General features: G+C 51.5%; 3 protein-coding genes and 1 long non-coding RNA gene across 9 annotated transcripts; 1 reads left to right on the forward strand and 3 right to left on the reverse strand.

Moving 5' to 3' along the window:
• Positions 1 to 8145: 8145 nt before the first annotated feature.
• Dop1b (DOP1 leucine zipper like protein B) lies at positions 8146 to 95792 on the reverse strand. Of its 6 annotated transcripts, none has more exons than XM_013116210.3 (39): positions 95652 to 95792; positions 95120 to 95213; positions 92118 to 92282; positions 72065 to 72246; positions 71391 to 71561; positions 64456 to 64645; positions 63573 to 63671; positions 62798 to 62921; positions 60424 to 60533; positions 59795 to 59909; positions 56816 to 56936; positions 54948 to 55067; positions 53373 to 53475; positions 52520 to 52711; positions 50525 to 51182; positions 48316 to 48587; positions 47723 to 47875; positions 46404 to 46504; positions 45612 to 45802; positions 40579 to 42196; positions 39372 to 39483; positions 37892 to 38080; positions 35334 to 35456; positions 34560 to 34694; positions 33035 to 33090; positions 31691 to 31726; positions 31120 to 31224; positions 30950 to 31016; positions 28205 to 28349; positions 18635 to 18717; positions 18009 to 18118; positions 17749 to 17895; positions 17065 to 17126; positions 16236 to 16364; positions 12485 to 12621; positions 11789 to 11844; positions 11053 to 11214; positions 9415 to 9544; positions 8146 to 8636 (listed from the first exon to the last, which is right to left on the reverse strand). In XM_013116210.3, the coding sequence occupies exons 3-39, from the start codon at positions 92253 to 92255 to the stop codon at positions 8385 to 8387; spliced, it is 6894 nt and encodes a 2297-aa protein (XP_012971664.1). In that variant the 5' UTR covers positions 92256 to 92282; positions 95120 to 95213; positions 95652 to 95792; the 3' UTR covers positions 8146 to 8384. The 6 variants fall into 6 exon arrangements, 5 of the variants coding, with proteins under 5 accessions (XP_012971664.1, XP_012971663.1, XP_040606372.1 ...); XM_013116209.3 differs by having other exon boundaries at positions 18635 to 18720; XM_040750438.1 differs by lacking the exon at positions 95120 to 95213 and having other exon boundaries at positions 18635 to 18720.
• Positions 95793 to 103234: 7442 nt separating this feature from the next.
• Positions 103235 to 110722, reverse strand: Cbr3 (carbonyl reductase 3). Its single transcript, XM_040750440.1, has 3 exons — positions 110307 to 110722; positions 108667 to 108774; positions 103235 to 103907 (listed from the first exon to the last, which is right to left on the reverse strand). The coding sequence occupies exons 1-3, from the start codon at positions 110593 to 110595 to the stop codon at positions 103471 to 103473; spliced, it is 834 nt and encodes a 277-aa protein (XP_040606374.1). The 5' UTR covers positions 110596 to 110722; the 3' UTR covers positions 103235 to 103470.
• A 194-nt stretch (positions 110723 to 110916) lies between these two features.
• LOC121141871 lies at positions 110917 to 113011 on the forward strand. The gene is made up of 2 exons (XR_005878799.1): positions 110917 to 111074; positions 112362 to 113011. It is a non-coding gene; the product is annotated as an uncharacterized LOC121141871 (long non-coding RNA).
• An 18432-nt stretch (positions 113012 to 131443) lies between these two features.
• On the reverse strand, positions 131444 to 136523 carry LOC121141874 (carbonyl reductase [NADPH] 1-like). The gene is made up of 4 exons (XM_040750447.1): positions 136187 to 136523; positions 135995 to 136003; positions 134219 to 134326; positions 131444 to 132017 (listed from the first exon to the last, which is right to left on the reverse strand). The coding sequence occupies exons 1-4, from the start codon at positions 136464 to 136466 to the stop codon at positions 131581 to 131583; spliced, it is 834 nt and encodes a 277-aa protein (XP_040606381.1). The 5' UTR covers positions 136467 to 136523; the 3' UTR covers positions 131444 to 131580.
• Between the last annotated feature and the right edge of the window lie 6270 nt (positions 136524 to 142793).

Below are 142793 nucleotides of genomic sequence, written 5' to 3' on the forward strand. Positions count from 1 at the left end.
GGATGCAGAGACAGGCGGATCCCTGTGAGTTCAAGGCTAGCCTGTACAATGCCAGTTCCTGGAAAGTTAGGACTGTAACAGAGAAAAACCTGTCTTGAAAAACAAAACAAAAGTCCCTGTTATCACAGACCACTCTCTTGCTCTGTCTGTCTGTCTGTCTGTCTGTCTGTCTGTATCTCTCTCTGACCTCCACTCTGAGATGGCCTCCTGCCCCCTGGCTCACTTGCTCCCAATAAATCCCCTGTTTGAGACCTCCTAGATCCTGGAACTGTGAAGCAGGTCTTTGTTCCCGTTTTTTGGCAGGCGTCAGGACCTATGTGTTGGGTCTTACGGTGCCCTCAATGTGCCATCAGTTGTGCTAAGTGTAAGTTTTGCAGCTCTGAAGGAAAAGGCTTCCCCAACAGATGTGTTACAGCTCTGCTTCAGGGGACAGTTTCCCCAGTGCAAGTGTTAGACTCTGAAGGTGTGTGAACAACAGACCTTGGCCAGAGACCCACTTCCCCGTCAGCCTGGGACCAGGCAGCTGTAAGACAATGTTTACTAAAAACATGTTTACTAAAAACAATACAATGCCCGGGGCAATAAGTTCCTGAAAAGGGCTTGCCCACAGGAATGCCCTGACCTCCACCTTTTCCAAAGACTAACTGCCTCTTCTGACACACCTAACACAGTCTCTGGTGTTAGGGCAGAACCAGCCATGTTAGGTAAGATAGGGAGCAGAAGCTTTTCTGGAGGGAAGCCTTTCTTGGGAAGTCTTCTTGAGCCCTTTTGGGGCCTGCTTAAAGTTTTCTTTACATCGTTGACTGGTCTCTGTGTCATCAATCCCGACGCCCTCCACACATTCTCAGATACAGGCTGCACAGCGGGCAGGGCATGAAGGGAAAGGTATCCTGGCAATCGGGAGTCAAGAAATACCACAAAATCACACCGCACAAGGAACCTCACCAAAGAGATTTATTGGGGGGCAGGGGAGATAGGAGGGTGTCTGCCTCTGCTCAGGCAAGAAGCAGCAGGGAACTGAGCACAAGGCAGGGTTTATATAGGATTTTGGCGGGGGGCATGCTTTCCTGGGTGACCTGGGGTTGGTGGGATTTTTGTGGTCTAATCTTAGGTCTGAGAGGCCACAACTGCTGTTGCCTGCTTAGTAAAAAGGATGGTTAGAGCTGGGCATTGGTGGCGCATGCCTTTAACCCCAGCACTCAGGAGGCAGAGGCAGGAGGATCTCTGTAAGTTCAAGGCCAGCCTGGTCTACAAGAGCTAGAGCGCTAGTTCCAGGACAGCCTCCAAAACGACACAGAGAAACCCTGCCTCGAAAAACAAAACAACAACAACAAAAAGAGGATGGTTAGAGGGACCTGACCAATTGACCTGTGTATGTCTAAACCCTGAAAAAGGACTTTGCCCCCCCCCAGGCTATGTCAACATCCAAAAGCCTACTCTGTGTTCTTGGAAAAGCAGATAGCCTGTCCCGGGAGATGGTGCGATAGAAATTCCCCAATCCCCTCCCAAGATAAGTGACTTACCAACCTGCGACCCTGTGTCCCTTGCTCAGACTTTGCTCAACTCTATGGTTACTGAGTAACTCTGTGTAACTCTGTAGCCCCTGCCTTTATAAACCCCTACAATTGCGGCGCAGGGCCTTCCCCCACAGCTGTTACACCAGCTTGCTGAACGAGGTGCCTGCCGAGGCTTGTATTCAATTAAAAAAAAACTTGGCATGGTTTGCATCGGTGAGTTTGCTTCTTGGTGTGAAGGGAGCAGACCCTCACCCAGCCCCCTGCTTTGGCAGCCATGACAAGCTGCAGAAAAGACCCAGCACGATGTAGGCCTCTGACTCAGCAACCCTCCAACCTTTCAGTCACTAGGAAGCCAGATACCCTGCATGTATGGAGGAACCAATCAGAAGTTAGCCCTGGAATGCAGATTGTAGCAACTGCCCTGGGAGGGCCTCTGGGCATAGCAATCATTCCTGCAGCTGCAGCTGGCCAATCAACACAGGACAGGTTGCCCAAACTCGGAGGTGTACCAATCCTGAGACTGTTGCTATGTAACCAGCAGACCTCCAGACACTCCTCCCTGCCCTATCCCATAAATCCCTGCCCCTCTGCTGCTCAAGGTCCTTCTTTCTCCACCCACCGTGTTGGACGGACAGAGGACCCGAGTTAATACAGTTAACTCGTTAATTAATTAAAGACTCTGCTTTTGCATCGGATGGGGTCTCTTGGTGATTTTGGGGTTCGGAGTTTGGGCACAACAGGTGGTCTTTTGGGGGGGTCTTGTGGATTTGGCATAACAAGAGCAGGCTCAGGGATTCGTGGGATTCTGTGGTCAGACCCTGGGGAGCTCAGGGATGGGATTGGTGGGATTTCATGCTCAGGGATGGGTGGGATTCTGTTTCTTGGCCCTGGTCTTGGCATTAGGAATTTGGAAGGGTAGGAATATGGCACGTGGGAACCTTGGCAGGTCCCGAGGCAGGTGAGAGATGGGGGTGGGTGATGGAGGGGCAGATGGGAAACAGGGACCCGCAGAAGTGACTCATAGTGAAAGTTTTATTGAGGGCGAGGTAAGAATCATAAGGGAAGAAAAGAGAGAAGAGGTAAAGAGACACAGTGACAGACAGAGGGGGACAGACAGAGCTGCCTCCTCTGAGAGAGGACAGAAGAAGGGGGGTGGAGTTTTCCTCTTAAAGGGCCAGGGTAGCCTGCTATGCCCAGAGGGTGGTAAGGTCCCAAGGGGCGGCCAGATCTGTCTGGATTACAGCCTTCCTACTTCTTTTGTATTAAGGTGAAAGGTATGAGGCGGTGGGAGTTTATGACACAGAGTAAGCACAGGTGTTATATACGAAGAGAGGCACAATAGAGAAGATACATACTAAGTGTGGATACGGGCTTTTCAAACTGAGTCACATTTTATAAACGGGTCCTGTTCCCCACCCCCCACCCCCCGCCCCCAGACAGGGCTTCTCCGTGTAGTTCTGGCTGTTGCCCTTTACACAGCTCTGCTTCTGGCTCACTCTGTAGACCAGGCTCACGGAGACGTGCCTGCCTCTGCCTCCCAAGCGTTGGGATTAAAGGCGGACTGATCCTGTAGCTTGCTTAGCTATATTGTGTAAAGAGCATAACTCACAACAAGTTTGAAAAGATTAAGCAAAGCCAAAGTTTGAGAAAAAGCATCTGTCCTCTTGTTTTCTTCTTTTCCTCACTGAGGAAAACACTTTGTAATGAAATTGTGCCCGTGGTTCCCTGTAGTGTGTAGCCTTAGCTGAGAGCTACACAGGCTGAAACTCGCTATTATGTGTCGACAGGCTGAAACTCAAGGTTGCAAACATCCGGACCCCAAAGCAAGCACACGCTAAATGAGAAAAAGAAAAAAAAGTGAAAAAGGAAGGGACATAACGGCTCCCTGGTGTGGTGTACGGCGGAAGAGAAGGTTTCCTGTGGATGAAAGGGAGGGCACAGTCAGAGGCAGGGACATCTGAGAGAGTCCAGAGCGAGGATGGGGGGAGCCAGGGGACCCCAAAAAAGACAGCAGGGTAACCCAAATGGTTGGATTATACGGGGAAGGGCAGCTCAACCCTCTGGGCTGGAGAAGCTTGGGGACGGGGAGCACACTAGCCAGCAGGACCCTGCAGGGCCCAAGGGGGGCTGGGAGAACCTGGAACCAGGTTCGCTTTGATCTATTAAGTCTCATCTCAGCCATTTGTCCTCGGGTCTGTGACTTAAACGTCTTCCTTTGCTGTTTGAGTTGTCTTTAGGGAAACACACGTCATCTCCACTACTGGCTTTACCAGTAGTGTTGAAATTTCTTGACACTCAGCAGGGAAGGCAACAGAGTCCCAGGTATAAAGGTTTCTTCCTGTTCCCTTTCATTTCCTTCCTGGCTTTGGGAAGTCCTCCTCCGTGTGGTGGCCGAAGGACAGGCTGTTCCAGGAAGTCGAGGCTGGCAGGGGTAGCTCAAGAAACCATTAGCAACAGTCTTTCCCTGCAGCTGCTGCCTGTTTCCTGTTCTGCTTTCATAAAAGCAGGGCTGACAGTTTCCTGTTCCGCTTTCCTAAAAGCAGGGCTGACAGTGCAGAGCTCAAGCAGAGTCTGCGGGATTTCGGTTTCGATTTCTGGCCCTGCCTGGAAGAAACGAAACTGTGAGGGTGAGGTGCTGGGCGCCCTGCCTGGTCCCTGTAGGAGGGATCATCTCATGTCTGTACACATGGCCCTCACTCAAGCGACACCCCTGAAGTTGCCTTCTGAACTCTGTGCTGTTAGAACACCAGGAGTGTGTTGTTAGTGGCTTGCTACCGTTGGCAGGCACCGCCTCTCCTGAGGCCCTCAGTGTAGACTCTGGGTCATTTTCACTCTTTCTGGGAGGGATGGAGCCAGAGCAGTTGGGTGCAGAAACTCATTCACTGAGTCGGTGTGTCTTTCCTGCATCCTCTCACACACTTCCACAACACTGCTCATCACTGAGGGAAGTCAGGCAGGAACTCAGGCAGGCAGGATCCTGGAGGCAGGAGCTGATGCGGAGGCCACGGAGAGGAGCTGCTCACTGGCTTGCTCCTCATGGTTTGCTCAGCCTGCTTCCTTTATTTTTAGAATTTCTTTTTTTTTAATTTATTCTTTGTGTCTTTCACATCATGCATTCCAATCTCCTGTCCCTTCCCATCCACTCTCTGTCCCTGCAACCTCCCCCCCCCAATAAAATAAAATGTAAGATAAAAAGGGAGAGGGAGGAAATAAATCTCTTCATGGGTGCTGCAGTGTAACAGTGAGTCACACAGCAAACCCCTTCACCCATACGTCTTTACAGGCAGGCGCTCATGGCAAGAACTCACGGGGCTGGTTCAAAGCCCCTGGTGTCTGCTGCACCATCCACACTGGGCCCTCGCTGGGACTTCTGGATGTCCCTTTGCTGCCCTGCGTCATGGAGATCCTGTAGCCCTGGGTCTGCAGGATCACGGCCCCCACCCCCTCTCCAGCAGATGGGGTGGATGTTAGCTGGGCCAACACTTCCCTGGTTCTTGGCCTGGGCAGTTACAGAGCAGGTCAACCCGCCAGCTCTCTCTCCGGTATTCACCACCAGGGGGCGCCCTCCAGCATTGCCCTGGCTAGTTCGCCCCTTGCAGTGATGAGCAGCGGGCAGGGACAGTTCTCCTGCTTTCTACCCTCAGGATTGGTTCTCCTGCGTTGTCCAGTTGAGGTGTAGGGGCGCTCTCCCGAGGGCTACAGCTGATGAGGGGGTAGGGACAGCTCTCCTGTTCCTATGGCCTCAGGGCCAGCTCTCCCACCTGAGGGTTCCTAGGCAACTCTTTGACTTATTTTAATTGGGTCGGCACGATAACATTTTCAGAGGTTTAGTCCATTCTCAGCATGGCCTCCCGGGAGCATTCGGCACGCAGGCAGACACGGTGCTGGAGGAGCGGAGAGTCCTGCATCTTTCAGGCAGCAGGAAGTCAACTGACTGTCACATTGAGTTTAGCTTGAGAAAAGGACCTCAAAGCCCGCCCCCACAGTGATACACTTCCTCCAACAAGGCCACACCTCCTAACAATGCCACTCCTTTGGGGGCCATTTTCTTTCAAACCGTCACAGGCAGCCAGTGCTCCTGACTGCTGAGCTCTCTCTCAGTTTTCCCTTAGAACAGGATTTCACACTGCCTGAGCCTCACAGGGGGTACAAGGGTGAGCCACCAGGTTTGTCTGTATCCCCATTTCCCTTTGAGTCTGAGACTCCTGACACGGCTCAGACCGGCAATGATACTCCTGCTGTAGACTCTCGTGTGCTGGGATTACCAGCACGAGCCACCACGCCCATTTTTGTTGTATGTTTTGACTGTGGTACGGCACTGTTTATTAGGCGAGGTGGGGCTATTTCCTCATACTGCGAATGGCTTGCACCTCCCAGTGTGAGCAAGTGTGAGTCACAAAACTTACAGGTTTACACTGATATTCTTTAGACCTAAATCTGCAAACGCTTTGCCCTTGACCACAATTCCCATACAGATAATTGTTTTAAAATATAATTTTAAGTACTTATTTGAGCAGACCAGGTCCTGTGAGCCCCCAGGGTATGTTGAGACCAAGGATATAAATTGCTTTTCTACTGTGCAAGGAGTAAAATGCTGAGAGGCTTAAGATGACTCAGTGGGTGAAAGTGCTTGCTGCCACACCTGACGTACAGAGTTCAATCCCAAGAACCTACATGATAAAGGGGACTTCCACAGGTGACCTCTAACCTACGCACACACACACACACACAACTTAATTAAATAATAAAAAAACCCCTCACTTCAAAAGCAGGACGCACACCGAGAAGAGCAGTAGCTATCAATTTCAGAATTCCCAGTGTACAGTGGGCACAGGCTCCAAGTTGTCTAGGAGGACTGCGTGCCTCAGGAGGCCTGGAGAGTAGAACACACAGTGCTCTTGCCTAAAAAGTGTCACCAGGCAGGAAGGACAAGGAGCACGGCACGCACTGGCAGTCAGACATGGCTCCCAGCCAGGTCGTAAGCAGGGTAGCTGGCAGAAGACAACCAGGCTCGGGAGGGTAAGATCCAACGCCGCCAGCCAAAGGGGTTATTTTAATACACGGCCGTGTCAGTGGAACCGTGAGGAGACCTGAGGGAGGAGAAAGCAAAGGGAAGAGGCCAGGGAGTCAGCAGTCCTGACACTCCAGGACGCCAGTGCCCGCAGCTGCGAGACTTGGAGAGTACCAGCACCAGCGGTGGCACTAACCAGGGTCACAAGCGTTGGAGTTGGAAGACCACACACTTCTTACGCAGTTGGACGGTGCAAGTGTGGTTTTAGCGGGCAAGGCGTCAACACTCCCAGAGATCTGCTTAAGCGCTCCAACTGGCTAGTTGAGAGCGGGTCTCAGGATGCAAGCTGGCCTTGAATTTGCTGTGTAACCGAGGATGAAGACCCCCTCTCGGGTCCCTACTCCGAGTGCTGCAACTACATAGTTTGTGGATGCCAGGCAGACAGTTCACCAACACTGACAGCTGCATCCCCAACCCTGAGCTATTATTGTTTTCATCTTTTTGTTTTTATATCCCAACCAAAGCCCTGCCCGCTCCCTCGATCCACTTTTCTTTCTGTTTCCCTGCAGATACATGTGGGCCTCCCCTGGGGACCAGCCAGTCATGGGCTGGTGAGACCAGGCTCCTCCTCTTCTGTTAAGGCTGGGTGAGGCAATCCAGGAGGAGGAATGGGTTCCAAAAGCAGGCAAGAGTCAGAGACAGCACCTGCTCCCACAAGAGGACCAAGTTACACAGCTGTCACACACATGAGGAAGCCCCAGGTCTTTTTTTTTAAGTTTCAAATTGCAGTACCAAAGTAAGTGCTTTAACCACCACGTGTGACATGTTAAAAGTATACTTTTGATCACCATTGAGAAAACATTTAAACGGTGAAATGTGTGTGTGTGTGTGTGTAAGAGAATGTATGTGTACTGTGTGTGTGAATGTATGTGTGGTGTGGGTATGTGTGTGTAAGTGAATGTATGTGTGTATTGTGTGAGTATTGTGTGTGTTTTGTGTGTGTGTGTATGTTGTGTGTGGTGTGTGTGTGAGTGCATGTGTATTGTGTGTGTTAGTGAGTGTATGTGTATGAGTGTATGTGTGGTATGTGTATGTGGTGTGTATGTTAGTGAGTGTATATGTGTGTGTGTGTGTGTGTGTGCCCCATGTATGGAGGTCAGAGGACTTTGCAGGAACTGGATTCTTCCTTTTTTTTTTTTTTTTTTTTTTTTTTGGTTTTTCGAGACAGGGTTTCTCTGTGGCTTTGGAGGCTGTCCTGGAACTAGCTCTGTAGACCAGGCTGGCCTCAAACTCTGGATTCTTCCTTTTACAGTGTGAGTTCTGGAACTGAACCTGGGTCCTCAGGATCCTATACCTACAAAACTATACTGTCAACCCCCCCACTTCTATTAATTTTTTTTACTACACTTTATCTTGTGTGTACATGTATGGAGGTCAGAGGACAGTTTCGGGGGTGGGGGTCCATTCTGTTGGCTGCTCTGTGGTTCAAGCCTTTTTCCTGCTGAGCACCCGGCCAGTCAAACAACTTGCTAAAAGTTTTACATACACAGAGGAGAACAGACCTATGTGTTTGCTTCAATAAAGAAAAGGACTTACTTTTCTCATATGACACTCATGTGTGCTCAGATGATATATTAATTTTATCTCCATTACATACATTGAGGAAGAAACACAAACCGAGATTGAAGTATATTACAAGGCAATTAAGGGAGGCCTGTTTGGCTGCTGAACAGAAACTACCTGAATGACATTCAGGGCTGTGGTAGAGTTGGTTCAAATTGCCCAGGTCCCTTCTCCACAGGATACCCGTCCTCCTCGTTGTGGAGGGAGAAGGACAAGGAAGCCCTCCTAGGGCGTTAACACTCTGGATACTCCAGGAAGTCATGCTCCACACACTCCTCGAGCTGCAGCAGGACCCTTGGGCTCTCTGTGACAGGGAACTCGGGCCCTGAGGTTCCCGGAGCATCGGGGGGCAGGTGGCTTTGGGTCTTGAAAGCACAGTTTAACGTCTTGAAGAACGGTATCAACTGCCTGATGCTAGTAACGGAATGTTGGCGCAGAAGAGGAAACTCGCTCTCCCTGGCCATCTCATCCGAGCTGCCGGCTTCCTGCAGAGAGACCCAAAGCCAGGGAAGTGACCGTGGCTGGCGCTGAGATGCCGTCCCGTGCACGCCTGCAGCGGGACTGGCAGCTCATGGCCAGCACTAAGGAATGGAGGCTGAGCCGGGCGTTGGTGGCGCACGCCTTTAATCCCAGCACTCGGGAGGCAGAGGCAGGCGGATCTCTGTGAGTTCGAGGCCAGGCTGGACCGACAGCCTCCAAAACAGAGAAACCCTGTCTCGTAAAACCAAAAAAAAAAAAAAAAAAAAAAAAAAAAAAGAATGGAGGCTGAGCCTCACATGCTAGGTCTCGCTCCATCGTAAGCCAGGCCAGCTCCAGTCTCCTCCTCTTCTCAGACTCAAAACCACAGGGCAGCTTGGGAAGAAAACCAGCTTCTCCATCACCATTACCCAGGGAACAAGGGATGGAGCCCATAACCACCCCACGCTTTAAACTAAGAGAGGCTTTAAGTCCTTAGAAACCAGGGGACATTAAGGACTTTGTCCCTTAGTCTAGACACCTTTGCCTCCTGTATTTTTTTTTTTGAGACAGGGTCTTATCTAGCCCAGGCTGGCCTTGAACTCACTATGTGCCAAGAATGACTCTCCTCCTGGTCCTTCTACCTCTACTTCCCAAGCGCTAGGATTACTGGTGCGAACCACTCATTCTGTTTACACAGTGCCGAGGATCCAATGCGGGCACTCGCTGTGTGTGCCAGGCGAGCGCTCCCCAGCCGAGCGGCGCTGCTGGCCCTACGAATACCGCTTTCGAAAAGGCGACACTTACCCCGAATCTTGATCTTAGAAGTTCCAGGATCCTGACAGTGTGGGGTCTGCACTCCTGGTGGTTCTCTTCTAGCTCTGACAGGAAGGCGGGGTGCTCAGTGTCTACTTCCGGAACAAACGCCCATCTATAACTGCAGGGGACAACCAACGCCAGGCGTGCTGAAGCCAAGCTCGTGTAAACTGATAGTTCACATCCCACAACTCAGTGACTTAATATTCCACAGGCTGCATTGTATACCGGTTAACACAATCAATTTCAGTGCTGTTAACTCTAGAAGAAAACCTGCTTCCCTCGGGCATTATCGCTCAGTCTCCAGGACGAAGACCTAGGCACCACCCTAACCTACTTCCTATCTGTAGATTTCTCATTCTGGACCTACAGGGGTGGAATCAGACATGCTCCTCAGAGGACAGCCTTTGCCACCCCGCGTACTCTCCAGCGTCAGCCAGGGACAGACAGGCTGCCCCCAGACTTTGGAGACCACGCACGATGCCGTTGTTCAGAGTGACGCCCTTCTTCCCATGGCCTCTTGTTTCGGGGTGCGGCTAAGCTGAACAGAAGTGAGGTTTCCTGAGATCCCAGTGGTCATGCACAGCCCCTCTACAGACATCGCACACGCAGCAGAGTTGTGGCAACTGCTTGGCCTGTGCTGACGGGCATCTGCCACTCAAGCCTATGGTTGTGAGGAGTCCCCATCTGTCCACCGGCAGAGACCCCCTGTGCCCACAACCCCACGTGTGTCCCCTGCAGCCAGTGCCCTCTGCTTCTGTTCCTATGGTATTTTCTAGAAAGTCATACAAATGGAGTGGTAACAGTGTGTGGCCTTTTCAGTTTGGCTTCTTTTACTTGATAACAGCTGTTTAAGAGATTGCACAGGTATGTTTACCCATGAGTCCTCTCTTCCTGGCGACAAGCTAGAGAGCAGCAGCCTTTGGGGCCAGGCATGACACTCAAAGCAGGGACAGCTGTGCCAAGCCTGTGGGAAACGCGTGCTGGGGAGATGAGTGACCCAGAGAGGCCAAACTCCACAGAAAGCCTCACATCCAACCGCAAGAGACACTCGAGTTCTACAAATGCAGCATGGATCAACACCGGTGACCCGTTTCACAGGCATTCAGTAGCAAAAGCCACCGCAGCAGACACAAAAAATTACTCATCTGTCACAGAGCCACATTTGCAAACAGGAGCCTGAGCCAAGCCCTGAAAACACAGCTGTCTGGGAGAAATCTGAAACCTGGGCTGCAGTCGCCAAACACGCTGCTTGGGGTGTGGTGTGTGTGTGTGTGCGTGTGTGACTATGTGCATGCGTGTGTGACTGTGCATGTGACTGTGTGTATGACTGTGTGTGCATGTGACAGCTTGTGCATGTTCATGTGTGTGCATGACTGTGTGTGTGCGCATGAGTGTGTGCACATGTGACTGCATGTGCGTGCGTGTGACTGTTTGTGCATGTGCGTGTGTGTGCATGACTGTGTGTGTGCGCATGAGTGTGTGTGCATATGTGACTGTGTGTGTGCATGCGTGTGACTGTGTGTGCATACACACACACTGTGGTTTCTCTGCACATGAAAGCAGAGTGAAGTGCTTGGCAGCAGGGACAACCACTGACTTCGGAGGGTGTGGTCTCATCCAACTTACATCTGAAACAATGGCATCCTGTCAGGTGGGAAAGAGAGTGCGGTGTCCAGGAATTTGCAAGCAGAGAGGTACATGGCGAGGTCACCTGGGGACACAGCCCCACCCGAAGGCCCGTTCCCATCAGCAACTGGGACTTTTATTCGGTTTATTTTGTTGCTGTTTCTATAAATTCAGAAAGAAATGTTCGTTATACATTCATCCACATCTCCTGCACTTCATTTGCTTAGGAAAGGCCCACAGACACATTTCCCTGGAAACAAATCTTCCGAATATGGGCTCAGCGATGCTCGCTTGTGGGGGCTGTGCAGGAGTGTGCACTCATTCAAGATCATCTTCAGTTACAGAGCCAGCTTCAAGACAACTGACCATATGCGAGACCCTGTCTGAAAAACAGGAGGGGGCTACAGAGTTGGCTCGGCAATTAAGAGCTGATTCTCCAGAAGACCCGGTTTCAATTCCCAGCACCCATACCGTGGAGCCCACAGCTGCCTGTAACCCCAGTTCCAGGGGATCTGACACCCTCTAGTGGCTTCCTCAAACACTGCATGGACATAGTGCATATACATGCATACAGGCACATATGTGCACATGCAAAACAGATAACTGCACCTTGAAAAGAGACAGGGGGAGATGTCTTCACATCACAAGACAGTAGGTGGTGTGACAGACTACACCCTACAGCTGTTATCTAAACTGCCCCCTCCCAACATGCAGGGCAAAGCTTACATGGCTTTACCTCAGAGACTCATCTTCCTCCTTCAGATCCTCTTCAAGCTGCATGAACGCCTGAATCTTAGAAAGAGAACGCATATTCCAGTCACTGTGTGAGAGAGATCACGTTTACCTAAGTGTGTGTAGCCATACAAAGACAGCGGGTGGGCATGGGACCCACGCCTTTCACGCCGGCACTCGGGGAGGCAGAGGCAGGCCGACCTCTAAGTTTGCAGCCAGCCTAGTCTTACAGAGCGAGTTCCCGGATGGCCAGGGCTACACAGAGAAACCCTGTCTTCAAAAACTAAACCATTCCCCGACAGCCTCTAAAGCTACAGAGAAACTCTGTCTCTAAAAACAAAACAAAACAAACAAAAAACTACACCAAATCAAAGCAAACTGAAACAAAACCCTGGCAGACGGAGCCCAGGTAAGGCCTAGCAAGCAGGGGGGCCCTGGGTCACCCCAAACCAACAAGAGGAAAACCAGCAGGTAATGCTAGACTGTGCTGAGGAACAGCAGGGTCACAGAGGGGACAGTCTCTGTTTAGCTGAAGCTAACCACATGCTATCAACACGATCACAAGTAATCTTCAGATAAACTTAAACGTCCACGGAACAGCATATTGTATGACAACGGCAGCATTTTAGATAAACTTAGATGTCCACGGAGCGGCATATTGTATGACAGCGCTTGCCTAAGACTAATAAGGTCTACTCACCAGTTCGGAGACCATGATTGGCCACAGTGAGGTCAGATGCTGGGGAGATATTCTTAGCAGCAGAACTCTGAAAAAAAGAAACATCTGAGCAGCGACTGTGGATGTCTGTCCGACTCTGAGGTTGTCTGTCAGGCGCTCTGAGGAAAGAGATTTTAGAGAAGTCACACAAATATGCAGGTTGGAGTTTCTTGTTAGCTTAAAAAAATGAAAGCAGAAGGGCGTTGGTGGCGCATGCCTTTAATCCCAGCACTTGGGAGGCAGAGGCAGGAGGATCTCTGTGAGTTTGAGGTCTACAAAGGGAGTTCCAGGACAGCCAGAGATGCACAGAGAAACCCTGTCACAAAAAAACAAATTAAAAAAGAAAAGAAAAAGAAAACTGTAACCACTTTGACATTTTGATGACAACCCAATATGAGAGACGAGTCCTATGTGGACATGCACACCTGCAAAGGCAAAGGCAGGATTGCCACAACGCGAGCTCAGCCTGCTCTACGTAACGAGTTCTATGCTAGCCAGGGCTATAGTGACTTCCACTCCCTGTCTGTAAGATAAAAATTAAGGGCAGGTAGTGGATGTAACTTCATCCATACAGGGTTGGCCAAGAATGCACGGAGCCCTTGGCTTTTTTCCTTAGCGCCACACACTGGGCGTGGCAGCACACACCCGTCATCCTTGGAGTTTGAAGCCAGCCTAGATGACACAAGATGACTGAGATAGAGGGGAGGTGCCACAAATACCAACAGGGTCCTGCTGTGTAGCCCAGGTTAGCCTCAGACACAATGAGCCTGCCTTGTCCTTCCAAGTGCAGATGTGTCACCATGTCTGACTCTTCCGTCTGCCCTCTTGACAGTCACCACGTGACCAGTTACCTAGCTGGAGTCCTCACGCCCTGACCCTCACCTCACTCTCCTGCAGCCTGTACGGTGGCAACGCTGGAGCCTTTCCCGCACCTTCCCGTGTCCCCATCACTACAGCAGCCCAGTCACGCAGGGCCAGGTGTGTGCTTAGCTCTGTCCTCTGTGCACAGTGACGTACGTCCTTCAGCGTCAGCCAGGCCTGCCCCACAGGACAAGGGCCATTCGTGAAGAGGCTGAATTCCTTGGCCAGGAGCAGCTGGGTGATTCCCGAAGCTCTCCCTCAGACGGAGTTAAGGAGCTGCTTGTGTGTCGCCTCACAGCGACCTCTGACTGGAAGCTCTGACTAGAACATGTCACGGTCCCTCCACACTCCCTGTCACACATACTATGTTAAATCGTATGACACGAAACTTCCTATCAGCCCTCACAAAAAAATCTTTTTTGGTTTTTTTGAGACAGGGTTTCTCTGTGGTTTTGGAGGCTGTCCTGGAACTTGCTCTGTAGACCAGAGCTGGTCTCGAACTCACAGAGATCCGCCTGCCTCTGCCTCCCGAGTGCTGGGATTAAAGGCGTACGCCACCAACACCCAGCCCTCACAAAAATTTATAAAAGTCTGACTTTTCCTTTGTTTTGGGGATTGGATATCACGTGGTGACAGAAGTTCTGTCCCGCCTGGCCCCACAGCTGTTTAGTCCCAAATAAACACACAGAGGCTTATGTTAATTATAGACTGTTTGGCTCAGGCTTCTTATTGGCTAGGTCTCTCTTAATTATTAACCCATTTCTATTAATCTGCGCATCTCCATGTGGTCTTGGCTTGCTGGAGAATGCCTGGGCGTCCTATCTTCCATGGTGTCTCCTTGGCTCCGCCTACTACCTTTCTCTATCCCCGTTTGGATTCCCCACCCGGCTAAATCTTGCCTCTTCATTGGCCAAAACAGCTTTATTCATCAACCGATAAGAGAAACATATATTCACAGCAGACAGAGGGATGTCCCCCATCAGATTTCCTCTGGAGATTTATTCCGAGGTGGCCCCTCCCTCTTCCTAGCCCTCAACGCCCCTCTCACAGCATGCCCCCCTCATTTCTCACTCCTTTTGTTTTTATTAATTTTAACTCTGTGTATGTGTGTATATGATTGTGAGTGTAGGTGCCCAAAGAGGCCAGAAGAGGGTGCTGATACAGCCTGGAGCTGGAGTTACAGGCAGGTGTCTGCTGCCTGACGTCCTAGGTGCTGGGAGCTGAGCTCCAGTCTGTAGAGGAGGAGACTCCTCTCTCAGGAGCCAAGCCCTCTCTGTAGCCACCACATTGTAACTGTTAACTTCACACAGACGGTGCACATGTGGACACGTGTGTGATGCATATGTAAGGGTCATGTTATCACACTGCCCGGCTCTCATCCCTGAGGGGTTAGACTCTCCCACTTCTGTTTTTTTGTTTTTGTTTTTTTCGAGACAGGGTTTCTCTGTAGCTTTGGAGGCTGTCCTGGAACTCACTTTGTAGACCAGGCTGGCCTCGAACTCACAGAGATCCGCCTGCCTCTGCCTCCCGAGTGCTGGGATTAAAGGCGTGCGCCACCAACGCCCGGCCGACTCTCCCACTTCTACAAGTGACTTCAGGTCATAGTTCTCTGAGGACACATAGGTGTCTTCCCGATAAGGGGCCCGTTATCCACTGTCCCCCTGCATTCGGTGTCAAGGGAGGAAACACACAGGGGCCTAAGTCAGCTTCACAATGTCTCAAGGGCAAACCCAGCAGCCTCTTCAAAGTCACAACCAAGCTTGTACAGATGTGTCCAAAAAACGGTAAGACTAAACCTCAGCCAATTAGGAACTACTGACGTAACTGCTGCTTGCTTGACCAATCATGGCTGAGATGACATAATGGCTCTGAAACTCCTCTTAGGGATGCTTAGGGGAGGCTATGGGTCGTCGCCATTCTGTACAGGGAAGAATTGTCACCATTCTGTACAGGGAAGAATTGTCACCATTCTGTACAGGGAAGAATTGTCACCATTCTGTACAGGGAAGAATTGTCACCATTCTGTACAGGGAAGAATTGTCACCATTCTGTACAGGGAAGAATTGTCACCATTCTGTACAGGGAAGAATTGTTACCATTCTGTACAGGGAAGAATTGTCACCATTCTGTACAGGGAAGAATTGTCACCATTCTGTACAGGGAAGAATTGTCACCATTCTGTACAGGTGAGCAGCCCCGCATGCACGTGCTGTGATGAACGCTCTTGCTAACTGCATATGTGGATGTGGTCTTTTGTGGGACTTCTCTGGGACCCTAACAACCCCCCTCAGTGGGATGACTTCTCAGAGCTGTTTTCCAGAACTGTGCTCACCCCTGCTTGAGAAAGGCTGCTGTGTGCTTTTACTCACTTTTTTGGGGGACAGATACAATGAAGTTATTGCTTACCATATAATGCAGGCATATACATACTCATGATATATAAACCCACCACCATGACACAATACAGGAGCTATTCTGTTTCATAAACAGGAACCTGCAGTTAGAAGGTTACTGACTGCCTAGGCAAAGCGTCTACACGCCCCTTGCAACTCTGTAGCCCTCTGGGCCTCACCTACACGTCACAGGAGACAGGGAAGAGCAGTCCTCAGGCTAAAAGGACTGAGGTGCACCACACACATTAGGCCCATGTGAGTGAGTTTAGTACCAGTGCGAAGGGACAAGTTTGGTCCCTTTTGTGTTCGGCCTCAGGACAGGTGTGGCAAGAAGCCCAGCATCACACACAAGCCTGTCAGCCCTGGACTTTCCAGCTCCAGGACGGCAAGCAAAGGCATTTCCGTTCAGCACGAAACACCCAGCATTGGATCTTCTGCAGCCGCTGGACAGAGCAGCCCAGGACGGGCGGGCGTCTTACCTTGTATCAGCGGAAGGTAGAGGTGGTACTGGTCAAGCTCGCCACTGAAGACAGCAAAAGCCTGGCGCTTCAGCAGCATGGCCTTCTGGTCAAAACTGGAGAACAGCTTCAGGGAGCTGCTCTGCATGTCTGCAACAAAGCATCGCAGGCGCGTGTGTGAGAGAACCCTTCTACCTGTGACGCTCCCCTCCCCCTCCACAAGGTCGGTCGCCTTTGACAACACGTAAACCACTCCTGCACACTTTTAAGAAAACAAAACAAAACACCTATCTCAGGCAGGAACCGAGGTTCACGTCTATAACAAAACACCTATCTCAGGTGGGAATGGTGGTTCACGTCTATACTCTTATCACCCGAGAGGCTGACACAGGAGGATCGCCATAAGTTTGAGGCTAGAGCCCAGGTGGCCGTAGGGGTGGTGGGATGATGAACACCTTTAATCCCAACATTTCAGAGGCAGCAGGATCTCTGTGAGTTCAAGGCCAGTCTGGTTTCCAGGACAGCCAGAGCTACACAGAAAAGCCCTCCTATCTCGAAAAACCAAAAAAAAAAAAAAAAAAAAAAAAAAGTTTGAGGCCACCCCGCACCCTGGCCCCGCATCCCACACACGTTGCAGTAAAGAAACCAAAATAAGCCGGGTGTTGGTGGCGCACACCTTTCATCCCAGCACTTGGGAGGCAGAGCCATACAGATCTTTTTGAGTTAAGCAACAAGTTCCAGAACAGTCAGGGTTATGCAGAGAGACCACCGTCTCAAAAAGAGTTTGACATTGTAAGAGCTGATTGTGAGGGTACCAGTCCTGAAGTGTGCCAACTAATTTGAAACTTACTCATTAAATCCTTAAACATTGTCTTCTCATGAGTCAGGAGATGGTCGATAATGGATTTCCAGCTGGACAGGAAAAAAGCAGACCTGGTTAAGTACGCAGTTAATGAGGATTTCATTAAACGCGTCAAGAAAACAGCCCGCCCTTCTAAGAGCTGCTGAGACCGCTCTGCGGGGCCGCACAGAGGGCTCAGCCCACAACGCCCGTGTGCCGAAAGCACAGGGACCCGGGCTCAAACCCCAGCACCTGTGGGGAAGCCACACCTTAGCACTGTGGGGAAGGGGACGGGACCACTGGGGCTTATCAGCCTTGTCCTGAACCCCTGCCAGGGTTCAGTGAGAGACCCTGTCTGAGAACAAGGTGGAGAGTGACTGAAATGAACCTCTAGCCTCCACCTGTGTGTGTGTGTGTGTGTGTGTGCGCGCGCGCGCGCACACACACACACATGCATGTATACACACACACACACACATGTACACAACACTCTCGTAACCACACTGACTCAGAAGTGCAGATGGATTTTTCTTTGGGTCACCAGCTCACAAAAAACAACCTGGAGACTTATTAATTATAAAAGCTCAGCCCTTAGCTTGGGCTTGTTTCTAACTAGCTCTTATAACTTACATCAACCCGAGTGCTGGGATTAGAGGCCTGCGCCTCCACCTGGTGGGGAAGGACCCTCCTTACTGAACACAGGAAGCGTCCATCTGGAAGAAAGCGGGGTCCAGAAAGAGCTCCAGCACCTCCTTCCTCCAGGCTCGTTTGGTGTAGGCGTAGCCACTCAGGGCGCTCAGCAGCTGGGCCCCGGCTCGGAAGCTGGGAGTGTTGTAGGCACTAAGGGGAGAGGGGGAAGCTGGGAGTGTTGTAGGCACTAAGGGGAGAGGGGAGACCACTCCATCTGTGTCTCAAAGGACACGTTTCTGTATGGGGGGGGACGATGCTGTCACCTGTGATTGCGCAGGTAAGGAAACACGTAGTACAGCAAACGGGAGATCAATGGCACGGCCTTCTCCTTCTCGTCACTTCGATAAACCATGTCCAGGAGAGAAGCCAGGACCTAAAAGAATGAGGCTGTTAGGAGAACAGACTTCTGAGGTGGCAATCAAAAGCGCCATGCTACAACCTGACAGCTATTCTACTTTGATTTAGAATGTCCTCCAAAGATCTACGGGTCGGGGACTTGGCTGTCTGCTTACGGCACCACTGAGAGAGGCTGAGACTTCAGGAGGTGGGGGCTGGCTGGAGGGGAGAGGTCGCTGGCAGCATGCCCACGCCTCCTGGACATCAGGGGGGACAAACCGGGGCCTCCACGTGCTCCCCCATGAGCCTGTGCCTCATCACAGCCCGAGCAACTCAGCCAACCAACTGGACTGAAGCCTCTAACACCTTGAGCCAAACAAACTTTTCCTTCCTTTAAGATGAGTTCCTTCGGTATTTTCTGCTGCAGGAACAGAAAGCTGGCTGACACAGGTCTGGACTCCAGAATTCATGCTGAGTGCAGCGCATCTGGCGTCCAGAATGAATACATGCCTTCCAAGTGACTCAAGAGGCCGCAAGTCAGAGACACACTTACCTCTGCCAAGAGAGAGAGCGCTTGCACGCTGTAGACGGAGGGGGCAGACGCTGACACCATTGCCGAAGAAGCCGCAGCTGCGTCTGCTGGCAGAAAGAGGCCTTTGTTTAGAGGGCTGAGGTACCGCTTCCTTCCCCAAAGCACTTTCACTCTGGCAGCAGATGTCAACTCCAGCATTCGCTGATAATGTTCAATTTCTCCAGAAATGTCTCTGTTAGGCTCCCATTTATTGCTGGGATAAAGATCATGACCGAAAGCAAACTGAGGAGGACGGTTCATTTCAGCTAACAGGTGTGTGCCGTCCTCCATGGAGGGAAGTCAGGGAAGGAGCTAGGCAGAGGCTGAGGAGGAGTGCTGCTGACTGGCTTGCTCCCTGGGGCCTCCTCAGCCTGCTTCCCTATGCAGTTTAAGACCACGGGCCAAGGATGGCAGGGGCCCAGCATTCTGGGCCCTCCTACGCCAATCACTAATCAAGATTATGTCCCACAGACTTGCCCACAGGCATCTGATGGAGACGTTCCTCAACTGAGGGTCCTCTGCCCAGATGACTCTAGCTCGTGTCAAATCATAACCCTAACCAGGACAAAGAATGTAGTATTTGGATCAAACACATCAGCACCAGTCACTGACTTTGAGTCCTTTCGGGTGACCAGTTAGCGTTCTGGTCCCGATGCCCAGGGTCCATCTTCCAACACCGTTTGGCTTTGACCCTGGTCTACCTATGTCCTTGTCACACACTGACAAGCCTTGGTTCCCAGCTCTGAGCACACTCTACCTCCTCCTGAGCTCCCACACAGCCTGTGCCCCATGGGGTCAGTGTCTTGGCTGTTTAGGAGCCCTTGTGGGATGCACCTCTCCATCTCCACACAGCACCCTGCCTCTCCTTCATCTGGCAAATGTCCTCCTCTCTCCTGCCTCTCTCTCCCTTAGAAGAGCCTGTCTAGGAGGGGGAAATGCTGGCTGAGCCCATTGAACTTAGGTGTGATTACCGTTTGTCCCCTCTAGAATTACCATATGGCCTGTGAAATTCCAACCTGAATTTGCTGAAGGCAGCAACTACAGATGTTATAGGCAACCTTTTACTATCCGTAAATATCCATGTACGGATTTTGGTTGATAAACGATGATGTTGGTTATCTGGGTCAGCTGGGACTGGGTGGAACCAGTGTCTCAATCCCTCGGAAGATATCAGCTAAAGATCCCTCCGACACATCCCATTCCGTCCCCATGTGGTACTTTCTGTGTTCAATAAATAGAGCTCTCCTCTGTTACTCAGACACAGGGACGGCGTCACAGGACAGCATTCAGGCAGGCAACAGAGGACGGACAGACACACAGTCACACTCAGACACAGGGACGGCGTCACAGGACAGCATTCAGGCAGGCAACAGAGGACGGACAGACACACAGTCACACTCAGACACAGGGACGGCGTCACAGGACAGCATTCAGGCAGGCAACAGAGGACGGACAGACACACAGTCACACTCAGACACAGGGACGGCGTCACAGGACAGCATTCAGGCAGGCACACACTCAGACACAGGGACGGAGTCACAGGACAGCATTCAGGCAGGCACACACTCAGACACAGGGACGGCGTCACAGGACATCATTCAGGCAGGCACACACTCAGACACAGGGACGGAGTCACAGGACATCATTCAGGCAGACACACACTCAGACACGACAGACAGAGGATGGAAGACACAGGGAGCCGGAAGCAGAATTCAAAGTTGAATTCACTCTTGCTTAAATGGCTTCTAGTGGAAGTGGTGTCATTTCTCTCTGTAATGCGTTACTGGTGACTCAGAGTTAATCACTAATGTGTCTGATCCACACAGGACACCTTCCCGCCCACTTTATACGCTGTTCTTGAGCAATCACCTTGCTGTACAACAGCTCTTTTGAATGCATCCTTCTCCCTATCCTTCTCCCAAACCCTGTCCTTTGACTAGCATCCCTGCCTCCCTTATGCCGTCTCCTTGCCAACCCTTAACGGTGGGCCTGAGTCTGAGTTCACGCCATTTCCACCGCCCTCTGTGACATCTCCTGGATGGAGGCTGGCAGACAAGGTCAAAGCTGGTGACAAACAGGGAACCCATGTCCATGGGGTGCACAGTCCAAACTGCCACATCTACAACCAAACGGCCACACCTACCGCTCACTGAACAAGGCGGGAAGAGGAGGCGGAAAGAGGACAAGAACACCTCTTCTAGGGGCGTCTAAGAGGCATGACAGGGAAGGTACACCCACAAAACCTCCACAATATGGCTGCCTGAACAAAACCTGCAGTTACACCATGGTCGTGATAATTGGCGGGTTGGGGCCCATAAAGAGGGCTCCACTTAATCTTGGCTCAAGGACAGAGAGTTTGAAACTGTCCTTAGTAAGTCACAAGACCTAAAGGTCTAAGGCTTGGCTACTGCAGGATGTCTTACCTAAATAACAACAGACTTGGGCTGAGGTGTGGTTACTCTTGACCCTCAAGACCAGATAACAAGAAATTGAGTCTACAGTGTGGTTATCAAATGCTTGGAGGGTTAAGGAAGAAAGTCTGTTTGCTCCTTATACATGATAATAGAAGTCCCCCCCTTTTTGGCTGGAGTATTTAAGAATGTTGAAGAATAAACTTGGGGTGCTCAGTATTCACTGGGTTGCCCTCCCGACTCTATCCTGCGTCTCTGTCTTTTTCCTTAGCATCCTGCCCTTTCTCAATCCACACTCCCCTCTCAGGTACGAACCGGGCAAGCAGGCTGGATCCGATGGAAGGCCCACAAAGCCGGGTTCCCACAACAGAGGAGATTTCTCACAGCCCTGTCCCTAGATGAATTGCTGTAGGCTGCCAAGGATGGGGGGATCCAGGGAGAAGCCACCCGCTAAGTTATCTGATCCCAAGGGCTCAGCCCTAAACAAATACACATAGGAGCAACAACCAAGTAGGGTGTATATAAAACAGCAATTATAGAGAGGGTCACCAGGCGGTGGTAGCGCACGCCTTTAATTCCAGCACTCGGGAGGCAGAGGCAGGCAGATCTCTGAGTCTGAGGCCAGTGTGGTCTACAGAGCGAGTTCCAGGACTGCCAGGACTATTTCACAGAGAGACCCTGTCTCAAAAAACAAACAAAAAGAAGAAGAGGAGGAGGAGGAAGAAGAGGAGGAGATCATGAGCTTGAGAGGGAGTAAGGGGAACATGGTGGTCGGGGAGGGGAGGAAACGATGTACATGCAGTATTTACATACGAAGTTTTCAAAAAATGCAAACAATTAAATTTTATAAAGATGGATGAATGCCTTTTATGAGGGCCTAAGTCAGCTCCCATGGGAGCAGCAGGTTGTTCAGCAGCAAGGCTAAACTGGGTTGGGCAGCTGCTCCTGGGTAGATGCTTACCCGGCACAAGTGAGGGCTGGGGCTCAACCAGAACTGTCGAAAGAGAAAAGAAAAGGAAAGAGACCAAGGATGGTGATAACTGAGGCATCCCAACACTAAGGAGGCAGAGACAGAGAGACTGGGAATGCAAAGCCACGCTCAGCTACAAAGTAAGTGTGAGGCTAGGTTAGATTATGTCAGACTGCCTCAAGCAACAAAGTCTCCAAAAGCCAAAACAAAACACTGAAGCAAGCAGGGAGCAAGCCAGAAGCCAGCAACAAGCCTGTGCGTGGCATTCTAGGGTCCTTTCTGCTAACTGGTCACCATGCTGAGACCAGAACTTGGAGGTGTTTTGAGCATCTGTCTCCTACCTCTCCCCTGCTTCTTCTCTGCTGACCCCACCCAAAGTCTCCTCTCACCATCTGGACCCTGGCCAGACAGGCTTCAGACTGTCACTGGCCAGATCCCTGCCCTAACTAACCACCTGGTGGCCGCCACTCGTCCCCTTTGGGCTCTGTCACTGTACTGTCATGGTGTTCTCTCAGCTGGTGACTTCTTCCTCATGCTTCAGGGTCATTTCTCTTCTCCTGACATCTCATACGCAACAGCAGCTCAGCCCCCTCTCCCCACCCCGCCCTCCCGATTCTTCTCCAAGCCCAAAATCTCAACCCTCCTTGGCTGCGTTTTCAGACCCCTGCGTCTGACCCCGGGTCAATGGCTGGTCCTGAGCTCAGATCACTCGTCTCAACTAGCTTTGCTGCCAAGACAGTACTGTTCCTTGCGCAAACCACTCTGCGGTCCTTTCGACAGGACTTCTAGCTTCTGTCTTGCACAATGTAGCCGGCCTGACAACGGTCAAGGGTGACGTTTTCTGGAAGATGGAGTATGGTCACATGACGTCTCTGACTAATGGGGCAGCACGAGATCGTAGACAGCCAGGGCCCTGTGCTGTGCCCCACAGCCTTCCGTCTCCACCCTCCACCTCATTTCTGGACAATTTCATCAAGACACCGCTCTTCACGTTGAGAGCTGAGGACAGACCCCCTCACAGGCAGACCGACAGGGAGAGGGGCCACAGCTGGGAATAAAGGTGGCAAATTTCCAAGACGGCTTCTTCCTCACCCTCCGGATTTAAACAAAAGCCTGGCAGCTTTGTCTGCCACCAGCACGTGCCTGCTGATGGACTGACCAGGCCACGCGACAGCTGGGGACCAATCAACCATCCTGTCTGTCTTCAGACTGACTAAGCCCAGTGCCGGGGAGGGAGACTCTTCAGAGGCTTTTAAACCGCAGATGGGACTGGACCTGTGGCTGTCCGCGCCCCTCTACTGTGCCGGGGTCTTTTTCTGTGTGTGTCCCCTCAACCCAGTCGCTGCCTTCCTTCAACTGCCGATTCTGCCCGCTGTGCTGCCGGGCTCTCTGCTGCCCCTGTTGTGTCTCAGATTTTTACGTCCTTAACTGGCAAAGAAACAAACCTATCAAGACCCCCAAGCTGGGGCTGGAGAGACGGCTCAGCCGCTGAAGCACCGGCTGCTCTAGCAGAGGACCCGCCAATCCCTAGAGCCCACATGGAAGCTCGCCACCATCTGTAACCACAGTTCTAGGACACCAACGTGCTCTCTTGCTTCTGTGGGCACTTGGCATCCATGTGTGCACTGACACACATGCAGACAAGACACCCATAACACATAACAAACAAACAAACAAATGCTGGTCTTTCATCCAGGACAGGCGTCTCAGCCTAATTCAAATGTGCCCTTGAGAATCTACACATCTGCAGCACACACACACACACACACACACACACACACACACACACACACACACACAGTCTCACTGCAGCACACACACACACAGTCTCACTGCAGCACACACACACAGTCTCACTGCAGCACACACACACAGTCTCACTGCAGCACACACACACAGTCTCACTGCAGCACACACACACACAGTCTCACTGCAGCACACACACACACAGTCTCACTGCAGCACACACACACACAGTCTCACTGCAGCACGCACACACAGTCTCACTGCAGCACACACACACACAGTCTCACTGCAGCACACACACACACAGTCTCACTGCAGCACACACAAACACAGTCTCACTGCAGCACACACATACACACACACAGTCTCACTGCAGCACACACACACACAGTCTCACTGCAGCACACACACACAGTCTCACTGCAGCACACACACACAGTCTCACTGCAGCACACACACACACACAGTCTCACTGCAGCACACACATACACACACACAGTCTCACTGCAGCACACACATACACACACACAGTCTCACTGCAGCACACACACAGAGTCTCACTGCAGCACACACACAGTCTCACTGCAGCACACACACACACACACACACACACACACACACACAGTCTCACTGCAGAGTGCTTTCTGTGGCCAGCATGGACACTATGGAAACAAATGCAGTCCGAAGCCCGAGTGTTGAGTGCTGCTGTGACTTTTGCTAAGTGAGGCTATGGAGAAGCCGGAAGTGGCCCCTGACATCGGGTGGGGTTAGTTACTGACCGGCAGACAGGAGACGGCGGTGCCACAGAACGGACACGGCTGCAGTGGGTGTGCAGCACCCAAAGAAAGAGCCGGGGAAAGCGGGGAGTCACGGTGGGGAGGGGTGCGGTGGAGTGGGGAGGGGTGCGGTGGAGTGGGGCTCTCCCTACAACACAGTCCTTACCACAGCACAGTCACTAAAGTACCAGTGAAGGGCTGGGAGAGAGCTCAGCCAGCACGTGCTTGTTGTGCAATCATGAGGCCTGAGTTTGACCTCCATAAAGAAAGCTGGGTGTGGTGGCTGGCTCACGCCACCCCAGGGCTAGGGAGGCAGAGACAGGTGGGTCTCAGATGCTCGGTGGCCGGCCAACCAGCCCGACGCAAGCTCAGGCTCCAGGGACAATACCTGTCTCGAAAACAAGGAGGGGCCACTCTGAAGAACAGCAACAGGACAACCTCCCGCCGCCAGACCACACCACACGACCACAACAATCATCACAACAACAACCATCACCACCACCCCCAGACCACACCACATGACCACCAGCCACCACCGCCAACAAAACAACAACAACCATCACAACAACCATCACCAGGCCATCACCATCACCACAACCCCCACCTCCCTGCCACCACACACTAGCACAGTCACCCCAGGTACACTATCACTACGGGACAAAGCATTACTGTTTCTCAGCTATCCAGCAGCTGTGCTAGGACTAACGGGCTCAGTTACCACGTCTGTCCGTCCTTGTTCTGGGATAGAACTCCTGTTTGGGCAGCAGGGCATACCAGGTAGCTGTGCTCCTTTCAAACAAGACTGCTTGTGTTTGGGATCACATGTGAATGTGTGCTTGTGAGTGCAGTGCCAGAGTCGGTCACAAGAGGGCATCAGATCCCCTGGAGCCAGCCCCAGGCGGTTGTGAGCAGCCAGGTGGGTGCCGGGAACAAATGCAGGCCCTCTGCAAGAGCAGGAAGAACTCCTAGCTTCGGGCACCCTCTCTCCACACAGGCTCCAGCCCTTTGACCCCTCCAGACCGTGTGACCCACAAAGAGCCGCCCAGAGTCCGCAGAGAACCTGGCTCCACTTAAGCACTGGGCCTGGACGTGCCCGGAGCCAGAACTCAAGACTTCTCACTTGTGAGATTCTCACTTGTGTTTTGGTTTCTGATACACCAAGATTCACCTCTGTGTCCTGGGCTCTCCGTGCCCAGCTCTGCAGACTGCCAACCTGCACATCCCAGGCCGTCTCTCAGTGCTGAGGTTCAAGGGTGATTTGAGTGTCCCTCGGGGCTTTACGTGTTGACCTGAATCCCCCTGTAAGGACTTCAGAGGATGAAGAAGTCATCCAACTATGCTATCCTGAGGTGAGGACGTCTGGTGTGACAAGGGTTACACCGTCTTACTTCAGATCTGTGCCAGCAGGAGGATGCCACCAAATGTGACCCCTATAGGCTATGCTCCCAGAACAATAAGCCCATATCAAACTCCCTTGTAATGGCTATTAGCAACAGAAAATGAGCCAGCACATTTGCCTGGAAAGGCCAGCCACACAATACAACTCGGGGACAGACATCCCCCTGCCCCTCAGCTGCAGTGGACAGTGCCCTAAGATCTGCAAGGGGCTCTTGACCTCCGCCCTAGCGAGCTCTGGGTAAAGGCAGCATCACCGACACTTCTCAACCTTGGCCGACGTCAAGTGGACACACGGCCATGGATCTCCACAGCCTAGGAACGAGCTGAGACGACACTGGGAGATACACATGCCTGGCTGACTGCTGGGGGCTCTCTCCACACCCCCGTTCCTCACGAAGGAAAACCACACGTGCTCTGTCTCTACCGCCAGGGCCTTTATAGTTGGCTTGGATGCTACTCTGGGGGCTCCCATCTAGGTTCAGAAGACGCTGACTATGGCAGCCCATGTCCCTGGCATCCCGAGATTGTCAGAAGTGAACCAGACTCAGATAAGGGCCCTGCTCAGCCATCACCAGGGAAGCTGCCTCTTGCAGCAGAAGGGAACTAAGGAGGAGACCCTCAACTGGGCCATGTGACCGTGGAGTACGCGGTCCTGAAGGGTGATGCCTTCAGCAGACCCCTCCATGCAGGGCTCGGGGCTGAACGTGGAGGAGGAGGAGGAGGAGGAGGAGGAGGAGGAGGAGGAGGAGGAGGAGGAAGAGGAGGAGGAGGAGGAAGAAGAGGAGGAGGAGGAAGAGGAGGAGGAGGAGGAGGGAGATGTGGAAAGACTGGGAGAGTCAAAGGGCGTGGGTGACTCCAGGAAACAGCGTCTTCCAGACGCAACAGGGCCGACACACGCATGACCCCACACAGACCGTGGCAGCACAGGGCCTGCATGGGTCCAAGTCAGGGGGACCTCAGTGCCAGTGGACACAGTCAGGGGACCTCAGTGCCAGTGGACACAGCTTCCCACCCCTAACCAAGAGGCTTCTCCAGTTGGCATCAGCTCACAAGACAAAACTGGTTTTCCCCAGGGCAGTCTCCCTGGGCGTGCTAACCACACTTAAGGGAGGCCCCCCACGCACACACTAGCAGGTGGGTTTCACAAAGTGAACACAACATGATTTCTGTCTCATGCGGCTTTGTTTGACACCCCCCCCAACCTGGCCTTTTGCTTGTATATTACTGTTTTCTGACAATTTTGTGTTTTTATGGATTTTGGTTTTGTGTATCTGTATATGCTTGTGTTCATTTCTTGTGCCTTTTCTTTTTATCCTGTTTTCTTGTTTGTTTCCCTGTTTGCTTTCTAAAGAGAGAGCGAAAGAGAGTGAGATCATGAAGTTGGTTGGGGTGGGGGACGATCTGGGAGGAGTTGAGGGACGGGAAACCATGATCAGAATGTATTATCTGAAAAAATTGTTTTCAATTATATATATGTCTATATGCATAAATAGATATGCATACACACACACACACACACACACACACACACACCAGGCATGGACAGGTGCAGTCACTTAGCCCCCAAGCACATGGGTGCGGGGGATGGGAGGGGGAGGTGCCTGGGCCTACCCACAGGCAGGCTAAGGAGGCAGTGCGCTCCCTTATGGGTTTTCACTTTCCAACGCCTCCTGAGCTCGACCAAGGACAGCTGATGGGTAAGCATGGCACACCCTGATGTCTGATGATGTCAAAACTGTGGGGTAATCATAATCAGGCTAAGTGATGTCCTCCCATCCCACACGGATCCTGTGCTCTTCCCTTTGGAACTAGGAAAGCAACTGAACCCCATCAGAACACGGTCCAAAGAGTGACGCTCCCCCTGATCTAATCGCCAGCACATGCCGGGCAACTGTGTTTAAACTCCTCTGTCCTGAGACAGTCATGGGAAAGGGCTGCTCCGTCAGTATTTAGTGTGTGCTTACTGGCGTTTATGTTTATTTACAAGTTCTCCTGTACTCAAGCGACCTTCCTTGGATCGTTGCTTTTATGGGTACGTCCATGTATAAAAAAGCACACTAAAACCGAAGTAAGGTTGTCTACAGCATCAGACTGTAGTCCGCCCCAATCTTTCAGGACCTCAGATCCTAGGTCTCTCTGACCCAGAACTGCACAGGTCAGTGAAAGTCAGAAGAACACCTTTCCTTAAAAGCAAAAACTCAGATCCCTGACTGAGGCAAGCATTCTCCCCCTCTCCACCCCCTTCACGTACCGGGCACGTCGTCTTCAGCGTCAGACTCTTCCAGAGAGACCTGAGGCTGGGCTCTCACCTCCAGGTTTCTGCTGAGCCAGCTGGTTTGTTCCAAGGAGGAGCCAGCAATGGTCCCTACGGCTTCCAGGATTTTCTGAGTGATTTCCTGGAGAGGCAGCAGGAGCAAAATGGGACACGGTTAGGGGGAGGGAGGTTCAGGCCGACAGAACCAGGGCACAGGCTACCATCGTGAGCCCCTGCGGACACCATTAGGCTTCCAGGAGGCCACGCTGAAAGGTGAGAAGCAACTGCAATGACAGATTTTAATGAAAGGCTCTCGACCTAAGAGATGTCAAACGCAAATGACACGGACATTATTGAGACTTGGCAGCTCTTTTCTACCCAGGCTCTGGGCTCCCGGGCATAGCAAGCACTCACGTTACGTACGCCTCTGACTGGCCACGCTTCCCGTCTTCGCTCCGCACACAGGGCTAAAGGCTGCTGTTCGCTACCAGCAGGAGACGGAAGATACGGAGCTCAGAAGTCAGAGGGCTGGCGGGAAGGCTGTACATGCACCGTTTACTAAGCTGCTGCAGCAGCCCTACCACGCCAGGCCAAAAGGGGACTTGCTGAAGCCCTCCTCACCGGCATGGCGGGGATGCTCTCTCTGCCTTAACCTGGACCGACTGCCTTCTGCTACTGCCCTGCCTCCCTTCTCCTCCTTGGGTTTTGTTTTCTGTCTCTGACTGTCTGCAGAAACAGTGTCCCCTGCTCAGCAAGCTAGAACACTCACTCTCGTTTATGGGATGATGTACTGCCTTGTTCTAGAGCCACAATGAATCCAGCCACGGTCCTTAGAAACCACGCCGTGTGCAGCAGCGCACGCTGGGCATCCCAACACTTGGCAGGCAGGGGGAGGAGCACTGAGCTGGGGCTACACAGTGAGACTCTATCTCAAACAAAGATGTCTTTAAGACAAGCAGCTTACGTGTCGTTATTTGCATGAGAAATACATCTTTCAGTAATATGAGAAGAAACAAAAGTAAGTAAATAAAGTGAGCCAGGCTGGGCGGGAGTGACCAGCTGTTTCAGTTATCAGATGAGAGTCTGGCCACGTTCTGGCCAAGAGCACTGTGCAAACACAAGGACCCGAGTTTGAATCTCTGGTACCCGCATACAGGATTGAAAGCAGTGCCTGTGACCCCAGTGCTGTGGGAGACGGGGACAGGATTGCTGGCTCTGTTGGAGGCCAGTCTAGCTGCAGGCACAGTGAGAAGCCCTGTCTCAAGGGAGTAGGGCAGGGAGCAGCAGAGGAAGGTAGCCAGTGTCGTCCTCGGCCTCAGCATGCATGCACATGGTGGAACACACATGTGCACACACACACACACACACACACGTCTGCTCAAGGACTGGGGGTATAACTCAGTCATGAAGCCTCCTGGGCTTGATCCCCAGTGCTGAGTGAAGCCAGATGTGGTGGCGCACACCTGCACTCCTAACACCAGAGGGACGGAGGCAGGAGGATCACAGGTTGAAGGCCAGGCTGGGATCTGTGAGACCTTGTCTCAAAAAGGAAGAAAGATTCTGCTCAGTAGCTGGATTCACAGGGAGCCTGAGCAGGTTCCGACCACTATCACCACGTGCCACCAACCAGGAGTGGATGTGCTCTCGGACATCTGAGAACGCGATAGCTCTAGCGTGACATGAAGATCCAGGCCGTGCTCTCAGACATCTGAGAACGTGGCAGCCCTAGCGTGACATGAAGATCCAGGCCGTGCTCTCGGACATCTGAGAACGTGACAGCCCTATGTGACATGAAGATCCAGGCCGTGCTCTCGGACATCTGAGAACGTGACAGCCCTATGTGACATGAAGATCCAGGCCGTGCTCTCGGACATCTGAGAACGTGGCAGCCCTATGTGACATGAAGATCCAGGCCGTGCTCTCGGACATCTGAGAACGTGGCAGCCCTAGCGTGACATGAAGTTCCAGATTCCACAGGACTGACGAAACCCTGACTAGGACAGCTGGGATGCTGCAAATCCATGGCCAATGGCTGTTGGGCTGTTTCACTTCCCTCAGCAGCCACTTCGCCACCCTGTCTGAGCCAGCGTCTTCATGGCGTCAGGGAATGTGACCTTAGCAGAACACTAGCTTCTACTTGTCCAAAAGCTCAGACATCATCAATGCTTCACAGACATCAGTGTACAGCAGGCAGGAGGGTGCCTCACATATGTCCAGCAGGCGGCTCTAACACGACACAGCTTTCAGAGAAGAGCCCCACCCAAGCCTGCTTGAACTCAGGATACCTGCAAAGCTAAGACGTGATTCTTTCTGCTGGAGGTTTGCAGCAGTGGCATTCCTAAGGACCAATGGACGGTGAAAGGTTCAGGCATCACGCTGGCCTGCCCTGTTACCTGACAGGATTCACTGAGGCAGTTCTCTGGCCAGCCCAGGGTTCCATGAGAACCAGTCTGCACGCAGGTGCAAAGGACCCCTTTAAAGGACTGACCCCTGCCCGCTTACGCTCTCTCTCATCTTCTCTCTCTCTCATCTTCTCTTCCCTTCCCTTACTCTCTCTCAGGTCTGTCTCCCCCTTTCGGTCTCGCTATAATAAACTATGATTAACGTGCTCTCCATGGCTCATGCTGTTCCTGTCTCCTGCAACACTTTCTTTTCCCTTTTTTCTAATTTCTAATCTTAAGCAAATAACAACAGATGGCACTTCAGGACTGCTGACCTTTTCAGACGTTCTCACATACAGACCTGAAGGTCTTTTTGGTCCTTCTTGCTTTCCGGGTTGGGTGTTCTTGTCACAAAGTCATTAAGTATGCTGTTGGGAGACAACGAGCTTTTCGGTCAGACTGTTAGACAAAATAAAATAAATGTGTTTCTATAGAAAACCCCGTGTCCCTGTGCCTGTGCAGACATTATACCTGAGAAGCAGAAAATACCCAGGGGGAGCCAGGTTCAGCTGCACAGACTCCTTCAGGACGCCCAGGAGCGAAGGGAAGTTCTCCTGCAAGTCTGGTATTGAGAGCCTATGTGGGAAGCAGAAACAGGGCACGTTAGTCTCAGTGCAGCAGAGAGACGCATGTTCACTCAGAAGCACGTTTTACATGAGGGAAAGCAGACGGGCGAGCAGCGCATCTGACTGGCCTGAGCCTTGCCCACTTCAGTGTTTTACAGTCTGTGCAAGCTTGGTTTTAGAATTGGGGCAAGCATCCGCAGCTGGGGCACCTGGGGTTTGGCTTCTGGCATGTGGGGCACTCTGGGTTTCATTGTCCCTGAAATAAAAGCCCCAAGCAGCCGACCGGCTTTCATTTCTGGCCAAGCTTGCCCAGCACCGAGGACAGCATGCATTGTGGTGGTCGGCTCAGGGCAGCTCTCAGGTCAGGCTCTGCAGCAGCGCCTGTGGAGGGTGTGGCTGTCACCACTGCACACACAGCCAGGCACCACAGCACAGGTGGCCAAAGCTCAGAGACAGCCGGGGCCGCAGGTACCTACCTCCCTACCTCCCAGTCCGTCCTGGCGGATCCTCCTCTGCAGCAGAAGGGTAAGAACCGACCCTGAATCTGCCGGGCAGCTCATAGGCCACTGGGGTCATCAGGTGTCACAACAGCACCGGCTATGTAGGGCCCAGGCGGCTTGGTACACACCTGCCACTTGGCTACGCTGCTGCCAACACCTGACTCCAGGAGAAGGCCACAGACTGAAACCACCCAGGCGCCACCCAGGAATGGACCGCCCAAGGAGAGAACACCATTGTAGACAGGATCACCAGATGCCCCTTAGCCCGGGACACACCCATCCTCTTTCACAAAGACACCCCTAGACCAATGTCAGCCAATCAGGGGTTCTGAACCTTAGAAATCCCTCACCCCAACCTCTGCTATGATTAAAAAAACCCACCCCAGCCGAGCTCGCGGCTCTGATTGTGGCTTATGCATTGAACACACGGAGGATCCAAGTTCAAACCTGAATCAAGGCTCTTTGCTTTCAGTCAGGATTCGGTCTCCTTGTTGGATTTTGGGGGACTCCAGATCTGGATATAACAGCTATCCCTAGGAGTTGCATGACTAGCCAGGATTTAATTTAATCATCAACCCAGTGACTGCCGGGACTCCAGGCCTCAGTTTATCGTTTGCAGATTTAGATGGCGAGGAGTGGGCCTGGCTGAGGTATTAACTGTGTGAACCACGGAGACTGCACTGGGCTATCAGGGTTATTCACTGTGAACCCCGCCCCCGATAACCCCATGGCTCATGTGTTTCAAACACGTGGTTTCCAGACGGTGGCACTGCTTTGGGAGGCTGTGGAATCTGGGGGTTAGGAGGCATGGCTGGCTGTGCCCCTTCCATCCCTCACTTAACCCAGCAGAGGGCCCTATGCGAGCTGCACCAGGGATGCAGCTACAGAGCCCGGCTCAGTGCTCTTTGCATGCTGGGGAATCCCCTGCACACCAGCCTCAGTCGAGGCTGAGACTCAGCTGGGCAAACCAGAGCAGAGGTCACCCGGCAGGCATACACCACAGAGGCCCGGAGCACAGGGCCCAGAGCCACGTCTCCTTTTCCTGAAAGGGCTTCCACTTGCCCAGCTGTGGGTTTTACAGTCAATGTCATAAATCTGAGCCTCTACAGCCTGAAAGCCCTCAGGTAAGCTTCGCTGACACCCACTAGTCCTTCACCGTGCGGCACATGGATTTTAACAACGTCAGCGCCGCTCTCCAGAGAAAGAAAAGTGCAGACACTAAGGCCACGCCCCTGCACGGAGCAGTGACCATGAAGGCACAGGGCTCCCCACGGTGGGTGGCACCTTCAGCAGGCATGCCCGAGGAAATAAATGCCTTACCTTTGAATGAAGGCGTAGCAGAACTGCAACACAGGGATGTCCACCAAGGGTGACTTCTGAAAAGGAAGGCAACACCAGTCACCCAGGCTGGTGGGAAGGGAGACAGTCGGAGAACTCAACAGAAAATTGGGCTGCTGTGGCCTGAATCTGGACTGTCTCCCACGAGCTCGAATTACAGGCTGGTTCTGCGAACGAAAGCTCTATTCGGGACTCTGTGGGGACTCCGTGAGAGGGCAACGACAAACGTTTGAAGGCCACGCCCTGGCCCCTGGATGGGCCTCCCTCGTCTCTTTTCCTGACTGCCATGGCATGAATAGTCTCCACACACATTCCTGCCGCTACCATGAGCTGAGCATCTCTGCCGTGCCTACCCTGCCATAGCTACAGATATGTATGTCTCTCCTTCCTCAAGTCATCTTGTGGTCAAGTGATATGAAACCAACAATAAAATGGAGATCTGAGCCGAAGAATCGCCCATGTAAAACACCAGCCGCACCCAGACAACCGTGCCTGTGCGGCCCCTGCTTCCCTGCACAGGGGGAGCTGCCCTGCCTAGCTCAGACTTCCTTGTGTCCCAAGTAGCGGGAATTAGAAAAAATGGTCCCTGAACACTTTTTCTTCTCTCAGAAAGCTACTTGTAGATGCTCAACTAAAATAACCAGAGAAACACCAAATTTCCTTTAGACAAATAAAATCTAGTTCCTTCTTATACCTTCCAAACAAGAAATCACAGTTTCCTATAGGTTTTCAAGTAACCTGAAGAAATGCTACACAGACAGCTGATTCCAATCGTTTTCAACTTGCCCTGGACAGACTTTGTAGGCCAGGTGTTGACTCTGTACTGTAAGAGCCACGGCCATCAACACCAATGGCGTCCTCTAATGGCCTCACCCACACGAGACACATGCGCATCACTCAAGTGTCTGAAGGGAAAGCTCAGGGCGGCCGCAAGAACCCTCTGTTTACCCTGACGGTCTCCGCACAGCTCCTCACAGGGCTTTCCTGGATCTCTTCCTCCTAAGAGAGGAGGACTTTCAATGCACCCGCTGTCACTGAGTGTGTGCCTTCTGCAGCTAGGAAATGTCCTTCTCGGGGACATGTGGGCCTTCCCAAGCAGGAGCACGGGAGAGCCTGACCTATGTTTCTCGGGCTCTGTGGGAGGGTCAGGTCCAAGCTCCATGAGCACAGGAGAGCAAGTCCAGATGGCCTGGCCCCACACATGGACCCCGCCTGCCTGTTCCACGGTGACCTCCCGCCTTCCCTGACTCATCTGAGCGCATTCCTCTCTGAAAACTGTTCCATAGTGCGCAGAAGGCGCTAAGAACTGAGCACCAGGCGGTGTGTGTGGCGGGAGAGGACAAGCGAGCTTACCTCGGCTAGCTCCCATCTCTAACAACACCACCCCGCAGGCCACCGCCACAGCGCAGTGGCAGTCACAGCCCAAGAACCCCGCACTTGCCTCTGGGTCACAGGTTCTAGCCTCAGGAAGGGCGCCCTGCCCGGAGGTGCCCCAGGATGAGCTCACCTCGTCCCCTTTGATCTGTAGTGGCCTCTTCACCACCTCCTTGACCAGCTGCAGCACCGAGTCTGTCTGCAGGGTGCTGAGGGCACAAACCAGGTCGACAAGGGTGTGCTGGGATGCGCTTGCCACGGGGACTATCTGTCCAGACGACAAGAGTCCCTTGAAGGCTCGTAGGAGAAAAATAAAGATAAAACGGCACACACAGCCTCCCACCGTGGCTATCGCTGGAGAAAGCAGCTTTCACCATAGAGTGTATGGAGGTATGTGCACGTGTGAATCCACGTGTGAGTATGCACGTGTGTATGTGTGTCTGCATGTGAATATTCACGTGTGCGTGAATATGTGCCGGTGTGCATGTGTGTGCGTGTGTGAGAGAATATGTGCCTGTGCGTGTATATGTGTGAATATGTGTGTGTGTGGGTGTGTGTGCATGTGTGTGCGCGCGTGTGTGCGTGTGTGAATATGTGCTTGTGTGTATGTGTGAACATGTGTGTGTGCTTGTATGTGTGAATGTGTGTGCGTGTATGTGTGAATGTGTGTGCGTGTGTGAATATGTGCATGTGCGTGTGCGTGTGGAGGCCCGAGGTTGAGGCTGGCTGCCTGTTTCATTTTCGTTTCATCTATCACGTGAGAGCACGTGTGTAGGAACTCAGAGAACATGACGAGGCTAGAGGGCAGTCTGTAGAAATCCATTCCCTGCTACCGCATGGTCACAGGCCGTCAAACACGGCAGCAGCAGGCACGCGCTCTTGCCCACCCCGCCCGTTTTCTTCTTACCTTTGTCTTGCTGTGGCGCCGAGCTTGCTTCCTGCTCCACACTGTAGCAACTGCAGCCATCAGCTGAACCCCGAGATGGGCTGTCAGGGGGTTCAGCAAGTCTAAAATCTTTTGTCTTATGGTCTGTGAACAGAAAAAGCATGGAGTTAATTGCAGATAAAAAGGTCTGACGGGGCGGCGTCAGGCCCTCACCTGGTGCAGGCCTGGCTGCCATCTGCAGTGAGGAATGACTTAGGGTCCCAGGGGTGTTTCTCAGCTGAGGGGCTGGGACGGAGGAGAGGCAGAGACCCCTGCAAGGGTTATATTTGAGATGGGACATGCCACCCCTGCCAGAGGGAAGGCACAGTGAGTGACCAGGAGGGAGGGACACAGTTAGGTGAGGTGCTTGACAGGTCTTGTGATGGTAAACCTTCCAGAAGGACAGCTAGCCCTGGTCACGGGTGTCTGTGTGTGCCTACGGGTGTGCCCGTTGGTGTGTGCACCCCCCTCAGCACTAGACGCCCAGTCCGGAGCAAGCATGGCATACGCTCTCCCACTGAGCTGCGCCCCTTCCACGTGGAAACCCTGCGTTTTTCTCCAGCAGCTGGGACAGAGCTTAGACTCACCCCAAAAGTGAATTTTCAGATTCTGAAAGTCTACAGCATTCACCAAATGGCACCCATTCAGCCACTCAGGAGAACGCGGGACCCTGGCCCCAGCCTCTCTGTACTCTTCTGCCTCCGGCTTCTCCAGTTCCTGAGAGCAGCCTTCTCCCTGCGGCCCTCCCTGCCCCAAGCGCTGCCCTGGCTCCGCCTGCCCAGGACATCACACAGCTTCATGCCATGCAAATCAGAGCATGCCGCCTTCCTGTTCTCATCGCTGGCCTCTGCCAGGAGGGCAGGGCAGAGAAATCATCTTCCTTGATGGCAATTAGTCCATCTGCCCGTGAGGCAGGAGAGCCCAGGAACAGCCTCATCTTCCAGACGAGGAGCCCGAGGCTCACACACGGTGAGCCGCACAAGGGTTTTCTGGACCTGCATAAAGCAGCTTCCTGCAAACAATGTGAGCTAGCACAGACTTCCTTTTAAGCATACCCACCGGGTTCAATTGTCTTGCAGAGATGTGAAGATCTGTTCACCATGAAAGGCCCCAATACAGACCAGAGAAATGTTTCACCCAAGTCCAGCTTGGGAGACCCATGAGTTTGCTTACGATAGAGTCTCACTTTAGCCTGGAATTTACTATGGAGACCACACTATGCGTGAACTCACAGATATCCCTCTGCCTGCACCTCCTGAGAGCTGGGGTTAATGGTGTGTGCTACCATGCCCAGCTTATTTATTTTTCAAAAATCCACTGATTCTGAATCTTATTTACAATTGGTGTGTGCGATGTGAGTGTGTGATGTGTGAGTGAGAGTACACGTGTGTGTCACGGCACGCGTGTGGACATCAGAGGACAAGCCCCAGGCCTCAGGCCATGGTGTGAGTTTGGAGGCTCAGACTCAGGTCACCAGGTCTGAAAGGCAGGCGCTTCTACCCACTGAGCCGTCCCACCAACCCCCGGTGAGCCTGACTGGGTTACTTAGAGGAGCACGTGTGAGAGGGAGGGGTGGGGTGCCACCGGTCTCCCATGCACCCCCCACCCCCACCACACACACAATGGAGCCTTAGTGGACCCCATCCTGGCACAGTCTTATGGGTCCAATCACGCTGCTCTGATTTCAACACCGCAGTGGCCATGCCGTGCCCAGAGGACAGCACCCCTGGAGCCGATGGAACGTTCTGCTTGTACCTGTCATCAGAGCGTCTGAGACGCCAGTGCTGCCAAGCGCTGGGTGAGTGTGAGCCTGAGAGCTGTGCCTGGGGTACCCCCTCCTGTGCTAGACAATTCTGAGCTACCGTAAACAGTAACAGATAATCACAGACCAGCTGGTGTATCCCGGGCCTTCTGAGGTGTGAAAACCAACAGTCAGTGTTTTGGGGGTGGCACGTTTAACAAGATAAATTCTGGAAAGCACATTGATGCCCACACCAGAATGCCCAGACCTCAGACGCACATCTAAGAGACAGGCCATGTTTAAGTGGGACTCCTCAGACACTCAAGTGAGGACCGAGCCTAACCATCAGACTTTGGTTTTGTCGAAAATGAGTTTTAAACAAAGACGGAAACCGCTCACTCCTCTCTTCTGTATGAAAACAAAATGTTAGTTTTTGTGTACCCCTCCTGTGCTGAAAATTACAGGCATGCGCCACAGTATGTACCCCCATCTCACTGGGACTGTGGGTCACACTGGGCATTTTTATGATTTGTGTGTATGTTTTCACACGTACACATTTTTTTCGTTGACTATTGAGACAAGGTCTGGCTACGTAGCCCTGACTGGACTCACTGTGCAGACCTCAGGCCTGCAGCAAAGCTATTCCTCTGAGTGATGGGAACACAGGCACGTGCTGCCCTGCCTGCTTACAGAGGGACAGAAGGGAACAAGCCAGAGAAGGAATCTGCACCAGATGAAGTTCCGGCACTCAGGAGCCCCAGGCACGTGCAGGCCAACAAACTCAAGGGAGGCCTCTCACCTTGGTGGTTTTGAAGTAGACGGAGGAGGATCCTTTTGTGGCTCCCAGGAGATCCACGGGTCTCTTCTGAGTGTCCTCCTTTTTGAGGACATTCCAGATAAGGGCCATGGTGTTCACAATTCGAGGCAGCTCTTCCAAGATGGCGTTCTTGGCATTCCTCAAGTTGATTGGATCACCGATGGCGGCAGTCTGAAAGGTCAAATGGGGGCACGAGGCTCACTGCGCCAGTCAAGTCCCTTTACCCGCCGGGATTTAGGGCCACCATGCGGCAGTCTGCAAGTGTCATTTGTCCTTGTATGTATCAAGTCATTACTTGTTTTCAGAGAGAGAGAGAGAGAGACAGAGAGAGAAAGAGCTGACATGCAACACTTCAAATTATAAACTTTTTTTTTTGGACAGGGTCTCTGGCCTTGAACTCAGAGCTCCACCTGCCTCTGCCTCTGGAGTGCTGGGATCAAAGATGTGGCCACTATGCCTCAATCAAACAGTGGGTGTACTTTAAGACTGTGTTTTGCTTTGTTTTTTAAGAGAGGGAGGGTCTCATTCTGTCCAGACTGGTCTCCAACTTGCCTCCACCCGACAGTGCCACCAGGCCCAGCTTTTGCCCTAAGACTTAGACAGGGTAGGGCAGCCTCCTCAGATTTCCCATCAGGAAGTTAAAAGAAAACCGCAGACTAAGGTGAGTGCGGGGCAAAGGAGATGGTCCAGTGAGTAAGAAGGGAATTCGTTTTGTAAGCATGTGGACCTGAGTTCAAATCCCCAGAATCCACATAAAACATTGGACATAGCTGTGTATGCCTGTGACGTCAGTACTGGGGAGGGAAAACAGGCAGATCCTGGGGCCCAGCAGCCAGCCAAAGTGGATAGCTTCCGGTTCAGTGAGAGGCCATGTCTTACGGCAAAAGGCAGAGGGCAGCAGAGGAAGACACCCAAGTCTTCCTCAGGCCTTCATCTGCACATACACAGGCTCATGAATCTGCCCATGCATGCAACACACATACACACACACACACACACACAGACACACAAACAGACACACACACACACTCACACACATACACACACACAGACACAAACACTCACACTCAGACACATACACAGATACACAGACACATACACATAGACACACACACAGACACACACACACACATCCATATAAGTATAAAATCAACAATCTGCTTTACATTTTGCCCCCATTCCGTGCTGATGGAACAATGGGTAACAGCTGAAGGAACTCACCCACATCTGTTTCCTGTGTATATTTACCTATGTGCATGCATATTTGCATACCGCGCATATATTTGCATAATACACACAGAGTAGAACTCACTTATATATTTATCTCATTAGCATCTCTTACATACATTTACATGACATTTGTTTGCATCATGTATTACTATTGTATACTTGACACAGTCACAACCCAGTAAAGACAAACAATACAAGCAATTTGCTCCAAACCCAGGGGAAAGAAATGTACCTTTTTGTGTTGGGTGGGCTGTTCCAAAACACAGAAATGGCTAATGGTTGTTAGACCTTCCAGGAGAGTGAGTGGGTAATCCGGAGAGATGTTTTCCTTTTTTGAGGTTGCACTGTGGCGAACACATGAGAAACTTTTAATAAAACAACTGGGAGGAGACAGCAAGATTGCTCGGTGGTGATGACCTGAGTTTGATTCCTAGAGCCCACTTACAAGGCAAGAATTAGACTCCTAAGTTGTCCTTTAAAGCGCATACACACACACACACACACACACACAGGCACGCACGCACGCACACACACACACACACACACTTAACTGGTCAATAACTATTAGAAAAATATTTAAAAACAAGGCACTGGATTGTGACAGGGACCCCGGAGTATGGCTCTTCACGGCTGGTGGCTTCTGGCGGGGTGGGGAAGGACTGGGTTTTAAGGACTGGCCACTGGAGTTTGACAGGCTCCCGTGAGTATATGGGCAACACAAATTGGACTAGGTGTTCCTTTTTCTTCTTTCCTTTGGGGGTTCATAATGCGGGGTCAGGGACAACTGGGATGTGTGAGTGATTGGGGTGTAATATGTGAAACTCCCAAGGAATCCATAAAAATATTATGTTGGGGAAAAAATGAGACACTGTTTTTGAGAATTTAAAAGCTCATGGAGCCACGAAGGCTTTCAGTCTGACACTTAAACACGGGGAGTAGAGAGAGGCCAGTGTGTTTGTTTGATGACCTGGGGCTCCCAAAACTAAATGCACAGACGTCTTTGTGTTGTTTTACGTTCATGAAATCACTATGGAAGAATGGTTTAAGGGGTTTTAGAGTTACTCTGAAGTTGGTTTTGGTTTTGTTTATTTCCATTTGGTAAAACTAACAGACTCCATGACTGACGACTCTCAGATGGCCTGGGTAGCTGGGTGGGGTCTACTTAATTTCCCTTTGAGGCGGGACATCATGTGGCCAAGGATGGCCTTGAGTGCTGGTCGAAAGCGGTGCCGGGGACTGAACCCACGGGTCTGCAGGTGCTGCCAGGCAAGCACACCATCAGACCACATGGGTCAAAGCCAAAGGATCCAAACGCACCCCCTCCTGTTGACAATGCTCACCACCTCTCGCGGCTGGATTATCTTCCAGTTGGTAACCGTGACAAAACAGGCGTCCCTCACAAACCCCGCCAGGGAGCGCATGCATCAACTTCAGCCTACCTGACGGGCAGCTTCACAGATTCACTCTCATACTGCTTGACCAGCTCATCCAAATTTTTGCAGATCTGGATGATGAAGGGTGTCACTGTCCAGCCCAGAGACTTTCCGAAGTATGGCAAGGAGTGTGTGACCAGGCTCACCCAGGCGGGGTGCATGCCATAGCCATAGGCGGGCTGCAGACCCCTCACCACGGCTGAGACCAGCAGGCCCTGCGAGGTGAGGGGGTGCGGCTGCACATACTGCATGGCGCCGATGGCCTGCTGGAAGTTGAGGGCCCTCTGCCACTCTCGGGACAGGGCCGGCTGGCTCTGGGCGTCCTCCTGACCCTGGCCCAGGTGGTGCTCCAGGACGATGAGTGCTTGCAGGAGCTTGAGTAGCTCGATCTGCAGCGGGTGCTCGCTCCAAATCTGGTCCTGGCCCAGGTTGATGAGGCTCTCCTCAAAGAGGCCGTCCTCCGCCGGGAGCCCGCCTCGGTCAGCGGTGGCCAGGCCGTAGCGCTTCTGGCTGGTGTACATGGAAGCCGACAGCGAGAGCAGGACAAACTCCTGGACCTTGCACTTCTGCAGCAGGCTGCGGATGAACTCCACATTCTTCCCTTCCGAGGACTTGGCCACCGAGACCAGCTGCGTGGTTATCCTGATCAGAACCTCCACGCCCTTGACCTGCACGTCTCGGTTGCCGAGGACGTCCCTGTGGCAGACCTTCAGGTGGCAGGGGTAGTAGGACCGCAGGAAGCTCAGGCAGAGGTAGGTGAGGAGCTCGATCAGCAGGGAGTGCGGGCACACATTGGGGGCCTGGGTCTGCAGCTTGCCATAAAAACTCTGCCCAATGAGCGCCTCCTGGTGGCGAGCCAGGAGATTGGAGATGAGGTTGAGGTGCGCGGTGGAACTGGTGTCTATACCGGTCCTGGACACGGCCTCGATGAACTCCTTGGGGTTGGTCTTGAGCACAGCCTCCAGCACGGACAAGGCGTAGAGGACCCTCTGAGAGTCGTAGGGCTGCAAGTACAGCAGGATGTGTTTGAACAAGGCCTCCAGGGACTCCTGCTTCTCCTTCTGCTGCCTCAGCAGCCTGGATGTGGTGATGGCTTGGAGCTCTACATCAGCCTCCTCGTCGCTGGAGAGCGACTCAGAAGCCTGCGTCTTGTCCGAGTCCGCTCGCACCAGGCTTAACTTGGCACTGGACTTGAGGCTTTCTGGCTGGAAGGCTGCCAGCAAGGCCGCTCGCTTCGCGTACGCCCTGCCCCCGATGGGTATGGGTGCACAGCAGTTCTCCTGGCGGCTCAGGTCCTGCAGGTCATGGGAGGGAGATGAGAAAGAGGACGTGTTTTCGCTGTCGGTGTGGCCAGAGCTGGTGTCCGCAGACTCGGTGTGCTCGCTGCTGTCGGGGCCACCAGAGGCCATCCTGTCTGGAAGGTCCACGTAGTAGGGACTGTCTTCCTCGCTCACATCACTTCCTGGGGGGCATTTCTCGGGTTCCTTCTCCACTTCAGCCCAGATGGCTTCCCGATCCACTGTGGTGAACCGGTGCTCCTCGGAGGCGCCCTCTGGCGGCTCAGATGCCCCACAGGCTTCTTTGAATGTGTGCCTCTTCCTGGTAAACCAACGCTGGAAGTCCTCTGGAAATCACAAAATGACAACGGACTTCAGAATGGCGAGGGATGGCAAGTTAGCTCTGGGGTGATCCTAAGGCAGATAATGCACATGGGAACGGCACCAAGTCTGCATTACATCAGGGCAAAACAGACACGGCAGCATAAATACATTCAGCTGGGAGGGGTGGCCCAGCCTTAAGGGTGCAGAAGGCCCTGGGTTCAATCCCCAGCCCGGCATAAGGCTGGGCGCTGGCACACACAGACACATGGGCTCTTTAGAGAATCTTCAGGAGACTGTGAAATTTAGTTCCACCGACATGGGATTGTTATAACAGCTTTGGTTTTGTGTTTATTTTCTGACAAAGCCTTGTAATGCAGCTCAGCTCTCCTCATTAACAGTGCCCAAGGGCCGGGAACTGTGTTGTGGGCCCTGTTACCTATTGCACACATCATTTCTGTTTTTACCATAAATTTCTGGGAGAAGACACTTTGAAAAACACAGAAACGCGCTCCACAAAAATGTCGGCATATTTCAAAGCTGTGAGGACAGGGCGTGCACTGAGAGCTGTGGAGAAAACAGGAAAGTGAGCCTTATGCCCACAGCGAGGGTGCGGGAGCTGGTCAGGTGCGTGCCTGTGACAGACCACTGCTGACTGCTGGGCGTGTCTCTGCACGCATGCGTGTGAGGCACCCGCGGGACAGGAAGGGAAGACCCAGATGCAGGACAGCTCTACAGCAGGAGCCCGCTAGGGAGCCTGTCCACACCCCACGGCTAGGAAAAAGAGCAGGGGCAACCGGCCCGCCAACGGCACCCAGCTCATCAACTGGCATTGTCGGTAATGCCTGTACTTCCGAATTTTTGTAGGGTGTTTTGATTTTATTTTTGTGTACAAGCGTGCGTATGTGGGTGTGTGCATGCGCGTGTGTGTGTGTTGTGTGTGTGTGGTGTGTCTTTGTGTGTATATGAATGCTCAGATGCGTGTGGGCACATACATGTGGGTGTAAAGGGAAGCTTTTTCCTTGTGTGAGAAGCCTTCCCTCCAACCTGGTTCTAGAGCTGCATCAGTCCCAAATAAACACACAGGAAGCTATATTAATTATGAAGCTGTTGGCCTTGCTTATTTCTTACTGGATAGCTCTGACTTAAGTAATTACCCCATAATTGTTAATCTAAGTATTTCTCTTACCGGAGAATAGTTCCGGGCTTCCTACCCCATGACGTTACATCTTGACTCTCCGTGTTTCTCCTTCCCAGAGTCCTCCTGGACTCCTAGTCCCTCCTATCTAGATTCCTATTGGCCAGACAGTGCTTTATTGACAAATGCACAGGACTTCCCCAACATGTGGGCATTTGTGGAGGCCTGAGGCTCGAGTCTAGAGCTTCCTCTATTGATCTCCATCTTATGTACGGAGGCAGGGTCTCTGAGGTGAAGTCAGAGCTCCCACACACAGCTACTAGCCAGCCTGCTCGGGGGTGCTTGCCTCTGCTTTCTGAGTGCTGGGGTTGCAGGACGACTGTGTCCATCCAGCATTTATGCGGGTGCTGAGGATCCAGACTCAGGTCCTCACCTTATCCACTAAGCCACGCCCAGCTCCACGCCAAGCTCTTTTGTTTTCGTTATTCTTTTAAATGGGAATTTGCTTTAAGTGGCCCAGCCAACCAAGTGCTGGAATTATAGGTGTGAGCCACTCTGTCTGGTCACCATCTAATCTTTAAAACAAGCACAGTAACACTCTTGTGATGAGGAAACATATAGCACTTTTAAATATCAATCCTCTTTTTAAAAGGGGCAAAAATCAAAAGTCTTCGATACTGAAAGCTCTTGGCTAAGCAGCTTTGAGCAGGTCTCTGTGGGGAGCGGAAGGAAAGGCAGAGCTCGGAGGCTGCTGCACGGTCAGGCAGGGCCACGGCGGCACAGGTCAGCTGGGGCACACGCTGGACTCTTGGTCATTCTCTTGCGTTAGCAGGAAACAGGCTGCATCAGCGCCAGGCAGTGCAGGGACAAAATGCAAAGAGGAGGAGGAGGCTGGGTGACAAGAGAGCTCTCTTGCCGGGGGACCTGAGTTTGACCCTGGGGACTGGCCTGGTGAAAGGAAAGAACCGATTCCTGCAAACTGACCTCCGCACACACGCCATGGCATGCTTGTGGGAACACACACATGTACATCCACACACACATAATACATGTAAAACAAGAGAAAAGAAATACTAAAGCACGGAGCTGGTGTGCCAGCGTCACCAAGGAGCTTGGTTGATATTTCTCTAAGTGCCCCTAGGATGTGGAGTAACGCAGTCCCCTCTCCCCCACTAAGGACCATCAGCAGCTACAGGTTCCCAGGAGAACCTGGCACAAGGGAGGCCGTTTCCTTTTCCTCCACATACCTCAGGGTGGCACTGTTTCTCTCTGTGAGATTAGCACAGACATACAGGACAACTGGCCAGATTCCACACAAATTGACATTCTTAGTCATCAACGCTATCCCAGATTTGGGGTGCAGATCTAAACAGAGTGCCACCCAGCAACCTTTAACAATGGTGCTCACACACAGGCCCCACGCCTCTGGTAAGCAAAGGAGGGGTTAGCTTTTTGGATGCTGACAAGGATGTTGTTCTGTTTGTCTGTCTGTCTGTCTGTACTAGAGACACATGTGGATTGTTTTCCCTGATGGAATAATGAAGAATCCCTGTGCTTTTTTTTTTTTTCAAGACAAGGTTTCTCTACAGGTTTGGAGACTGTCCTGGAACTCTCTTTGAGGACCAGGCTGGCCTTGAACTCACAGAGATCCGCCTGCCTCTGCCTCCCAAGTGCTGGGATTAAAGGTGTGCGCCACTACTGCCCGGCTCCCTGTACTTATTTAAATAAGGGCTACTAACTTGAAACATATTTCATTGAAAAATAACAAGTACATACTGTGACAGGATGGAATGTGGCTTTTAAAACGTGTGTGCATACGATGAAACAGCTAAATAAGACATTGACGTATCTGGCCTCGCAGGTTCTTTTATAGAGAGGACATTTAGAATCTCCTCCCACAGTTACAGTCTCCTCCCACAGTTAGAATCTCCTCCCACAGTTAGAGTCTCCTCCCACAGTTAGAGTCTCCTCCCCCAGAGGCGGAGTGAGAGCAAAGGCGGCCAGAGGCCGGGGTGGGAAGCAAGGGGCGTGCTGGCCAGAGGGCATGAACGCTGTTACCCAAGAAGGGTGAGTTCTTAGTGTCCCGCTGCATAGCGAGGTGACCACAGCTGATAACAATATATTGCACATTTCAAATGTTTCCTTTCAATAACAAAAATACCAGCTTTTCAGTGGAACAGCAACCCACACCTAGTTCACAGTGCTAGGCCCTGCGGCTCTTAGGCTTTCAAAGTCTCAGACTGACAAGGGACGGTCGCGCTGCAGGCAGGGTGGGCCTCCCCCGCCCCTCGGGCTCTGCTCACCGGCTGAGCTCTCCTGCTTGAGGCAGTGGATGGAGGTCCTCTGGGTTTTGGGCTGGAGCAGCAGCAGCAGAATGGGTTCCAGGATGCGGGCCACGTCCCCGAGGGAGAGCGCCCGCACCAGCCAGCCCTGGGCTGCAGCACTGATGGCACCGTCTGTGCAAGCCAGGCTATCCAGGACGACAAACAAGGACCTACGGACGACAGACAGACAGACAGACAGCCCCTGAGGCCCCGCTCTGCCGCCCCGTGTGCCAGGCATCATGTCCTACACTGAGCTCCTGTTGTTGAACACAGACACCCCAGGGAGCCCAGGGAGCATCGTCACGCTGGCCCTACAGATCAAGTGAGGACTGGCTGTGTGTGGGATGCATGCTGTGCTTTGAGAGACACAGAGGGCAGCGGTGAGGACAGAGCCGAGTAGGACACACCAGGGAACACGACACCCTAAGCATGTAGCTGATGCTGCACCAAGTGAAGCTGGCAGTCAGGCCTGGACCATCTGCGTCCCCAGGGTGTCTTCTCACCGGGCAAGCTGCAAAGCTTCCGAGTGCCCCTGAGGCAGGGTGAGCTCCTCACCCCACCACAGAAAAAACCCTGCGGAGTCCTCACACTTGTGGGCTAAATGAGGTTACAGGACTGTGGACACCATGCCCCGTGCACCGTGGGCTGAGGTCAAGCACGGGGTCATAGCAGTCCGTCTCACCGGGCTCTCCCTCCCGAGCCCAACACAGGACTGGGGGCGGGGCCTCCCCTTGGCTGGGAGCGGTGGCTCACAAGGGAGAGCGGCCTCACCTGTCGAAGGAGCGGCTGTGAGACGTCACGCGGCTGCCCTGGATCTCTCGTGTCAGGTGCCAGATCACGGAGAACCTGAACAGAGCTTCCAGTCTTGTCCCCTTAAACAAATGGGAGGAGCTTGGTGTCACCCTAACTCTGTATCAGTCATTTGTGTATTTAATTGTAGCACCGGGGTTGAGCCCTGCACTACTCCATGCAAAACCCAATACTCTCCACTCCGTTTTAATCTGGCACAGGGTCTCACTAAGTTGTGCAGGCTGGCCATGAACCCAGAATCCTCCTGCCCCAGCCTCGCCTGATGGGGTCATAGCCCTGTCACATCACAGCTCCAAGCTCCACTTCAACAACGAACACGGGGCCAGAGAGATGATGGTCCACAGGGTAAGCCCTGCTGACTTGAGTTCCATATCGGGGACCCACCGGGGTAGGAGAAAACTGACTCCACCAAGGTGTCCTTTGACCTCTGCACAGGGGCCGTGACATACACAGAAGTGAATGTAAAAATATTTACATAGCAAGTGAAGTTGCCACAGCAGAAAACAATTACAGCCGAGACGGCAGGCTTTCACGCGAGTCTTGACAGAAAGGAAAAGCCTGTGTCCGCTCTTGCTCTCTCTGCACAGCCCCTGCTGTCCTGGAACTCACAGGCATGCTCCTGCCTCTGCTCTCAGGTGCACCGGGGGCTGGAGAGATGGCTCAGCAGTTAAGAGCACTTGTGGAGGACCCTGGCTCGTTTCCTCGGACCTGTGTGGTACTCAAGACCACCCCCAGCTCCAGTTCAAGGGGATCCAGTGCCCTGTTCTGGCCTCCAGGGGCACACGGAGTGTGCATATACACACATGCAAGCAAAACATACACATACAATAAAGTGAATCTTTTAAAAAAGGATTTGGCATCACAGTGTCCAGAATCACACCCAAGTTCTAGGGTCCAAGGAAAATACAGAACACGGTTTGTGTACCCTGGGCATGTCAGGTGCACGGGCCTTAAAGAGCAAGGACAATCCATTGGCGGGATGTTCTCAGAAGGTCAATAACAACAAAGCCTTATAAAGAGCCCCAAAGGCTGGCAAGCCCGGCTTTCAAGGAATCAGGGCAAGTTCCCAGGGAGAGCCTCAGTATGGACACAACTGCATTTTTCAGGCCCTTAAAAGGAAGGGCTTGAGCTCCCCAGAGTCTCCCAGCCCTGGGCTTCCCTCTCTGCTGAGCCTGGAAGAGACTTGGCCTGGGTGGGTCCAGTCTGGCGCGGACATGCAGAGTAGGGCGGACTGAGCAGCCTGTCGGCCGCGGCAGAGGGCGCACAGACGAGGTTCTCACCTTGTCAGGGTCCAGCAGGGCGTGGCAGATGATGTCCTCGCAGACGCTGGCCGTCGGGGCCAGGCAGTGCAGGCGGTAGAACAGCTCCACGCAGGTGATGTGATGCTCACGCGTCTCCTTGTTCAGCTGGTTCCAGAGCACACGAGCCACCCTCTGTGGGAGAAAAGGAGTGCGGACGGACAACTCAACACAGTAAGTCCTGTGCCGGTCCTCAGGTCAGCCCGGCCCCGGGGTGCGGCTAAACGAGACTCTTTAGTGCCCATCGTCATGTCACCAAGGCACAGGACCAGGGAAAAAACCTCCCCCCGGGACCTGCCCAGCCAAGAGCCCCAACTGTCCCATCAATCAGAGCTTGCCTGTGGGGTTAAAGCTACATGCCGAGAGAGGCTTCCTCCCTGCCTGCCGAGGGGTGCACACCGCCAGGAGCTGGGATCCAGGGATAGACCGAGCAGTCCCAGGTCCGTCCGTCCCCAACCCTCTGGGTGTCACTGGACCTTCACAACCCTTGGTCCAGTGCCCAGGGCAACTGTCAACAGACAGGTGTGAGGAAAGGGTCCACTGACCCATACGCTCGCGTTTCCGGTGAGAGATACCTGATAGAAGTCCGTCTTCTCGGCAATGACCTTCAGGGTCCCGGGGGCAATGGGAGGGACCGTCACCATCTGTAACTTGCCAAAAAAGGGGTTGTTCCCAGAGGTTTTGTAGCGCTTCATCTTATCTTCCATGACGAGAGCCAGGGACTGGGAGTGGTTTATCACTTCCAGCAGGGTGGCGATGGCTACGTTCTGCAGAGAGCAGTCGTTCACGCAGCAGCAAATGGTCATAAGGGACTTCAGCCAGGACGGAAAACTGCAGTCGCTGGCTCCTGGAAGGACAGAGAGCGGCTGAGAGCGGCTCCCCGTTCAGATGGCCCGCAGCCACTCTGGACGGGGACGCTGGTCACCTGGACCCGCACACTCATCTGTGGATGGCCTGTGGAGTGGGGATCGCCTGAAAAGCATGCCCTCCTAGATATACTCAGGGTCTGGAAACCACACTGGCCCAGGAGGCTCCTGTTGGGACTCCTGATGCCCAGCTTGGGGCGCTGATCTGGAAAGACTTGAAGCCTGGGTGTTGGAGACGGGTCAGTAGGCTGTGGACCTGCTAAGGCCCGCCGCTGTTGTCCCTATGGTCTTTCTCCCTGCTTCCTGCTCTGCCCGGATGGAAGGGGTGGCCACCTCAGGAGTCCATTGGTGTAGGTCCAGCTGTCCCAGCTGTGTCCCTTCCCTGTTACCAGAGACACTCTCCTGAAACCCTCAGCTAAAACAAACCTCTGCCAGATGACTGGTCACAGCAGCAACAACAACAAAATTAACGAATGCATCCCTAAGCGTGCCTGGTACTCTCACTAAAGGAGTAGTCCGTGTGGAGACAGTCTGGGGTGATGTAGCTGTGATCCAAAGAGTCTGCTGGCCACCTGGGAGTCACGGAGGGTCGTACCTACTGGCATACGGACAGTGTGGGTCTGCTCACCTTGCTCTGGGACTTCTGGTCTCTAGAACCTGGTTCTGTGATGGCAGCCGTGGCAGATGGACAGCTGCTGGGCACCTTACATGAGTCAGACCCCCAGGTGGGCCAGACAGGTCTACAGACACAGACCCCGAGAGCCTGCTTGCCAAGGGAAGCCAAGGAGTCAGCCGCACACAGTCAGGGAGCTAACCCTGATGCAGCTTGTTAGGAACAAGGAAGGGGAAATTGTGGGGAAAAGGGGCCAGCCAAAGAAGCACACCCTGAGCAGAGCCAAGGAAACACACTTTGGCCCTGCAACCAGAACCAAAGAAATGCACCCTGACCATGAAACCAGTGCCAAAGGAACACACTTTGTCCCTGGAATCAGAGTCAGTGAAAGAAATGCACCATGGTCCTAAAATTGGAGCCAAAAGGCTAAAAAAGACCAGAGAAAGAAACACACTTTGGCTCTGAAACCAGAGCCAAATCTGACCCTAACCCTGTGCGGAAAACTAACCAATCCTTGAGCAGGAGTTCTAGCCAATCTGAGCTCAGCACTAAAATCTGACCAATCCCCACCCTGGAAGCCCTAAATAAACCCTGTGTCCAGCTTGTGGCTGTTTGGGCTACCCGGCTGTCCTGGATTCTTCTCTCCCAATAAAAACCTTGGATGAGCGTTGGGTGAAGACCTTCTTTTGCCGAGGAACAGAGACAACCCTGGGCAGAGCAGAGCAGAGCGAGCAGGACTGTAACACTTTGGGGGGGGGGGCGCAGAGCGGAGTTGTTACACTCTGTTCTCCACTCCGGGAGCAGAGCTGAACTGTAGCAACTTTGCCCTAGAAACCTCCTGCCTGAGCAAAACTGTTACACTGGGGAAACATCCCCAGCTGAAAGACTCTCCTGCTGGAGGAGAGCCCATACACTGTTGCCTTTCCCTGAGACAGAGCTGTAAGCTGCTGTGGCTTGAGGTAGTCCTTGGCACCCAAGCTCCAAGATACCTTTCCATCTGAGCTGTGTTAACACTCAGTATTCTGTGGCGCCCAACCAGAATACCTGTTCCATCCCAATCTGCCCGAAATGCCTACAGAAATGAGCGTGGAGCCTTCGGTGTCTGGTGTGCTTCTAACCCAGGAGTTTTCATATTTGGGGATGTCTGCCATTAACTGAGTGATCGTCCCTAATCTAAAATGGCCCCAAATCACATGCTTCCCCTGTCCCCCTTCTTGGTGGACACAACTGTAGGTAGTTAGACATCAAGCCTCTGTCGCAGCGTTCCCAACCGCAGACCCTGCCCTGGGAGGGCCACACTCTCACCTGGTGTCTGGAAGAGCGTTTCACACAGCTGCTCGGTTTCCTCTGCAGACAGGTAGACAGGGAAGGTGGCGCAGTCCAGCAGCAGGTGACAGGCGGCGGCGAAGGCCTCCCTGCAGTCCTCCTTGGAGCCCACCAACTCAACGACCACCTGGTCAATGTCCCATTCCGTTTCTGCTTTTCTGTGGGGGCTGCTGGGAGCAGACGACAGTGACTCTGAACTCTTTGTCCTAAAGGGAGACCCCCGCGCTGTGAACAAGTCTGAAAGCATCTGCTTAAACTGAGGCACCGTGATAGGTTTGGGGTCCCACGAGCTCTTCCTGCCAGAGTGGCTGGCGCCCTTGCTGCCCTTCCCTGGGGGCTCCTCAGGCTTGCTTTCCTCCCCGGACACTGTCAGTGACACTGCAAAAATGTTCTTGCTGGCAAAGTTGGCAATGAGCTCCTGGATGCAGAGAAATGTCCTCTGCATGGTCCCGTCTTTCTTCCAAATGTCGTCTCTTTCTGCAGACACCCGAGGCACCCTTAGGCGCTCAGAGAGCTCTGGTGAAGACGCGCTGAGCCCGATCCCACTGTCTTCAGATTTCAGAGGGGGGAAGGGAGTCTCCTCGTCACTTGCCTTTGTTTCCACAATGACGTCACTGTTTTCTCCTTTTACTGGACTCTGAGAAGCACAAAAAACAGTCATATCCCATCCCTTACGGCTTTTCCCCGTGATTAAACCGTGGTGATGGCGCTAACCACAGCAATTTGGTTTCCAGATGTGAAGTTGTTTCTCTAGATTCTTGCCTTCCCTATCCCCCCCCCCCACCCAGCATGGCCAACATGGAAGGACATGTATGCATCATCTGACATCCTTTAACTGACAACTTACTGGTCACCTCTAGCGACGATGAGCTGTGGGATAAAATCAGGAGCTATCGAATCTACCCACCTACGGAAAAACTAGGAAGGGATGGCCACTCTGCCATGTAGGCCTGAGCTCTCCTTGGAGGCCCAGCATGCTGTCTGTCTGTCTCCAGCATTACCAACTCATCTAAGAGCTCTCTCCCCTAAAAAGCCACCTGCCTCAGTATCCCCTTGAGGCCTCTCACAGTTTCAAAGGAGCAATCCTGCCTTCCAGGAGCAGTCCACTGAAAAAACTGCATCCCCCAGGAACACAGGCACCTGCCTACGTGTCATATGAGGATGCTGACTGCAAACCTTCTCAGTCGTGAAAACCAAGGGGAATATAGACATTTGGTCATGGGAACAGTCACAGGGCAAGTCCACACCACGGGGAGGCACGCAGAGGCTACAGAGGAAAATGCTGCTGTACCAAGCACACCAGGATGCTCCCATGGTACAGTCCGAGAGAAAACACAGTGACCACACAGTGGGTTCTGAGGGGCCCCAGAGAGGTGCTTGAGCCCTAACTTCCACAGCCTGGACTTGAAGAAAACGATTAAGCAGCTGATAAAGTGGGGGGGGGATCTATCTGGGTAGCCTAAATCCAAGCAGACTGCTGTCTTCATAAAAAGGGGGATCCAGGCACAGATTGCCAACACGGAACACCACGTGCATATAAACACAGAGACGGAGTGATGTGGAGGTGGTAAAATTCTGAGAAGCCTGAAGTAACCACAGACGGCCAACAAGCCCAGCAGAAGCCTGCAAATGGGGTCTGGGGCAGACTTTTTATTTACGTTAGGAGAAAACAACCCGGAGCTCCAAACTGAGAAAACCGATGTCCATGATTTAAGCCACCCTGCCAATCCTGGGCATACTCTGTTTGCATCTAAGTGAGTCAAGTCACATACAAACTCAAAATGGAAGGACTGCCTGCGGCTCTTAGCGCTGTCCAGCCGCTTGTGGAGTGGGCGAAAAGGAGGAAATAAGATCAGGACAAGTATCCTGAACACTGTGGCTACACATCTTCTTGTCCGTGCTGCTATCCAAACCAAGCCAATTACCTCCCACCCCTCAGGGGCACCAATAGTGCCTTGGTCCTGGGGCACATACCGAGTTCCCACTGCTGGCCTCCATGTCCAGGTAGGAGGGAGGCATCTGGACTTTGCTCAGCACCTTGAAACATGTCTTCAGGGCGTGTGTAAGCTCAGCTAAGCTCAGGGCTTCCACCTCCTCAGCAAGAGGCTGCAGCAGGCAGCCAAGCACCTGCGGAAGGAACTGAGTCTGCACCTCAGAGTAGAGCTCCTGCAACACAGAGGGACCGACCACAGAGGGTCACTCACCATCGCTGGCCACAGTGGGAAAGCCTCAGAACAGCACCTTAGACCATTTGGACCTTGGAGTCTGAGTTCTCATCAACCCCAAACCAAGAATGCTGTCCTCGGCTTTCAACTGGCATTATCTTCTCTTGGATAAAGAACGCAAACTATCACATGCAACGCACATTAACTAGCAAATGTGTTGTTCACTGTCACCTCTAAATCAGCCCATGATCTTGTCTCCCATACTTTGGCTCAGCTTACTACCAGGCCCAGAATTTACAATCCTTTTAATTAAAACAGCACAAAAGAGCTGGGTGGTGGTGGCGCTCACCTTTAGTCCCAGCACTCGGGAGGCAGAGGCAAGTAGATCTCTGTGAGTTCGAGGACAGCCTGGTCTACAGAGTGACTTCCAAAACAGTCAGGGCAGTTACATAGGTAAACCCTATCTTGAAAAACAAAAGCAAACAAAAAATGCAGCAAAAACATAAGAAGCCTCAGAGGACAGTGGCAAGGGAGTCCTTGGGAGGCAGGAGGCCCTGGGATTGGTCCCATCATGAGAAAGAAAGGTGAGGTTACCCCGGGTACCCTATGACAGGACAGAAGAAACAGCATTGCGTACGCAGGAGAGCATGGAGTGCACCTACCAAGGGAATTACATCCAGCAGGAACACGAGGAGGGTGCAGAGCTCAGAGACGGTGGGGGGAGGGCCGATGGCTTCTCCGGTAGTCGCTGTCTGCTTCGCTGGTCTAGGCCAATCACAGGGGAGGAGGTTAATTCTCTCTCCACAATCTCTGCAGACACCTTTTCTTTCTGACTTGTTATTCGTTTGTCTGTCTGTCTATAGAGACAGGGTCTCTCTGTGCAGCCCTGCCTGTCCTGTAATAGACCCGGCTTGACTTGAACTCAGGAGAGCTGTCGGCCTCTGCTTCTCAGTGGCTGGGATTGAAGGCTGTTTTCATCTTTGAGACAAGACCTCACTAGAGTAGCCCTGACTAGCTTAAAGGCATTAGAATTACAGGTATGTGCCAGCGTGACCAGCTCAATTTCAAACACCTTATGGTTTCCAGCAATTATTCTGTTTCAAACACAGTGGGAGACAGTTTTTGTGGCTCTCCTCAGTTTTGCTGACAGACTGCCTAACGTGGAGAGGTGTGCGTGAGTGCCCTGCTTGAATGTCTGGGAAACAAATTGCTCTGACTTAACCTGTGTCTGTTCATGTGTGCACTCATCATCCAGCAGACACACAGTGACATCACCATGTATGGCTGCAAGTCTCCATGACCAAACCAAAGACTCATTTCCAGGGGATCAGGGACTGGCCTATGTCACACAACATGAGCCAGAGACTGTATTTTACTGTTTGTTTGTTTGTTGTTGAAACAAGGTCTTACTATATAACCCTGCTGACATGGAACTTGGTGTGTAGACCAGGCTGGCCTTGAACTCACAGAGATCCTCCTGCTTCTATCACTTGAGTGCTGGGGTCAAGGGTGTACACCATCACACCCAGCTTATGTTTTACTTTTGGGGGTCTCTGGAGAGACACCTACGAGACATCTTCTGGAGAAGCACAGGCTAAGCCATTTGGGCGTGGCTTCAGGGAGGCAGAGGAGTCAGCGCCCCTGGGTTCTGGTTCTGGCATCTACTGATCTGCTGGGCTAGGCCAGACGATGTCGCTGGACTCAAGGTATCTCACACATCCACATCATGAAAGCAAAAACGCTTGCTTCTCACGAGGCTGCCCAAAGAATGCACGCATGGACAAAGTTTCCCCAGGCCCCTGAAGAATGGCATGGGAGTTGTAAGCCCACTCAATATTCACCGCTGGATTAATGGGGACACGAAGCTCATCACGATCACTTAAACACAAACACTTTGAACCATGTCACACTAACTTCAGTGCCAGAGACATGCGCCTATGCCCAGGGAAGCAGATGGGGCTTGCAGGAAAAGCTGCATTGGTGAATGCAAGAGAACACGGGCAGAGGGCTTTCTAGAGTTAGGACTTAATGAACAATGAGGTGGCCCAGCGCCCTGCAACCCAGACGCCATCTCCGTCCTATTGAGTCCTACCTGACTCCCAGCCCTGTGTCACTGGGCTCTGAGGCTCAGGAGAGACCACTGAGACTCTCACTGGAGAGACCCCGCCCTCCATGCAGCCCCCCACCCCCCATCGCATGCTCCCGCTCACACATTGTCCTCAGAGGCACAGACACACCTGAAGCATTCCTCGAAACGCCGTGCCATGTAATCCCACAGGAAGTCCGTGCTGAGCGACGAGACCAGCAGATTGACCGTCTTCACAATCTCAGAGGCGTGTCTGTTTTCTTTGATTGCGCTGTAGGGGAGGGAAAGCAGCTAAGCACACACGGACGCCCTCCGTCCGAATTACAGAGTGTGGTGAGGAAGAGACCGGGCCACCAGCTCTGCTCTCGGCCTCTGACAAATGCTGATCAGACACAGGAGCTGCTGTTGCGATCGTAGGAAAGCATTTCCACAATGCCTCCCTGAATAACAGCTGTTAGAACATGTTTCACCTCTCCTTTGACAGTTTAACCTATATACTACGCACCATGGTCACGCCAGCCCCAACCCATGCTGCCCCTAACATGTCCCCTCCCACCTTCTTTTCCTAAACAACCCACTGAGGCAGTTATTGCTGCCTGCTTGAGCGTGGGCAACGTGCCAAGAGCCACATCCCTGAAGAAAGTGACTCCCTGGCTAAAGAGTGTCCTTACGGATGGATCTCTTAGAAACAGACGTAGGAGTTATTGTGGAAAGAATATGACATTCGGCATTGGTGCCCGCCCCGCCCCACTTCACCCCACCCCCGCCCCAACTGGAGTTTCAGCAGGGAGATTTGGCCACAATTTTATGTACCGACTTACTATGAGGATGGATGTCAAACCCCGGGCCTTGGACACACTAGACAGGTGTTCTACAACGAGCTACACGCCCAGCCCATCACTAACGGTTTCAAATGTGTATCTGGCTCAGTAAAGCCCTCTAGGGAACGCACAGAAACCCTTATATGGGTACGCAAAGGTACACGACCACTTGAAAGCACGGACAGAGTGGAAACTGTCTGAAAGGTGCTGTCAGTCAGTAAGGGCCTGGTCATTTCGTCAGGGCTTACTTAATGACGAGTCCCTGATGAGGAAGCCAGTGCCAGAGTACAACAGCGCCGATACCCCAGCTGTACCAATGACACCATGCAGCTCCATCCTCCTCTCTCCTGAGTTCGAGGACAAACAGGCTTCTGCCTCCATGCCCAGCTCCATGAGTTAAGTGTGTAGGAGGGTTAGGAAAGAAGTGGACACCTTTCCCTCGGAGGGCGGTGGGATGACAGGAGACAGTATTTTTGTTGTTTATTGATAGGTATTCTACAATAAACATCTATTGCTTTCATATTTTAAAAAATAATTTTTGAAAGAGGAAAAAAAATAACAGACTCCTCATCATACTTATAACAAATAAACCACAAAAATAGGAGAATTAAATTTAGCATCCACAATGCCGATCCAGGCAGAAAGCAAGTGTTTACTGGTAAAGTATAAAGAGGAGGCTTTATCTATTTACTTATTTGTGTACGGACAGAGTCTCGAATGGCCCAGGCTGGCCTCAAACGCACTACGTAGCCATGACCTTGAACTGACCTTCAATACCATCTTGCCCCTGCCCTCAGGGTCATGCCTCGGGTTCTCCTCCGCATCCAAGAACCGTCCCGCCCCGTTTCTGAGCTTCTCCGCCTTCAGCTCCCTCTCCCTGGGCCTCACCACTCATGCACTCCAGATCAAGCTGCCTTTGCTGAATGACTCTCATGCTTGACCAGTAACCCCCCACTGCAGGCTAGGAGGGGCCGGGTCAGGGTCTCCCACATTCCTAAGGAGGGGTCGCCCATGGTGCTCTGACACGCGGCCTGCCCACCCTTTCTAACACTTGATGATTCATACTGAAGAAAAGAGGGCCACGGAAGAGGACCACGGAGGAGGATCATGGAAGGGGATCACAGAGGAAGACCAAGGAGGACCACAGAGGGGGACCACGGAGGAGGGGGATGTGTGAATGTGCAGGCTGTGCTCATACCTTGTTAACAGATTCCCACTCTGAGTGTAGCTAAGTTTAAGGTCGGAGCCAAGGACGTCATGACAGTAAGAATAAAAGGCTCTGATGACTTCCAGAAATAAACTCTCAACCACTTGAGGTCCTGAAACCAATAGAAAACAGTTAGAAAAGAGCTAATGATAATGTTAAGTGTTTGCTTGTGTTAAGGCCTGGCCTCTAGCCCAGGCTAGCCTCGAACTCTCTACATAGCCGAAGATTGCTGTGGACTTCTGATCCTCCTCTCTCTCCCGAGTGCCAGGACAAACAGGCTTCTGCCTCCAGGCCCAGTTTGTGCAGTAAGAGGGTGGATACTGTTTCCTGAGGCTGGGCAGACACTCCACCAACTGAGCTACACCCCAACCCTTAACCACCAGATTTGAACCAATAGTGCTAAGACACACATAAGACACCCAGAGTAACTCCATACATATAGGCTTTTAGGGTGGATAGGTATAAGCCAGGCTGATGGCCACAGCACCAGCAGCAGGAACAAGTTGGAGGAAAACAGCAAGACTACTGCTTAGACCTCTGGGTGTCCCACATTGCTGCTTCTGGGCACAGACTGAGTCCTTCCCACAGGCACACAAGCAGGGACTGTGCTGCTGTCCCTGACTACACAAGGTGACAGGTCACAGCAGGCTTGAGTAGGCTGTCCAAGCCAGCTTCCACTGGGTGAATGCAGTTGAGCACTACATGTTCCAAACCCGTGGACTGCTTGGTCACATATCACTTGGTGGAAATATCTACAGAGAAGAGCAACTTCCCTGCCCTCAGCTCTTGCAATCACGAGTAAGAACACAGCAGACGTCTATCCTGAAAAGCTGGAGAAGAGCCGTGGAACAGCCATGTGTCAGAGCCGCCTCCTGGCCACTGGGTCGTGTGAAGGGAGGGTTCCCAAAAATGACTTCTCCTGAGATTGCACAGACACCCTCAGCCCAGGAAAACTTCGCCTTTTTCTGTGCAGATGGCAAGGGCACATTCGTCTCTTGTGCATATGTTTTTCGCTGTTATGACTAAACTTGTGACCTCACCAAGCAAATGCTCTTAGCTGAGCCCCGGATTAACTTAATCTTTGATGCTTTTCACAGAATCACATTGTGCCTCTGAGAGAACAATTTTTTTATAATTTATTTTTATTTTATGTGCACTGGTGCTTTTGCCTGTGTGAGGGTGTTGAATCCCCTGGATCTGGAGTTACAGACAGTTGTGAGCTTCCAGGTGGGTGCTGGAAATTGAACCTGGGTCCTCTGGGAGAGCAGGCAGTGCTCCCAACTGCTGAGTCATCTCCCCAGTCTGTGACGGAACTATTTGTATAAGCTTTGCGTGTGTTCTGTCTGCTGGAAGAGTGCCAGATGCTTCCTACCACAGGGAGTTCTGCGGCCTCTTTCATGGAGGAGACAAGAAGACACAGCTAAAGCCGGCCTTCCAAAAGAAGGGACAGGAACGGTGACTGCTCTGTGCTCCTGTTTCTGTATAATAGACTCCTGTCTACTGATACATACACCCCTCAGACAACTAAGGCAGCAGAAGAGCAAATTTAACAACTGCTCAGCATGAAGGTGAACACTCACCCTCTTCTGAGAGTCCAGTCTGAACCTGGCTAAATGGTGCGGTTTCGTGGCGTACGACAGGACAGCTTTGAAACAAAGCACACATCTCCCAGTGCCAAGTCCTACTTCTTCTCTGAGTATCACCCCCCCCCCCCAGTCACACGGCAAGCGCCCAACTCCATTCATTCTTACGCTAAAACTCGACTTTTCTAGGATGGAGTTCACTTCCAAGTACAGAGAAATCTTAGGAGCCCCTATTGGTGGACGGAGGTGGAGGGGGAGGGGGAGTCTGAAGGCTCAGGTACTTTTAGGAAGGAAGGTGCACACTGTGGGCTGGTTGAGGCCAACAGGGGTCGTGAGGCTCAGCAGAGCCCTGGGGCAGCTGGGCTTAGCACGACCAGGAAAGGACGAGAGCTGACTCCTCAAACTTGTCCTCTGACCTCAACATGTAACCTCGGCACGCACGAGAACACAGGACGCACAGTGAAAAACGCATGTAACCATTTTTAGAAAACTGCAGTGCCTATAGCCCCAGGACCTTGGAGGCAGAGGCAGGAGACGGTGGGTTCAAGGCCAGCCTGAAGGGTAGAGACAGACTCTCAAAAACCCAAAGCACAAACGAGACCAGCATCGCAGTGGCCGGGGTGTCCCTTCCGTCCTGCTGCCTAGAGCTCGGCACTCCTGCCTCACAACAGATGCTCATTACTGAACTCTGAACCAACGACCGGACAGCTTCAAGACTCTTTGTTCTGGCCTGAAGGTGCACATTCCCTGGCCTCTTAGACAAAACCCTTGAGCTCGCAATGCAGCAGAGGGACGGGGAGGGGAGGGGAATCCCTGTCCTGTTCCGGGGCTTGGTGACAAGACATCAGATCTGATAGTGATGGGGTAATGGGGGGGGTAACTCTCCTCAGCAGATTCTCAGGGTCATTGTGTGTAAGAGGGGCCAGGGGTCACAGTGTGTGTAAGAGGGGCCAGGGGTCACAGTGTGTGTAAGAGGGGCCAGGGGTCACAGTGTGTGTAGTGGGGTCACAGTGTGTGTAAGAGGGGTCAGGGGTCACAGTGTGTGTGTAGTGGGGTCACAGTGTGTGTGTAAGAGGCCCTCTAAGAAGCAGAGTGTAACCCAGTCATCTGGTTTAATATGAAATGCTCTTCTCTGCACACACTCTTGCTAGTGGTCGCAAGAGTGTGTGGGGTCCCTTACCAGTCATAGAGCAAGGCTCGTGAGCGACTATGACGCTGGAACGGACAGTCACAGAAAACTACGCTCTGTGGGCACACGCACCCACAGCAGGAGCCTGAACTCCTACATGCTCTCAAGACTCTAATCTGCTGGCCACATCTGCGCTTAAACTCCCCAAACACGTGACCCACATCTGTCCCCGTGTCAGCAGGGCTTCTCCCACGGTACCTATTTCTGGCTTGTCCAGTAAGCTGACAAGGATACGGAAAGGCTTCAGGTAGGCGTGGTGGCGCTCCTCCACGTCAGCATCTGAGAACTTCTGATGTAGTATCTCGGACAGAGCCTGTGTGTTCACAGAGCCACGCGTTAGAATACAGGGTGTGGGGGGGGGGTTCGGCGTTGCGGGATGTTTATTGTTAAACACGGGAGAGACCAAGGACCAGCCCCAGCCCACGACACATGCACGTCAGTCCTTCAGGGCCAGACTCAGCGTCTGCTTTGAGGTCTCACAGAGAAATGCCCTGAGGACTGTGATACGGAGCTGGGCAGGGGTCCCAGGGTAGGGAGCCTGCCTGGCATGCACGACATCCTAGGTTCAGTCCCCAGCACCGCACGGACCAGATACAATGGCGCATGTCTGCAATCTCAGCATGTAGGAGGCAGAGGCAGGAGGATTGGAGGCTCACAGTCAGACTATGCTACGTGGTGGGTTCGAGCCCAATCTGGGAAACATGAGACTTTGGCTTAAAACAAACACTGAAAACAAAACAATACAGAAAAACAGAAAGGAAGAAAAAAGACGGTAAGGGGAAATGTCCCGATTGTGGTCAAATTTCCATCTTCAGAAATGTCCTTACCTCAACTAAAAGATTCTTGGAGTATTTATCAAAAAAATATGAGGACTGGTCTTCATAAGAAGTAGAAATGACAGATTCTGGCACAATGGTGTTTCCTTTAATGTCTGAACCTATAAAAGAATAAACAGCACAGGCTGTAAAAAGACCTCATATTTTACAGGGGTACCGCATTGTGCAAAACCCTCATGCTGCACTATTTAATAATACAACTCCTTCAACAGAAAAGCAAAGTCAGATGTAGTCACCTCTCCCTGTTCCAGGGAGGTACATGCACAAGGCGATTGTCCACAACTGAGCCCCGAATCTTCTGACAGTGATGTCCTGGCTAAGGACCGAGCAGGGAGAATTCATCCCAGCGGGCATCAGTCTGGTTTGCACCAGACATTGACTAGCCCTCTTCTGCAGGTGCTTATGAGAATTGGAACAAAGATCATTTCCACATCACAATTGGCTTGTTCAGCACTACCTGACATTGAGGCAGACTCCCTGACTGTCTGCATGCCCGCAAAAACCTGAGGTCCCAGGTCCCAGCTAAGCAAGGCCTAGAGCTTTCTCTATACACAGAATGACATCTTCTCTCTTTTATTGACTTTTTGAGACAGTGTTTCAATATGTAGCCCTGGCTGTCCTGGATTCATTCTGTAGACAAGGCTGACCTCAAATTCGGAGATCCACCTGCCTCTGCCTACTGAGTGCTGGTATTAAAGGCATGCACCACCCCGGCCAGCCAGAAATCATCCTTTTCTTTAAAAATCTTTAAAGGGGGATGGAGCCCTGCCTCAATGGTTATGAGCACACCCTGATCTTGCAGAGACCTGAGTTCAGCTCCCTGCGCCCAGGTTAGGAGACTCATGACAGCCTGACAGATTTCCAGCTCCAGGTGATCTGGCAGCTTCTTCTGGTTCTTGTAGATACTGCACTAACACACACAAATTCCCTCAACACACACACACACAGTCATAGACACAGTCAGACACACATAGACACACACACACAGTCAGACACACAGACACACAGACACAGACATACACACACAGTCACAGACACATAGACACAGTTACACACACAGTCACACACACACAGTCACAGACACACACATAGTCACAGACACATAGACATACACAGTCACACACACAGTCACAGACACACACACAGTCACAGACACACACACAGACACATACAGTCAGACACACAGTCACAGACACACAGTCACAGACACATAGACATACACAGTCACACACACAGTCACAGACACACACACAGTCACAGACACATAGACATACACAGTTACACACACAGTCACAAACACACACACAGTCACAGACACACACATAGTCACAGACACATAGACATACACAGTTACACACACAGTCACAGTCACACACAGTCACAGACACACACACAGACACATACAGTCAGACACACAGTCACAGACACACACACAGACACATACAGTCAGACACACAGTCACAGACACACACACAGTCACAGACACACACACAGTCACAGACACACACACAGTCACACATACAGTCACAGACACAGACACACAGACACATACACAGAGACACACACAGTCTCTCTCTCTCAGTCTCTCTCTCTCTCTCTCTCTCTCTCTCTCTCACACACACACACACACACACACTTTTTAAAATCTAAAATTTCCAAAGTGAGCTGGAGGTGTATATGGGGCCCTGGATTTTTATTCCCAGAACAGTATGCACTGGGCTTGGAGGTGGACGCCTGTCATCCCGGCACTTGGGAAGAGAAGGCAGGAGGGTCAGACAGGGTCGCCTCAGGCTCTACTGTGAATTCAAGGCTGGCCTAGGAAACATGCAATCCTGATTCCAAAAAAAAGGGGTTGGGGAATCCATCAGGAGTCTGTCGTTGCTCATCTTAAAATCCATAGGAAGCTTCCTTGCAATGACATTTGCACATTTTACAACTAGAGAGAAGGCCCCTCCTGTTAAGCTACACCCCTGTCCTAGCTTAATTTGATTTTGAGACGGTCTTGCTATGTCTCCGTCCAGCCGTAAACCCTTACTGCCATGCCTCAGCCCCCTTGCCCTGTGGTTAATGCCAATGTCCCATCACACCCGACTTTATAACAGGCTGCTCATTAAACATCACTTAGCTACAGATTCTCGGTATTTCCTGCTCTTAAATGGAACTCATCTGGAACTTTAAAAACCCACTTATTCTCTTTTATTAAAGGCAAAAAAGAAGAAGCTGCAGATCATCACAGCTCCTGTAGGAAGCCGACCTCAGCTGACCAGGGCTGCTTTAGTCATTGCTGTCTTTCCACAGTTCTGATCATCACTCGGGACCTCACTTATCCCACAAACCAGCACTGACGCTCACACTCGCTCAGTACCTAGTAGCCAGGCATAGAGCCTCCTATTGAGAGACATGTCCCTTCTCAGGAGGGTCTGGGTGGCAGCAGAGAGAATGTGTACGACGTCACGTCTGAGCAGGGGGATGGCCCTCTCATCAGGGTCCTACGGGAAGGATGGAGAAGGCATTACCTTAAGGGAATGTTGAGCAGGCTCTGACTTCTGACACAGGGCTCTGCTTAGCAACCCATGCCCAGAAGGCAGCTGTCAAGAGGCTGGCTGTCCCCAGGCAGCCCACCAAAGAAGAACTGATGCACTCTATTCTGGAGAGACATACTAAGATGCAGGGGGGTAAGGAGCAGTCACCAGATTCGCAGGGTCCTCCCCAGTGTCGTAAGAGTGTCACTGCTGGGGGGAGGAGGCTCTCTTCCATGAAAGCTGTGCCTCACAGGGGGCTCAGGGGGCTTTCTGACAGTCTCAGCGATGCCCTTCCATGATGATAACGCAGCTGCCTCTGCGTCACCAACATTCCTGTGAGTGACCCTAACAAGGCCACCGCTTCACCGAGCCACGTCTAGGCAGCCTCAGTCTCTCTCTCTGCCCTGTCTCTGGGGCCCTATCTGCAATAAGCAGACATTTGTCCACCTTTCCCGGGAAGAGTCGCATGAGGCCCACGGAATGAACGAGAGCCATCAAAGGTGAGTGGACACTGCCAAGTGGGTGAGCTCTCTCCGTGACTGAACTGCTGTCCACACAGGCACCTGCCCTTTGCCTTCGAAGTGACAGGAAGTGCCCAGCAGGGCAAGCATGACTCACCAGACAGGTATAAAATGGGAAGAAAAACAGGATGATTTCCAAATTATTTCTTTGCACAAGGACATTGGCATCTAGCAGTGATGCACACAGCGATTTCACCTGAAACAACAAATCACAGAGCTTGTTCCCAGGACCCTCTTGCCGGCTGCTCTTGTGCTGGGAGTCTTGATGCGACATTACACCACACAGGAGGTGGGATGGGGGGCAGGGTTCAAACTCTATGGACTGCGAGGTTACAGTGAGTGAGGAAGACGCACAGCTGTCGACCTCATCCGAGGGCTGGCGGGGGAACCGACTACAGTTCGCGGGTGGGGAGCGACGAAGGTCTGGGGCCCTCCCACTACCCAATTCATGAGCAAGGTTGTAGCTGCCGGGGTGGGAGGATTCCCTTGAGGGGCCCGGAGAAGGAAGCTGGGGAGCCCTGACGCGGAGGGGTGAGGGCAGAGAGAACAGGGCCAGCCAGGAGCCATGGGGACGCCAGAGCAGGAGAGGGGGACACTTCCAGCATGGACAGTGAGGGAGGAGACAAGACTGGAGGCCCAGCAGAGACGCCTGAGCTCCTGGAGGCACAGCCAGGGTCATCGAGAAGCCATGCTGCCGGGGCAGCAGAGTTGGCTCAGCAGCCTTGGGTGCTCGCTGCTCCACGGGGCGGGGCGTGCGTTCAGAGCCTGCTACCCATGAGCTCCCGGGGCTCTGACATCCGCTTCTGGCCTCTGTAGGTGCCGCTCATTCTAACACTGACTGACTGTCTGTCTGTCTGTCTGTCTGTCTGTCTGTCTGTCTGTCTGTCTGTCTGTCTGTCTCCAACACACACCACTCACAAGTAAGAACTCTCCCTGACGGAGCAGCCATGCCCACGTCCCTGGGGGAGCAAGGCGCCTACCGCGAGCTGGTGATCGGTGCCCAGCATGTACTTCTGCTCCTTGCCTGGTGCATCCCTGCTGATGTGGCTCACCACGAACAAGGAGGCGGGGAGGCGGATGGAGGGGCTGGTCAGGACACTCCCCCACAGGGCGGCATAGAACACCTCCCGGCCCACGACCAGAGACAGCCTCAGGAGCAGCGCATCTGTTCTGTTGGGGAAAGACGGCACGGTTTCAGGGCTCCCCTGCCTTCTGCACTGTGGAAGAGCAGGACGTTCACGGGTTCACAACCCGCCCCCGTCAGGAACCCCCAACTTCCTCTGCTGCACCTCCCACCTGCCCCCTGTCAGGTGTCATCCCCGACGTGGCACACAGTCAGTCTCTCGGGGTCTGAGGATGGAATTTGGGTTGTTGGGCTTGGTGGCAAGCGCCTTAACCCACTGGGCCATTGTCCCCTTTATTGCATTTCAAGTAGATTTGTTTTTATTTATGTCTGCATGTCCACACGCGTGTATGTGCATGTGCTTGCAGGTGCCTGTGGAGGCCAGAAGAGGGTACTAGATGCCAGGAGATGAAGGGGGCTGTGAGCCACCTAACACAGACAGTGGGAACCAAACTCTGGGCCTGTTAAGGCAGCAAGCACTCTGGTGAACCATCTCTCCAGCCCCACACATTTCATTAATGCATGCGTGCGTGTGGTATATATGTTGCATGTACTCATGTGCTTACTTGCATGCAGATGTGGGCAGGTCAGAGGACAGCGTGGGAAAAGTGACCGTGTGAGGCCTGGGTGTCAGACTCTGGACACCAGGCTTGGTGGCAGCCCCCCTAACCGCTGGGTCATTTGCCAGCCCCTTTATTTTTAGACAGGTTGTCTCTGGTTTCCCAGCTGGCTTCCTGCCTCAGTCTCCTGAGTGTGGGAATCACAGGTGTCAGTCATCAGTCAGGCCACTCATGGCAAGCGTCACCATCGGTGGATCAGGGCCCATTTTTCCATGGGTGCCAGAGCAAGGCTCTGCTCTGCTCTGCAGTGCTGGCACGGAAAAGCCCATGTGGGCTGGGGACAGGCCTGCCAGTGACCCAGCAGAGAGCCATGACGGAGCTGACTCGCTGCCTGCAAGGGCTCCATTTCTCGTGTTTCCTGCGGGCAGAGAATTGGGAGGGAAAGAGGCTACCAGGAGGGGCCCCGTGTAAAGAGCAGCTCACTGGATTTCTCAGCTCAACCCTTCTGTGTCCAGATCCCGGCTACGGGACCCAGGACAGGACTGACCTCACCAGGGACCCATACTCTGCCCTGGGAAGATGGTGTAAAAGGGGAATGGGAGCATCTACATAAAAACATCACAGGGCAACAGAGCAGGCACGCAGGCTACACCGGTGTATATTATCGCCGGTGTATATTATCACCGGTGCCCAGGTCCTTCGTGGTCCCCAACGCTGGGCGAGTGGGACACAACTGTGAAGACCACTCCACACCAATCACCTTCAGCTTGCTTTTTTTTTTAAAGACAAAGAGACAAAAGGAAAGGAAAAATGCTTACTGCAAATATATGCTACATTTATATATTAAACGGAGCTTGCTCTCCTTAAAAAGGACTCTGGGTAATTAACAAAGGGACCCACAATTGGCCAAGTGCCAAAGGGCTTTAGAGTGCTCTGGGCGCCTCATCATCCTCCTCCCCGAGGATCAGGGGGTGGAGGACTGTAGGAGCCAGAGGCCGGGCGGGGTGCTGGGACAGTGTCTTCTGGACAGGGCGTGGCCTGTGAACCACAAGCTCACTGCACCTGTGGCTACCTGCACAAGGCAGGCAGAGACTGGGGCTCTCAAGGGTTCATAGAGGGAAGGAGGGGCTCACGAGGCCCAGCCACTCCTTCCCTAAGGGACCACTGGCAGTTAAGGTAGCTGGGGTCACTTTCTGAGTGGGGTAGCAATTCCTAAGCTACCCGTTCTCTTCAGGAAGCCCTGTTCAAAATCAGGCATGAGAGTTCAGTGGGAGAGGGAGGGGCCTGAGAGGGTCAGAGGGCACGAGAAGGACAAAACTCATTGCACAAGTTTATGAAGCTGCCAAAGAGTAAAAACCTGATGAACGGTTTACATGAGCCTAACCTCACTGCCTCATAAAACATTCACAGGAGGTGACGCACCGGATCCAGGAAAACCAGGATGAGGAGGCAGAAGTCAAGCCAAGGGCTCAGGCCAAGTCCACAGGAGGGTTCTGCGCCCGGAGGTATTGATTGGTCCAGATTAAAAGTTGAGTAAACACACAGAGCTTGGCTTCACTCAGCTCTGAGCCATTGCACGGGGCGGAAGCACCTCTCGGCAGCTGCACTATGTGGTAAACTGGCCAGAAGAGTCAGTGTGTGCCAGGACACAGCCCTGCTGGGCAGGCTCTGCTGGGCAGGCTCTGTGCTGGGCAGGCTCTGCTGGGCAGGCTCTGTGCTGGGCAGGCTCTGCTGGGCAGGCTCTGTGGGGCAGGCTCTATGCTGGGCAGGCTCTGCTAGGCAGCCTCTGCGCTGGGCAGGCTCTGTACTGGGCAGGCTCTGCTGGGCAGGCTCTGTACTGGGCAGGCTCTGCTGGGCAGGCTCTGCTGGGCAGGCTCTGTACTGGGCAGGCTCTGTACTGGGCAGGCTCTGTACTGGGCAGGCTCTGCGCTGGGCAGGCTCTATGCTGGGCAGGCTCTGCTGGGCAGCCTCTGCTGGGCAGCCTCTGCTGGGCAGGCTCTGCTGGGCAGGCTCTGCGCTGGGCAGGCTCTGCTGGGCAGGCTCTGCTGGGCAGGCTCTGCTGGGCAGGCTCTGCTGGGCAGGCTCTGTACTGGGCAGGCTCTGTACTGGGCAGGCTCTATGCTGGGCAGGCTCTGCTGGGCAGCCTCTGCTGGGCAGGCTCTGCTGGGCAGGCTCTGTACTGGGCAGATTGGATGCTGCTAAGTGAGAGAGAAACTCCTCACCCAGGGATTGCTTCAGGAACACTCTGCCGGTGACACTGATAAAACCCACTGTGAGTGCTAGAATACACATGCACATACTCTCATTCAGAACAGACCATCCCAAGTACAAGTCACCGGGAGGCAGCTGCTGCCTCCACCCAAGAAAGGTTCCACCATCAAAAACGCAGGAACTCTCCCACTGTCCCCTTTCCAATACTCAGGGAACACTGGCTACCTTTCTGTATTGAAGAAACACACTGCATATCTGTCTTGTTGTACTCATTACCAAAGAAAGGCCAGGTCTGGTTGGCAGCTTTGGCTGGCAGAGGCAGGTGAATTTCTGTTGAGTTTGAGGCAACTTTGGTCTACTTAGTGAATTTCTGGACATCCAGGGCTACATAACAGAGAAACCCTGTCTCAAAAACCAGAAACAAAATAACACCCTCCACACACCCAGAAACAGAGCTAGAGAGATAGCTCAGCAGTTAAGATCACTGACTCCTCTTCCAGAGGACCTAGGTTCAATTCCAAGCATTCATATGGTGGCTCACAACTGTCTGTAACTCCAGTCCTAAGGGACCCAACATCCTCACACAGACATCCATGCAGACAAAACACCAATGCACTTGAAAAACAGGACCCAAATAAAAAGGTTCAAAGAGTAATTCTGATACAACTTCACCCTGGAAAAACAAAACAACTAGCGTGAAAAAACTCAGGACTTTCCATCTGTCAGAGTGACTCAGATTACCACCATGGACGGACCCTAAAAATCAGTGTGCAGTTCAGAATACAGAACCCCAAACCTTTCATTCAAAGCCAACTGACAGCAACCGTCACCACCATCACCCTCCAAGCCCATGTCATCTCCCCCCTCCCTCATTCTCCCTGGCTGCTGCTCCCCTGTCCCTCCTGCAGACACAAATCCATCAGGTGATGACAGAAAGTAAAGCCAGTGGGTGGGCTGCCCAGGGTGGGGTCACAGCCCCAAGCGTCTCACACCCATTGTTCCGCCACTATTTGCCCAGTGCACAGACAGGAGGCTGGGCGTCTCCAGGCCACGTGGTACAGTGTTACTGTTTGAAACCGAACAAGCACCATAGACGAATGTGCAGGAGTAGCAACAGGTATTCAAGTCAGCATTTCTCACAACCTGCAACCCCAGCTCCTGGGACATGCAGGCCAGCGAGAGAATCCCAGGAGCCTGGGGATTTAAGACCGGTGGGGACAGCCGGGCGGTGGTGGCTCACGCCTTTAATCCCAGCACTCGGGAGGCAGAGGCAGGCGGATCTCTGTGAGTTCGAGGCCAGCCTGGTCTACAAGATCGAGTTCCAGGACAGCCTCCAAAACAATACAGAGAAACCCTGTCTCGAAAAACCAAAAACCAAAAACAAACAAACAAAAAAACCTATGGGGACACACAGACACACAGAGCAAAGCCCAGTCTCAAAAGCCAAAACAGATACACCAGTACCTAACGCTACTGACTTGGGGCTGGAGCTTTGGCCCAGGAGAGCTTACAAACCTGGATGTCTGCAGCCCTGGAGGCCTCTGCCAGCTACACACAGCAGCCAACTGGCTCCAAACCTCCCACAGAAAGTTCCAGAGCAAGATCACCCTGACTGCAGTTGTTGAGACAGGGTCTCACTGTGTAATTGAGCCTATTTTCAAACTCGGGGTAATCCTCCTGCCTCTGCCTCCTGAATAAGAGGGTTGTGTGTGTACCCAAGGGCCTCTGATTTAAACGGTCATTTATAGTTAAGTCGTGTCTCCTTTTCTTTTCTTTTTTTTTTCCCTTCTTGTGGATTTCTGAGGCCTGGATGTTGCTATGCATCCTGGCTGGTCCTGCCTCAGCCCCTCTGGGGCTAGGGTCACAGGTGTGTGTCTCTACACCTGGCCTCTTACAGCGGCCGAGGCACTCCCCTCCCTCCTCTCCTAGGAAGGAGGCTGGTGAGTATTCACCCTTCTAGTCTTGCCTCTTGGAGCAGCAAAGCACAGGCGTGAGGCTTTGGGGCCTCCGAAGGGCTCTGAAGCAGGGACAGGTGACACACCAGCCTCCAAGGGTCAGAGAGCAAGGAAGGTGACACTGCTGTCACATACGGGCCAAGAGTCTCTTCGTTTGCGTTCACAGAGAAGTGCAAACAGGGAAACGTTTCCATCCCCGTCAAAGCAGTGGGTTACCTCGTCCTCGCAGCTGGGTCCAGGCTAGCCCTTCGCGATGTCTCCCAACACAGATGCTGTGACCCTGGTGCCACCGCTTCCTGTCTGCGCTGGGAATTAATGTGCTGGAGTATTTTGCTTTATACCTAAAGGCTTGGGGTCCAGATCTTTCTCGGATTGAAAGAGAAGCAGCAGAAAACCATCTTACACTGCCAGCTCACTGTGCCTGTCATGCACACTCGGGGACTACGTAAGGCAGCATCTCCCTTGGGAAACCGGGCACTACCTCTATGCGTGGCAGATAACCGGCTTCGCTCCCACTGACAGCTAAATCGACTCAGTGATTCATGCAGCTACCCAGCTCTTGGTTCAATGTCAAGAAATCACAATGTTGAGGAAAAGTACCAATATTAAACAACACCATCAGCTGTTCAAACAAACTTTCATTAATCAGCCAAAAGAGCAAACAAGACTCCAACTTTTAACATATTTCCAGTGTGAGTGACACAGATTTGGACCTTTGGGGAACTAAGTAATGTGTTAACCTGTTAGAGGATGTACAAATTAGCACACACAGACACTCGGGGGTACACACACGCACACGCGCACACACACACGCACACACACACTCTGTTGTCAGAACATGAATGCACCAGAACTTGCAGGAAGTCTGGCAATGGCCTCCCTGCTACCTCCTGTGTCACCGTGACTATTGAGTCCACATACTCCCAAGCCTCACCACGTGTGCTAGCCACCATGCGTGGCAACGAGACAGACTCTTCCTCTGAGGCTGTGACTATGACGGTGACTCCGTGGGGAAACCGGGGCTGAGCTAAGTGAAAGCCCAATCCAAGTATAGATGCAAATGAAATGAAGCATGGTCACTGTCACTGGCTGTCACACACTCTGTTCCCTGGAGTTTTGGAGCTTAGGGGGACACTCCAAGCACGGCTGGGACTGACTCCTTAATTCCACAGGGGGCCCCAGGCACCGCCAAAACACCTGCCAGGGTGATGTGGCTGAGGCATGGGAACAGCAGAGGCGACAGGCACCAGCATACGGTGGGCGGTGTGCACGGACGCAGTCAGCCGCCCCCACGGACGGCCAGGACATGGGCCTATGACCATGGCTAATGACTGCAGCCTCTCTCAGAACAGTCAACGTTCCTTGTGGTGACAGCAATTCCTTATAATGCTTAAGGAAGAAAAGAATTCAGAAAGCGCTTTGTGCGGGTGCAATGGTTTATGTGGTCACAGGCTTTCTCCAGCCTCTGGGGCCCTGTGAGAAACTCGAGAGCTTTAAGCGTTTCTTTGGGCCCTGCTGAGAGCTGTGAAGAGATCCTGCTCCTGCTATGACAGCACATCCATCCCTGTGATCCTAGCACCTGGGAGGCTGAGATTGAAGCAGGAGGATTGAAGTTAGATACCAGTTGGGGCTCCATCATGTGGCAAGACCTCCTTGTCGGAAAACTAAGATGATGAGAAAGGGGGAGGGAAGACACACACAGACACGCGCGCGCACACACACGCATGCATGCACACACGCACACGTGCGCACACCCACACACGCATGCATGCACACACACATGCATGCATGCATACACGCACACACACTCACAACACACACACACAACACACACACACACAACACACACAAACATACACGCATGCATGCACACACGCACACACAGACGCACACACACACTCACACTACACACACACCACACACATGCACACACTATATACCCACACACACACCACACACACACACTCACACCTCACATGTGTGTGCATCTGTGCGTGAGTGTGTTGTGTGTTGACGCTTCTTTGGTGAGTGGAAGATCCCAGACCCCGGACATGATGTCCACCTACCTGTCATAGATCTCGGAGCCCTCTTCCAGGCCCGGCAGCAGGCCCACCAGGAAGGCCTGGAGACTGGGCAGGAGCAGCTTCTGCAGCGGGAGGAAGTACCTCTCGTACAGGCCAAGCAGCACGGGCCGCACCGACATGGCAGCATAGGCCAGCAGGGGAAACAGGCCGCAGCTTTGAGAAAGACAAGAAGGGCAGGTGAGCGCGGTCAGACACCTCGGCACACATCCCCGGGCCAGCTGCACGGAGGCCACAGGTGAGGATGGTGGTTTGGGTTTCTTTACTTTCAGCTAAATGCACATTCGGGGCTCCTCACACATAACACGTGAGGCTGGATGCAGGACTTCCGGGTGGAGACCCATCTCCTGGTCACGGCTAGATGACTAATTGCTTTGTGCTTTTCTCTCCCATGCATATTTTGCTTGCCATTTTCCTTTAAAAAAAATTTCCTTTTGAGGTAGAGCTGCTAAGGGTGACCCTGAACTTTTGCTCTTCCTGCCCTCACCCCCGCAAGTGCTGGAGTTACAAGCACGGGTCACTACACCTGGCTTCTCAGCGCTGCGATGAAGCCTGTGCCAGCTAGGCAAGCACTCCACCAGCTGAGGGCAACCCTGCCCCTTGCTTGTCGTTTTCCAGCTGTGAGGTGAAACACAGACTAGAGCGAGAAGCTGCCGCACCTGTACAGGAACAGGTCCTTGGCCAGCCATTTGGTCCCCACAATCTTAAAGATGATCTCGTAGGTCTCTAGGGCCTTCAGGTGCACACCACTGGGCAGGGCGGGGTGCAAACACTGAGCCAGCCTCTTGCTGATCAGGAGCCTTCGTGGTAGCAGGGAATACTTCAGGTTGCTCTGCAGAGCCTGTGAGAGACGAGAAACGGCACGTGAGAGGGCAGCTGCGCTGCCTACGGAGGAGAGCAAGTCTGTGGAGGCCCGGCCAGGACGTGGGGCTGTGAGACAGACACACAGAGAGGACTCGCAGGGCTGTGTGTGGGCTCCATGCAGACTCGTCACCAGCCAGGCTCTCTGGGGCCTTGAGGGGCTGGGTAGACCCTGCCAAGGCTGGAAGGGAGGCAGACAGCTTCGGGGTGTCACTGTGGCACTCACAGACAGACAAGGGCTACGTGCGCCTCCATCCCAGGAGGCCAGCAGTCCCACAGAATTGAAGGACACTGGGCTGTAACCCGCGCAGACAGCTTCGTCTCCCTCCTGTGCACAGAAGCCCAGGCCGTCATCGGCTCAGGGAGAAGGGGTCTCGTTCCTCCCATCCTTCTTCAGCTACCTAGACAAGCAGCTTTGGGAGGAGCTCACACATGGGAGAAGGGCAACTTCCGGCATGTCTAGCAGTGAGGGGTTGTGCTGAGACACTGGAATTCCGGAAATGGTAACCCTGAGACGTCGAGCAACAATATGCCCGGGCCGGCCGACACACAACTCAGGACACGGGCTCTCCACACCTCAGCTTCTGGAGCTGGGAATTACAGCTCAGAGCTAGAGTGTTTGCTTGGTGTGTGCAAAGCCCCGGGTCCTGAAAACAAACAAGAAAACCTACTCTTCTTGGCGCCGAGGAGCAGAGGCAGAGCACCGTGGCTGGGATAGCTCCAGAGGCTGTCTTCTGACACCCGGCGACTCCGAGGTCTATCTGCCCGCACCCCTGGGTTATCTGCACACACATATCTGTACGGGGAGCTCACAGGGTAGACTCCAGGCTTCCTGAGAACCACTCAAGGCCTCCTAATCGTGGCTGTAGTCTGCCTAACCCAACCATTACCACTTTCTTTTCCTTTGGGGAGTGTGCACTTGCCCATGTGTGTGGAGGCCAACATTGGTTGTTTTCCTCAACCATTTTCTATCTGTAAAAAAATTATTTATTTAGTGTGTAGGACTGCACACACTACAGTGAGTGTGTGGAGGTCACAAGCCAACTTGTCGGGCACCAGACGACTCTGCGGTCTGGTTAACTCTCTTCTCCCACCACGTGAGTTCCAGGGGTCACACTTGGGCTGTCAGGCTTTCTTAGCACACGCCTTTATCCTCTGAGCCCTCTCCGCAGACTCCACCTGGTTTCCTGAGGCAGGGTCTCTCTCACTGAACCTGGAGCTTGCTAGTTCCCTCTGCTGAGCTGGCCAGCAAGCCCGGGATTGCCCACGTCCACCTTCCCAGCAGAAGGATTACACGTGTGCTCTGCACTGCACACCGTTTCCTTATGGAGCGGGCTCTGGGAGAACCCAGGCCTCCTGCAAGCATTGCAGGCCCTTTACCAACAGAGTCACCTCCCGGCCTGCGACCTCATTTCCTAACAGCAGCTCACGTGTTGTCACACAGAGAACTCATTGTTTAATGCCTACTCCTGGCAGCTCCTCACCCCAATGCTCCTCCCCGCCCAGATCACTCCTCCCTGCCCAGCTCACTCCTCCCCACCCGAACGCTCCTCCATCCACCCAGATCACTCCTCCATCCACCCAGATCACTCCTCCATCCACCCAGATCACTCCTCCATCCACCCAAATCACTCCTCCATCCACCCAGATCACTCCTCCATCCACCCAGATCACTCCTCCATCCACCCAGATCACTCCTCCATCCACCCAGATCACTCCTCCATCCACCTAGCTCATGCCCCTTCCAGGGAGGCAGCAGAGTCCCCGGAGAGGGCACATCCTGGGCAGGGACCATCTTGTCCACCCTGCAATCCCCAGCTTCCCTGAGGGGCTGCAGTCCCAGGTGAGGACACTGGCCCTGAGCCATGTGCCCTAGGGGCCATGACAGCTCTCTGCTTATAAAAAAGACACTGCTTCTACCTCTAAAACAGCCTGGGTTAAGAGGGAGGTAAAGGCAAGAGAAGGAGAATACTTTTTTAAAATTAGGTCTGTGGTCTACATGAATTCCCAAATTTCATACAGCTGCGTCTTTAAGGAAAATTAGATAAAGTAGAGATGATCAGAAGTGTCATTTTTTATTTGTTTGTTTTGTTTTTTTGAGATGGGGTTTCGCCTGCTTACCCTGGCTATCCTGGAACTCACTCTGTAGAGTATGGAGAAGTATCTTGAAGGGCTGAGGCTCAGTTGGTTTGCCTAGCATTCAGAAAACCCTGGGCTCAATCCCCAGCGATGTGTAAAGCAGGCATGGTAACACACCTGTGTCAGGAGGTGGGGCGGGGGATCAGAAGGTCAGGACAATCCTACACCCCAGAGTGCAGGGCCAGCCCAAGGCCCGCCCAGGATGTGCCAGATGCTATCTCAAGGGATGGGGAAGCATCTCAATGCATTACTTAGCAAGGGTCTAATAGTCTAAAACCAAGAGAAGTCCAGCGAAACAAACTGTGTTTACGTAAAGACAAAAAAGACCGTAGGTGGCCACTCAGATCACACTCTGGGACAGAGCATGGGGACCTCAGGCAAACGAAGCAGACAGGAAACCATCGGGCAGGAAGTAGGGCATTTTATGTGGGACATTTTCAAACACACAGAAGAACAGGCAGAAAAGCCAGGTGGCTGTCACCCCGCTTAGCTGACTAACTGATAGCCGGTCCTAAAGACACGGCACTGAGACTGTCTGGGACTGGGGGCTGACTGAGGACGCCAGAGACTCCTCCGAGCAGGAGCTGTCTTCACTGTCTCGGCTGATTCTCTGTTCAAGCCACACCCACTCACGTGTGTCAGTGTGTGCCCAGGACGGCCGCTGTCTGAGGTTCACTGAGGTGGTCTGCACCAATGCAGGCAACTGGGACTCCTGGGCTTGTGCACAGAACAACATGGCCATGTGAGACACACAAGCCAATTCGGGTAATGGAACTGTTTGAGTCCCTTCTGGTGTAGGCTTCAAAAGTCACTTTGAAGGTCTTCAGGCACTCACTCCTGCCTGTAGGGCCATGACCCATGGCTCTAGGAAACCATTCCCAGCCTAGGCCCTTGCGCACTCCCAGCTGATGGAGGAACAAACCACTCGGAGGAGCCGCTAGGACTTGAGGGCCTGTCTGTTGCCCCCTTCCCTGTCTTGACTGAAGGGCCTCTTCTCATAGGTCCCCCTTATCCAGAAGGATCTAAGACCCCTGTGGATGCCTGAGGCCATACAACAGTACCAAGCTCCTGAGTGCCATGTTTGCCTACACACAAACCATCAGGTAGCAGTCACCTTACAGATTAGGCTCTGTAGAAAGATGACAACGGAGCCAGTCGGATCTCAGAGAAGAAGCCTGAGAAGTCGTGAGACTGCACTAAAGCAGAGAGACTTTATAGGCTGTAGGCAAGCGGTGATGATGTGCCCACCACAAGTTGAGTCTGTGCCCGAGTATGGTCACAAGCTGAGCAAATTAGGACGTGGGCTGCTGGTGTCATCGGGGGAGGAGGTTGCAACAGTCGTCAAGAATATGGAGCTGGGCTTTTGGGGCACCTTTCCTTTGTTCAGAGACTCTCTGAGCGGGCAGGGTTTGGAGGGAGGGAGGGAGGGAGGGGGAGGGAGGAGAAATGGGGCTTTCTGGTCCGTGCAGGGGAGAATCAGAGGCTCCAAGCAAACAGTAGCAGAGGCCTGTGTGTGTGGTGAGTGAAGTAAAGACACGCCACAAGCATAGAGGCGGTGTGAGGGTCACCCCAACACAGCACGTGACACCCCACAGCCAACAAGCAGGACAGAGGACAGTCCACATCACGAATATACTTAACATCATCCAACTATAAACCCGAAAGTGAGGGTGGGTTCAGGCTGTGCACGCCGCTGGTATCAGCTACTCTGTGGGCCTGGAAGTCCAGGGCTTTGAAGACTGCCTGGACGACACTGTCTCAGAAGGACTAAGTGTTAACTTTTACATTATGGCACAACTTTACAACGGAAAGACCCCACGCTTCAGCGTCTTGCCAGCTGGCGTTTTTCAGAAATAGGGTCTTGTTATGGAGTTCAGAGCTGGTCTCAGACACAAGGCAGTTCTCCAGCCCCAATTTCTCACAAACACCCCCAAGAAAAGAAAGGTCCCGTGAGTGACTTCTGTACTGTGCATGTGTTACTACACTTTAAAGAGAAGGAGGCCCTGTGTCTCGAGGCACCGGAGGAGTTGGGGCTGAGGGCCAGGTTTACATGTCTAACATGAACCACTATGCCGGCCATGGCCACTCTGCCGATTACACGCCTCAACTCCCACCCACGTGAGTGTCTGACAAGAAACATGAGGACATGAAGCATTTGGGTCCTGAAAAGGCTGCCCCAGCCCCAGAGGTAGCACTCAGGCTGTCTTCCTTCGTCCTGTGCAGCAGGATGAGGCGCTGTCCTGACTGCGCAGCTAGTCTTAAGAGACTTGTCCCCCACTAACTTGGGGTCACATGTGAAGAGCCAGCCTCTTTTCCTTGTCCTTACCCCCCACCCTCATCCCTCACACACGCTGGTACCCTGGCTCAGGTGGCGAGGGCCCTCCCCTCTGCCGCTCTTTCCCGCCCATGCGAGAATGCCGCTGTGGTCCAGGCCTCTTCTCAGGGAGGAAGGCTCACCAAATACTCCCAGAGCAGCTCACGGTGGGGGCTGTTTTTAGGAAACCGGTACCTAGATTGGTTGAGCAGTAAGCCTAGCATACACAGCTCATGAGGAACAGTCTACAAACACTGGATAATCTCCGAGAAGCTGGGCGAGCTGGGAAGGGAAAACTCATGTTTTCAAAACCGTTTCAGTCAGCTCCAAGGAAAGGAAAAACTATGATCGGACAGGAAATTAAGCTTCCGTGTTCATTTCACTCAGGAGATACATAATCCTAAAAGAATTCCCAAAACCACACCTAGGATATAATTACAATGTTCTTGACCTCATTGCACCTGCAGATGTAGCAGCCTGACCTCAGCTCCAGTTCGGTTAGACCCTGACTCAACATCCCTCTCTGATCTCTGTGTGGATGCACGTCCACACACGTTCATACTACAAACATAACACTCACACTGTGTACACACACACACACACACATACATACAGCACATTCCAAGCTGCTCTTGCAGAAGACAATGCTTAGTGCAGAGGGTCACGTGCCATCGATATGAAATGCAAGCTAACATGTGTCTCCCAACAAGCCAACGAGACACAACAGCCATCACAGTAAAATACTACTCGCCTTCCTCGGGAAGTCTGTCATCTTTAGAGGATGCCCTTGCTACAAAGCAACAAGAAAGCCATGGGATGTCACAGTGAGTCAGGCTGGCCAGGTGGCAAGGTAGCGCTCAGTGACATTTGCCATTGGCCGAAGGACACCAACAGTGCCCTTTACACCAAGTGGGAATGGGAACAGATATTGAGTAATAACGAATTGGCCAGGACTTCCTTCATTAGGCAAGCCAGCATAAAGTGTCACGCCTCACTTGAGATGGCAGTGACATGGGCGTGGCCGCAAGGGACAAACAGGAGAAGTGGGTCCAATGGCCTCCCCTGAGAGCCTGCTGCTGGGAGCTGGGACCCCACAGCAAGGCTGGGCAGTGTTTAACTGGGGCGGTGTGTGTGTGTGTGTGTGTGTGTGTGTGTGTGTGTGTGCGCACGCGCACGCACGCACGTGCATGTGCATGAGAGACAGAGAGACTGCTTCAACTTGTGTGTCAACACAAAGCTTCCCAAAATGCTGCAGCCTGAGTAACAGCAAGCTGCATTCAGTCGGCAAACTCTGACCCAGCGAGGCCAGGATGAGCCAACTCTCCACCCCCCACCCCCCCACCCCCGCACATCACTCAGTAAAGCTGCTGAAGAGGAACCTGTGTAGGCTAATTCAACTTTTTATCTCACGTAGAGACATACATTAGAAAGCTAAGGTTTTTCTTTTTACAAATTCTTAACACAGGTATGGCCGATATGCCATTAGTCGCAGTACTTAGGAGGCAAAGGAAGGCAGGCAGATCCCTGAGTTCGAGGCCAGCCTGGTCTACAGTGCAAGTTCAGGACAGCCAGGGTCACACAGAGAAACCCTGTCTCAAAAAAAACACAAAAACAAGCAAAAAACAATAAATAAGTAAATAAGCAAATAAAAATCCTTATTAAGTCAACAGCAGGGGCTCAGGACTATAACCCTAGCACTTTCAAGGCAGAGACAGGAAGATTGCCGTGAGTTCAGGCCCATCTGCTCCTGCTGGTATCAGCCAGTGCTTTCTGAGCTGCTGCTGGGGTAGTGAGTGACCGCAGGCTGATGATCTGGACTAGGAGAGTCCCAGGTGCAGGCAGGAAGGTCAAGGGGCCTGGCTACTGCAGGGCAGGACCAGAGGCCACGTGCAGCCGGTGCACGGTGGTGGTGGAGGTGATGGTGGTGGTGATGATGGTGGTGATGATGATGATGGTGATGGTGGTGATGATGGTGGTGATGATGATGGTGATGATGGTGATGATGATGATGATGGTGATGGTGGTGATGATGATGATGATGGTGATGATGATGGTGGTGATGATGATGATGGTGATGATGATGATGGTGATGATGGTGGTGGTGGTGATGATGATGGTGATGATGGTGATGATGGTGGTGATGGTGGTGATGGTGGTGATGGTGGTGATGGTGGTGATGGTGGTGATGGTGGTGATGGTGATGATGATGGTGATGATGGTGATGATGGTGATGGTGGTGATGGTGATGATGGTGATGATGATGGTGATGGTGATGATGGTGGTGATGGTGGTGATGGTGGTGATGGTGATGATGGTGGTGATGGTGGTGATGGTGGTGATGGTGATGGTGGTGATGGTGGTGATGGTGGTGATGGTGATGATGGTGGTGATGGTGGTGATGGTGGTGATGGTGATGGTGGTGATGGTGGTGATGGTGGTGATGGTGATGATGGTGATGATGATGGTGATGGTGATGATGGTGATGATGGTGGTGATGGTGGTGATGGTGGTGATGGTGATGATGATGGTGATGGTGATGATGGTGATGATGATGATGGTGGTGATGGTGGTGATGATGGTGATGGTGGTGATGGTGGTGATGGTGGTGATGGTGATGATGGTGGTGATGGTGGTGATGGTGATGATGGTGGTGATGGTGGTGATGGTGGTGATGATGGTGATGGTGATGATGGTGATGATGATGGTGATGGTGATGATGGTGGTGATGGTGGTGATGGTGATGATGGTGGTGATGGTGGTGATGGTGATGATGGTGATGATGATGGTGATGGTGATGATGGTGATGATGGTGGTGATGGTGGTGATGGTGATGATGGTGGTGATGGTGGTGATGGTGGTGATGGTGATGATGATGATGGTGGTGATGGTGGTGATGGTGGTGATGGTGGTGATGGTGATGATGGTGGTGATGGTGGTGATGGTGATGATGGTGGTGATGGTGGTGATGGTGGTGATGGTGATGATGGTGGTGATGGTGGTGATGGTGGTGATGGTGATGATGGTGGTGATGGTGGTGATGGTGATGATGGTGGTGATGGTGGTGATGGTGGTGATGGTGGTGATGGTGATGATGGTGGTGATGGTGGTGATGGTGGTGATGGTGGTGATGGTGGTGATGGTGGTGATGGTGGTGATGGTGGACCACGGTGGCTGTGGTGGTGGTGGTGGTGGACGGTGGGTGGGTGCAGAGGCAACAGTTGTCATTCACCCAGAGTGGGCTCTCTCAAGAAGAAATGCTTGGGAAAGGGCTTGGGGAAGCCACATAAGGTCAAGGACGGTACCTAACCTACAGGGCTGGTCTGAGTCAGGACTGCTCCCTCATTGACTACCAGGCTGTCATAGGCTACCTGAGAGCCACAAGGCTGTTTTCTCATACAGAAAATGGGCTCCACCTACACAGTGGCTGGGCTCTCCTCAGCCAGAGCTGACTGACTTCAGAAAGGCTGTTGAGAACTTGGGTCAAGCCGCACAAGTGCTCTGTTCCCTACAGGCACACCAGACTCTGGCATGGGGCCTGGAGGTGGCTCAGCAGTTCTGACAACAAGCTAGAGAGCCCAAGTTCATCCCGGGACCTCTCTCCACACACACCCTCCTCCTTCCACAAACATAAACAAACTTAGTAAGACCCTGGAAAGAATCCAGCCCCGACGGGCAAGTTCTCGCAGTCAGTGACAGGCAGGGGCAAGAACACCTGCCATGTGATTCGGAGTTCCCGAGGGCGGTAAAGGCCACAGCTCTCCGTGACACATGGCTGTCCAGCTCTCTCATCGGCTGTGGTCTGGTTTGGGTCTATCTGGTCTCCCTTCTCTGTGCTGTTTGCGTTCCTGGTTGGGAAACAAGCCATCCGTACAATAGTCTGTCAGACAGGAACTCCGGGTGGCTGTGTGGGAAGGGGCTGTTGCCAGTACGCAGGAGTGTGACACCAGGCGAGCCCTGCTTGCTCTGTTCTCTCTGAAGCTTGTCCTGGAACACTCAGGGCAAAGAGCAGGGCACCGCGGTTGGTTGGCACACGGGGCACCGGAAGGGCGTGACTCCTCAGAAACACGATGTGTTTTCCTTTTGGCAACACTGGGGCTGAGGGTAGAGTTCGGTCTTCCTGGTGTCCACCAGGACAGCTTCATTCCCATTCTGTATCTTTATTTTATTTATTTATTTATTTTTATTTAGGTTAGAAACAATCTTGTTTCACATGTTAATCCCAGCTCCCCTCCCTCCTCTCCCCCATTCTGTATCTTTTAAGGACACAAAAACACTTTTTGTCATCAACTGTCTTTGTGACCCACAGAGGATCCAGGCTCCAGTTCGGATGAGGTTAAAAGATGGGCTTGGTTGGGACACTTTTTGCTGTATGGACACAGACTGTCCAACTAGGCTATGCAATTTTAAATAAAGAAAACATAATGTAACTTATAAAACCAAAAGTCCAGAGCAGTGTTGCCCCTGGGGGGGGCAGCATTCAGAAAGACCTGGAGACATTTACCACGTTTTCTATTTGGGGATGGGGTGGGGGAGGGGCATGCAGTGGACAAGAGGCCAGGATACTGACAAACACCTCAGAGTGCACAGAACAGCACCCCCCTCCACCCCAGACGCGCCCCCCACCCAGCACCAAGACTGAGACACTCCCATGCAGAGGAGCAGGGTTCCATCTCTGCTTACAAATATAAAGAGAAGCACAACAAAATAGCCCACTCTCAATGGAACAAAAAAAAAAAACCAAACAGTGTTTGTCCCTTTACATCTCTGCAGCAGAGGAAATCCCTTTCAGACGCTGGCCTGCGGCGGCCTTCCTGCCATGTCTCAGGGGTCCCAGAAGTCACAAGGCCACATCTGAAGCAAACTGCACCATGGGAAATGGAATCAGCAGGAATAAATCTGAGAACCAAAGTATTACACCTCTGGCTACCTCAGAACTCACTCCCACGCCATCTCTACATGTAACAGGGGGCTTTTTAAGATAGGGGACTGGCTGTCGGGGTGGCCACACGCTTGCCCCACACTCAGAAGTGAGGAGCCTGAATTGAACCCAGCTGCTCCCACACTGAGCATGCTCGGTGTCCCTCCCTTCCTTGGCAACCCGATTAGACTATCTGCCAGCATACCAAGGCACTGAGACGGCTAGCTGGGGAGTCACCAGAAACACTAGGAAGAGAGGACCTGTCACTTGCATAGAAAGCAACACTCTGAGTATCATTCATATACATAACTTTAAGGGCATATTTTATTTTAAAGATAACACGTGCATGTCCATGTGTGGGTATGTGCATGTGAGCACAGGTGATCTAGAAGCCCAGAGACACTGGGTCCTCTGGAACTGGAGTCACAGGCGGTTGTGAGCGGCCTGGTGTCAGCGCTGGGACCCGAACTTCAGCAAGAACAGTTTGCAATCTCTTCAGACCAACAGTGTGCAATCTCTCCAAACCAACACTTCACACACTGATTAGCTAGTGAAATGGCACCCACAGCAACTACGACTGTCAATGAGACCCACAGTAACTACGACTGTCCCACAGTGACTATGATTGTCAATGAGAACCACAGTAACTACGATTGTCAATGAGACCCACAGCAACTACGACTGTCCCACAGTGACTATGATTGTCAATGAGACCCACAGTAACTACGATTGTCAATGAGACCCACAGTAACTATGATTGTCAATGAGACCCACAGTAACTACGATTGATTGTCAATGAGACCCACAGTAACTATGATTGTCAATGAGACCCACAGTGACTATGATTGATTGTCAATGAGACCCACAGTAACTACGATTGATTGTCAATGAGACCCACAGCAACTATGACTGTCAATGAGACCCACAGTAACTATGATTGTCAATGAGACCCACAGTAACTATGATTGACTGTCAATGAGACCCACAGTAACTACGATTGATTGTCAATGAGACCCACAGCAACTATGACTGTCAATGAGACCCACAGTAACTATGACTGTCAATGAGACCCACAGTGACTATGATTGTCAATGAGACCCACAGTAACTATGATTGTCAATGAGACCCACAGTAACTACGATTGTCAATGAGACCCACAGTAACTACGATTGTCAATGAGACCCACAGTGACTATGATTGTCAATGAGAACCACAGTAACTATGATTGTCAATGAGACCCACAGTAACTATGATTAATTGTCAATGAGACCCACAGTGACTATGATTGATTGTCAATGAGACCCACAGTAACTATGATTGTCAATGAGACCCACAGTAACTACGATTGATTGTCAATGAGACCCACAGTAACTACGATTGATTGTCAATGAGACCCACAGTAACTACGATTGATTGTCAATGAGACCCACAGTAACTATGATTGATTGTCAATGAGACCCACAGTAACTATGATTGATTGTCAATGAGACCCACAGTGACTACGATTGTCAATGAGACCCACAGTAACTACGATTGTCAATGAGACCCACAGTAACTACGATTGTCAATGAGACCCACAGTAACTATGATTGATTGTCAATGAGACCCACAGTGACTATGATTGTCAATGAGACCCACAGTGACTACGATTGTCAATGAGACCCACAGTAACTACGATTGTCAATGAGACCCACAGTAACTATGATTGTCAATGAGACCCACAGTAACTACGATTGTCAATGAGACCCACAGTAACTATGATTGTCAATGAGACCCACAGTAACTACGATTGTCAATGAGACCCACAGTAACTATGATTGTCAATGAGACCCACAGTAACTACGATTGTCAATGAGACCCACAGTAACTACGATTGTCAATGAGACCCACAGTAACTACGATTGTCAATGAGACCCACAGTAACTATGATTGTCAATGAGACCCACAGTAACTATGACTGTCAATGAGACCCACAGTAACTACGATTGATTGTCAATGAGACCCACAGTAACTATGATTGACTGTCAATGAGACCCACAGTAACTATGATTGTCAATGAGACCCACAGTGACTATGACTGTCAATGAGACCCACAGTAACTACGATTGATTGTCAATGAGACCCACAGTAACTATGATTGACTGTCAATGAGACCCACAGTAACTATGATTGTCAATGAGACCCACAGTGACTATGACTGTCAATGAGACCCACAGTAACTATGATTGTCAATGAGACCCACAGTGACTATGATTGTCAATGAGACCCACAGTAACTACGATTGTCAATGAGACCCACAGTAACTATGATTGTCAATGAGACCCACAGTAACTACGATTGTCAATGAGACCCACAGTAACTATGATTGACTGTCAATGAGACCCACAGTAACTATGATTGTCAATGAGACCCACAGTAACTATGATTGATTGTCAATGAGACCCACAGTGACTACGATTGATTGTCAATGAGACCCACAGTAACTATGACTGTCAATGAGACCCACAGTAACTATGATTGACTGTCAATGAGACCCACAGTAACTATGATTGATTGTCAATGAGACCCACAGTAACTACGATTGATTGTCAATGAGACCCACAGTGACTATGATTGTCAATGAGACCCACAGTGACTATGATTGTCAATGAGACCCACAGTAACTATGATTGATTGTCAATGAGACCCACAGTAACTACGATTGATTGTCAATGAGACCCACAGTAACTACGATTGATTGTCAATGAGACCCACAGTAACTATGATTGTCAATGAGACCCACAGCAACTATGATTGATTGTCAATGAGACCCACAGTGACTACGATTGATTGTCAATGAGACCCACAGTAACTATGACTGTCAATGAGACCCACAGTAACTACGATTGATTGTCAATGAGACCCACAGTGACTATGACTGTCAATGAGACCCACAGTAACTATGATTGATTGTCAATGAGACCCACAGTAACTACGATTGATTGTCAATGAGACCCACAGTAACTATGATTGTCAATGAGACCCACAGTGACTACGATTGTCAATGAGACCCACAGTGACTATGATTGTCAATGAGACCCACAGTGACTATGATTGTCAATGAGACCCACAGTAACTATGATTGTCAATGAGACCCACAGTAACTACGATTGTCAATGAGACCCACAGTGACTATGATTGTCAATGAGACCCACAGTGACTATGATTGTCAATGAGACCCACAGTAACTATGATTGTCAATGAGACCCACAGTGACTATGATTGTCAATGAGACCCACAGTAACTATGATTGTCAATGAGACCCACAGTAACTACGATTGTCAATGAGACCCACAGTGACTATGATTGTCAATGAGACCCACAGTGACTATGATTGTCAATGAGACCCACAGTAACTATGATTAATTGTCAATGAGACCCACAGTAACTACGATTGTCAATGAGACCCACAGTGACTACGATTGTCAATGAGACCCACAGTGACTACGACTGTCAATGCGACCCACAGTAACTATGATTGTCAATGAGACCCACAGTAACTATGATTAATTGTCAATGAGACCCACAGTAACTACGATTGATTGTCAATGAGACCCACAGCAACTATGACTGTCAATGAGACCCACAGTAACTATGATTGTCAATGAGACCCACAGTAACTACGATTGATTGTCAATGAGACCCACAGCAACTATGACTGTCAATGAGACCCACAGTAACTATGATTGACTGTCAATGAGACCCACAGCAACTATGATTGATTGTCAATGAGACCCACAGCAACTATGACTGTCAATGAGACCCACAGTAACTATGATTGTCAATGAGACCCACAGTAACTACGATTGATTGTCAATGAGACCCACAGTAACTACGATTGATTGTCAATGAGACCCACAGCAACTATGACTGTCAATGAGACCCACAGTAACTATGATTGTCAATGAGACCCACAGTAACTACGATTGATTGTCAATGAGACCCACAGCAACTATGATTGTCAATGAGACCCACAGTAACTACGATTGATTGTCAATGAGACCCACAGTAACTATGATTGTCAATGAGACCCACAGTAACTACGATTGTCAATGAGACCCACAGTAACTACGATTGATTGTCAATGAGACCCACAGTAACTATGATTGTCAATGAGACCCACAGTAACTATGATTGTCAATGAGACCCACAGTAACTACGATTGATTGTCAATGAGACCCACAGCAACTATGATTGTCAATGAGACCCACAGTAACTATGACTGTCAATGAGACCCACAGTAACTATGATTGATTGTCAATGAGACCCACAGTAACTATGATTGATTGTCAATGAGACCCACAGTAACTATGACTGTCAATGAGACCCACAGTGACTACGATTGTCAATGAGACCCACAGTGACTACGATTGTCAATGAGACCCACAGTAACTATGATTGTCAATGAGACCCACAGTAACTATGATTGATTGTCAATGAGACCCACAGTGACTACAACTGTCAATGAGACCCACAGTAACTACGATTGTCAATGAGACCCACAGTAACTACGACTGTCAATGAGACCCACAGTAACTACGACTGTCAATGAGACCCACAGTAACTACGATTGATTGTCAATGAGACCCACAGTAACTACGATTGTCAATGAGACCCACAGTAACTATGACTGTCAATGAGACCCACAGTAACTATGACTGTCAATGAGACCCACAGTGACTATGATTGTCAATGAGACCCACAGTAACTACGATTGTCAATGAGACAAGCAGCAGAGGGCGCGGGGGTGGGGCACTGAGAAACACTGGAGGCTCTTCCGTTAGAACCCCTGCCTCATGAGATCACCTACCCATTCTCCCTCAGCAAACACCTGTGGGCCATCTGCTCAGCCAGGGGAACATTTTTCAATATGGCTGAAGATGTGAGTGGAAGGAACATGATGGGCGATGTCCTTCTGTATGTGTGTTTCTCTCATTGGTTGACGAATAAACACTGTTTAGCCAATAGAGGCAGGAAGATCGGCGGGGTTAGGTGAATTCTGGGAAAGGTAGGCAGAGAGAGACTGTGAAGAGACGCCATGTGGAGACCAGGAGGAAAGGGCGCGCCAGGTGTTCTCTGCTAAGATAATGACATGTAGAAACGCATAGAGTAGTAGATGTAAGTTAGTAATTAAGACAGAGCTAGCCAGTAAGAAGCCCTAGATATCGGTGAACAGTTTTATAATTAATATAGCGTCTCTGTGTGCTCATTTGGGGCTGAAGCAGAGGGACCTGGTGGTTCAAGAAACTCCAGCAACAGGAAGGTGTGCATTAAAACTTACCAAACGTTATTGTGGCTGGAGAGATGCCCAGTGGCTAAAGCTTGTTCTTTATGAAAGAGGCCAGAGCAGGAGAAACAGAGGATGTGCTCATTTAGGGCAATCTTAAGTAGCCCAGGCTAGACTTAAACTCACTATGTAGCTGGAGTCTGTCCTTGAACTCTCTAGTCTCTGGCATCAAGCACCCAGCTGCTGTTATTACAAGCCTTTACAACTACACCTGGCTCTGTTTACATGAGCCTTTAAAATACAAACTCATCTACAGTGACAGGGAGGAAGGAGACAGCTGTCTGGTGATGTGAATATGAGATACTGACAAGGAACTTCTGGAGGTGACAGGCGCATGCTGTTGATGGTGACGATGGTCTCACAGGGTTGCACGCATGTCAAAACCCATCAAGTCACGCTGACTATGCGCAGGGCTGGCGTTTGACTCAGTGGTAGAGCTTTTGTGAGGGCTTAGGCTTGTAGAACCATGTTTAGGCTCCTGGGTCAACCAGCTTGTCTGGAGGTGTAGGCCCCAGAACGGCTATACCTGACTCAAATACCAGCTTCATGGTTGGTGTCCACGTCCAAACGGCGTCTGGACTGAAAGGCAGCCAGGGTTAACTTTGCTGTTCTGTCTTAGTCTGATGACTCTGCTTTACAAAGCACTATACACGGGGTCTTTTAAACAATACGAATTCACTGCTCACAGCACCAGAGGCTGTGAGTAAGGGGCAGCTGACTGGGGTCTCTTCTGGCTTGCAGATGCTGCCTTCTGGCTGTGTCTTTGTATGGGGTGTTTGCAGAGAGCAGGCAAGCAGGGAGGTGCCATTTCCCCTCTTTCAAGGCCAGAGTCCTATCAGATCAGGGTCCAGCCTATGACTTCAGCTAACTTAAACTGCCGACGGATGGCACTTTCTCCAGAGTCAGAACAGTACTGTCCACGTGGGAAGAGCTCAGGCTTCACTTTCCAGGCCGAGCAATGAACTACATTCTGCTGGACGACACACAGCTGTCGTCTGGTCACTGGTCACTGGAGGACTACTTGCCTGTGAGAACCTGGCTGACCTCCATCCCTCCAGCAGACTGTAAAGGATGAAGTGCAAGCAAACTCTCTCACTCAAACACAAAATAAATGGGCTACCCTGGTCACAAATATTGGAAAGTGTAACCGACTCTTCTGGCAGACAGAAAACTCTTCTCAAAAAAAAACCCCTCAACCTTGTTGTGTTTGAGAAGCTCACACTGGGCAGCTGGGTCACCAATGCCCTCAGATTCTCAGCAAAGCCCCAGTAATCTTGGATCAGGGCCATGATGTCATCTGAACCGCTGAACTGAACACAGCACACGGGAATTCAGCAGCTGCCGCCACACACCGGAACCAGGGGTTTGAGCTGTTCACTACTGGCGGAGAACATTAGGCACGAGTTCCCACTCAGAGCTGTACCTTAAACCATCTTTTTACTTTTTATTTTGAGACAGGGTCTTGCAAACTTGCGCAGACTGACCTTGAACTCACTCTGCAGCCCAGACAGGCCTTGCTTTTGCCACGCTCCTTTCTTAGCCTCCCAGTAGCTAGAAGGGCATCCGGCACCCCCAGGCCTGGGGCGAGTTGCGGATACCACGCATTGTGGCACAGTGAGTCTTAACACACAGTAAGTTCTCAGAGACCGGCAGTCACCAAAGGCAGAGGTCAGGGTGGAGTCTGACCCGGTACCCTTGTCCCACTGAAGTCTTGCAAATCCCTCAGGCTGGATGCTCTGACCCACTGCCTAGTCAGAGCAGCAGGGAAGAAAAGGCTGGGGCTGCAGCTTAGCCGTGTCACAGGCATAAAGCCCTGGGTTCAACCCTATCAGCACATACACGGATGCACCATCACATCACGGGGGCGGCAGAGAGGGATGCACCATCACATCACGGGGGGAGCGGCAGAGAGGGATGCACCATCACATCACGGGGCGGGGGGGCGGCAGAGAGGGATGCACCATCACATCACGGGGGGGGGGCGGCAGAGAGGGATGCACCATCACATCACGGGGCGGGGCGGGGGGTCGGCAAGGGGCAGGTTCCCCACCAAGCATGAAACATAAATGGGAAGAGTAGGTGGTGGTGGCGTCGGCATCAGTCAATACTGCCCAATTGCCAGGGCAGGATTTCTTGGGTAAAATCTGTAGCAAGAAGTGACCTTTTAAATAAAACCTTCATCCGATGCAATACCACAAATGTGGGTCATATCAGGGAAAGACCCCTAGGAAAAAGAGGTGTTAGGAGCTCCCCAGAAGGGAAGAATGGCTCAGTTCGTACAAGTCCAGTAGGGCGGTGGAACCTGCCAGCGGCACCCAGGGTGCAAACCTGGGCCACGTGCGTTCACAGGGGAGCCCTCCCACCTGCGCGGCCTCTGCTCAGAACTTGCTCACTCTTACTGGAGTCCTTCTCACTGTTTCCCACAACACCAGGACAAGCAACACCAGTAATGTTAGCTACAGGTTGTGCTCAGGAATCAAGTCCTTCAAAGCATCCGAGACTGTCCCCCCAGCGTCCAGGACGAGACTGTCCCCCAGTGTCCATGACGAGACTGTCCCTCCAGCGTCCAGGAAGAGACTGTCCCCCCAGCGTCCAGGACGAGACTGTCCCCCAGTGTCCATGACGAGACTGTCCCCCCAGCGCCCAGGACAGCCCTGGATACCAGGAATACGCAGGAAGACAGAGCCGCAGGGTGCCTTAGCTGTACCCACAGTAGTAGATTATATATTATATTAGCTCTCCGGGCTTCGGTTCTCTCACTTGAAATGCATCCGAGTGTCACCGTGGCTCTCTTGCGATAGAGTCAGTTAATAAAACACATTCCTGAGCCGGGCAGTGTTGGCATGCGCCTTTAATCCAGCACTCAGGAGGCAGAGGCAGGCGGAACTCTGTGAGTTCAAGGCCAACCTGGTCTACAAAGCTACACAAGAGAAGCCTTGTCTCAAAAACCAAAATAAACAAATAAGTAAATGAAAGAAACACATTTCTTTTGGGCTGTCACGCAAGCGTCGGCTCTACTATACTTGATGGCTAACATTGTCAACTGACAGGCAGACCCCTGGTCATATCTGTGTGCGTGTCTACACTAAGGTAACTGAGGGAAGAGTCATCCTAACGTAGGCGGTTCCATTCCCTATGCTGAGCTCCTGGACTGAACAAGGAGAAAGTGAACTCAACACCAGCGTTCGGCAATCTCTGCTTCTAAAATGCAGATGCAATGTGACCAGCCACTCAAGCTCCTGCTGCCATCATGTTTGCGAGTGCATGGCATCCACATGTTTATGCCAGCGAAACACTCACACACACTTAAACACACGGAGACACTGAGACCACTCGGGAGATGACTCAATAAAGGTGCTTGGCTCCAAGTCCTGACCTGAATTCAGGTCATCCTCAGGACTCACGTGGTGAAAGGAAAAAACTGACCCCTTCAATTTGTTCTCCGATCTCTCTGTATAAACTGCGGCAAATACATGGACCCATGCATGTATATGTACACACGCATGCATGCGTGCACACTCGTACACTTACATATGTACACACACACACACACACACACACACACACACACGCAATGTTCTTTCTGTCTGTCCTTTTGCTTGTTTTTAAGACAGCCACATTAGCCCAGGCTGGCTCTGAACTCATCCTGCACTTGAGGCTGCCCTCAGCCCCTGGTCTTCTCTGTCCCGGTGGGTGCTGGGAGCCGGGTGCTTAGACACCAGGTGAGTCAGGGGCTGAGCTGCAGAGCACCTTCATCTCCTGCTGGGCCTCTTCCCTTCCCCTGGTTAACAGGCCTCTGAGAGTCCCCTAAGTGCTACCTTCCTTCTTCCCCGTGATCCTTGGCTGGGGCTGTCCCACTAAGGAAGCTGAGGCTCTAGTACCGTCTACAGACCTCAGGAGTGTCTGTCCTACTGAGCACCTGCCTACCTGATGGTGACATTTCCAGGTGAATGTGCTTTGCAGGAATCCAGGCATTTCCTGGCCAATAAACTGCAACCTCCTATCTCACCAAGCCTGGCAGCCATCTGCCAGGCTGAGCTGCTCGCCCCACCCCCATCCTATGCTGGGAATTGAGCCCAGGGCCTTGGGCAAGCCAGACCAGCCAGCACTGTGTGGCCTCAGAGTGAGGGTGTTGAGGTGGGGAGGGAGACACAGCGGTTGCCTATGCAGAGTTCCAGGCTGGGTCTTACCACACCCCTACCCCGTTCCTGGGAAAGACACAGGGAGGCGCTGTCTCCTCAGAGGGGTTTTCTGGGGTTCCTTGTCCTGTAGAATTGAGGTCCTCCCATTTCCCACCTGGCACTCATGCTACAAACCCAAGTGCTGCCCAGACTGCGCGAGAGGGTTCTCTACTGTGACCACAGTGGCCACTGCGTGCCTAAGAACCCCTGCGGTGTCTTCCCTTTGGACAGGACAGGAGGGTCATACACAGACAGCTGGGGTTCCATTTGATCTGAGCTTGCATCTTCTCAGACCACAGTCTTTTCTCCACACCCAAACACACACACACATACTCATACACTCACACACACACTCATACACTCACACACACTCACACACATACTCATACACTCACACACACACACACTCATACACTCACACACAATTAGTTTGCTTGCTATTCTAGAAGTTACCAATCAGGGCCCAAACATTAGAGCACAAAAGAAACAGCAAAATGCTCAGCAGGGCATGGAGCAGCCTTTGAATACCTGGGTTGACAATTTTAAATTATCAGTACACAGACTCATCAAGAAAAGGCCACTCACGGGTGGGAGGCACACCTGTGATCCCAGCACTTGGAGGGGCAGGTGGCTCTCTGAGTTCGAGGCCAGCTTGTTCTACAGAGTGAACTTCCTGGACAGCCAGGGCTACACAGAGAAATCCTGTGTCAAAAAAATCGAAGAAAAGAAAAAAAGAAGAGGCCACTCTACCGTATCAACTCTATATAAAAAAAAAAAAAAAACCAACACAAGAGATGCTGTCCTGGGCAGACGCTGGAAGGATTGTATGCGGTGACATGTTCTAAGCGTGGTGACCGGCTGTTCTTTCTTTTCTGTTTTTCTAGTTGTGCTAGCCTTCACAAATTCCTTACGACAATAAAAACACGACTCCGCCCCCACTGCCACGCCTCCCAAACAGGAAGTGCCCCGGTACCTTGTTGAGCTTGCCAAGTGAAGATATAAGATCTGCCCATTCGCTGGAGGACTCGAAGTTCCTTAGAGCCTTTTCGATGACCGAGGCGTAGCTTCTGTATCTGTAGTCATTCAGCAGCTCCTGCTCCTCTGGGTCCATCTTACATTCTCACACCGAAGGAGGGATCTAAACGCCAAGTCGGAAATTACATGAGGGAGCCGCTCCCAGGCAGAGATCTCGCCCAACCCAGCTGAGAGACCGGTGTCCACAAACTCACTAGGCAATCCAATTCAAATATTTACCAAGGCTCCCAGGCCAGGCACCGAGTAAGTCAAGATAAAGAGTTCCCGCCCTCGCGGATCCTGGGGGACACAAGGGCACTGGGCAGAAATAAGGAAGGATGCTAGGACCTGCCTAATGGACAAAAAAATCAATTCTAGGAGAGACACTAGCAAAATCACATCCTGCCGCTGGCTGGCAATTCTGAATGCAGACGGTGCCTCTCATCACAAACTTAAGGGCATGCGCGCTTTCAACCTGAAAGGTCCACTTAGCAATCCAACCCCCTACAACTAGACGAGGAGACTAGAAATCTTCACCCACAAAAACCAAGTTAAGAGGGCCAGCGCCAGATGGCTCAGGAGGGGAAGGTACTATGAGCCTAGCAACCTGACTCTGGGCTGATAATCACAGCACCTGGCAGCCAGGCGGGAGAATTAGGGGTTCAAGGTTGTCCCCGGAAGATGCTGTGAGCTAAAGGCCAGCCTAAGATGCATGAGATCCTGGGGCTCACGGCTGTCAGACAGAGACAGACGGACACAGGTAGGCTGGGGGGGGGGGCATGAGACGCTGCAGGGTGCAGGGGAGACGAAGAAAACAGGAGCCCAGTGGAAACGACCAGCCAAGCAAGATCACAGACTGTGTGACTTCATTTGCACGAAACACCTGAGGTGTGCGAGTCTCTCGTGATGGCTAAGCAGGCCAGTGGTAGACCAGAAACAGACTGGGGTCACTTGAGGTCACCAGGATGCGGTTATGGCAATCACTGCTCAACTCTGTGAATCTACTGAAACTCCCTGAATTATACGCCTGGTGAATTCTGCAGTCTGCAAATTATACAACAAATTGACACTTAAAAAAAAAAACAACAAAATAACCTGAACTCTGAATTCCGCCCACTCAGCAGTCTTCCCTCCCCCACTTTCCCATCGCAGAAAGTGGCCCCTCTGTGGGCCAGACACATTGTTGCTCTAGACTGTTCTTTCCCCTGCCTGCCACACTCAACCCAAGTCCTGCTGGTTCTGCTTTGTCCTGAGGTGCAAGCCCCCCCCCCAGCCCCCTGCCCCCTGCAGGTGCCCAGAGTCTCTACTTTCATTCTTCTCCCCCCCCCCGCGTTCTCACAGAGCACCCCCAGAACCCTCCCCAGATGCAAGCGAACTCTCCCTACACTAATGCCAGTCTGAATGGCTCCGCCCCCGGCTGCCTTCACTGTAAGGGGCGTGTTCCAAGGCAGGCTACCACACAGCCTCAGAGCTGCGCTATGCATATGCACCTACACAATTCATTCTCAGGAGGACCCGCAGGCTTCCTCTGAAATAACCGGCTTCGTGCTCTCTGAAAACAGAAGGAAAGGGTGCCGATCTGGGGCACTGGTTTTGTTTTGCCAAGTCAGGTCTATGAAGTTCCTATAGCCTCGAAGCCTAAGAGTATGTCTTTTTGTTTTTGTTTTTGTTTTTTTCACTAAGGAATCTCCAGTCTGAACCCCAACGTAAGTGCAGCGCTGAAACACCCTACGTACAGTTTGTTTGTCCCAGAACCAGGGACACTTGAGCAGGACTAACAGAGGCACTGCTCAAATCGCTGCAGCAGAACTTGGCAGGCAGTAACTGAGGGAGCACTGCAGTGCGCAGGACAGTCTGAGGAGACGGCTCGGCCAGGAGAATGAGTTCCAGCCCCAGAACCCACACACAAAGGTCGGACATGGCGGGGCACACACTTGTAATCCTAGCACCCGGGCTGTCTGTCCACGAGCCTAGCCTACCTAACCTGAGCTGCAGGCTCAAGGAGAGACGTGGCCTCCAAATCAGACGGATGGCCTTCCTGAGGAATGAAACTCGGAGCTTGTCCACACACACATGCACACACACACACACACACACACACAGAGAGACAGAGACAGAGACAGAGACAGAGACAGAGACTGATATTTGGGCCAGAAGAAAGGGAAGAGGGAGCCCAGCCGTCAGCGGAAATGCCCTCAAAGTCCGCAGGTGTGGACTCTTGCGTTACCAGGAAGAGAAACACCAGTGATAAGATCAGTGTTCAGGACACGAGTGCCTGGCTGGTCCTGGAGGAGGTGTCAGCCAGCCAGGGGTGGAGGCAGCAGGTACAGTTCTCTGCCATGGCCTGATGCTGGGAGAACATGCTAGTTGGTATACTAACTGCACAGCTAAGACGCTTAGAAACCACTCCTTCAGGCCGTTCAACCAACTTCAAGCCAAGGGGGCGCGGGGAATTACATGGTTACACTCCGTGCCAGTCCAACACATCTTTCACTGAAGAAGCTCACTCTGCGGTCCCAAGAGGGACGCTCCTGACAGAAGATGAGACTATTAGGAACTAGTTGGGCGGGATCTCTGTGCAAGGGTGACCAGTGTATTGGCAGGATCTCTGTCACTCGAGTGCAAGGGTGACCAGTGTCCTGCTCTTCCTGCAGGCCGGTGCTGGCCACCTTCGTGAGATGCTGCATTTCAGTAACCGAGGATGCCATGCAGGCTGGAAGCGATTGCACACAAAGGAACAGGGGTGTGCCCACGCGCCCCTGACTTAACTAACCCTACATCAGAAAGCAGAAAGCGCCAGCAGGAGCTCCCTCACCTTACCCACTCCTAAGTCCTTAGCTCGAGTGGAAAACCCCAAACGTCTGCTAGATCGGAAGTCGGTTGTAAATATGCTTACAAGGAAGGACTCAGACGAACACAGGAAAAAAAAAAAAACCGACCACCAGCGGCCTTCCCATTTACCTGTAGCTAATGTCCCAGCGTTTACAGCACATTAACCCTCTTCACCAGCTGGCCCAGTTTTGAATTCTCTCTTTCACAGTGACATCAAATGGCACTAGGGGGGGAAAAAAGACACCTGACGCCTCACAGGAATAGCTTTGAAATGTGGGGTGTCCTCAACAAACGACCCCAGACAGGTTTCCCCCGAGAGGGAGACTGCTGTCACCGGGTGGGAGCCTCCTCGGCGGCTAACCCGCAGGCGCAGGGCCAGACCGGCTGGAGCACCCAGCGGGGGAACCGGGAAGCCCTGCCCGACCAAGGCTGAGCGTCTGGAACCGCCCTGGGCCGGCTAGGCGGAGAGAGGTGGCCACCCGACCTCCACCTGCGGCCCGAGGCCCGCCCGCCCGCCCGCTCGCAGGGACCCCCGGCCGGGCGCAGAAGGCCGGGGCTGAAGCCCACACCCACGCGCGGCCGTGCCCGCAGTGCAGCAGACGCGCCGCCGCCCGAGCCCCGCGCACCCGCCGCCCCCGGGGCCCGCGGGGACGAGGCTTACCGGCGCCCGTGGGACTCGGCGGCGGGCGAGAGGCGAGCCTGCCGGCTGCGGGAAGACAGCGGCTCAGCGCTACCGCAGCGGGCGGAGGAAGCGCAGCAACCCCAGCCCGGGCCGCCGCCTCTCCCGGGCACCAGGCGGCTGGGGGCGGGGCCTCGGGAGGGGCGGGACCTGGAGGCAGGCCCTCGGCGAGGGGCGGAGCCCTCGGGGTGGCTGGGCGGGGACCGTGGTGGGCGGGGCCGCGACCTGGGCGCGCGAGCCGGGGCGGGGCTTTGACGGTATGATTGTGCCTCTGCCCTCGTGGGCGGGAATCGAGCCCCGTGGGCGGGGCCTGGGTGGCGGGATGGGTGTGGCCTATGCGGGATGGGGCCGGGCGGAAGGAGGAGACTTGGCTCTGCGTGGGGTTGTGGGGGAAGGTTGCCTGGAGACCCAGCTTGACGGAGGGTGGGTGGGGCCTTGGGGGCGGGGCCTTGGGGGGGGTCAGAGGCCTGTGTGGGCGAGGTCTAGACTTAGCGACGGGGCTGCCCTGGGCCGCCCGTGGTGGGCGTAGCCTCGCGCTGCAGTCGGGGAAAGCCTCGCAAGGATGGGCAGGTAACCCTGGGCTTTGGTGACACCACCAGAGGATGGAGGACGTCAGTCAGGGCCTGCCCAGAGTCGTCCACCCCAGCTTCTTTGACCCACGGAGGGCTGTGCTCAGACTCTGCGTCAGGACCACACCCACATCCTCCACCGCAGGGAGGAGGCAGGAAGAATCCCTAGCTCCCGAGGCGGAAGGCTGGGGAGAGGGGGGGGAGGATCCGCGTTAAGGTGTTTCTGCATCCGCGAGCATTAATACCTCCGAACCCACCCAGCCGAGGTCCGGGAGCTCGCAGGGCTCACCCTGACATTGACCCTGTCTTGATCACAACAGCTGCAGCCCCCAGCCCGCTGAGACGGCGCTGCCCACTGTCAAAGACTGTCATCTCAGTGGTGGCCTCTTCCGCGTTTAACCCGTCAGAGCCCCTCGGTTTTAGAGCAACTCTGGGGCTTGGCAGTCCATGAAGGCTCAGAAGGAGCCCTCTGTGCTGCCTAGTTTTATGTCAGCGTGACCCAAGCCCGAGTCATTGAAAGGAGGGAGCTCAATTAAGAGGATCCGGCTGTGAGACACCCAGCCCATAGTCGGTGGGGCCACCCCTGGGCTGGTGGCCCGTGTTTTATTAAACAAACAAACAAACAAACAAAAAAACAGCTGAGCGAACCAAGAGGAACAAGCCAGTCAGCTGCACCCTTCCATGACCTGTGTAGTAGTTCCTGTCCTGTTGGAGTTCTCGCCCCGGCTTCCTTTATTGATGAACAGTGCAGTGGAAGTGTAAGCCAAATAAACCCTTTCCTCCCCAAGCTGCTTTTTAAAAGGTCGTGATGTTTCATCACATCAACAGGAACTAAGACACCATCCAAATCCATTTAGTAAGGTGTTAATGGTTGATGCCAGTGCGCCGAGTTCACTCTGGGTGGAGCCGCCCCTGGGCAGATTAACGACAACAAAAACAACAAAAGCAGACTGAGCAAGTCGTGGGGGCCAAGTCAGTAAGCAGTGCTCCTTCTCTTCAGTCCCTGCCTCCAGGATTCTGCCCTGCTTGAGTTCCTGCAGAGCTTCCTGTCTTAATTACTTTCCTATTGCTGTGACTAAACATCGTGACCAAGACAACTTACACAAGAAAGTATTTAACTTTGGGGCTCACAGTTTAGGGTGAGAGTCAGTCATGTCCAAAAACACGGCAGCAGGCGGGCATGCAGGCAGGCAGGCAGGTGGGTGGGTGGGCATGCAGGCATGCAGGCAGGCAGGCAGGCGGGCAGGCAGGTGGGGGGGCATGCAGGCAGGCAGGCAGGTGGGTGGGTGGGCATGCAGGCATGCAGGTGAGCACTGGAGCAGTAGACCAGTCTACACCTGATCCACAAGAGCACAAGGTGGGGGCGCGCGTGGGACAGTATAAGCATTTGAAACCTCAATGCGCTCCTGATCCTTCCCAAACAGTTCCACCAACTAGGGACCAAGTATTCAAATACATGAGCCTACATAATGGGGCCATTGCCACTCACACCACCGTAGCTCTTCCTCCAATGGGGCCATTGCCACTCACACCACCGTAGCTCTTCCTCCAATGGGGCCATTGCCACTCACACCACCGTAGCTCTTCCTCCAATGGGGCCATTGCCACTCACACCACCGTAGCTCTTCCTCCAAGTTGTTTTTGGTTAGTGTTTATCACAACCACAAGTAGCAAAAGAGGATACTGTCTTTAAAAAGTAACAAGATCACAGGTAAATGGATAGCACTGTAAGAAACCATCCTGAGTGAGGTAACCCAGTCGCAAAAAGACAAACATGGTATGCACTCACTCATATATGGATTTTAGACATGGATCAGGATAGTGCCAGTCTGCACTTCCACTGACAGAGAGTCTGGGAAACAGGAAAGAACCTAAAAGATATGCATATATGCATAGTACCCAAGAGAAGAGGATTGAGACAAGATCCCCTGAATGGATGGGGAACACGGCCAGGGTTGGGGGGGAGTGGGAGCTGGGAAGAAGAGAGGGGGAGAAGAGGAAGAGAGAGTAGGTCATGGGGGAACAGGAAGTTGAGTGGATGGGGGTAGAATAGGGGGAAGAGGGAATCATAGGTTAGAAGACAGATCAGGCACCAGAGTGACCTCGAGTGATCTAAAGGGATAACACCAATTGGCAAGCTAAGCAATAGTGGAGAGACCACCTCGAATGCCCATTCCTGATAATGAACTTGATATCTATAACCATCCGGGAGCCTTCATCCAGTGATTAATGAAAGCAGAGGCAAACACACAATTAAGCACTGAACTGAACCCAAGGAGCCCAGTAACAGATAGAGAGGAGCGATGAGCAAATTGGCAAAGAATGGGCTGGCAAAACCAGCAGAGACAGCTGATCTGAACAGGGGAGAACTCTTGGACCCCAGACCGACAGCAGGGAGGCCAGCATGGGACTGATCTGGACGCCCCAAATGTGAGTGTCAGCGAGAAGGCCTGGGCAACCTATGGGGCCCTGAGCAGTGGATCAGTGTCTATCCCTGGAATACAAACAGTCATCGTGTGCCCATAGCACAAAGAGGGATGTTCTCTCAGCCTGGACTCTTAGGGGGAGTGCCTGGACCCTACCCGGAGTGAAATGACAGACTCTAGATATCCCCTATGTGGAAGGAATTGGCAATAGGGTGGGAGGCTGGGGGGGTAAGGGGAGTGTGGGAGGAAGGGAGGGAGAGGGAACTGGGATTGACATGTAAAACAAGCTATTTAAAATTAAAATTAAAAAATGATAAAAGAAAAGAAAAGTAACAAGAAAAGCTAGGCAAGGTAGACTACATCCCTACCATGTGCAGACTCTGGACTCATCGCCTTCTATAGCCAAACTTAACTGATTTAAAAAGTGTCTTCTTGGGTCACCTTGTGTTGTCTTGATTCATAATCCACTTAGCCATATGTAAAGACAGCAGGTTCCTTGCAAGTTAAGTCAAACTAGAGAACTTCAAATGTAACATTCATCTGAACTTTAGAACTCCAACCTACTCTTCATTGTGGGACAGAGTAAAGCTGAGCTTTACTGCCCTCCTGCTGACATCTAAGAGAGCGTTAGAACCCGGCACACGGGATGCAGGAGCAGACGGATCTCTGTGTGCTTGAGGCCAGCCTGGTCTACATAGTGAGTTCCAGGTCATCCAGGGCTACATAGAGAAACCCTGTCTCAGGAAAGAGAAGCATCAGGCAACAGAACCTACTGTGTTTTGTAGCTCAGGCTAACCTAACCATCAGACACTGGCCAGTTGGACACACTGAGTTTGGATATACAGAGGTTGATTCTGTAAGAGTCTATGTCTCCCTACATCTGGATAGTAAGGGTCCCCTTAGGCTCTGCCTCTGCCTGGCAGAAACCACTGTTTCCTCCTGCCATGCTCTTCTCCCCAGAGAAGCCAGACACAGCTCTTTACAGACGCTGTGCCCAGGCTCCATCCACGGGTTTCTTACAAGAGTCTCTGTCCTGCTCATCATCACCTATCTCTACATATGGCCTCTATTCAGATTTTCAGTCTATCACCAACCATCCTTGCTGCAAGTCTGCAGGAGGAAAAGTCAAGAGGCCAGGTCTAAGCAGAAGAGACTTCTGTCTCCATGTGTCTCTCAGAAATACATGTTAAAAGGCATGATCCGTTTAAAATTTGCTGTCTTTAAATCATCATGGGCAGTAGTGGTGCACACCTTTAGTCCCAGCACTCGAAAGACAGAGGCAGATGGATCTCTCTGAGTTCGAGGCCAGCCTGGTCTACAGAGTGAGTTCCAGGACAGCCAGGGCTACACAGTGAAACTCTGTCTCAAAAAAACCAAACTAATAATAAATGATCCTTTTCTCTGTGGAACAATATAAGCACATAACTTACAGATTGCTTAGATGAAGTGTACCCTCTCCTGGAGGAGGCACAGAGGCTTTCCTGCTCACAGATAAACACCCTGGGAATGTGGGATGCTAAACACTCAGGGTTGTCCCTTCAAGAGAAGGAAGGACCCTAATATCTGTCACCTGCCCAGAAAGCTAAAGCAGACACGCTTTCTAGCTATCTGGGTGGGTAGAGACTTCTCCAGCTCTGGACACTCACCCAGACGCTTATGGTAATTTTTTTCCTCTGTCAAGCTATAGAGCCTACCTTTACAGACTTTACATAGTGTTTCGATGCAGTCGTATCTGATCTGTATCTAGCTAACTTTGTTCAAGATTTATGTGTGACTTGTTGTGCACATGGGATCAAGTGCATTATCACCAGAATAACTTTTACCAAATTGTGCTGGGCTTAAATATGCCTAAAATAAACCATTCAGGGTTCAAATGCCGGAGGTTTGAACCAATACTGGCTACTGAGTGCTGAGGTGAGTTCCTGTGGCTTGTCTCTCTACAGACTGTGAAGGTCACAGAGACCCCAGAATCTCCCTTAATTTTTACATCAGCAGGGTTAATGTGTCTCCATTAGGGTTTCCATTGCTGTGAAGAGACACCATGACCACGGCAACTCTTATAAGGAAAACATTTACTTGAGGTGGTGGCTTACAGTTTCAGAGGTTCAGTCCATTGTCATCGTGGTGGGCCGTGGTGGCGTGCAGGCAGATGTGGGGCGGGAGATGTGGCTGAGAGTCCTACATCTTGACTGAAGGCAACAGGAAGTGAACTGGGACACTGGGCATGGCTTGAGCATATGTGAGACCTCAAAGCCCGCCTCCACAGTGACACACTTCCTCCAACAAGGCCACACCCACTTCAACAAGGCCACTCCTAACAGTACCCCTCCCTGTGGGGGCCAGTTTCTCTCAAGTCACCATACCATAGCTTCTAGAACTGTACCGGAAACCAGATGTCCCTAGCGTTGGGTTCCGAGGGACATTCTATTCAGACTGTAGTGACCAGTCCCCCATTTTAGCAGCCATGACAGGCTAACATGTGCTTGCATGACCTTGCCGCTCCTGTCCTGGTCACTAAGGTCAGATGCCCTCCTTGTGGCAAGGAACCAATCAGAAGTTAGCTGGCGGGACTGTACTTTAAGGCTCTGGGTGTGCTTTACAGACAGTGCACAACAGTGACTTGCAGAACATAGCAACCGCCCTGGGAGGGCTTATGGGCCATAACAACCAGTTGACCAATCAACACAGGGTGGTCATCCAAACCTGGAAGTACACCAATCCTGAGACTGTTTCATACCCCTAGACACTCCCCTTACGCTGCCCTTTAAGGTCCCTGCCTCGAGGTTGCTTGGGGTCTTTCTCCAGCCATCCGCCATGGTGGGGGGGTGAAGAGCCCGAGCTAATGGGGTTAGCTCCTTAAACGTCTACAATAAAAGACTCTTTGCTTTTGCATCGAAATGGGCCTCTTGGTGATTTTGGGGTTCAGAATTTGGGCACAACAAGACAGTCATGGATATGCCTTTTTCTCCACAGCTGTGTGATCCAGGACAAGCGAATTAAGGTCTCTGAGATTTTATACCTTCATTTGAAAACAGAGTGAATGCAGGGTATGGTCGCTCTTGCCTGCACGGAATCATCACACTCAAGCAGCTGGAGCAGGCCACTGATGCAAGTTGGGGCTACGTAGTTCTAGGTCTGGACTACAGAGCGAGTCCCCATCTTAAAAAAAAAAAACTGCAAAAACCCTCCCAGATTGGGTTGTGGCAAGATGGCTCAGAAGGTAAGAGCACTTGTGAGACAAACCTGAAGACCTCAGATCCCTGGCAACGACGGTGGAGAGAACCAGCTCGTGGAAGTTGCCCTCTGACCTCCACACACACTGCAGCATGTAGATGTCGTGGCTTACTCATAACATAGCATTTACACTTACACACACACACATGCACACACACAATTTACAGTAGTAAATAATTGGATTAAAAAAACAAAATACAATAGTATACATACGTAGCAATGTCACCATGCAAATTACTTTTTTCTATGCCACACGCCCCTCCCCCCCAAAAAAACCCAAACTGAAGAAACAGAAAACCATAGTGTTATCAGTGACAGATAACACGTTACCACGCTGGTTACATAGAGGCATGTTGGGAAACACCAGCGTGACACACAGCTAATAAGTGGTGGGTCTTCAGTTCACGATTTGCTTTCCTTTGGATGCTAACCCTGATCATCGGTTTCTCTACAGCATACCATGAAACATTTGAATGCATTTCTATCACTCAAGTTCCTTTCGGCTACCAGTAGCAGTTCAATTCAACCTAGATAAAGAAAAGAGGGGTTTTAAGCATATGAGATTACCTTGAAGCGTCTCCTAGAAGCCCATGCTCTCAGGACCCATCTGAAGCAAGGGAAGAGACATCTTGGGAAGAGGCTAGACCCCCTGCCACTTTGTAAATACTCCTCTTGAGGGCTGACCTATTTTTCTCCCTGTTTTATGGCCTGCTTGGGTCTGTCCCTCTGACCACAAGGTTGGGGTGTGGCCATTCACAGTTCTAGCCCTAAGCCAGTTCAACCAGTCCTGCTTTTATTAGAGCGAGACCAAGCCACCTACACTTGTCACTCAGCCCCGAGGATCCGGAGGAGGGGCAGCACATCCCTGTGTATCGCAGTTGACAACGGTCTCCTAAACTCCACGGCTCCACACTCGAAACTGGGATTGGCTAGAGAGGAAGTAGAAATAAGAGTAGCCAGTCAGTTGGCTTCCCCACTTCCTGTGGTTAAGCAGAGCCAACAGTGCTGGGTACTTCCTCGCTGTGTCCCCACCAGCAGCTGGACGCTGGAGGCTGGCTGCAGGGGGACATGTGGCTGTGGAGGCCACTCAGGAGCTTGCTGAGGCATCAGTGTTGTAGGAGCTCCAGCCTGGCTGGGTGGATGTTGGATTTCGTCAGTGAAATGAAAGCAGGCTGAGGGGCTGGAGAGATAACGTGGTGGTTTGGAGCGCTTGTTGCTAGGGTTCTTCACAAGTACCTATAACTCCAGTTTAGGGTATCCAACACTCTCTTCAGGCGTCAATGAATGGATACCAGGCATGCACATGGTTTGCACACACACACAGCACTTGCATATATACATAAAATAAAAGCTATTTTTTTATTTGAAAAACAAAGCAGGCACAACTGACTGGATGAAAAGTCAAGGGCGAGAAAGAGTTTGGACGTAGCAAATCATTCAGGTTTAGACTGTGGAACCGCACAAGCATGAATGACCCTTCCCTCTCAACGTGCAAAGAGAATCAAAGGAGACCCGCCTCCATGCACCGCTCTCTCCAGCATTGGTTAAACCATCAAGTCCCAGAGCAGACACTCACCACGTCTGCACGACTCTGTCACAGACCAGCTGGCCCTGAGGCTCAGTGGCATCTGGAGGCAGGAGGGCCAAGAAAACCGGGGTTTCAGCCCCCTCCTCCGCAGTCCTGGAGCCCCAGCCCCTCGCCAAGTCGGTCTCCACCGGTCCTGGGCAGCAGGCATTGAGCAGAATCCTGTCCGCCTTCCTCTTCTCGTCCAGCTGCCGGGCCAGGATTCTGGAAAGGACTGTCACCCCCAGCTTGGACACCCCGTAAGCTGAGTCTGGCCAGCCTTCCCTCTCGTGGACTTCGTTTTTTGTGTCCTCCACAAACTTTTTCATGAGGTCCACCAGGTCCCCCTCTGTGAGTGCGTCGCTCCGGAACCTCTCCTGAAGATCCTCACTGCAGTTTTCAAGAGCCTTTGACCCCTGCAGACTGCTGACGTTAACCACGCGCCCTGCAACACACAACAGAGGGCCCGCTAGTGCACAGTCACCACACTGAACACACAACAGAGGGCCCCGCTAGTGCACAGTCACCATGCGCCCTGCAACACACAACAGAGGGCCTGCTAGTGCACAGTCACCACGCTGCTCTCTGTATCCGTTGCTGATGGACACAGGAGGTGGAGCAGCAGCCGGAGGGCTCCCCAAGCAAAGGCACTTGCCTCCACGCCTGATGACATGAGTTCCTCTGAGGGGAAGGAGAGGAGTGATTCCTGTGGTTTGCCCTCTGACATCCACACATACACACAGACACACACACAGACACACACACACACACACACACACACGCAAGCACAAAGTGTGTGTGTGTACTCATGGATACCACATAGAAGTTAAACAAAAATATAGAGAGCAAGTCTAGAAGACATAAAATCCATGTGCCCAAGGGTATGTGTACACGTGTGTGTGTGTGCACATGCGCGCGCACCACCGGCCACCAGGCTTTCCTTCCACGGCAATTCTATTCTCCTATTGCTGGAGTTGCTGACTTGAGTTTCATATAAATTAGTGGAAGGCATTCTTAGCACAGAATTTCCAGCTGCTTCTGTGGCCCTGACATACTTCCACCATTTTTGTAATATGCTGAAATACTGATGGACTCTGGAAAATGCGGGAGATATGCTACATCCTACAGTGTCACACGGTCAATCCAGATCTAAACCTCTATGTAAATACAGAAGCACATGCATCTCATTAGCAGGCAAATTTGCAGTAATCTTGAATGGCAACATTCTGTGGGTTTTTTTTTTTCTTTTGGAGACAGGGTTTCTCTGTGTAAGCCCTGGCTGTCCTAGAACTCACTCTGTAGACCAGGCTGGCCTTGATCTCAGAGACCCACCTGCCTCTGCCTCCGGAGTGCTGGGATTAAAGGTGTGCATTACCACCACCTGGCTTCAATCCACCTCCACCCCCCAAGAGTCTTGGGCAGCTTAGATTGGCTTCAAACCCTCTTTAAGGAGCTGCGGGTGATCTTGGGCTCCTGATCCTCTTGCCTTCTCCTGGAGAATACAGGCATAACCTGCTGCTTCCAGTTTATACATTACTAGGAACAGAACCCAGAACCTTGTGCATGCCAACAAGCAAGCCTTCTACCAACTGAGCCACGTCCCCAGCCCTGAAAGAATTATTTTAAATGTTTTGGTGGTTCATTACCAGAGAAGGTTGGTTTATATACCTATTTCACACACCTGGTATCGTATAGAAAAGGTTTAGAGATGACGGTACGTGAGGTCTCTAGGAGATCTGTGGCAGCTGGGAACCACCCAGAAGGGAACTAAAATGCTGAGTCAGGGAAGGAGTCCTCAGGGTCATAGCTGCTTTATGTTTTCACAGCAAAGACACACAAGAGCAGACACGGTACCCAGGGGCCACCCACAGCCCCATGGTTAAACATATCACAGGGGCAAACACATCCTACTCACAGGACCAGCTTCCTAAAAGCTTGCTCAGTCAGGATGGGATATGCTATGCAACCTGGAATCTTGGATTCTTCCTGTATCAGACGCCCACTTTTCCTTTGTTCAGAACTGGAATTTCCATCCCCCTGAGCAGGTATCCTCGGCTGTCACTGTGTTTTTGTTTTTGTTTGCTTTTAAGCAGCTGTCTCAGCAGGAAAGCTTCGGCTTATACCACCCTTGAGTCCAGACCCATCGGACTCACTGCTACTATGTCTAGACCCAAGCCATCATGTCAGGTGACAGGATCAGCCGGCCTCTTCCTTCCACACTCGGTCTCTGCCTACTTGTAGCCTGCATCCCAGGGAGACTACTCCTTTATCCTTCAGGGTTAAAGTTCCCCAGTCCCTCCGTTTGCACAGATTGCTGGGTAGGGCTGTGGGCGGCCACCTCCATCCCTGAGCTCCAAGTGACTAACCCAGAGTCAGGCCACTCCTGGGGGTGACAAACCTAGTGATGACCATATCTACCCAGAAGGGCGGCCCACTCTCCACGCCTGGTTCTGACTTCAATAATCTAAGTTAACAATAACATTGCTAATTAACCAATTCATTAACATGGATTAATATTATTCACACTGACAAAAATTCACAGCAACTAAAGAGGCATTTGGGTTCATAATATAATTCCAGCGTTTAGGAGGCTGAGGCAGGAGGACTACTGTGAGTTCCAGGCCAGGCTAGGCTAAACAGTTTCAGGTTGGCAAAGTTTACATAGAAGGGAGGGAGGAAGGGAAGGAGGGAGGGCAATGAAGAAAGTAAACACTAATTCTAGGAGCTACTGGATGCCTTCCAGGGAATTCTAATCCTTATTGTGGGGTGTTGTCTGGCATCCTCTTTGATCTGAGGGCACATGTTGGACAATGCTGGGGTGATCAAAGGTCAGCCTCATAACTAGATGTGTGTGTGTGTGTGTGTGTGTGTGTGTGTGTGTGTGTGTGACTCCAAGCATCCAGAAACACTTCCCTCCCCTTTTTAGCGAGAACCGGCAAGTAGCTCCCTCTAGTGCCTTAATTGTTGCTTAAGCTGTTTTTGGCTAAAAGCTAAGTAGAAAGTAAAGGGCCATGATGATCCCTCAGTGAGCATCCCTTTAGCAAAGCCAGATATTCTGGTCACGCCATAAATCAGATTGCCCTTTGGGAAGGAAATTGCAGACTTGATTAGAGACACGGCTCTGCTTGTTTCTACACCCTGGGTTAACTCCAAACAACACGCTCACACTCCCTACACTGGGCTTTTCTTTACCTTCCAAATAGCTTGGCTCACATTTGATGCTACAATTCTGTGTTTTGTTTTTTAAAGACAGGATTGCTTTGTAGCCTTGGCTCACCTGGAACTCACTCTGTAGACAAGGCTGGCTTCAAACTCACAGAGATCCACCTGCCTTTGCCTCCTGAGTGCTGGGATTAAAGGTGTGCGCCACCACTGCCAAGATGATGCTATACTTCTTATTTCAATAGAATAAAATATTTAATCAGGTGGTGTAGGTTAAGCCCACCTCCAGAATCTCAGGCTGCTGGATGTTGGGCCTCAGCCCCTGCAGGGTCTCTGTGAGTTGCTTGTCAGCCAATGACCACAGGTGCATCCTGTACTCTAGTCCTGGCTTACAGCCCTGGCCTTGCCCCACTGGCATCAACCTCTAATTATGAAAACACGAACTCTTACACCTGGGGTTTCTCCACTGTGGTTTTTGTTTTTGTTTTTGTTTTGTTTTGTTTTGTTTTTCGAGACAGGGTTTCTCTGTATTGCTTTGGAGGCTGTCCTGGAACTCACTCTGTAGACCAGGCTGGCCTCAAACTCACAGAGATCTGCCTGCCTCTGCCTCCCGAGTGCTGGGATTAAAGGCATGCGCCACCAACGCCCGGCTTTCTCCACTTTGTTGTTAACCCTGTATATAAGGCTGCCTTGTAATAAACGCACACGCATGAGCACACATGCATGCACACGCACACACACATGCACACGCACACACACATGCACGCACGCACGCACACAAACGGCTGGATGTCTTGTCTTTCATTTAAGTCTCCAGGCTTTCACCCGAAACATTAGACTTCCTATGATCCTATGCCACTAAGGAAATGATGGAGGCATGACCTTGCAGGTTGGCAGTGAACAGGTGGATGGGCAGAAACTCAAGTTCAGACTGGTGTGGTAGTGCACTCCTGGAATCCCAGCATTCAGGAAGCAAAGGTAGGAGGGGGGGCATCGGAAGTTCAAGGCCAGCCCCATCTACACAGCTAATTCAAGGCCAGACAACACTACAGAGTTAAGCCCTGTTTCAACATAACAGTAACAGTTACCAAACAAAACCGAACCAACCAAACAAACCAGCAAAAACAGAGGAAGATAAATTCTTGTATCTTGAGTTAATTCTCATCCAAGATATTGAGAAAATGACACTTTTAGATGCATTTTATGTGTATGCGTGAGTGTTTTGGGTTTGTATTATGTGCACCAAATGCATGCCTGGTGTGCAAGGAAGTCAGCAGAGAGTGTTGGGTTCTCTGGAACTAGAGTTGCCCGTGGCTGTGAGCTGTGTGGGTGCTGGGAGCCATGGGAAGGGAGCCCATGACTTCTGCAAGAACAATTGCTCATCATTGCAGAACCATTTCTCTAGCTCTGACAATTACATTTAAAGAGCAACAGCCGCAGGGCTTACCCTCAGTGTCACAGCTAACCTTGGCAAACGAAGCTGTGCTCTGCCCCCACCCAAGCACAGTCGGCCATTTCCCAGGCTTGATTCCTTGCTGCTCTCTGCATCCCGGCTCAGCAGCAGGCTCTGTGGGCGACGTGGGCCTCGTGCGTACATTATGTTCCTGGCATGCACACTACAGGAACATTAGAGGGGACATTAGCAATCTACTGACCCCCTCACAGGCTGGAGGTAGGTAAGGTGTTTCCCATCAAAGAATATCTTTTTTTAAAATTTCTCTCTGTCAGTTTACAACATTTAGAATAAACACACATAAGGTTTCTTTTTTTTTTTTTTTTGAAACTTTACACAAGAAAAACATTCATTATGCCAGACAAACCAGGGGCGGGCCCATCCTTTCACGCTCAGGGGAGGACCCTGAGGCATCACAGACCTTTGGGGACAAGCTACCTCCTGGGTTCACCACACAGACCCTGAGAACACTGATCTGTCCTGCCGAGCTCTGACAGTCACAGCCAGAACGCTCAAGTGAGCAGCCAGGCACTGAGAAAACAGGGAGGTTCCTGTAGGTGGCGCTGTCCAAGGGTCATGCGGGACTTACCGTGCGGTTTCATTATGGGTAGTAACTCAGTGCAGACATTTCTAGTGGCGAAAAAGTTCGTCCTTAGTGTCATCTCAGCTTGAATGTCGAAGGGTGTTGGATCATCCACTTTGAAATGCATAAGGAAAAAAAAAAGAGGAATTACATTTCCCTCTGAAACTCTTATGAGGAAGGTGGATCCCACCACATAACAACTAAAGGAGAAGCAAGCTAAGTTTAGAAGTCTTGCAAACACTTAACTCTCTCCCTGTCTCTGTCTCTGTCTCTGTCTCTCTGTCTATCTCTGTCTCTGTCTGTCTCTGTCTCTCTGTCTATCTCTGTCTCTGTCTGTCTCTGTCTATCTCTGTCTCTGTCTCTGTCTCTGTCTCTGTGTCTCTGTCTCTTTCTCTCCTTCTGTCTCTCTCTGTCTCTCTCTCTCTCTGTCTCTGTCTCTCTCTCTCTTGAGAGTTCTAAAGCTCTTATGAGCACAGGGAAAGAACCTTCTGGTCCACACACCCAGTTTCTCAAGAACACCTAGTTTGGCCTTCCCATCTCAAGCTGGAATAATACACCTAATCGGTTTCTGGAGTGTGGGTGGAAATACCGGCCCTGATGCGGCCGGTGTTAAGACCTCAGCTTCTGTGTGGATACCGGGCTCAGCTTCGCATCCGCTCACGCTTCCAGAAGCAGGGGTTTCCAGGGCCATAATTCACAGTCCCTCCATCAGTGGCTGACAGTTGCAGGGGTGGTGACGTCGCGCCTTCCCTTTCGCGAAGCCCATGGACTGAGTTTGGAAGTGCGGGCGGGTGGGAGGTATCCTTGGGTCTTAAGCAAGGCACCTGCGGTGGCCCCGGACCAACAGGACAGAGACTTCTTTCTGCCCAGCGATTGCCTCGGTCCCTTGTCAGTTTCTGACTCACATCTCCCAGCATTGTAAGCGAAGCTGGCCTGTTTGTTTTTGTTCCCACCACGTGACAACTGAATAGTTTTGCTAACTGAGCATTTGTTAGAGTAAAGAGATCTTGATCCCCCTTACTCCCCCCGCCCCTTAAGGAAGATGCTTTCAAAACCACTCTTGCAAGTTTGATAACAAACCTTAGCTCCCAGGAGGAGGAAAGCGAGGCTCGCTTCCTTTTTGCTAGAGCCTCTCAAAACTCTCCCTGAAAGCCCATAGGAAACCCCACTACCGTGCCAGCGCGCTCTAATTGTGTCTGAGCGACCCATTTCCTGTCCTCGGAAGATGTCTCCTGGCATCTATGAATGCGCCCTTGTTTCACGCAAAGCGAAGGCTCCAGCCGCTTTTGGAAGACACTCGGGTGAGAAAAGCCTTCGTGCGTGGAACAGAAAGCTGATGAGCTTGGCAAGGCGTGGCCCACTCCCAGGAAGCCGGTTTTCTTGCAAAAGGGAGCAGCTGAAAGTTCCAAGGAGGGCCTCCGGCGGCGCACAGGCCAGCACAGGCCGCCGGCCGGCTGGGCAGGCAGGGCGTGGAGTGGGGCGCCTGGGCAGGCCCGCACCCGAGTCACTGCACGCGGGAACGCGCCTCGCAGGGTGTGAGCCCGGCGTGCCCAGAGGGGATGGCGCAGCCCTCCCGGATCCCCAGCGCTCGCTGCCCAGCACCCTCGGAGAACCCCGGGCACCTCCTCCTGGAGCCCCGCACCTACTTCTAAAGGCGATGCCCGCGTTGTTGACCAGCACGTTAAGTCCCCCGTACTCCTTGCGCAGAAAGTCGCGCAGGGCCCGGATGCTCTGCGGGTCGTCGATGTCCAGCTGGTGGAAGCGGGGGCTCAGGCCCTCCGCCTGCAGCTGCTGCACCGCAGCCTTGCCCCGCGCCTCGTCCCGCGCGGTGAGCACCACGTCCCCCGAGAACTTCCGACACAGGTCACGCGCGATGGCGAAGCCGATGCCCTTGTTGGCCCCGGTCACCAGCGCCACGCGGCTGCAGGACGACATATCGGAGGGACACGCGGGCCACTGGCTTGCAGGGCCGGCTGCGCAGCGGGCCACGCGCGATCAGAACCGCGGCGCAGGACGAAGTCCTGGGACCCGGCGCTGTGACTGTAGAGAGCAAGGCCCTGGGCGTCGGTCCCTCCCCTCCGAGGAGGGGCCATCCGTTCCCGAAGGGTCCGCCTCCTCCCTCAGGCTTGCAGGAGTACTGATCCCGGCTCGGAGCTGAGTCAGGGTCAGGGACCTGCTCCCAAAGGAATCGCAAGGGGTCAGCAGGACTCGTGGCAGTCGGGTTGGAGCAACTATTTGGGGAAAACCTCAAAAGGAAGAAAACAAGGTCTAAGTAACTTTCTTGCGCTGGAGCCCGTCGTCTTCTGCAGGATGTAAACGCTTGCTTCTGCGGAACTGAGATGACTTAACACCGTTCTAGGGCCGATTCCCGGCCGCCTGCTTTGGGGAACGGAGCCTGGGAGCAGACTTAACAGGTGTGGGCGAGCTCTGCGCGTCTGGAGGGCTCGCTGCGCCCCCACGTGGGAGAGCAGGTTCGCGTTTACGGGATCGTTTTATGTAACCCGGACACCTACAGGAGCCCCCTGTGCCGGCGTCTGGGTTTGCCCAAGTGTACCAGAGTTCGTAGACAGGGCGGTAGGGGTCTAGGTCGACGCGAATCCTCTCCCAAGGGGACTCTGAATTCAGGAACAAGTTCCAGGCATGACATCAGACCTCCTCCCAGGCTGTCTTGATCCCAGGGTAGCCACTCGGGGTTTAAGGACAACCAAGTCCTCACGGTGATTCAGTTTTTCCCAAGCCGATCCTGTCAAACTGCCCTAGCCTCTTGCTCCCGACTCCACCTTCTCTTTCAAAAGATCCCGGAGCTCAGAGAGATGAGCCCCGTGGGGGCCTAGTGTGCCTGTGCCGGTTAACTTGAGAGGACCCAGAACCAGCCGGGAGACAGACCTCTGGGCGCGTCTGTGAGGGAGTTTCTCAACTAGTCTGACTGGGGTGGGAAAGACCATCCCTAACACAGGCAGGATGGGATGCTGGGCTGAGGCTGTGCAGCTGGCTCAGGGGTAAAGGTCTCGAGGACTAGAGTTCAAATCCCCAAGGTCCACATAATGTGGGGTGGCTGGCCTGTTATCCCAGCCCAAAGGAGCCAGAAACAGGATTCCCGAAGCAAGACGATTAGTTCAAGTGAGAGAGCCTGCCTCAAGAAGGAAGAGATGGATGGAGGAAGAAGGACATTTGATGTCAATCTCTGACCTCTGCACTCAGAGGCTCCCCCACCCCCCACACACACCCACACGGGCGCGCGCCTGCACACACACACGCGCGCGCAAGAAGAAACAACATGAGCTAAGCACTAGTGTACATCTCTCTCAGCTCCCTATAGACAGTTTGACAGTTTGACCATCTGTCTTATGTTCCAACCGTCAACCAAAATAGACCTTTCCTTCCTTCCTTCCTTCCTTCCTTCCTTCCTTCCTTCCTTCCTTCCTTCCTTCTTTCCTCTCTTTTCTTTTTTCTTTTTTGGGCAGGGCAGGGTTTCTCTGTGTACCCCTGACTGTCCAGGAACTCGCTCTGCAGACCAGGCTGGCCTCGAACTCACAGAGATCTGCCTGCCTCTGCCTCTGCCTCCTGAGTAAGGGGATTCCACTGCTTTCTCCCCTAAAGACCCGTGGGGAATTTGGGGTGTTGTTCAGTGATAGTGCCCTTGCCTAGCTGTCCCTCGTGAGTGACAGTTACTGAAGAGAATCTCTGTCTGCTGTGAACAGAGCTCCAGGGAGCAGTCTGTGTCTGCAGAGACCGACGGGCAGACTGGAATTTCACCACTGTGGAGGCATCTGAAGTTTGCAGGTACAGAGGCTCATGACTTTGTCTTGGGCTAGTGTTAGCTTCTGGAATGGCCACGCCTTACCCAACTCCGTGTCTGAACTAACAACTCATGATGATAATAATTACAAACCTCTTAGGAGCTATTAACAGGGCAGGATACTAGCTTCCACAAATCCAAGAGCTCCGAATGTCATCAGACAGCACCTGCCTATAGCACAGCTCCCCATCTCTTTGTACCCCTCCCTCTGGTGTATCCACCAATGTATTTTAAAGTTGTCTTGATTTATGACTTTCTGTGTTCTTTAAAACCATAAAACCTTCATGAAACTGTTTCTGTGTTGGACACATGGAACTCAGGATAACCTAACTCTGTATTCCCCCGGGACATGGTCACTCAGTGGCCATACAATAGACTGTCTTGTTATAGAGATTATCTTAACTATGTAGAGATGTGTTACATTTGTTTATGCTGCGATTGTTTAAGGATATAAGAATGTGTGTTTAACTATGTAAAGATGTGTTGGATTTGTTTCACCTTGCTTGCCTAAGGCACTTGATTGATTGGTTTAATAAAGAGCTGAACAGCCAACAGCTAGACAGAGAAAAGTTAGGTGGGACTTCTGGGGACAGAGAGGTCTCAGGGAATAAGTAGGGCAGGATTGCCAGCCGGATGCAAAGGGAGCAAGACAAACAAGAGGGGAGGTAAAAGCCACGAGTCACGTGACAACATGTAGACGAATAGAAATTCATCAATTTAAGGCATAAGAGTTACTGGGACAAGCCTAAGCTACAGACCAGACTGTCATAATTAATAAGTCTGTGTGTCATGATTTTGGGGCTGGCAGTCCAAAAAAATGCCTGCTACACTATCTCTTATTCCTTTTAGGATGAGGACTATGGTTTTTATGGTAACACCTAGTACTGGGGAAGTAGAAAGGAAACTGTTAAGTGCATACACTAGGGCTGGTAAGATGCTCAGTTGTGAACACCCCGTCCCATGGCCGCAGGACTGCCAGCATAGGAAGTTGTCAGTTAGGGTTCCGTTCTCATGCTAAGATATTTTTTATTTTGTTTTTCAACACAGGGTTTCTCTGTGGCTTTGGAGGCTGCCCTGGAACTCACTCTGTAGACCAGGCTGGCCTCGAACTCACAGAGATCCGCCTGCCTCTGCCTCCAGAGTGACTAAAGTTGTACACTACCACAGACCACTCACCCTAAGATTATTAAACAAAGGGGAAAGGCACCAAGCCTGATGACTTGAGTTTGATCCCTGGGGTCAACATGCAGGGAAAGAATTGACTCTTGCAAGTGTGGTTCACACACACACACACACACACACACACACACACACACACGCACACACACACAGAGACACACACACATATACACACACACACAAGCACCCCCCACACACGCACACGCACACACAGACAGACACACACACACATACATACACACACACACAGACAGATACACACATACACACACACACAGAGACACAGACACACACACACACCCACACACAGACAGACAGACACACACACAGATGCACACACAGAGACACAAACACACACACACATACACATACACACACACACAGACAGACACACACACGCACACACAGAACAAATGTAATAAAAAAATTGAAAAGAACATAGTTCTTTTTTCTCTCCCTCCATGTTTCCCTCCCTAAATAAGATCTCTCCTTGCTGTCCAGGCTGGCCTTGAGTTTAGTTGAGAATGACTTTGAACCGCCCTCACTTCCTGCTGGGATTACAGACATGCACCCTCTTGTTTGTTTCTTTCTGAGTCTTATTTTCTGACACAACACTGGTGTTTTTGCTTTATTTCGGGTGCAGGTCTCACTATGCTGCCCGGGTTTGTCTTGAACTCATGGCTCCAGCGTTCCTCTGGTCTCAGTCTCCAGCAGAGGGGCTGTTCCGCAAGCGCATGCCACCGCCTGGATGTTCACCCCTCTGTCCCCCTAACACATCTGGCCAAGATTTCACGACTTCAAAAGAAAGTTTTCCCAAGGAAGTGTCTTTTGCATCCCTCAATCCTCCTTTCTCCATCCCCCCCCATTACTTTAATTTCCTTTCTGATTTCCATTTCCTGCTTTCCACTCACTGTGGGGTTTATTTGCTTATTAGCCTCTTGAAGCGGAAGCCATGTTGCTGGGTTGAGGTGTTTCCTCTTCCGGCAGCATTCTTAAGTATCACTTTGTTTTGGGGTTTGGGTATTGGATCTGGAGCCAGAGCCCAGTGCAGACTAGGTAAGCTCTCTGGTGCCAAACGGTGTCATCAGAGCCCAGTGCAGACTAGGTAAGCTCTCCGGTGCTGAACAATACCATCAGTCCCTTCCAGTTTGCCTTCTGATACCTTTTTTGACCAATGTTATTTAAGAGAAAAACTTCTTTTAATCCCAGCTTTTTGGTATGGCTCTCTGGCTGTCTGGCTGTCGATCTCTAGCAGAGGATAAACTGTTGGCATTTCGGGCGGATCGGGGATGGAACAGGAGTGGGTCAGGTATTCTGACACTCGGGAGTCACAGAATACTGAGTGTTACACAGCTCAGGTGGAAAGGTATCCTGGAGCTCAGGAGCCAAGGACCACCACAGGTTGCAGTAAGCTTAGCAGCTTACAGCCCAGCCTCAGGGAAAGGCTTCCCCAGTGTATCGGCTCTGCCCAGGCAGGACAGGGTCTTCCAGTTGGGGATGTTCGCCCAGTGTAGCAGTTTAAGGTTTCTCAGGTGAAGTTGCTACAGTTCAGCTCTGCTCCTAGAGAGCAGAGAGCCCAGCGGGGAGCAGAGTGTAACAACTCCGCTCTGCTAAGGGAAGGTTTTTCCCGGGCAAGTGTTACAGCCTTGCTCGCTCTGCTCTTGTCTCACCCAACGCTCATCCAAGGGGTTTATTGGGAGGGAAGGATCCCGGAGAGTGGCTGCCCTCTGCCAGAGTGGCAGAGGACAACCGGCTAGCGTGAACAGACACAAGCTGAACAGACACAGGGTTTATATAGGGCTTCCAGAGTGGGGATTGGTCAGATTTTAGTGCTGAGCTCAGATTGGCTAGAGCTCTGCTCGAGGATTGGTGTGTTTCTTTCTCTGATCCTTCTTACCCTTTTGGCTCCAATTTTAGGGTCAGGGTACATTTCTTTGGTTCTGGTGGCAGGGCCAAAGTGTGTTTCTTTGGCTCTGCTCAGGGTGTGTTTCTTTGACTGGTCCCTTTTCCCTACATAAACTCCAATGGCATGTTTCTTTAAAGAAGAGTGTGCGCCCTGTAGGTTGTCAAGGGAGGAGGATGAGGAGGGGCTGGATTCAGATGGATAGATCAGACCAGCCTGGTCGATGCAACAAAGCAGTGTTTTCTCCCCCCCCCCACCCTTAGGCATTCCAGTGTGCTCTGGAGTTTGTCATCCTCCTGCCTTAGTCTCCTAAACTCTGAGCTCACAGGTCTGTGTCACACATCACGCCTGGAAAAACCTGTCTCTTAAAAAAAAAACTTTCAAAAGCTGAGGAACACTAAAGAGTGTTGAATGTAACAACACAAAGAAACATAAAAATAATGGAGACAGAATAATTGGAGCACAAAGTGTGTGGGAGGACAGAATTGCCTGGCTCCAGGTGTCCCATGGAAGCCTCAGCTGGCTGGACTGGGGTCTGCTGGGTAGCAGAGAGGGAGCTGTGGGACAGACACACAGTCCTCCCACGGACACAGACACAGGCGTATTTCCCCTTAGTGATGGGCTCCTGTGGTTTCCGTTTTTGTTATCCTACAAAACAATGTGTTTCGTTAAGATATTTTCATACATGTATCACACTCTGTTCATTTTCACCACAAATGCTCTCTTGCCCCACACCCATCAACGCCCTTACTGCCCTAGGTATATAGTCCTCATTCTACTTCCTGTCACTCGCATCACTCTGTGTATAGTCCTCATTCTACTTCCTGTCACTCGCATCACTCTGTGTATAGTCCTCATTCTACTTCCTGTCACTCGCATCACTCTGTGTATAGTCCTCATTCTACTTCCTGTCACACACATCACTCTGTGTATAGTCTCTCACTTTCCTGAGTTTTTCATGGCTAAATAATACTCCTCTGTGAATGCAATCCTCACTTCCTGTCTCCACTGACATGTGGGTGGCTTCCAAGGCTGTTCCCTGTCTTGGCTCTTGTAAGTAAGGAAGGCTCAGTCAGCATGGATGCCTAAGAATCTCCGTGCTACGCAGACTTCTATGTCTTCATGCGCAGTAGAGCTGGGTCATACGAGAACTCTGTGTCTAGTGTATTTGGGGAAACTTCCTGTTCTCTGGGGGTTTTTTAATTAGCATGATGAACTCCTTAACTTGTCTGTGTTCTAACTGAGGCTACGATTCCTGGCCCCCTCACCAGTCTCTGTCCCTGCCTTCTACAAGGCCTCATGCAGCATGCTTAGTTAGAGCTCGTGAATTTGGGAATCACACATACACACACACACACACACACACACACACACACACACACACACACACACACTTGGCCGTACCTAGAGACCTGCTGTGTTTCCATTCATCTATCTGTCTGTCTGTCTGTCTATCTATCTATTTTCTTTCAGAATTTCAGGGCGTGTCTTCATTCCCTTGTGGGCACTGGCTGACAATGCCTTCGTGTCATCACTGGACCCGCTCTGTTGCTTAAGCATAGAGCAAGCACGAGTCCTAACTAACACCCTGCTCTATTGAGGCTCCCTCTGAGACTCTTGCTGAGCATCTGTGGGACTGGACGCCCACAGGCCAGACTGTAAGTCTGCCCCATCCAGTTGAGAGTAGGTTCAGGGCACGTTCTGGAGTGAAGCTCCCGGCCCCCTCGGCTGCTCCCATCTCTCCTGTGTGACTCTGGGCAAGACTCCCAGTGTCTCCCTGTGACGATTGTGGTGCTGGGTTGCGTGGCCGCTGTGAGCTCCTACTATAGAAGTGCTGGGGGTGGGGCAGGGGGTGTCTCAGCCGAGAGAGCACTGACTCTCCTCCTGGGGACCTGGTTTTGTTCCCCTGCATCTGCACGGCAGGCAGCTCACAGTCATCTGTGACTTCACCCCCAGGGGCTCCAGTGCCCTCTTCTGGCCTATGTGGGCATCAGTCATGTACATGGTGCACAGACATACATGCAGGCAACACACACACACACACACACACACACAGAGTACATTTTAAAAATTAAATTAAAGGTAGATACTGAATTCTTGGGTCGTGTCTCCTCTAAGCTGTTTGTGGACAAAATTCTGACGACATCAGGTAACTTCCATGATCCAAGAATGGGCAGGAGAAGGATTGGCTAGAAGGTTCCTTCTTTCACGGAATTAATCCAGAGTTCAAGCCCAAGTTGGCATCCTAGTTAAGGTAGCTATGGCTGTGATGAAATCCCGTGACCAAAGCAACTTGGAGGAGGAGAGGGTTTACTTGGCTTACGTTTTTTTGTTTCCACATCACAGTTCATCACCGAGGTTAAGTCAGGGCAGGAAGCTGGAGGCAGGAACTGACGCAGAGGCCATGGAGGAGTGCTGCTTGCTGGCTTGTTCCTGGTGGCTTGCTCAGTCTCTGTCTTCCTTCCTTCCCTCCTCCTTTTTTTTTTTTTTTTTGAGACAGAGTTTTTTTTGTGTAGCTTTGTGTCCTGGAACTCAATCCATAGACCAGGCTGGCCTCAAACTCACAGAGATCTACCTGCCTCTGCCTCTTAGACTACTAGGATTGAATCCCCGTGCCAACACTGCCCACCTCAATCTTCTTCCTTGTAAAACCCAGGACCACCTGCTCAGAGGGCGGCCCCACCCAGAGTGGGCTGGGCCCTCCATGTCAATCACTAATTAAGAAAATGCCCTGCAGGCTCACCTGCAGCCCAGTGTTACAGAGGCATTTTCTTAAAGGAGTGACCGATAGCTTGTATCAAGCTGGCATAAAACTCTCCAGCACAGCTGGCAGCGTTAGCCATCATCGTTGACGCTGGAGGCCACTCCGTCTACAGGCAGACAAGGACTCCACCCTGCAGTCCCGAGACCTTGTCTATGGCAAATGCTGACCCAATGAATGCTTCTCAGCTTTTCACTTTAGCTTCCAAGACCTGGCAGACACGTGGTGTTTGGGAAGATGGGAGACGGCATGGGTACCCTGCAAGCCACAGGGTGCTTTGCGTCTGAGAATGTCAAAACCAGAAAGAAGGTCACCATTGCCAGCTGTGGCCAATGATAGCGCTTTTTTGTGGGGAGCTTAGGAGGTCCTGAGTGAATATGTGTTGTTTAATGTGGGTATGGCCATGCCAAGAACCAAAGCCTCAGACTTGTGGGAAACAGGCAAAGCCCTCCAAGCCAGATCAGAGAGACGACAAAACCTTCCTCTGGTCCTGGCATAGATATTGTTAGTATGTGTAAAAACTAGCAACAGAAGCTTCCTCCTCTGGGGTGTTTACAGCCTGAGTCTGCTGAGACTGCCGGCTACAGAAACTGCCTGTGTAGGCTAGCTAGCTCCTCCCTGGGCTGTGAGCAATAACTCTAGGAGTTCCCGGCTGTTGAGTAGTAGGCGTGCTCTGTATGGCATGTGTCTGCCCTTTCATCTTCCCCCTGATGCCCCCAGTCAGATAAAGTTCCAGCTGCGCTGGATGTGGTCACTTTTGACTTGACTTCATCTCAACCACCAGACCATTCCTTCTGTGGCTCAGGAGCCTGCCCTCCATCCCATCTGCTGCCGATATCTGTAACCTTTGTGCTCCCTGTGAATCTCAAGGACTCAAGGAGAAAGATCACCCACCCAAATCATCATGTCCAAACTCATTAAAGCGAGCCATTAATTAAAGCAAGCTTTTCTTAAAATTCGTGTACACAGGGCTGCCTCCCCCTAAGATGGGGTTTGAGAGGTCAGCGTTGGACACGGGGAAGACAAAGGGGGTTTCCAAATGGAGAATTTGGCAGGAGAAGAGCATAGTTGGTCATAATGACTGCCTGAGACAAAGACATGTGTCGTGGAATATTATTTTAAGGTGTGTTACATTTGTTTATGCCGTGGAACATTTGTTCAGTGATACAAAGATGCGTTGCATCTGTTTGTGCTGCATGTGTTTAACTCTGCGAAGCAGCTTTACCTATCTTAAATACCTGATTGGTCTAATAAGATCTGAACAGCCAATAGCAATGCAGGAGAAAGGATAGGCGGGGTTGGCAGGCAGAGAATAAATGGGAGGGGAAATCTAGGAGGAGGGAGAGAGAAAAGAAAGGGCCGGCCACCCGGCCACCCGGCCACCCGGCCACCCGGCCACAGAATAAGGAAAGAAAAGATATACAGAAACAGAGAAAGGTAAAGCCCAGAGGCAAAAGATAGATGGGATAATTTAAATTAAAAAAGGCTGGCTAGAAACAAGCCAAGCTAAGGTCGGGCATTTACAAGTAAGAATTAAGTCTCCACGTGTTATTATTTGGGAGCTGGGTGGTGACCCCACCCAAAAGAGTAAAACAAAGAAAAACAAAACAAAAAACCCAGTTACAGACACGATTGCAAAGGTGGTCAGAACAAGGCAGTCACAACAACCTTTTGAAACAGACTGAGGCATCCAAGATGGTTATAACCCTTTATAAAACAAAGACGTGGTTGCCGTTTCCTGGAACAGGCAGTACAGAACCAGTTGTAGTTAAGGTTCCAGGTGGGGCACAGCCCAGTCCTCGAGAAACGGAGGTTTGATCACAAACAGGAATGAACCTAGTTGGCCTTTGCTATAAAATGGCTACGCTAAGGTCAAGGTGGAGGCATCTGCAGCTACCACCATTTCCTGTCTCCCCCTCTGCTTTAAGTCTAGCTGGGTTACAGGACTTAGTTCATAACTATGAACGAAAACCAAGTGAGAAAAATACGCTTAGGGCAGTGTGGTCACATGGGTGTATCAACAGATGATGGATGCCGTGACTCCTTCATGGTGTGGTTAAGGGAAAGGTGGTGAGGGGAGGGGGAGAGGGCAAGGGGAGGGGAGGGGAGAGAGAGGCATGGGGGGAGAGGGAGGGAGAGAGAGGGAGAGAGGGAGGAGAGGGAGAGAGGGAGAGAGAGAGAGAGAGAGAGAGAGAGAGAGAGAGAGAGAGAGAGAGAGAGAGAGAGAGAGAGAGAGAGAGAGAGAAGCCTGAGCTGGAGGGAGTTCAGGGGACTAAGGGAGAGAGAAGGACTAGGGAACCAGCATGGACTTTGAAATATGTGACGGGTACCTGTGATGCTGAGGGAGACTGGAGGCCAGCGTGAGGTTTGAGATGCTGACGGGCAACATAGACAGCCATAGGTCCCTTCTGCCAGAGGTAAGGGAAACGACTCCTTTCGGTAGAGGTGAGCCAGCTTCACAAGTTCCCCGGGAATGCTGGCTTTTATCTAACCACCAGAAATCCTCCTATAGTCAGGGTTGAGGCCATTTCTGGATATTTGGGCTGCCTTTTGGAAGCTGGTGAACCAGAGTTTGGGACTTGACAGTGACACCACCCTAAGACCTGTGTTGTCTGTTCTGCAAAGGAGGAGGGGCGTCGCCCCAAACAATGCGTCATATATCAACACCCTCCCAGACAGGAGCGGGGACCAACAGTGACTCAGACAGCCCTAATTTGCCAGCCACAGGAGGGAGGAAGAGGAGAGAGTGTCCGCAGCCTCACCCCAAGGATGCACCACCACCACCACCACTCCCGTGTTGTAAACGACAGGGTAACTTGGAGACAGGCTGGGGCAGGAATGAGACTCGGGTTACCCTTCTGGAAGCGAGGGGAAGGTTGGGTTCCTGAGTCAGCAGAACAGGTAAACAGGCAGGGTGGTGGCCCCCTCCCACTCTTCACCATCCAACAGGCCTTTCTGCCTCTCCTTCTCAGGGGTGGACCGTAAGGTGAGCCAGGCTGAGAACAGGGGTGCCCCGTGAGTGCTGTGGAGGTGACAAAGAGATGTCCCTGTGGTGGCATGTTGCCAAACTGAAGCCCTGCCTTGCAATCCCGTGTGCTCTGTGCCCCAGTGGGAAGGATGGGGCCCGGGCTGATGGGACAGACTGGCATCTGGCTCGTCTTGAGGTTACCATGGCGACTGTCCCTTTGGTACCCTGGCATCGGCACATGGCCGTTAGACTCAGAGTGACTCAGGAGAGAGGTAACTGCTGGCTGTCTTACTGGCTTGGCTTGGAGACAGGTGCTTCACAGGCAAATGGCGAGCGACGTTGCTTATGTGTAATGTCCAGGAGGATCAGTTAACTAGACTGGGTAAATTACAAGTTTAGCATCATTAAAAGCAAAACAGTGGCCTGGTAGTGACGAGGCATGCCTTTTTAATTGACTGGGAGGCAGAGGCAGACGGATCTCTATGAGTTCAAGGCCAGCCTGGTCTACAGAGTGAGTTCCAGGACAGCCAGGGCTGTTGCACAGAGAAACCCTGTCTGGAAAAGTCAAAACAGAGAAACCCTGTCTTGAAACGCCAAAACCAAAACAACAAAAATAAAAACAAAAACAAAAAAAGCACTATTAAGCCTGGCTCAGCAACAACTGTGAGCCGAAATCATGGCCAGGCAGTGCCCTCTAGAGGCCTTGTCACGCCAGTGTCACCTTCGTAAACCATGCTAAGAAGGGACCCACTGTCTGGGGCGCCAGGCTCCTTCTTCCTCCCCTCCCCTCCTCCCTCCTGCCCCCTCCCCTCCCTCCTGTGTCTTGGGAACTAGGCAAGTGCTCCTCACTGAGCTATATCCCAGCCCTGTGGGTAGCTTTACATGACCGAATTTCATCCTCTTACAGTTCTAGCAGAAGACCAAGTTGCTGACTGCCCGTGCCCTCTCCGTGATCTGTGAAAATGCCGTTCATCCCACTCCCCTCCCTCTTTTTCCTCTAAAAATAAATATTTTTTATACAGGCCTCGAATTTACTGTGTAGCAAAGGGTGACCTTGCAGCTTTAATCCTCCCATGTCCACCTCCTGAGTGCTGGAGTGACAGACATGGGCTACCGTGCCCTATGGTGTTGAGAATGGAACCCAGGACTTCAAGAATGTTAAGTGGTCTACCAGCTGAGCTGTACCCTAGACCCTCCTCTTTTGCCTTTTGTGTTTGTTTTGTTTTTGAGACAAGAGCTCCCTGGATAGAGTTATCTGGTCTGGAACTCACTGTAGCCCAGGCTGGTTTGCAGTGACCTTCTTCCTAGTCTGGAACTCACTATGTAGTCCAGGCTAGCCTGCAACGACCTTCTCCCTGAAGAGCCAAAAACTCCAGGCCAGCCCTTCCCCCAGCCTTAACTCCTGGAGACTGACTATGTTGTAAGCAACAGGCCTAGGGCCAAAACTGAACACAAAGGTGTCAGGGACCTCCAGCCATCAGTCAGCTAGGCTGTATCACGTACTCATAGAGAAGCCATGACACTAAGACCACCCTGCCACCCCTTCTGACATAAGGCAAATTCCAAGTAACAAGCCTGGGGTTTACCAGTCAGTTAAAGATTAGCTTAATTGGAAAAACTACAAGGTCCTCAGGAAACAAGCCTGAGCAGTAGTAAATTATAATAGATAGGATCGGATCCTGCTGTCAGGTTAGCAATCAGCAGGAGTTCCTACCCCTGACCTCTTGCCCTGTAGATTAGGTAGCCAGGCAACGCAGCAGACCACCTCTCCCACTGACCTCTTGCCCCTGCAGCTGCAAGCACACCTTCCCCCTTTCCCTCCTCAGTTCTCCTATATAAATCCCTTTGTGATGAAATAAAGTTGTCGCCTTGATCAGAATCCTGTGTTGGCGTCCATTCCTGTATCCCCTGTCCTCCATCTTTCTCCTAGGTGTTCACCAGACCCACGTTGAATGTCCTGCGGGTCGGGACACAAAGGAACTCCAATACCCCCTAACCTCCTAGGTACTTAGATCCTGGGGACTGTTTGACCACAAAAGAAACTCCCCTGTAGTCTCCAGGAAATTCAGGTCTGAAAAATATTGGTACAATAGACAACCTGCAAGCCATAGAAACAACAGAATGTTCCCTCCCAGCACCAACCTGTGAGAAAAATGGGTACACAGGTATTACACGCCAAAAACATGACTTTGAAAAATCTCTTGATTGTTCCCCAAATGTCAGCCAATCAGAAACCAACCTGTGACCTACTGATGCATTTCCGTAACTTTTGTCTTTAAAACTAGCAGTAGACAGGGAACTGGACCTCCTCTGGAGGCTGCTGTGTCAGCTTGCTAGACGGGGTCCCTCCCTAGGAAGGATAGAACAATAAACCTTGTGCATTTGCATCGATGGTCTGTCTCCCTGGTCTCTTTGGGGATCCTTGTGACTTGGGCACAACACTGCCTGGTCTGGAACTCACTGTGTAGCCAAGGCTAGCCTTGACCTGCAGTGATCCGCACCTCTCAGCTTCCTTAGTACTGGGATTAAAAGCATGCACAACCACACTGAAAGGTCTCTAAGATATGGGTTCCAGAGGAACACGGAGTGGATTGCTAGGGATGGAGAACACGTTTAGTAGAAGAATGATTAACTCCATGGGTAGTGTAAGCGTTTCAGGATGGAACAGGAGTGGGTCAGGTATTCTGGCACTTAGGAGTCACAGAATACTGAGTGTTACACAGCTCGGGTGGAAAGGTATCCTGGAGCTCTGGAGCCAAGGACCACCACAGGTTGCAGTAAGCTTGGCAGCTTACAGCCCAGCCTCAGGGAAAGGCTTCCCCAGTGTATCCGCTCCGCTCAACAGGACAGGGTCTTCCAGCTGGGGTTGTTCGCCCAGTGTAGCAGTTTTGCTTGGCAGGAGAAAAGTTGCTACAGTTCAGCTCTGCTCCGGGAGAGCGGGGAACAGAGAGCAGGGAGCCAGGGATCAGAGTGTAACAACTCTGCTGTGCCAAGGGAAGGTTTCCCCAGCAGAAGTGTTACAGCCCTGCTCACTCTGCTCCGCCACCGCTCCAAAAGCTCATCGAAGGGATTTATTGGAAGGAAGCAGCTGGACCCCCAAAACTGAACATACACAGGGTTTATATAGGGATTCTTGGGGGCGGGGAAGTTTTTCCAGGGTGGGGATTGGTCAGATTTTAGTGCTGAGCTCAGATTGGCTAGAGCTCTGCTAAAGGATTGGTGTGTTTCTTTCTCTGGTCCTTTTTAGCCTTTTGGCTCCAATTTTAGGGCCAGGGTGCATTTCTTTCACTGACTCCGATTCCAGGGACAAAGTGTGTTCCTTTGGCACCGGTTTCAGGGTCAGGGTGCATTTCTTTAGTTCTGGTTGCAGGGCCAAAGTGTGTTTCCTTGGCTCTGCTCAGGGTGCGTTTCTTTGACTGGTCCCTTTTCCCTACAGGAAGACATAAGGACAACAGCATGCAGACACACTGAGGGGAATTCAGTGCCAGAAACAGAATGACAGAAGCTCCAAAGAGGAGTCCGACCCATGCGGCAGAGTGTGGGTCCTTGCCTTGGAAAAGGTGAGTTTTAAGGCACACGGAAAGCCCTCTGATACACCGGCAGGAGGCAGAAAGGAGGGTGGCGGGCAGGATGTGTGGCCACTATCCCCCTCTATGATGTAAACTCACTTCTCCAGGTAAAAGATCATGACACCTACAAGTCTTGGCATGCTCCCACAGGCAATGCTCTCACAGGCAATGCTCCCACAGTCAATGCTCTCCGCAGGGTGGCTGGCTGTCAGAGTCTGTGAGAGCAGAAGGGCCGGAGCAGCCCTGTCTGGACCGGACTCTAATGTTACATTGTTGCCTGTCTGGACTGGACTCTAATGTTACATTGTTGCCTGTCTGGACCGGACTCTAATGTTACATTGTTGCCTGTCTGGACCGGACTCTAATGTTACATTGTTGCCTGTCTGGACCGGACTCTAATGTTACATTGTTGCCTGTCTGGACCGGACTCTAATGTTACATTGTTGCCTGTCTGGACCGGACTCTAATGTTACATTGTTGCCTGTCTGGACCGGACTCTAATGTTACATTGTTGCCTGTCTGGACCGGACTCTAATGTTACATTGTTGCCTGTCTGGACTGGACTCTAATGTTACATTGTTGCATTCTTCATCTCTTTCTGCCGCTAGCTATTGTGGCTTCCAGTAGTCCTCAGGCCCTGGCAATCGAACGTCAACTTCCTTTATGTCTTCTTCTGCGTCACTACCTTTCTGCTTCTTATGTGGACACTGGTTGTTGAATTTAGGGCCCTCTCCAGTCTAGTATGACTTTTTTGTTGTTGTGGTTTCTCTGTGTAGCACTGGATGTCCTGACCAGACTAGCCTTGAACTCAGAGATCCGCCTGCCTTTGCCTCATGAGTGCTGGGATTAAAGGTGTGCGCCACCACCGCCCGGCTCAGCGTACTTCTTATTACATGATTACATTAGAAGACTCCTCTTTGAAATGCAAAAAATAACATTTATACTGTGTGATGAAGCTGAGGGAAAGTGGCAGACTTTAGGGCTCGTGAGATGTCAGTTGGTTTAACTAAATAAAGATCCAAAAAGTAAAAAAGAAAAAAAGAAAAAGAAAGAAAAGAAAAAGAAAACCCAGACTGAACATTGTGGCAAAGCTGGAATCCAAAGACATAGTCATGGGGTCTTTGGCACAGGAGGTATGGCTGTCTGAGGTGAGTCACTGGGGGTCAGACTTTGAGGACAACAGACAAGTCCTGTCTCTGCCTGGTTAGTACCATTTGAGTAGAGCCACATCTGTAGATCCCCCTGCCTCAGACTCACCCACTCCGGCCACCATGCCTTTCTTCTCACGATGGACCTGGGTACCCTTGAACCAGGAGCCCAAACCAGTTTCTCCTTCCCGTGTTGCTTCTGGGATTTGGTCACAGTGAAGAACAAAGTAACTGATTCTGAAACACAGTGTCACCAGTGGATTGTTACAGTGGTGAACCTGACTGGGGGAAGCCAGGCTTTTGGGACCAGCTCCCAGCTCGTGGGGACGGAAGTATGGAGCTACGGGGCTAAAGAAAACCTAGCAGGCTGAAGGCAGAGGCCAGTGGGCCCTTGTGGTGGGAGTCAGGGTACCGACAGAGACACAGTGTTCCCAGAGGGGAACGGGGACACTTCTGGGAACTGTGACATTCATGTTACATCCACGCAAAGAATTCTGTTTGTGTCCTGATACTTTGAATGCAGCTGAATTCAATATCAATAGGCTAATGATTAGGTGGAGGGCATTTCCTGACATCACAACATTTGGGCTGTAGTGTGGGTGTTGCTCACTGTGTTTTAGACAGGTGTCTAGTAATAATTCAGAGCAAAAAGTGTGACAGAAAGATGGGGAAATGTGCATCTGAATGTGGGTATGGAGAAAGGGGTTATAATTGTAAAAAAAAGATTGGCTACACTGTAGGGAATAGTGTCCAGCCAAAGAAACACACCAGAGCAGAGTCAAGGAAACATACCCAGAGTAGAGCCAAAGAACCACACCAGAGCAGAGTCAAGGAAACACACCCAGAGTAGAGTCAAGGAAACACACCCTGAGCAGAGCCAAAGAAACACACTCTGAGCAGAGCCAAAGAAACACACCCTGAGCAGAGCCAAAGAAACACACTCTGAGCAGAGCCAAGGAAACACACTCTGAGCAGAGCCAAAGAAACACACTCTGAGCAGAGCCAAAGAAACACACTCTGGCCCTGCAACAAGAACCAAACAAATGCACCCTGGCCCTGAAACCAGTGCCAAAGGAACACACTTTGTCCTGGAATCAGAGCCAGTGAAAAAAATGCACCCTGGCCCTAAACCTAGAGCCAAAAGGCTAAAAAGGACCAGAGAAAGAAACACACTTTGGCCCTGAAACCAGAGCCAAATTCGTACAGAAAACTAAACAATCCTTGAGCAGATCTAGCCATCCTAAACTCAGGGATTGGAATCTGACCAATCCCCACCCTGGAAAAACTCCACCCTTAAGAATCCCTATATAAATCCTGTGTCTGTTCAGCTTGTGGCTGTTACGGCAACCCTACTGTCCTCTGCCACCCTCCTGGATTCTTCCTTCCCAATAAATCTCTTGAATGAGGTTTGGGTGAGACCTTCTTTGGAACAGATTCCAGCCTGGGTAGAGCAGGGCTGAAACACTTTTCACCCAGGGAAACTTCCTGGCTAAGCGAAAGTTATTACACTCCACTCTCTGGGGGAATGGAACCATGGAAACTGTAACAAACTGTAACAACTTCGCTTGGGAAACCCTCTCCTGCAGGAGCAGAGCTGATACGCTAGGGAAGCCTCTCCCTGGAGCAAGGCTGTAAGCTGCTCTGCGTACTGTGACCTGTGGTATTCCTTGGCTCCTGATTGCCAGGATACCTTTCCATCCGAGCTGTGACACTCAGTATTCTGTGGCTCCCAAGTGCCATAATCCATCCGTGTCCATCTCATTGGATCCCTTGAAATGCTTACAGACACAACAGGGAAAGACAGTGTAGAGTTTCTCCATCTGGAACTCTGGCCATTTCAGGGTTAATTAGAATTTGACTTCCTTGATGAGGAATTCCATGGGAAATTACCAAACTCTCTTCTAGAAACCAAGATACCCCAGATAACTTACCTTCTGCTAAACGGTTGGCACAAAACCTCACCCAGCAGCAGCTGACAGCTTGTCTTACCTGCTGCTTAACAGCTTGCACAAGAGTCCCACTCCCAACAACTTAGATGGGAAGAGCCTCCCCTCCAGCTGCTGAGCAAGAGAACAGGATGTGGGCTTTTGCCTTTAAAAGCCTCTTGGTTTATGCTTGGAGCTATATTTGGGTCCCAGGTACCTGAGTGTAGTCCCAGCCGATTGGAATACTTTCAATTCATTATTGTTGTGCCCAAGTCGTGAAGATCCCCAAAGACCACCAGGGAGACAGACCCACTGAACTGCAAAAGCAAGGTTTTATTGTTCATCCAACCATGGCAGGGACTCTGCCTGGCAAGCTGACACAGCAGTGAAGTTCCCTGTCTACTGCTAGGTTTTCAAGACCAAAGTCACAGGATTACATCAGTAGGTGTGGGTTGGTTTCTGATTAGTTTACATTTGGGAACAACTAGGAGAATTTCTCAAAGTCATATTTTGGCATGAAATACCTGTGTACCAACTATTTTCATTGGTCAGTGCTGAGAGGGAACATTCTGTGGTTTCTATGGCTTTGTCTTGTTACTTGCAGGTGGTCTGTTGTACATAGATACCAATAGTTTACAGAACTGACTATCCTGGAGACTACAGGGGAGGTTTTGGTCCCCCCTGGAGTTTCTTTTGTGGCCAAACAATTGCCAGGAACCAAGTATCTAGGAGGTTGGGGGGGTGTCTGGAGTTTATTGTGTTCAGTTTTGGCCCTAGGCTCTGGGAGGCCAGAGGATCTGGAGTTTTCTTGTGTCAGAGGCCTACGTGTCTTTTCTGTAGTCTGTCATGGCTGCTAAAGCAGGGGCTGAGTGAGGGTCTGGTCCTTTCATATAAACTGTGCCTGAGTGACCATCTCTTGTGGGCTCCTTGTAACAGACACACTAAAGAGAAGACAAGTACAGGTATAAACATGAAGACTCATTTGAAAACCTTTCATTTAAAAGGTCAATCCAGGCAGGAGAGATGTCTAAGCTGGTGACGGGACTGACTGAAGAGATGGCACTCGAGTTCCATCCCCTGGGCACACAGAGAGGAAGGGAAGAAGACAAGAAGACACTGTCCTCCAACCTCTGCTAGAGGTCCATGACAAGGGCTTGAAACAGCGCACGCACACACGCGCGCGCACACACACACACACACACAAACACACACAAACACACACACACACATACACACACACACGCTGTCTGAGCACAGTGTGCTGCTGTAGGGGCTCCCTCGTCTTATCAGGACCACCCAGGGGAGTATTTTCTCAGTTTGAACTGCTGAGACTTTCAGAGGCGGCAGCAGCTGTGGTTAAGTGGGGACGTATAGTCTTCCTGACAATCTAATTTGCCCACTGATGACCACTTCAAACCACCTAAAGGTGCACCTACGGCAAACAGCAGTCGTCATGGAAACATTAGTCTTGCTATTCCGAGACCACAGTGGTCTGGGTTATCCATTTGTTCACTGCTATGCAATCCAGACCCAGAGGATTACTGAGTGCAGTTGCTTGCATCCATGTCAGGTGACTCACAACCCTCCCGCAACTCCAGCTCCAAGGGATTCCACGCTTCTCTGGCCTCGACAGGCACCTGCGTTCATGTACCCAAACTCACACGCATGCACATAGTTAAAAATACATCTTAAAAGCAGGGCAGGCATAATAGGAATAGACACTGTTCCTTGTATCTCTGACTAGATACATTTGGAGTCACATTCTCTTTCTTTTCTTTTGTTGATGTTTTGATACAGGATTTCTCTGTGTAACAGTCCTGGCTGTCCTAGAACTCACTCTGTAGACCAGGCTGGCCTCGAACTCACAGAGATCCTCCTGCCTCTGCCTCCCTAGTACTGGGATTAAAGGTGTGTGCCAACCACCATGTGGCACATTCTCTTTCCTTTGTGGCAATTTATTTGTTTAATTTGTAAGTTTTTATTTTTGTATTGGGGGTTGAACCTAGGTAGGAATTGGATAGGCTAAGGGAGTCACACAAGTTCTCATACTTGTGAAACCTCTTCCTGAGGAACAAGTTCCTCTACCTGGCCACAAGCTTCACTCTGTTCCTTTCCTCAGCGTGAGCTTCTTGGGGGAAAGTTCCTATTTTTTGGTGACCATTATAGTTATTATTATTTCGGTGTTTTTGAGACAGGGTTTCTCTGTGTAGCCCTGGCTGTCCTGGAACTCACTCTGTAGACCAGGTTGGCCTTCAACTCACAGAGATCCATCTGCCTCTGCCTCCCGAGTGCTGGGATTAAAGGCGTGCGCCACCAATGCCCGGCTAATGAGTTGTTTTATAGCAAAGTCAGCTACACAAAAACTTGCTCAGGGTGTAAAACCTACCATCAAAGTTCACTGAACTTGCCAGGGACGTAAAGTGTAACAAGGAAAAGCACAGTCACAGTGAATTCTAGGAAGCCAACCATAACATTATTCCACTGCTACTTCATAAGTGTAATTTTGCTACTCTTATGAATCATAATGTAAGCAGGATATCCGATGTGGGCTGTGGAGGTCATGGCCCAAAGGTTGAGAATCACTGATTTAAGACCTGCTCATAGAAGGAAACACGTGCCTAGGACCTGTAAATCAGGCCAAGAACCCATGGCTGGGGAACTCACAGTTCACAAGTTTGAACTTACTGATTTGCTGAACGGACACAGTCTGCAACTGCCCTCTGGCTCTGTACCTGTCTGCCGGTGGATTAGTTTATCTCTCAACTTCACCAGAGACGTTAATTTGTGTGCGGTGGATGATGGCTAATGAAGGAACTCATAGTTGGCCAAAGTGCAGATAAAAAGTGTCTGTGGGTTGATAGGATACCTATATCACCCTTCCCCACCAAGACTCAGGGGCCACGAAGGTCGAGGAGGCAGGAAGACGATCATTAGAGCCACAGGTTGGGGGAAAGCCGAACAAATAAATCAGTGTCTCCCCAACAGGACAGGACGGCTGCAGTCATGAACTGGTGGATTCTGTGACTGCCTGCGTGCATGCAATCGGCGGTCTAGCACAGAGTGGGCAGGTGACCGTAAGCCCCCACCTCTAACTGAGGAGCTATTGACAGCTGACAGCTTCTTGGGGAGGAGAGTCATTTTTCCATAAGGATGTGCCCCAGGTAGGTTGAGCAAGTTAGAAGCAGTAGCAGCGGCAGCAAAAGATAGCAGGAAGTTGGAAAATGGAGGGGGGAAAATGGAGGGGGAAATGGAGGGGGGAAAATGGAGGGGGGGTTACATCTGGAGGGAGTAAGAAGGAGGAGCAGGGCATTACAGTCGAAATACATCATATGAATGTATGAAATTCCCAAAGAATTAATAAAAATAATTTAAGCTATCACAATGTTATCTCAACAAGAAAAAAAAGAGGTCACCAAAATACCCACGCTTAAGGTTTTCTTCTAATGTCTATGCAATGCCATGCATGGATACATGTCTAACATAGCACCCCACACAAACACACACAACAAATGAACTTAGGTAAAGAGCCATTTCGTGCTTTTTTATTTCCAACAATTTCATTTATCTCCTTGAGGAAATCACGAAACTTCGTATATTAGAATTAGAGCTCGGTTTCACTTTAGGACAGGGTATGAAATCGGGGCTGTGGGAAGAGGAGAGAGTTGAGCTCACCATTGGTCTACTTTTTTCTCCTGAACGAACTGCCCGTGAGGCCCCTCTGCATCTGGGGGTAAGAGGGCCAAGTACACGGGGGTCTCTGCTCCTTCTTCTGGGCTCTTGGGGGCTTTTGGCCCAGCCATGTCTGTCCTCACCCACCCTGGACAGCAGGCATTGAGCAGGATCTTGTCCCCTCTCCTCTGCTCGCTGAGTTTCCGGGCGTGGATTCTGGACAGGACTGTCACCCCAAGCTTGGTCACCCCATATGCAGTATTAGGCCAGCCTTCCTTCGCATGAACTCCTTTCTTTGTGTCTTCTACAAACTTGTTCATGAGTCCCACCAGCTCCTCCTCTGTGATGGCCTCACTTCGGAACTTCTGCTGCAGCTCCGGGCTGCAGTTTTTCAGGGCGTCAAGACTTATGATGCTTGATATGTTCACCACTCTGCCTAAGATAAACAACAGAAATGATGGGTTGCAGGTACCAAGGGGCTTAGTATAGAAAATTCCCACTTGAGAGAATGGTGGGTGTGCAATTGAAGACGAGCACACACAGCCAGGACCACGGTGGCGGAAGGGGAGCCTGAGGCAGATTGAGCAGGGTAGTGGCATTGGAAGGGGCTGCCCTCTGAGGTCTGTGAGCACAGCCTTGAGACGTACTGGAGTCTTCTAGAAGGGTAGGCTAGGATAGAGGATGGGAGTTTAAATTGTATGGTTTTAAAGTGGTCATTTGACTTTATTGGTGTCTTATAACTCAGAGACAAGTCACCCACAGTCCACAGCCTATGCCGTTGATGCCTTTATTGACCCTCTTGTTGGCGATGAGATGGGACTTTCCAGGTCTGCTGTGAAGGGCTAATGCGGAAAAGAGTGCGCACTAGTTACTCCTGCCCATTTTACTTACTCTCCTGTCACCACAGCTAACCCGCACCTGTGAGGAGAGAGGGGGACTGGCCGCAGTGGTAATGGAAACCCACAAAAAAAAAAAGCCACCAGCAAGAGGCCAGCTTACTGGGCAGCTTCTGCGTGGCATTAGAAGAATTTATAATGAGAGACAGATGCTAGTTTGACCTGTGCAGGTCATTAGGGAGCTAAAAAAACGAGCCTGGAGGAGAATGGAGTCGGATTATAGGAATCCACATAAACCACGCTCAGGGCTTGGGCTACCCACTGAAGGTTGTGTGGGAAACAGCCACCGAGATAACACAGAAGGAAAGGAAAAGGCTCAGGAGGGTTTGCAACTGTGTGGATTGACAGCAGAGTGTCTTGTGTAGAGCTGAGCTGTCAGACACTCTGAGGGATAAGCATGGGGATTCTTGGTTGGTTACCAAGACGATGTATGGAGATTTACGGTTAGATCGGTTAGATCGAGGGAGCATGTGATGAGGAGGGAGATGAGCAAGGGGTGGATGGATGTCAGGGGAAGGGAATCCTGGGAGTGCTCAAGGCAGGTGGAAGAATTTTCTGGATGGCGTGTCCAGTGGGTAGGCGTGGTTGTACAAATTAAGGTATGCGAGACTAGAATAAATAGGTTAATTTTATTTGGGGAGAAGTCACTTACACGAGAAACCGATGACCCCCAATTTCCAGCTCCGAGGATCAATGCTCAGCTGCTCTCTGTGACCGGACTGGAACCCAGAGAGCAAGCAAGCCTATCCCAGACCCCAGACCAAATCCCACACGCTTGCATATGCCCAAACAGGAGTGGTCAGCACCACAGGTGCGGAGATAGACCTCTCACTACAGGTAGGTGCTTGTGAAAGCGCCACCAGTGGACCTTGGGCACACAGAAGGGCATGAGGCAAATGGACTTTTGACCCAAGACTTGAGGAAGGAAAACCAGGCAGGTATAGATGTCACAGTGAACGTCAGTGGGGGCTGGAGAAACAATGACAGGTTGAGGCTCACCACGGAGGTCTGTGCTGCTGCAGCTGGAGAGGAGAAGGAGGACCTGGAAACAGATGCCAGGCCCAGGAGGGCAGAGCTCAGGAGGGCAGAGCTCAGGAGGGCAGACCCCAGGAGGGCAGACCCCAGGAGGGCAGACCCCAGGAGGGCAGACCCCAGGAGGGCAGACCCCAGGAGGGCAGACCCCAGGAGGGCAGAGACCAGGAGGGCAGAGACCAGGAGGGCAGACCCCAGGAGGGCAGACCCCAGGAGGGCAGACCCCAGGAGGGCAGACCCCAGGAGGGCAGACCCCAGGAGGGCAGAGACCAGGAGGGCAGACCCCAGGAGGGCAGACCCCAGGAGGGCAGACCCCAGGAGGGCAGAGACCAGGAGGGCAGAGACCAGGAGGGCAGACCCCAGGAGGGCAGACCCCAGGAGGGCAGACCCCAGGAGGGCAGACCCCAGGAGGGCAGACCCCAGGAGGGCAGACCTCAGGAGGGCAGACCCCAGGAGGGCAGAGACCAGGAGGGCAGACCCCAGGAGGGCAGACCCCAGGAGGGCAGACCCCAGGAGGGCAGAGACCAGGAGGGCAGACCCCAGGAGGGCAGACCCCAGGAGGGCAGACCCCAGGAGGGCAGACCCCAGGAGGGCAGACCCCAGGAGGGCAGACCTCAGGAGGGCAGACCCCAGGAGGGCAGACCCCAGGAGGGCAGACCCCAGGAGGGCAGAGACCAGGAGAGCAGAGCGGACCACACACCAGGCTTACCTTGGGGTTTTATTAGAGGGAGTATCTCCAAGCAAACAGCCCGGGTGCCAAAAAAGTTTGTTTTCATTGCTGCTTCTGCTTGAATGTGGAAGTGGGTAGGATCGATGCCTTAAAGGGGAGAAAGAACATAAGGAAAGAGGAGTCAATAGTAATAACTTGAGGCAACAGTGAACTTGCAGTCTAGTTAGGTAAGTCCTACTGTGGTGGTTCAAATGGGGAATGGTCCCCACAGGGATTGGGACCGGTTGGAAAGGATTAGGAGGTGTGGCCTTGTTGGAATAGGTGTGTCCCTGGAAATGGGCTTTGAGGTTTCTGAAGGGACATTTTGTCAGGACCGTCGGTTTCCTCATAGTGACATGGAGACTTATTAATTACGAATGCTTGGCCTTTATCTTAGGCTTCTTACTTCCTGGTTCTTATGACCTAAATGAACCCATCTTTGCCCCGTGGCTTTATCATCTCATCTCCGTTGCCTGTCCTTGCTCTGCGTCTCTTGGCATCTCTGCCACCTTCTTCCAGCTCACTCTCTTCCCTGAGAATCCTGCCGAGCTATTGGCCGTTTAGCTTCTTATTAAACCAACCAGAGTGACACATCTTCACAGTGTACAAGAAGATTAATCCACAACACACACCAGGTCTAGGCCCTCTCTCTGCCCGCTGTCTGCAGATCAGGATGTAAAGCTCTCGGCTACTCCTTCAGCACCATGCCTGTCTGCTTCCCTCCACGGTGATCCACGGGCCAGCCCTTTAAAAACGTAAGCAGGCTCTCAGCTAAATGCTTCTCCTTATAAGTTGCCTTGGTCATTGCCTCTCTTTGTAAATAGGGCAGTCACTAAGATACCTACCAGTCAGGAATCGCACGCTCTATGAGGTTTCTGTTTGATGACCCTGTATTTTACCACATGACATCAGTCCTGGTGCCGAGGTGAAGGCATCCTACAAGGGATCTCAGTGCAAAAGACCTCTCCCCCACCCCATTTCTTGCTTAATTCCAAATCAGTTAGAACTAAACGCAGCTGGTCTTGTTTTGGAGGCTGTCCTGGAACTAACTCTACTAGACCAGGTTGACCTTGAACTCACAGAGATCTACCTGCCTCTGCCTCCCAAGTGCTGGGATTAGAGGCGTTCGCCACCAACGCCCGGCAACCCAGCTGGCCTTTAAGATCCAGATGTTGCACTCGGGAGGCAGAGGCAGGCAGATCTCTGTAAGTTCGAGACTAGTCTGGACTACCAAGCGAGTTCCAGGACAGCCTCCAAAGCCACAGAGAAACCCTGTCTCGAAAAACCAAAAAAAAAAAAAAAAAAAAAAAAAAAGATCCAGATGTTGACCTGACATAAACTTGCAAAGTATCCCAGAGTCAAGCCAGATAACTGGTTAAGGCTCTTAGAGTGAAAAACTTCCAGGCTGTGGTACAGCAGGCTACTGGACAATAGGTATGCCACATCATGAAAATATTCCCACGAATACTTTCAGTGCTAAGATTATCTCCGGTAAAAATCGGCCTCTGGACCAGCCCTAAATTCTGACACAGTGTCACCCTGTATTGTATTGTTTCGCCGCCTGACTGTTTAACTGTTTTCTCTATGCTTTCTTAAGCAACGCTTGCTGCTGATGTCCAGAGCTCCCTGTTTATGTCACAATTGCACTGTTTGCTCTTGAAAACTGCAAACCCACTGGCCACACTCATCTGCTTGGGACAGTCTTGCCAGCATTTAATGAAAGACTTCAACTTACTCAGGCCTCTCAGCCGTTTTTCTCTTCAGGTATCCTGTAACACTGAAATACTCATTTTGTTCTTAAGCTCCCGACGTATCTTGCTCCTCTCGAGGAGCCTACTGAGACCTCCACAAGCCAAGGTGTCCCCACCCCATCCCCTTGCACTGCCAGGCCAAGAGCAGACAGACCTGGCTGGGCGCTCTTGAAGAAGTCTCTTTTCCTACTTGGTGGCTTATTCTTGGGCCAGGTGCCAATGCCCGCGTTGTTGACCAGCACGTCCAGTCCCCCGTACTCCTTGAGCAGAAAGTCGCGCAGGGCGCGAATGCTCTGCGGGTCGTCGATGTCCAGCTGGTGAAAGCGGGGGCTCAGGCCCTCCGCCTGCAGCTGCTGCACCGCAGCCTTGCCCCGCGCCTCGTCCCGCGCGGTGAGCACCACGTCCCCCGAGAACTTGCGACACAGGTCACGCGTGATGGCGAAGCCGATGCCCTTGTTGGCCCCGGTCACCAGTGCTATGTGGTTGCTTGATGACATCGCTGAGTGGACCGTGAGAGCACCCGCCAGAACAACTAACTCAGCCGACTCCGGGCTACTGAGATGTTAGGTTGAGAGTGTGTGAACATATGGAGTGTTGTATGCCTGGGGACCTTCGGCCCAGAGCCCAGTCTGTAAGCAGTCTTGGGCACTGTCCTTGGCACAGCTCCGTGGAGCTTCAGGGCAAACAAGATGGGCCAGTCTGAGTTAGTGTTGGGTGAACTGTCCATCTCACAGCGAGACATCTTAAGCCTCCAAGTGGCCCACCGTCCTTATTGGTGAGTGTTTAACCAGTGATGGACCACGTGTTTGTAGGGGTGAGCCCCCAAAACTATCCACCCAAAAGGGCGGGGTAGGGGGATCAGCACAGGTGGGCTATTTAAGGAAAAGTACTCTCTTGCTCTTTTGTTGGAAGCCTGACACACTTCTGCTCTCTCAGTTCTTTCTCTGGTAAATGAATGTATTTTATATTGTATTGACCTCCCTTGTCAGCTGGTATCAGAAGACAAAGGCTAAGTCTTCAAAGAGGTAGGAGCCTCCACCTGCTCAGCCTGGTGCCCAATGCGCCACGGCCGGGCCACTCAACACAACTCCAGGACAAGGAACTGATACAGTGCATCTTCTACAATCTGACCAGAGCTTCAGATAAGAGCTTCAATCAAAATTAGAACTCCAGTCAAAAACTTCAATCAAGCATCTCCTGCCAAACAGAGACTAATTAACCTACCTAAGACTCTTGTTACACTAACATTTTCTACCCATAGGTCCCCATGAGATTGTCATCGCCCCATTTCAACAGGAAGTAATTTTGAGAATCCACGCCCCCTTTCCCTACTGTTGATGTCATAGGATAGTTTACATCTGTTTATGTTAGTTTTCAATGATTTTAGGGTTGGGATTGGAAGGAGGTGTTCAGACTTGGGCATCCCTTTCAGATAAGTTTAGAATTTATCTGGGATAGATATGCTTAGCCCAGGATATAAGTAGATTGTAACTTACTTATCACCTTCTATGTATATATGTTGTATATGTTTGAGTTTTGCATCAAGTTTAAATCTTCTATTTAGACTAGAAGCGGAATTGTAGGGGTGAGCCCCCAAAACTATCTGCCCAAAAGGGCGGGGACAGGGGGATTAGCACAGGTGGGCTATTTAAAGAAAAGTACTCTTTTGTTGGAAGCCTGACATGCTTCGGATCTCCCAGCTTGTGTGTAAGTTCTTTCTCTGGTAAACAAATATATTATATTTTATATTGCATTGACCTCCCTTGTCATGTGTTGGCACTGTACAAGGAAAACGCTGGAGATGGGAAGCTGGGACTTTGCCAAATGGCTCCTGGCAGTTGCTCACCTGGCAGCCAAGAACTGTCCGTTGGTCACGTACGTGATTAGGTCTGACCTTTCACACCTGCATTCTCTGCCCTTAACTTACCCAGGCTTCCCATCCTGCCTCGAGAAACGGGATCTGCCCCGACCATTGTTCTTCCCGTCCTGGGGTTTACAGCATTTCTCTGTAGATGGAGTAAGTCTTTGCGTCTAGGGGAGAATGAGCAGGAAGGAATGAGTGGGAGACTGGGGCCCGGATGGCCGCTCAGTGCTTACATGAAAGACAAGCTGCTGACCACTTCTTGGCTAGGTCTTTCCGTAGATGGCAGGGAACATTTTGAAGTCATTGCGGGCTCAGACATCAGGTGCTAGGAAGTCATCATTGTCACTGCAGGCCAGAATGGCAGTTTCCAGGACACAGGGCAGCCCCTGTAAAATACTTTAGAGGACATCAGGGTGCACTGCTTTGTTTACAATTTAATAAAAAAATTGTATTAATATCTACTGCATGTTGGACACACTCCCTCCTATGTTGCCAAAGCCTTCTCTAGTCCACCCGATAGCTCCCTCTCCTCCCCTAGCTCCCCTTCATTCTGCTTTCATGTTCCGTATGCTTACATATATTTCTATTAAATCTTGGATCCATAAATGGGAAAAGGCACGTGATGTTTGTCTTTCTGAGGCTTAATTTGGTGCTTAATAGGATTACCTCCAGTTGCACCTGCTTTCCTGTAAACGACAAAACCCTGTTTTTCTTAATAGTTGGAAAATTCCTTTGTGTGTGTGTGTGTGTGTGTGTGTGTGTGTGTGTGTCCGTCTGTTCCTCCATCTTTGGATACCCAGGTAGGTCTTCGAACTGCGTCTGAGTCAGCTCTGGTGTGCAAGTGTCTCTACAGTAACTTTCAGTGCTCTGGGTAAACACCCAGGACTACAATACGCAGAGTAATAGGAATAGACTGATTTTTCACTTTTCGAGAAACCTCCTGTCGTAGTTTGGGTTTCATTGCCGTGAAGGGACACAACCACAGTGACTCCTGTACAGGAAAACATTTAATTGGGGCTGCCTTGCAGTTCAGAGGTTTAGTCCATTATCATGTCCAGAAGCATGACGGCGTGCAGGCAGACATGGTGCTGGAGAGCAGCGGAGAATTCTATGTATGGACTGTCAGACATCAGGGAGAGAGTCCTTGGGCCTGGCTCCAGCACTTGAAAGCTCAAAACCCACTCCCAGTGACACACTTCCTCCAACAAGGACACGCACACCTACCTACTCGGACAAGGCCACGCCTCCTCTGACAAGGCCACACCTCTTTCTTGTGCCACTCCCTAAGGGCCTACGGGGGCCATTTGCAATCAAACCACTGCATTCCATATTGCTGTCAGGGGTGACTGGAGTAGTTCATATCCTCGCCAGCACTGGCTGCGGATTCTTTCTGCTCTCACTTGTTTTCCAAGGGAGTGTGTGAGCGTTTTTTGCCAGCATGTTTGTATGTACGCCACGTGCATGCCTGGTGCCTGTGGAAGCCAGAAGAGGGCGCCAGAGTCCCTGGAACTGGAGCTACAGACAGTCTCCAATCTCCATGTAGATTCTGGGAACTGAACCTGTGGGAGCAGCCAATGCTCCAGACTCTGTTCATTTCCTTAGTGACCATCATTGTGAGATGGATTCTCAGTACAGGTGAGGATGAACATTACCATGTGTCTGTTGTATTTTATCTTTTGAGAATTTTAGGCCCATGTTGTTACCCAACGCATTGATTGGGTTATTGGGTTTCATGTTGTTTAGGCTTTTGAGTTCTTTATATATTCTAGATATTAATCCATGGCCAGATACACACTAAGCCAAGACTTTCTCATATTCTGTGTGATGCCTCTTCACTCCACAACTGTTTCCTTCACTGTGCAAAAGTGTTTTAATTGCACGAGGTACCAGTTACTCACTGGCCTTACTTCCTGAGTGACCAGAGTCCTATGTAGAAAGTCCCAACCTGTGCCTATGTCTTAAATTATTTGTTTTACTTTCCCCTTTCACAGTTTCAAGTCTTCCTTCCTTCCTTCCTTCTTTCCTTCTCTCTCTCCCTCTTTTTTCAAGATAGGGTTTCTCTGTGTAACAGCCGGGTTGTCCAGGAACTCACTTTGTAGACTAGGCTGGCCTTGAACTCACAGCGATCCATCTGCTTCAGCCTCCAGCTCTGGGATTGAAGGCTTGTGCCACCATGCCTCGGGTCTCATATTAAGATCTTTTATCTGTACAGACTTAGTGTAAATATACGTCTTTCTTCACTTTGCATGACACAATTTACAGTTTTGCCTTGTATCGCTTTGTTAAGTTGAGAAGTGTTCCCTTCTTTCTTAGTATCTTCTGAGGTTTTAATCATGTAGCAATGCTAGATTTTATCGAAGGCCTTTACTGGGTCTATTGAGATGATTTCGTGATTATATTACATTTATTGATTTGTGAACGCTGAACTCTTTGTGCTGCGTTGGAATGAAGCCAATGATGAGCTCGCCTGACTGTGTTAAGGTTGGAAGCCATTGTGCTACAAGGTTGGAACAGGTTTGTTTCTGCTTCCTGCAAAACTCAAGTTTGATCATGCTTTAATGTATTTCTCGAATTGGACGTGCTTCCCTGTGGAGTTTGATCCATACTTTGAATGTATCCTGAGCTCTCCCCTGATAAGATAAGGTGTTCTAACAAGGAAATCTTGAGATATCTTGAGACGTTCTGCCAAGATGATCTGCTAAATAATCTTATCGGCTCTCTGCTTCTGTAAATGTGCTTGCTTATGTGACCTGGGGTTGCCCCATCCCTTTGACAAGCCCCGGTTTGTACCTTTTCCCTATAAAAGGAGGCCTGGAAAGCCAGCCCATGCTGCTGTCTCCAGTCCTGCTGTGGGGTCGCTCCGGTGCATAGTAACCATGCTTGCTGAATCAGCCGTAATGTGGGTAGCAGCCTCCATCCTTTCTCAGTGGGATCCATATTATTAGAGGCTCCATCGAGATTACACCTCCAGCCCCATCTCGGGGACCCTCTCCTCCAGTCCTCCAGGACCAAAGAGCACTTCCCCTTAGGATGCACACTTTGAAGAAGTTCCAAGGCCCAGGGACATGCTCTGGTCTCTTCTGACTATTGAGGTGAACAGCCTAGACAAAAAAGAGATCAGCAAGCACCCATCTGAGGAGGCCTGTTGCTCTAATGGTTTTGTTCTTACTCTTTTTTGGCTTTTTTTGGGGGGGGAGCCCACCACCCAGCTCCCAAATAACTCACCCATGGATGCTTATTCTTAGTTATGAACACCCGGTCTTAAATTGGCTTGTTGCTACCCAGATTTTCTTTTCTTTTCTTTTCTTTTTTCCTTTTTGGTTTTATGAGACAGGGTTTCTCTGTATTGTTTTGGAGGCTGTCGGTCCAGCCCGGCCTCGAACTCACAGAGATCCGCCTGCCTCTGCTTCCTGAGTGCTGGGATTAAAGGCATGCGCCACCACCGCCCGGCACTACCCAGCTTTTCTTAACCCATCCATCTTTTGCCTCTGGGCTTTCATCTTTCTCTATCTCTGTGACCCTTACTTTCTCTCTTACCCTGCGACTGGCTGGGTGACTGGGTGGCTGACCCCTGACCCCTGACCTCCTCCTCGCCTTGTTCTCTCCTCTCTTTCTCACACTCTCTGCCTGCCCGCCCCGCCTATCCTTGCTCCTGCCTCTCTGTTGGCCGTTCATCTCTTTATTAGGACCGCCAGGTGTTTTAGACAGGCTCAGTAACACAGCCTCACGGAGCTAAACAAATGCAGCGTAAACAGAAGTCACACACCCAAAGATAATCTCCCACCCCAGAGACCTCCGTTTGGACGGAACCTCCAGCTAACTCCTGTTTGATCCGGAAAGCCTCATTCCTCTCTCTCCAAACCCCATCCTCTCAGAGAATCTCCAAGAAAGATAAAGGTACCAAAAACCCCAGTTCTGGGATTTGGTGGCTGCAGTGGCTGCTCCCATGACATTGACAGCAACCTAAATCCCACTAAAGCTCAGCTTTTGACCATACTTGGCCCAAACCCAGCTTGTGGCAGACATGTGGTGTGGAATTAACCTCCTTGAACACTGTAAAGATTTGTCACTCAAATTGGTTTAATGAAATGCTGATTGGCCAGTAGCCAGGCAGGAAGTTTAGGTGAGGCTACCCAACTAAGGATGATGGGAAGGAGAAGGGCGGAGTCATGAGTCTCCAGCCAGACAAAGAGGAGCGGTGGTGCCTTTTTTGGCATGAACGTGCCATGCCAATAAAGGCACCACCACGTAGCAGAGTATAAATAAGGAATACCGGTCAACTTACGATGTGAGATAGACAGTAATAAGCCCGAGCTATCGGCTGACAATTTACAATTCATATAAACCTCAGAGTGGTTATTTGGAAGCAGCTACCAGGTTAGGAATCAGGTGGTTGGGACAGGAAAAGTCTGTCTACAGAGATAGCTCATGACATGCAAGGGAATCTAACCACAATGAGGGTCCTGGCGAACTTGCAAAGCTGAAGGAGCCCATGAGTCCGACTCTCAGCGTGGCTTTTCCCTTTAGTACTGATGTAAGCATTGGAACGGAGCTGTCTATGGGGCTGGATTCTCTGGAAAACGCAGCCGACAAAATACCGTAGGTCAGTAATGTCAGTGCAAAAGCCTGACTCTCGCCTCAGAGATGCACACATGGAATAGTTATTTGTGTAGAAAGGGGTAATGTTGCGTTTTGTAATTAGTGTAAGTCTTTGTGTGTTTATTTGGGGTTGAAGCGGTTGTGGGACCGTGGGACAGGGACACTCCACAACAAAACGGCACACAACACGGGGGCGGGAGCCTACGGCCCTGAGATAAAGAGTCTCATGCTCTACCACTGAGCTAACCGATAAGAAGCCCTAGCTACTGGCCAGCAGAACGCCTTCCTGGTCTCTAACTCCTGTAAGGGAGCTGCTCCCTCAAACTTCCACATGGTGGGGGTGTGCCATGTCTGCCCACCA

The sequence above is a fragment of the Mesocricetus auratus genome, unplaced genomic scaffold (assembly GCF_017639785.1).
Source record: "Mesocricetus auratus isolate SY011 unplaced genomic scaffold, BCM_Maur_2.0 Super-Scaffold_100008, whole genome shotgun sequence".
Lineage (NCBI taxonomy): Eukaryota > Metazoa > Chordata > Mammalia > Rodentia > Cricetidae > Mesocricetus > Mesocricetus auratus.

Bases quoted from the DNA above. Each gene is read 5' to 3' on its own strand.
- LOC121141874 (XM_040750447.1), bottom strand. From the start codon at position 136,466: ATGTCATCAAGCAACCACATAGCACTGGTGACCGGGGCCAACAAGGGC. The intron at 132,018-134,218 runs GTAAGCCTGGTG...TGTTTATCTTAG, and splicing joins CCCTCTAATAAAACCCCAAG to GCAGAGTGGTGAACATATCA.
- Dop1b (XM_040750438.1), bottom strand. From the start codon at position 92,255: ATGGACCCAGAGGAGCAGGAGCTGCTGAATGACTACAGATACAGAAGC. The intron at 16,365-17,064 runs GTAAGTTTCAAA...GCTTTGTTGCAG, and splicing joins AATGTTTAAGGATTTAATGA to ACATGCAGAGCAGCTCCCTG. The intron at 12,622-16,235 runs GTAAGACGCCCG...CTCTTTCCTCAG, and splicing joins CTACCTTCCGCTGATACAAG to AGCGCCTGACAGACAACCTC.
- Cbr3 (XM_040750440.1), bottom strand. From the start codon at position 110,595: ATGTCGTCCTGCAGCCGCGTGGCGCTGGTGACCGGGGCCAACAAGGGC. The intron at 108,775-110,306 runs GTAGGTGCGGGG...TGCATTTCAAAG, and splicing joins CGCGGGCATCGCCTTTAGAA to TGGATGATCCAACACCCTTC. The intron at 103,908-108,666 runs GTAAGTCCCGCA...TGTGTGTTGCAG, and splicing joins ACCCATAATGAAACCGCACG to GGCGCGTGGTTAACGTCAGC.